We start from the raw sequence: 144139 nt of genomic DNA, 5'->3' as shown, positions 1-144139 counted from the left end.
CAGTGCATTTGCAACCCACTACAAATCTCTCTATGCCACAAGGATGCAATGGGAGACAAGTACCCCACTGCTCAGGGATATCCTGATTCCCACTGTAACCCTCACTGACCGGTAGACCCTTGACCAACCCATGATCAACGAGGAGCATGGTGATGCCTTCTGTGAGCTCTACCCAGAGAAGACTCAAGGCTCAATGGCTTCCCCACAGAATACTACTTCAAACTGATACATTTGCTCCTGCCTCTTGTCCTGATGTCAGGCGCTATAGATTCCTCAGGAGCAGTACACTCAAGATGCCCACCTTCCGGCAGCTCCAACTCCATATGATTTACTCAGCAGAGGTTCAGAGTGGCCAGATGAGGCAAAAGGGTTTTAGGGAGGGTACTGTGGGGCGGTAGATCTGGAGCAAGATGTTCCAGCCTGTTAGTATTGTTCTCGTGTTCACAAAGGTTCTAAATCATCTATCAGTTTACAATGCAACAATCAACAACAGTGATTTACTCATGACTACCTGAAATATAAGGCGGATTGTCCTCAATGGATATTGTACTTCTTAGCTGAGTTCCATGTTTTTTCTTTGTATTCAAGATCCGTATACTACGAAGTTTGGGAATTATCAGTGGCTTTTTAAATATCACACTCAAAATGCTCTATGATACCCCTGTGTTCAGCTCGATATCAGAATTATAAATCATTTTGATCACAAGAATTCCAAGCTATTGCCAGGAGCTCTCTGTTAGTGGCAAACCTGTTCCAGCAAATGAGTGCTGTTGGTGGCAAAAATGAGCTCTACATGCAGACAAGGCTGGTATCTGTCGAGAAACTCACTCAGGCGCTTTGTGCATTGCCAGGACATGAGTCGTCCTGCCTGATTGTAATCGAATGGAAGGCAGGCCTACTGTGGCCGGTAATATACCTCCTGCAGGCAAGATGGCAGCCAGAATTATGATCCCTCGCAAGAGGCCATTGTAACTACAACTAAAAAAGGACACCGTTAACAAACATAAAACAAAAGTAAAGTTTACACCTTACAGTACGCATTGAGCAGAGTAATTTTAAAGGTCAGTGTGTAACGCACACTTTTCGCCTTGATGCCAGACAACGGAGAAATCAAAGAGTCAATTTTACTTGGCATACAACTAAGGTATCAGGGATTAATTAGCAGTGTTACTGACAGGCAGTCTTTTAGGTAGCAATATGGCAATGGAGTTAACCTCACACGAGCTGAAAGCAGAATGCATACTGCAGCTGCCACATGCAAGTGTTATGCTAATGTTATAACCGCAGGGTTAACATCACTCAGGGTTATATAATCACTGGGTTAACATTACGCTAGGTTAACATCACATCAGTGGGAATCCGATTATAATTGGGCTCTACTACAGCACTAGAGGGTGGGTCATGACACCTGGGTATGCTCTAGTGTGGCGGATGACTAAGGTAATTTCCCACTGGAGATAGATCTGGCCTCATCTCAATCCTCAACATGTTTGAGGAAGCATCAGGCCTAAGGGTTAACTAGTCGAAGTCGCTCTTGGTCCCACCCAGAGTGGACGGGGTGATGAAATCTGGCACCCTGCCCTGCTGATCCGCTTGCCTCGGCTTTTGGTATCTGGAAATCCATATGACTTGGGAGCTGGACTTGGCCTGGAGTCTCAATCTTAGTCCCCTCACCCACACAATTCAGGCTGATCATGATAGGTGTGGTAAACTGCCCCTTTATTATCTGGGCAAGGTGGCCCCCTATCAAATGATGGTCCACCTGCAGCTCCTGTACATTCTCCAAAGTTTTCCCATCCCCCTCCCCAGCCAGTGGTTTGACACTATGGCTTCCCAGGTGCAAATTCCTCTGGGCTAATAAACCCCCATGGGTCTCTTATGTTTGATGCGTGCGATCCACCTACAACAATGGTTTAGCCATTGCCGAAATCCACCTGTACTACTGGGTGAGGCACATGATAGAAGTGAATGACTGGCTTAGTGGGGTGGTCAGACCCAGCGTTCAGAATAGAGCTATCACTGATTTTCCTTGATAACCTCCTGGGTATAGAAGAAGAAGAAGAACTTTATTCGGTATGAAATAAATCAACCCTTAAATTACATAGACAACAATAAATAACCGTAATATCAATAATACAGTAAAATCAGCATAATCGTAATTTAAAAAGGGATCAAACGCCATTTTTAAGAATAATAATGTAGAACGTCTCTTAAAAAAACTCTAGGCTATTACGCCAGGTAATGGCTCCCCTCAAAAACAATCCCAAACCCCTCCATACCAATGCATCTGAGACCATTTGCAGCCACATAAAAGCAGGGCGAAATTGCACAAATCCCTTTGGCCTCAGCAGAGGTAATAAAAAATGACTTCTAAAAGGTGCATAGAAAACACAGAATAATGTATTCTCCTAGGTATACTGTATGGCACCCCAATCCCACACTGACTCCGAGGCATTAATAGGGCCTTCCTCCTGGCCTGGCGGGTGGTGCTACAGTGGACTTGGTTGGACCAGTGTGTGATGCTGAAGTCTCCCCTGTGGGTAGGCAGCTGGCTGAGCTGAGTGGCAGATCTGGAGTGTTTTCAAGGATGGGATGGGATTGGCATCTCCAGGCTGGGTGACGTTTGGCAGGGGGACCACATGAAAAGTTTCCAGACCCTTCAAACAAAATTCTTCCTCCACAATTCACATTTTTTCTGGTACCTTCTGGGCCACCGGAAGGCACTAGCGATCCCCCCTCAGTTCAACTTTTGGAGGCTCGGACACTCATGGACTCACTGATCAAAGGTGGTATCTCTCAAAACTACAAAGCCCTGGTCAATCACTCACCATGCACACTGGCCGCTTTGAGGGAGAGATGAGTGGTGTGGGTAGGCCAGTTGAAAGAAATACAGAGGCAGGAGTCATGCTTGGCACCTCATACCCTGGCCATCTCAGCCCAATTGGTCCAACTGAATTTTCTATACTGTACTTATTTCACCCCCAAGCGCCTGTGGCAAGCTTGTAGTTGATCGGACCATATATGCACGAGATGCCTCGGGGAGATTGGGGATTTTTACCACATGGTCTGGAGGTGTCCCATTATGCAGGTTTACAAATCCATATTTATGACCTTATCTGCAGTGCTGGATGTGACTCAGGAGACTTCCCCAAACTTGTGCTGCTTGGCCTCATGAAAGAGCTTGGTGGGCCAAGGGGAGACAGTATTCTGATGGGCTGGAGTAAGTTATTAGCTAAGAGAGACATAGCCAAATATTGGAAGTCACTAGAGGCTCCACCACAGAGGAAATGGAGGTTAGGCATGGAATGTGCTGCAAAAATTGGAGGAACCTATTTACATTGCCTGTGGATGCCCTAAGAAACATCAGAATATATGGGGGAAATGCTGGGCGTACCACAGACTGTGCACTTCGACTGCACACATTTAGGAGGGTGGGATGGATTGGAACCACGGAAATACATTTGAAATTACTGGGGGCCCCTTCATGGGGGTGATACTGTTGGGTGTGGTTCTGTGCCTTATAAAACAAATAAAGTGTTGTTATAAAAAAAGAACTGCTCTGTATGTCATGCTGGTATCTATGCTGGTATCTGTTTTAACTGAGTACTACAGTTACTACTTGTTAAGCTATTTAGTCTGTATGTCCCGCTTGACTTGCTTTCTCGTTTGTTTTGGTGCTCTTGAGCTTACATAAACATTCAACTCTTATATTACTAATTGACATTGTGTTGTTTATTCCAGTCCCTGCTTTCTTTCTATCTATCTATCTATCTATCTATCTATCTATCTATCTATCTATCTATCTATCTATCTATCTATCTATCTATCTATCTATCTATCTATCTATCTATCTATCTGCCTATATATCTTTTCAACCATTTCTATTAGTAATAAAGATTTACAAAAGCATAACTAAAAGGCATTAGCAAAGGCAACAAGCTGGCAGCCAGTGCCAGAAAAATTGGCTTTTATTTAGGTCTGGTTTTAGCCAAGACTTTTTGATGTTATGTTTATTGTATAGTTCCTTATAGGAGTTTTTAGCCAAACTTCATTCATTAGTATGTGGTAGTATAATTTCACAGTTTTCTCCAACCCAGTCGAGCATGAATCATGGGGCAATTTGTCAGCCCACTTTAGCTACTGACTGTGTTCACTGTGAGTTATGGCATGCTGCCCTTTCACAAGAAGCACATCCACACACAAAGTACTTCCCTTCAGTGCCTGGGATAACTATTGTAATATGTGGTTTTCAAAACACAAAAACATTTTGGTGGTCATTACAACCCTGGCGGTCGGTGTTAAAGCGGCGGTAAAACCGCCAACAGGCCAGCGGTAAAAAATTGGAATTATGACTGTGGCGGAAACCGCCAACAAAGACAGCCACTTTAACACTCTGACCGCCACGGCGGTACAGACAAACAGCGCGGCAGTCACCGCCAACAGACAGGCGTAGGACATTGTACCGCCCACAGTATCACAACAGGCCAATCCACCACCTTTTCCGGGGCGGATTCACCGCAGATAAAAACACGGCAGAAACAGCCATTTCAAAGGGAAAACGCTCACCTCTACACACCCCACGAGGAACGACAACACTATGGAGCCGGAACTCCATATTCTCCCTGCTATAGTCTTACTGCTCCTATATGAGGATCAACAACGCCGGCGGCGAAGACCACGGTGAGTACTGCACCTACGACATAGGGGAGGGGGAGGGAAAAACACAGGGACACACACAACCAACATCACAACCCCCACCCCGACCCTCACCCACTACAACACACACACCAATGCATAACCAAACATTACAGTAACAACCCCCAACCCCCTCGGAAGAATGCAAAGACAAAAGGAAATTAGTTGAACCATTGTAATATATCAAAATACAGTAACCAAATATATATACATATATATATACACATTAAACAAAATATACACCACGATTAGTAGTGCAGGTAATGCACCATTCATTGTCCGTGGACCACTGGGCCCAAAATGCATGGGCGAGGCCCACACTAGATACCTGATCAAAACGGAGAGAACACTGCAGGTGCATCAGATAGAAATACAACAGGCACCTCAGGGGGAAGGGAAGGGGGGGCACCTCAGCCGGATGAGTGCACCACGCTAGATCCACGAGGGGGCTCCGTGCCCCATTGATGTATCCTGGGGAGTGCAAAGCCACAGTCTCTCAAGTCTCTACAGTGGGTGGTTTGCCCACTGTACCATCCTGGGGAGTGCAAAGCCACAGTCTCTTAAGTCTCTACAGTGGGTGGGTTGCCCACTGTACCATCCTGGGGAGTGCAAAGCCACAGTCTCTCAAGTCTCTACAGTGGGTGGTTTGCCCACTTTACCCTCCTGGGGAGTGCAAAGCCACAGTATCTCAAGTCTCTACAGTGGGTGGTTTGCCCACTGTACCATCCTGGGAGGGCAAAGCCACAGTCTCTCAAGTGGATAACAGTCTCCACTGGTTCTGGAGGGGACTGGTGCCCAGAGTGCTTCATCCTGTGCAGGACAGACGGAGTGGATGCATGTCTCCACTGCTTCTGGAGGGGGACTGGTGCCAGAGTGCTTCATCCTGTGCAGGACAGACGGAGTGGATGCATGTCTCCACTGGTTCTGGAGGGGGACTGGTGCCCAGAGTGCTTCATCCTGTGCCGGACAGACGGAGTAGATGCATGTCTCCACTGGTTCTGGAGGGGGACTAGTGCCCAGAGTGCAGCACTCACCCTGTGACGGTCCCAGTTGCGTCACTGCCCCTGCCGCTAATTGGCTAGCGGTGCTCGCCTTGGCGGTCTTTGCCCTGTTCGGCGGTGCTTGAGTTGGCAGTTTCTGACCTGTTCAGCAGTGCTTGCCCTGTTCAGCGGTGCCTTCCCTGGCGGTCTTTGCCCTGTTCAGCGGTGCTTGAGTTGCCAGTTTCTGACCTGTTCTGGGGAGTGCAAAGCCACAGTCTCTTAAGTCTCTACAGTGGGTGGGTTGCCCACTGTACCATCCTGGGGAGTGCAAAGCCACAGTCTCTCAAGTCTCTACAGTGGGTGGTTTGCCCACTTTACCATCCTGGGGAGTGCAAAGCCACAGTATCTCAAGTCTCTACAGTGGGTGGTTTGCCCACTGTACCATCCTGGGGAGGGCAAAGCCACAGTCTCTCAAGTGGATAACAGTCTCCACTGGTTCTGGAGGGGACTGGTGCCCAGAGTGCTTCATCCTGTGCAGGACAGACGGAGTGGATGCATGTCTCCACTGCTTCTGGAGGGGGACTGGTGCCCAGAGTGCTTCATCCTGTGCAGGACAGACAGAGTGGATGCATGTCTCCACTGGTTCTGGAGGGGGACTGGTGCCCAGAGTGCTTCATCCTGTGCAGGACAGACGGAGTAGATGCATGTCTCCACTGATTCTGGAGGGGGACTAGTGCCCAGAGTGCAGCACTCACCCTGTGACGGTCCCAGTTGCGTCACTGCCCCTGCCGCTAATTGGCTAGCGGTGCTCGCCTTGGCGGTCTTTGCCCTGTTCGGCGGTGCTTGAGTTGGCAGTTTCTGACCTGTTCAGCAGTGCTTGCCCTGTTCAGCGGTGCCTTCCCTGGTGGTCTTTGCCCTGTTCAGCGGTGCTTGAGTTGGCAGTTTCTGACCTGTTCAGCGGTGCTTGCCCTGTTCAACGGTGCATTCCATGGCGGTCTTTGCCCTGTTCAGCGGTGCTTGAGTTGCCAGATTCTGACCTGTTCAGCGGTCCTTGCCCTGTTCAGCGGTGCATTCCATGGCGGTCTTTGCCTTGTTCAGCGGTCCCTGGCCTGTTCAGCGGTGCCTTCCATGGCGGTCTTTGCCTTGTTCAGCGGTCCCTGACCTGTTCAGCGGTGCTTGCCATGGCGGCCTTTGCCTTGTTCAGCGGTCCCTGGCCCCTTCATCTGTGCTTGCCAAGGCGGTCCTTCATTGCCCAGCAGGCCTGTGGCTGGCGGTCCTTCATGGGTCAGCTGGGCTGTGGCTTGCGGGGCCCTCCTGGCCAGTGACAATTGGGCTGGCCTCCTGGGCAGTGACTCTGGCGGTGGCCTCCTGGGCAGTGACTCTGGCGGTGGCCTCCTGGACAGTGACGATTGGGTTGGCCTCCTGGGCAGTGACTCCGGCGGTGGCCTCCTGGCCAGTGACGATTGGGCTGGCGGAGGCCTCCTGGGCAGCGGGGATGATGGCGGTCTTCTCCACCGTGCTGCCCCTCCCAGACTTTGGAGATTTCTTCTGCCCCTTCCCCACCTTGGGAGGAGTCACAGCTGTGTCGACACTACCCCTGGGACCCTTGTGAGCGGCTTTGCTTGCTGGAGTCTTCCCCCTCTCCCGCCGGGCACTGTCCAACTTCTGGTGCTTCACAGGGGGGGGACTGGCTGTGCTGTGGCTCCGTGCCACACTGGCTGGCCTGGTGGCTGGTGCACTCCACATACCTGTAACAGGCACCACTGGTCCCGGCAATTTTTTGGCTGAGGTGCTAGTACGGAACCTATGAGTTGGAGGGGGGGGTGGGAAAGAGGTCAAGGTTGGCCAGGAAAAGTTTCTTAGGAACACTGGGACGGGTAGCTGGAGGGGGTTTGGGAGTGGAGGAAGAGGTAGTGGTTGTAGGAAGTGTACGTTTGGTGACTTTGGGTGAAGGTGCATGCGCTGGAGGCTGTCGTGAGGTGGATTGCTGTTGGGTGGGTGTGTGCCTGCGTTTGTGTATCTTCGGAGGGGGCGTCACACACACACTGGGAGACGACACAGGGGACGTTTAAATGGGAGTGGGGGTGGTGACTGCACATGAGCGGAGTGTGGTGGTGGGTGTGCTGGTGCGGGACGTAGTGGCTGTAGAGGTAGTGCATGCAGGTGAGAGTGTAGACGAGACTGGGAGGGAGGAGGGAGACGACGAGGAGGGGACACAGTGGAGGCAGTGGATGTTGGTGTGTCTGTATGTGTGTGATGCTTGCGTGAGTGCCTGTGGAATGTGTGGTGCTTATGTTTGCCTGAGCTTCCCTTGTGTGGTGAGGTGTGTGCAGGCTGGTCTGATGGTGTGCTTGGGATAGGCTGGGGTACAGGGGATTGGGTCTGGGTGGAGGAAGTTGGAGGGGGGAGGCTAGAGACAGGGACAATGGCTGCCATCAGTGCTGAGGCCAGAGTATCAGGGTTTGATGAAAGGCAGCCTGACCAGAATGAATGCCCTCCAGGAATGCATTTGTGTGTTGCAATTCCCTTTCTACACCCTGGATGGCATTCAAAATGGTAGACTGCCCAACAGTGAGGGACCTGAGGAGGTCAATGGCCTCCTCACTGAGGGCAGCAGAGGTGACAGGGGCAGGGACTGAGGTGCCTGGGGCGAAGGTGATGCCCACCCTCCTGGGTGAGCAGGCACGGGGCAAAGGCTGAGGGGCTGCTGGGAGGGCGGTGCTGGTAGGGGGATGAAGGCTGTACCTGTAGAAGTGGGGGGCACAGATTTTGCCGCCACCACATTGGAGCTCCCATCGGAGGACAAGTCCGTGTCGCTGGTTGCTGATCCTGTCCCCGCCGTGAAGCTCCCCTTGCCCTCCGTCCCACTGGTGTATTCCGAGTCCGTGGTGTGGCCCTCCATGGCCATGTGGGATGCAGCTCCCTCGTGCTCCAGTGCCACTGTACCTCCGCCTGATGATGCTGATGCACACAAGAACAGGGAGACCACAAAAAGGGGGGGGGACGACAGAAGAAAGACAGGTTGAGTGCATGGCAGACCGCTACCGTTGGCAGACAATACAGACACAGCAGCCCCCTGCACTACGTTGCGCTGTTGGGCTCTACAGATGCAATTCCTGGGATATGTCCTACATGGCTATGGTCGACATCTGCACACATAGATGACACAGGGGCATGTATACCTGTACTTGGCACTCTACAGAGGTGGGGTGGGGTGCCACATGGCCTGCATTACGGAGGGGCCTAGCCTACGGAACTCACCCTGGCCTAGGGAAACCCACAGCCCTCCTCCCCCACCCAGACACCTTCACTGCGCGCAAAGTCCGCTGAATGATGTTGTACTCACCCCCTTGTGTCTGCTGTGATGCCCTCAAGCGCCCATCCAACTCAGGGTAGGCCACCGCCAGGATCCGGAACATCAGGGGGGTCATGGTTCGACGGGCACCCCTCCCACGTTGGGAGGCTATCCCCAGCTGAGCCTCCACCGTCTTCTTGCTCCAGCGGCGAATGTCCTCCCATCTTTTCCGGCAGTGGGTGCTCCGTCTGTGGTGGACCCCCAGGGTCCAGACGTCCTTGGCGATGCAACGCCAAATATCCTTCTTCTGGTGGGCGCTGACCTACATGACATGTACAGGGGAAGAAGAGAAGTCATTACCAACTGCACCGTCGAAGTGAGTGGCCCACATCCCTGCCCTTGCCATGTGGCACATGCATTCACAGTCCTTCATGCATGCAGAACTGTGCCCCCTTCATTCTTACAACCAGCCCTCTCCACACAGGCCTAGCCCATACAACGTGCTCCCTGTGTACTTACCTGTTGGTCTGGAGGACCGTAGAGTAGCGTGTACTGGGGGAGGACCCCGTCCACGAGCTTCTCCAACTCTTCTTCAGTGAAGGCAGGGGCCCTTTCCCCAGACGCAAAAGCCATTGTCTCTTCCAGACCGAGGTCACAGCAGCACTTGCAGTGTAGGTCCTCTCCTGTCAAAGATCAGGTATCGAGTGATTGAACAGATAGAAAATGGTGGTCACGTCCGCGGCGGTCACGTCCGCGGTGGTGCGTACCATCACCGCCGGCATACATCGTCATTGGCTCCGGGGACCCATAGGGTCCAATGTTAACCAATGCAGCATTGCGCCGCGGTCTTCGACCGTCTACCGCGACGTGTACAACGCCAGCGCAGTTACCTCACATCCCATTGTCCCACTTTAGAGGTCAGGCAGCCGCCATTTCAGGGGCCCACATGGCCTCATTACCAACTGCGTCACACAGACCTAGGCCTTGTCGCGCAACACAAATACAGGCCAGATTTTGTGTATGAATGGTGTTCTGGGTAGACTGTGGGTACATACCTCTGAGTTGTTTGACTCTGTGGTCGCTGTTGTCATTCGTTGTCAGTCGCTGTTGTCATTCCTAGGCACCATCCGCTGGGACATGTGACATGTGAGGAGATGGCGGAATCCTCCGGTGTACCGACCGCTGGTGGACCTGTCGACAATGGAGGAAAGACATTTGATCATCACCTACAGGTTTGACCGTGCCACAATCCAGGAACTGTGTGCCCAGTTGGAGCCCAGACCTGATGTCAGCAATCTGCCATCCCACAGGGATCCCCCCTCAAGTGCAGGTGCTATCATTGCTTCATTTCCTTGCAAGTGGGTCATTTCAAACAACAGTGGCCATAGCATCAGGGATGTCCCAGCCTATGTTTTCCAACGTGTTGTCCAGAGTGTTGTCTGCCCTGCTGAAACACATGCGGAGCTACATCGTTTTCCCTCAGGTGGAGGATTTGCCTACAGTTAAAGGTGACTTCTATGCCCTTGGACATATCCAAAACATCATAGGTGCCATTGATGGGACCCATGTAGCATTGGTCCCCCCCACAGGAGTGAACAGGTGTACAGGAACCGGAAGAATTATCATTCGATGAATGTACAGATGGTATGTTTGGCAGACCAGTACATCTCCCAGGTAAATGCTATGTTCCCTGGCTCTGTGCATGACGCCTACATCCTGCGGAATAGCAGCATCCCTTATGTGATGGATCAACTCCAGAGGCACCGGGTGTGGCTATTACGGGACTCTGGTTACCCCAACCTGTCATGGCTACTGACCTCAGTGAGGAATCCCAGGACCAGGGCAGAAGAACGCTTCAATGAGGCCCATGGGCGGACTAGGAGGGTGATCGAACGCACCTTCGGCCTCCTGAAGGCCAGGTTCAGGTGCCTCCATATGACAGGTGGTTCCCTATTCTACTCACCAAGGAAGGTGTGCCAGATCATCGTGGCCTGCTGTATGCTTTACAACTTGGCTTTGCGACGACAGGTGCCTTTTCTGCAGGAGGATGGTCCAGATGATGGTGTTGTAGCAGCTGTGGAGCCTGTGGACAGTGATGAGGAGGAAGCAGAGGAAGAAGACATTGACAACAGGGACTCAGTTATCCAGCAATATTTCCAGTGACACACAGGTGAGAACAAATTCCTGCCTACTACAAGTACTTTCACACTTCCACCTAAATCCTGTCTGTCGATTTCACCCAGTATATGGTAACTGAGTTGTACATTTCCCTTATGGTTTCACAGGTGTGGTTTACAACGTGGGTCATCTGCTTAGATCCCTCATGGACTTGAGATGTGTGACATAGGTATGTTGACATTACATTTGAAAACACATTTTGTCACTGTCATTGCTAATACACATTTTCGAAATCACAGACTGACTCCAGATTGTTTTGTGGTTCAAGAGTGTTTATTGAAGTGCTCAATATTGGAGGGGGGTTGTAAAATGGTGAGGGGTGATGGTGGAGGAATATCAATGGCAGAGTCCAGTCAATTAGTCTCACAGGTGCATTGCCCATATGGGCATAGGAAGTGGAGCTGGGGCAGTTCCAAGATGGACAGGGTTACAAAGTGGGACAGTAGGATGACAATCAGTCTAATTTCTTGGCGGGGGTCTTGGCATCGTGCTCTGTCTTGTTCCTGGATCTCGGGGACCGTTTGCGGGGTGGTTCTCCATCTGCAGGGGGTGGGGTGCTGGTGTGGTGGTCCTGTGGCGAGGCGTCCTGTCCACTAGCGCCGGCGGAGGTGGTGGGCAGTTCATCGTCCATGCTAGTGTCAGGGGCCCCTTGCAGTGCCACAGTGTCCCTCCTGGTGTTAAGTATCTCCCCTACGATGGTGCCCAGGGCAGAGCTGATGGTTCTGAGTTTCTCCCTGAACCCCAAATACTGTTCTTCCTGCAGCTGCTGGGTCTCCTGAAACTTGGCCAGTACCGTTGTCATCGTCTCCTGGGAGGGGTGGTAGGCTCCCATGATGGAGGAGACGGCCTCGTGGAGAGTGGGTTCCCTAGGCCTGTCCGCCCCAATGTCGCACAGCAGCCCTGTGAGAAGGTAGCCTCTTTCTAGCCTTGTTACCCCCACTTTTGGCCTGTTTGTGAGTGTATGTCAGGGTGTTTGTCACTGTTTTCACTGTCTCACTGGGATCCTGATAGCCAGGCCTCAGTGCTCATAATGAAAACACCATGTTTTCAGTATGGTTGTTATGTGTCACTGGGATCCTGCTAGTCAGGACCCCAGTGCTCATAGGTTTGTGGCCTATATGTATGTGTCACTAGGACCCTGTCACACAGGGCCCCAGTGCTCATAGGTGTGCATGTATATGTTCCCTGTGTGGTGCCTAACTGTCTCACTGAGGCTCTGCTAACCAGAACCTCAGTGGTTATGCTCTCTCATTACTTTCAAATTGTCACTAACAGGCTAGTGACCAATTTTACCAATTTACATTGGCTTACTGGAACACCCTTATAATTCCCTAGTATATGGTACTGAGGTACCCAGGGTATTGGGGTTCCAGGAGATCCCTATGGGCTGCAGCATTTCTTTTGCCACCCATAGGGAGCTCTGACAATTCTTACACAGGCCTGCCACTGCAGCCTGAGTGAAATAACGTCCACGTTATTTCACAGCCATTTTACACTGCACTTAAGTAACTTATAAGTCACCTATATGTCTAACCTTTACCTGGTAAAGGTTAGGTGCAAAGTTACTTAGTGTGAGGGCACCCTGGCACTAGCCAAGGTGCCCCCACATTGTTCAGAGCCAATTCACTGAACTTTGTGAGTGCGGGGACACCATTACACGCGTGCACTACATATAGGTCACTACCTATATGTAGCTTCACCATGGTAACTCCGAATATGGCCATGTAACATGTCTATGATCATGGAATTGCCCCCTCTATGCCATCCTGGCATTGTTGGTACAATTCCATGATCCCAGTGGTCTGTAGCACAGACCCTGGTACTGCCAGACTGCCCTTCCGGGGGTTTCACTGCAGCTGCTGCTGCTGCCAACCCCTCAGACAGGCAGCTGCCCTCCTGGGGTCCAGCCAGGCCTGGCCCAGGATGGCAGAACAAAGAACTTCCTCTGAGAGAGGGTGTGACACCCTCTCCCTTTGGAAAATGGTGTGAAGGCAGGGGAGGAGTAGCCTCCCCCAGCCTCTGGAAATGCTTTGTTGGGCACAGATGTGCCCAATTCTGCATAAGCCAGTCTACACCGGTTCAGGGACCCCTTAGCCCCTGCTCTGGCGCGAAACTGGACAAAGGAAAGGGGAGTGACCACTCCCCTGACCTGCACCTCCCCTGGGAGGTGTCCAGAGCTCCTTCAGTGTGCTCCAGACCTCTGCCATCTTGGAAACAGAGGTGCTGCTGGCACACTGGACTGCTCTGAGTGGCCAGTGCCACCAGGTGACGTCAGAGACTCCTGCTGATAGGCTCCTTCAGGTGTTAGTAGCCTTTCCTCTCTCCTAGGTAGCCAAACCCTCTTTTCTGGCTATTTAGGGTCTCTGTCTCTGGGGAAACTTTAGATAACGAATGCATGAGCTCAGCCGAGTTCCTCTGCATCTCCCTCTTCACCTTCTGATAAGGAAACGACCGCTGACCGCGCTGGAAGCCTGCAAACCTGCAACATAGTAGCAAAGACGACTACTGCAACTCTGTAACGCTGATCCTGCCGCCTTCTCGACTGTTTTCCTGCTTGTGCATGCTGTGGGGGTAGTCTGCCTCCTCTCTGCACCAGAAGCTCCGAAGAAATCTCCCGTGGGTCGATGGAATCTTCCCCCTGCTACCGCAGGCACCAAAAAGCTGCATTACCGGTCCCTTGGGTCTCCTCTCAGCACGACGAGCGAGGTCCCTCGAATCCAGCGACACCGTCCAAGTGACCCCCACAGTCCAGTGACTCTTCAGCCCAAGTTTGGTGGAGGTAAGTCCTTGCCTCACCTCGCTGGGCTGCATTGCTGGGAACCGCAACTTTGCAAGCTACTCCGGCCCCTGTGCACTTCCGGCGGAAATCCTTCGTGCACAGCCAAGCCTGCGTCCACGGCACTCTAACCTGCATTGCACGACTTTCTAAGTTGGTCTCCGGCGACGTGGGACTCCTTTGTGCAACTTCGGCGAGCACCGTTTCACGCATCCTCGTAGTGCCTGTTTCTGGCACTTCTCCGGGTGCTACCTGCTTCAGTGAGGGCTCTTTGTCTTGCTCGACGTCCCCTCTCTCTGCAGGTCCAATTTGCGACCTCCTGGTCCCTCCTGGGCCCCAGCAGCGTCCAAAAACGCCAAACGCACGATTTGCGTGTAGCAAGGCTTGTTGGCGTCCATCCGGCGGGAAAACACTTCTGCACGACTCTCCAAGGCGTGGGGGATCCATCCGCCAAAGGGGAAGTCTCTAGCCCTTGTCGTTCTTGCAGTATTCACAGTTCTTCAGCCTAGTAAGAGCTTCTTTGCACCAACCGCTGGCATTTCTTGGGCATCTGCCCATCTCCGAGTTGCTTGTGACTTTTGGACTTGGTCCCCTTGTTCCACAGGTACCCTCAGTCAGGAATCCATCGTTGTTGCATTGCTGATTTGTGTTTTCCTTGCATTTTTCCTCTAACACGACTATTTTGTCCTTAGGGGAACTTTGGTGCACTTTGCACTCACTTTTCAGGGTCTTGGGGAGGGTTATTTTTCTAACTCTCACTATTTTCTAATAGTCCCAGCGACCCTCTACAAGGTCACATAGGTTTGGGGTCCATTCGTGGTTCACATTCCACTTTTGGAGTATATGGTTTGTGTTGCCCCTATCCCTATGTTTCCCCATTGCATCCTATTGTAACTATACATTGTTTGCACTGTTTTCTAAGACTATACTGCATATTTTTGCTATTGTGTATATATATCTTGTGTATATTTCCTATCCTCTCACTGAGGGTACACTCTAAGATACTTTGGCATATTGTCATAAAAATAAAGTACCTTTATTTTTAGTATAACTGTGTATTGTGTTTTCTTATGATATTGTGCATATGACACTAAGTGGTACTGTAGTAGCTTCACACGTCTCCTAGTTCAGCCTAAGCTGCTCTGCTAAGCTACCATTATCTATCAGCCTAAGCTGCTAGACACCCTATACACTAATAAGGGATAACTGGGCCTGGTGCAAGGTGCAAGTACCCCTTGGTACTCACTACAAGCCAGTCCAGCCTCCTACATTGGTTGTGCAGTGGTGGGATAAGTGCTTGAGACTACTTACCACTCTTGTCATTGTACTTTTCATAAGAGAAAAATATACAAAACAAGGTCAGTGTATATACACATAGCCAAAAAGTTTTGCATTTCCTCTTTTCACTCTTTTCTAAGTGCTGAAAAGTACTTCTAAAACTTTCAAAAAGTTCTTAAAAGTTTAAAAAGTTTTTTTCTGTCTTTCCAAAAAGTTCTGAAAACTTTTTTCTCTTTTTCTATCACTTTAACTCTCTCTAAAAAATGTCTGGCACAGGAAAAAATGTTGAACTGTCCAAACTTGCATATGATCACCTTAGCTGGAAAGGAGCAAGGAGTCTCTGCATAGAGAGAGGTTTGAGTGTAGGGAAGAATCCTTCCTTAGAACTGTTAATTAATATGCTTAGAGTACAGGATAAGGCCATAAGTGCCCAATCTGGTGAAAAAGTAGCTAATGGTTCTCAATCTGATCCAGGGACTCCCCCAGGAAAAGGTTCAGGAAAGAAACTTCTCAGCCTGCCCATTACTAGACAGTCTAGCATAGTTGGTACAGAGGTTGAATCACACCATACTGATGGTGTGCTCTCACATTATACTGGTAGCCAAGCTGTTAGGGTGCCCTCTGTAAGGGACAGGTCTCCTTCTGTTCATTCCCATCATACCTCTGTATCTAGAAATGTCCCTCCCACCCACCCTGATGACAGATTGTTAGAAAGGGAGCTCAATAGATTGAGAGTGGAACAAACCAGACTGAAGCTCAAGAAGCAACAGCTGGATTTGGATAGACAGTCTTTAGAATTAGAGAAGGAAAGACAGAAGTTGGGTTTAGATACCCATGGTGGCAGCAGCAGTATTCCCCATAGTCATCCTGCAAAAGAGCATGATTCCAGGAATCTGCACAAGATAGTTCCCCCTTATAAGGAGGGGGATGACATTAACAAGTGGTTTGCTGCACTTGAGAGGGCCTGTGCTGTACAGGATGTCCCTCAAAAGCAGTGGGCTGCTATCCTATGGCTATCATTTAGTGGAAAAGGTAGGGATAGGCTCCTTACTGTGAAAGAAAATGATGCCAATAATTTTACAGTTCTTAAGAATGCACTCCTGGATGGTTATGGCTTAACCACTGAACAGTACAGGATAAAGTTCAGAGAGACCAAAAAGGAGTCTTCACAAGACTGGGTTGATTTTATTGACCATTCAGTGAAGGCCTTGGAGGGGTGGTTACATGGCAGTAAAGTTACTGATTATGAAAGCCTGTATAACACAATCCTGAGAGAGCATATACTTAATAATTGTGTGTCTGATTTGTTGCACCAGTACCTGGTAGACTCTGATCTGACCTCTCCCCAAGAATTGGGAAAGAAGGCAGACAAATGGGTCAGAACAAGGGTGAACAGAAAAGTTCATACAGGGGGTGACAAAGATGGCAATAAGAAGAAAGATGGTGAAAAATCTCAAGATAAGCATGGGGATAAGGGTAAAACCAAAGATCCCACTTCAAATCTTAAACACTCTTCAGAGGGTGGGGATAAAACTAATTCTTCCTCTTCTTCTCAACCTGCACACATTAAAAAGCCTTGGTGCTTTGTGTGTAAAAACAGAGGCCATAGGCCAGGGGATAAGTCCTGTCCAGGTAAACCCCCTGAGCCTACCACCACTAATACATCAAGCTCTAGTGCCCCTAGCAGTAGTGGTACTAGTGGTGGGACTGCTGGCAACAGTCAAGCAAAGGGTGTAGTTGGGTTCACTTATGGGTCCATAGTGGAAACTGATGTCATCAGTCCCAAGACAGTTTCTGTCACACCTAGTGGCATTGGCCTTGCCACACTGGCTGCTTGTCCCCTTACAATGGATAAGTACAGGCAGACAGTTTCAATAAATGGTGTTGAGGCCTTGGCCTACAGGGACACAGGTGCCAGTTTCACTCTGGTGACTGAAAACCTAGTGCCTCCTGAACAACACATCATTGGACAACAGTATAAGATTATTGATGTCCATAACTCCACTAAGTTTCTTCCCTTAGCTATAATTCAGTTTAGTTGGGGTGGAGTTACTGGCCCTAAGCAGGTGGTGGTATCACCTAGCTTACCTGTAGACTGTCTCTTAGGTAATGACCTAGAGGCCTCAGGTTGGGCTGATGTAGAGTTTTATGCCCATGCAGCCATGCTGGGCATCCCTGAGGAATTGTTCCCTCTCATTTCAAGTGAAATGAAAAAGCAAAGGAGAGAAGGCCTGAAAACTCAGGATCCCTCTCCATCAACAGGTAAAAAGGGTATCACAGTATCCCCTAACCACCCTACCATTCAGGATGCTATTCCTGTGGTGGGAGAAACCTCTCCTGGGGTGGCACCTGTTCCAAGGGAATCATCAGCTGGCAAAGCTGGACTCCCTGAGGTGGAAGTACCTCTCTGTGGGATAACTAACATTGGTGAGAAAAACAGCACCATTTTAGTTAACATGGAGCATCCCTCCAACCCTCCCAGAGAAACTTTAGTGCAGAAACCCTGCACTACCTCACAACACTTAGGACAGCATCCCTGCCCTAGTGTGGAGCTCATAGGACAGCATCCCTGCCCTGCTCCAACTCAAGAGAAACAGCATCCCTGTTCTCTCTTCCAGCCAGATGGACAAAGTTTTTGCCCAGCTATGGCTTTTCTGAGACAGCATCCCTGTCTGGCATTTCCATCATTACAAATAGGTTCAGTGGATAATTCCCACTGCTCTAAACTAAAACTTACTGATAGAAACTCTGAAAATACATCTTCACATTGTTGCTTAGCTAAAAAACTTCAAACAGGGTGGTTTACATCCCCACAGGGAAGTAACCATATAGTGGATGATAAAGGGAGTAACCAGTCTATTGCAGAGCTACTCTCTACTTATCACCACTTAGACAATAAAGTCTCAACTGGCCAAGGTTAGCCTTATTGTCCTTCGTTTGGGGGGGGGGTTGTGTGAGAAGGTAGCCTCTTTCTAGCCTTGTTACCCCCACTTTTGGCCTGTTTGTGAGTGTATGTCAGAGTGTTTGTCACTGTTTTCACTGTCTCACTGGGATCCTGATAGCCAGGCCTCAGTGCTCATAATGAAAACACCATGTTTTCAGTATGGTTGTTATGTGTCACTGGGATCCTGCTAGTCAGGACCCCAGTGCTCATAGGTTTGTGGCCTATATGTATGTGTCACTAGGACCCTGTCACACAGGGCCCCAGTGCTCATAGGTGTGCATGTATATGTTCCCTGTGTGGTGCCTAACTGTCTCACTGAGGCTCTGCTAACCAGAACCTCAGTGGTTATGCTCTCTCATTACTTTCAAATTGTCACTAACAGGCTAGTGACCAATTTTACCAATTTACATTGGCTTACTGGAACACCCTTATAATTCCCTAGTATATGGTACTGAGGTACCCAGGGTATTGGGGTTCCAGGAGATCCCTATGGGCTGCAGCATTTCTTTTGCCACCCATAGGGAGCTCTGACAATTCTTACACAGGCCTGCCACTGCAGCCTGAGTGAAATAACGTCCACGTTATTTCACAGCCATTTTACACTGCACTTAAGTAACTTATAAGTCACCTATATGTCTAACCTTTACCTGGTAAAGGTTAGGTGCAAAGTTACTTAGTGTGAGGGCACCCTGGCACTAGCCAAGGTGCCCCCACATTGTTCAGAGCCAATTCACTGAACTTTGTGAGTGCGGGGACACCATTACATGCGTGCACTACATATAGGTCACTACCTATATGTAGCTTCACCATGGTAACTCCGAATATGGCCATGTAACATGTCTATGATCATGGAATTGCCCCCTCTATGCCATCCTGGCATTGTTGGTACAATTCCATGATCCCAGTGGTCTGTAGCACAGACCCTGGTACTGCCAGACTGCCCTTCCGGGGGTTTCACTGCAGCTGCTGCTGCTGCCAACCCCTCAGACAGGCAGCTGCCCTCCTGGGGTCCAGCCAGGCCTGGCCCAGGATGGCAGAACAAAGAACTTCCTCTGAGAGAGGGTGTGACACCCTCTCCCTTTGGAAAATGGTGTGAAGGCAGGGGAGGAGTAGCCTCCCCCAGCCTCTGGAAATGCTTTGTTGGGCACAGATGTGCCCAATTCTGCATAAGCCAGTCTACACCGGTTCAGGGACCCCTTAGCCCCTGCTCTGGCGCGAAACTGGACAAAGGAAAGGGGAGTGACCACTCCCCTGACCTGCACCTCCCCTGGGAGGTGTCCAGAGCTCCTTCAATGTGCTCCAGACCTCTGCCATCTTGGAAACAGAGGTGCTGCTGGCACACTGGACTGCTCTGAGTGGCCAGTGCCACCAGGTGACGTCAGAGACTCCTGCTGATAGGCTCCTTCAGGTGTTAGTAGCCTTTCCTCTCTCCTAGGTAGCCAAACCCTCTTTTCTGGCTATTTAGGGTCTCTGTCTCTGGGGAAACTTTAGATAACGAATGCATGAGCTCAGCCGAGTTCCTCTGCATCTCCCTCTTCACCTTCTGATAAGGAAACGACCGCTGACCGCGCTGGAAGCCTGCAAACCTGCAACATAGTAGCAAAGATGACTACTGCAACTCTGTAACGCTGATCCTGCCGCCTTCTCGACTGTTTTCCTGCTTGTGCATGCTGTGGGGGTAGTCTGCCTCCTCTCTGCACCAGAAGCTCCGAAGAAATCTCCCGTGGGTTGACGGAATCTTCCCCCTGCTACCGCAGGCACCAAAAAGCTGCATTACCGGTCCCTTGGGTCTCCTCTCAGCACGACGAGCGAGGTCCCTCGAATCCAGCGACACCGTCCAAGTGACCCCCACAGTCCAGTGACTCTTCAGCCCAAGTTTGGTGGAGGTAAGTCCTTGCCTCACCTCGCTGGGCTGCATTGCTGGGAACCGCAACTTTGCAAGCTACTCCGGCCCCTGTGCACTTCCGGCGGAAATCCTTCGTGCACAGCCAAGCCTGGGTCCACGGCACTCTAACTTGCATTGCACGACTTTCTAAGTTGGTCTCCGGCGACGTGGGACTCCTTTGTGCAACTTCGGCGAGCACCGTTTCACGCATCCTCGTAGTGCCTGTTTCTGGCACTTCTCCGGGTGCTACCTGCTTCAGTGAGGGCTCTTTGTCTTGCTCGACGTCCCCTCTCTCTGCAGGTCCAATTTGCGACCTCCTGGTCCCTCCTGGGCCCCAGCAGCGTCCAAAAACGCCAAACGCACGATTTGCGTGTAGCAAGGCTTGTTGGCGTCCATCCGGCGGGAAAACACTTCTGCACGACTCTCCAAGGCGTGGGGGATCCATCCTCCAAAGGGGAAGTCTCTAGCCCTTGTCGTTCTTGCAGTATTCACAGTTCTTCAGCCTAGTAAGAGCTTCTTTGCACCAACCGCTGGCATTTCTTGGGCATCTGCCCATCTCCGAGTTGCTTGTGACTTTTGGACTTGGTCCCCTTGTTCCACAGGTACCCTCAGTCAGGAATCCATCGTTGTTGCATTGCTGATTTGTGTTTTCCTTGCATTTTTCCTCTAACACGACTATTTTGTCCTTAGGGGAACTTTGGTGCACTTTGCACTCACTTTTCAGGGTCTTGGGGAGGGTTATTTTTCTAACTCTCACTATTTTCTAATAGTCCCAGCGACCCTCTACAAGGTCACATAGGTTTGGGGTCCATTCGTGGTTCACATTCCACTTTTGGAGTATATGGTTTGTGTTGCCCCTATCCCTATGTTTCCCCATTGCATCCTATTGTAACTATACATTGTTTGCACTGTTTTCTAAGACTATACTGCATATTTTTGCTATTGTGTATATATATCTTGTGTATATTTCCTATCCTCTCACTGAGGGTACACTCTAAGATACTTTGGCATATTGTCATAAAAATAAAGTACCTTTATTTTTAGTATAACTGTGTATTGTGTTTTCTTATGATATTGTGCATATGACACTAAGTGGTACTGTAGTAGCTTCACACGTCTCCTAGTTCAGCCTAAGCTGCTCTGCTAAGCTACCATTATCTATCAGCCTAAGCTGCTAGACACCCTATACACTAATAAGGGATAACTGGGCCTGGTGCAAGGTGCAAGTACCCCTTGGTACTCACTACAAGCCAGTCCAGCCTCCTACAAGCCCTCCCAGTTCCCCTGTGTTCCTGTGCCTCCGTCCCCTGGACCGTGTGCCCACGACCACTGCCCCCAGGTCCCTGTTGTTGTTGGGGTGGTGGGTTATCCTGGGTTCCCTGTAGTGGTGGACACACAGCTGATTGACGTGTCCTGGGGACGGAGGTATGGGCCCGCTGGGTGGGTGCTGTGCTGGTGTTACCAGAGGGCGAAAGGTCTGTGGTGGCCTGTGACTGGGTGTGGGGAACCGACTGTCCTGAGGCCCACGATGGTACGGGCTGGTCATCTGGATCCAGTTGGATAGAGCTGCTGTCATCACTGTGGGCCTCTTCTGTGGGTGGGGTGGAGATGTCTGGACCCTCCTGTCTGGTGACGTTGGGTAGTGGTCCTGCAGGGGTATAAAAGCATGATTATTGCATCTGTGTGTGTCATGGTGGGCAATGGGTGGGTGAGCGTGTACCCCAGTGCTAGCATTCCTGTGTGGGGGCTTGTGTGATAATGGTTGAGGGGGGTGTTATGGGTATGTGCAGTGGGCATTCTTTAGTGATGGGTGTCCATGTTTTGTTGTGTCATGCAGGGCTTGGTGTTGGGATGGGTGGTTTGTGTTATTAGTGCATTTATGAGGAGTTGGAGTAATAGGGGAGGGGGCGAGGGTGGGGGTCTGTGATAGCATGCAGGTACGGTGGGGGATATGATAGTTAAGATTTGACTTACCAGAGTCCATTCCTCCACCGACTCCTGCGAGACCCTCAGGATGCAGAATAGTCAAGACCTGCTCTTCCCATGTTGTTAGTTGTGGGAGAGGAGGTGGGGGTCCGCCACCAGTCCGCTGTACCGCGATGTTGTGTCTTGAGACCACGGAACGCACCTTCCCCCGTAGGTCGTTCCACCTCTTCCTGATGTCGTCACGATTTCTTGGGTGCTGTCCCACTGCGTTGACCCTGTCGACAATTCTTCGCCATAGCTCCATCTTCCTAGCTATGGAGGTGTGCTGCACCTGTGATCCAAATAGCTGTGGCTCTACCCATACGATTTCCTCCACCATGACCCTGAGCTCCTCCTCAGAGAACCTGGGGTGTCTTTGCCGTCCCATGGGGTGGTGTAGGTGATGTGTGGGGTGGTGTATGTGGTGATAAGTGTGGTGATATGTAGTGGTGTGTGGTGTTTTGTGCGTGGAAGTAGTGTGGGTGATGGTGTTGTGTGCCTGTGGCTGCTAGTTTGTGGATGGTGGTGTCTCTCTCTGGCCTTCTTTCTGAATTTTTTGTCGTTGGGGTTTGTGGGTGATGTGGGTGTGTGTTTTATATTGTATTGGGTGTGTGGGAGTGGTGTGTGTATGTGTATCAGCTGTGTGTATTTTGAATTGTCCAATGTGGCTGTGTTTTGTAAGAGTGTGTGTATTTTGTGCGCAGCGGTGTGTACCGCCAATGGAATACCGCGGTTGAAAGACTTGGATTCGTGGATTCGTGGGTCGTGATGGCATGGGCATATTTCTGTTGGCGTGACGATGGAGGTTTTGTTTTTGCCAGTTTCTCACTGACCTTTGGTGTGGCGGACTTGTGTGGGTGTCTGAATTTTGTCGGATTTCGGGATGTGGGTCGTGATAGCTGTGGCGGAATTCCGCAGCCGCAGTGGTGTGTTGGTGGTCTTCTGCACGGCGGTAAGCGGCTTTTACCACCAATGTTGTAATGACCCCCTTTGTCTTTAGCCCATGTTTTGTATAGATTGATGAGGGCCCTGCAGCTCGTCAACAATAAAGTGTTGCAAAAACCATGATGGAACAAATGACAAATTGCTGAAGGCAAAAAAGCTGGCAGACAACAGCAGACTTATTGACTTGCCAATGCGTGTAATTCTTTTTCTATTTTTCTTTCACCGACCACAGTGAAGATACATCTGTGACAATTGCTGGGCTGATGAGTTAAATATGTGCATTACAGACAGATATATATATTGAAGGCTCACATGATCTGTACGGACTGGCCATGTTTGCCAAGGTCATTGATGAGGATCATAATTACCTATGACTGATGGTAAGTATAAAAGACGTATTGGTGTCATTGAAAGTATTGACTTAAAGTCAGAAAAAATAATCATCTTAAATTGAAAGGGATTTTAGATTACTGCTACAAGTTAAAGGCTGATATCATCCTCTTGCAGGAAACAAAATTGTCTAATCTGATAGCAACTAAATTGAAAATCTGTTGGATTGATGGGATGGAATGCTCCAATTCATTGGGAAAGAGGAACTGGGTGATTATGTTAGTTGCTAAAAAAGCAAAACTAGAGTCTGATCCAGAAGGTCACTGTGAAACTACAAAAATGGTGGGGGAATCCCTTGAGTTGAATGTTAATAATATAAATACTCCCAACATGAACATACCAACTCTGTATCTGATATAGGTCACAAACGGAGTGATCATATTGGGGCTGATTTTAATATGCCATAATGCCATACAACTTTATCCTGGAGAGACACACAAGCTAAATACAGGGAATCAAAATGATATAAAATTATAAGAAATATCTGTGAGCAAATTACCCTTAAAGATAACTGAAGTTTATTACATCCTGATTGGATGTGGGTGGAATATTTCATTGGTGGAATTTGGTTACACCACATTTGTTAGACCTGGTATCCTTGGCATGGTTCCCCATAACTTTTTTGCCTTCTGACCTCCTGTTTTGCTGACCTTGTTTTTGCTGGCTGTAGGACTCTGGGGACTTTACCACTGCTAACCATGTTAAAGTGCATGTGCTGCCTGCTGAAAACATGGTACCATTGGGTTATCCACAATTGGAATATTTGTCAGGCCCAAACTTTCCTTTTTACATACAAACAAGTAATCACCAAGGTAGACCCTGTACAGCCTCAAGGGCAGGGTACAATGCATTAAAATTTAAAATTAGACATGTTCAGGTAGTGAAAAACTTTTAAATTTGTTTTCTGTACTGCAAGGTCTATCCTCTTCCATAAGGTAATCTTGAGATCGCCTTATTACATTTTATAAGTGTAAATTCCAGTTGGGAAGAGATGGGACCCCCACGCTTGGTGTATCTGGAATCACAATTTAAAATCACAACTCGTGGTGAAGTCGGATTTGAAATTGTAATTCTGAAGATGCCACTTTTAGAAAGTTAGCATTTTCTTACTTTCACCATCTACTGCCTTCTGATGGTCTTTGAATACACATGTGAGTGGATGCAGCTGGGCTGTTGTGCATTCCTTCCAGATAGCCACACACAAAGGGAGCTTAGGTGTGACTGATGGACTATAAACATCCTGATGGACTGGCAAATCACACTCAGAACCACTGCATCAGCTCCGGAACCACTGCTTTGAAACCAATGCATTGCAGCCACTGCTTGTAGAAGTTCATCCCATTTGAAACAGCTGCACTCGGAATCGGGGCACCATACTCATAGCTGATGCATTGCTGCAGCTGCATCAAGAAATCTGGCGCAACAACCTGTGAGAAAACTGGGCTGATTGCAGAGGACCCCTAACTTTTTGCCCCCATTTTCCATTTTTTGCTGGGGTTTTCCTGACTCTGATGGTGCCCAGGTATTGCTAACCAGTCCTAGGGCATGTGCTCTGTGTTAAATGAGTACGCAAATTAAGCTAATTAGAATTGGCTATGTCAGTCTACCTATAAGTATCTAGTATATGGTATGGCATGTAGATTTAGGGACCCAAGCACAGATAGTCCTCCCATAGGTGCACTGCTGAGGTGCCCAGGGTCATTTCAAAGGCAGGCCTGCCTTGCTGGCTGCTTTTAAAGTAAAGTTACATTCAAATTCGACTTTGGAATTAAAAGTACTTCCAAAGTCTTAAACTACCTTATTTTTACATATATGTCACCCCTAAGTGTACCCTAGGTGCCCCCAGGGTTGGGTGCAGTGAAACTATAAGCAGGGACCGTATAAAATATGTTTTATAAGCCCTGGTGAGTCAAAATAGCCAAATTTGTTTTCTCTCATTATAGTGAATAGTCTTGATAGGCTAAAATGGGGAGACTTTATTTTAATTAATAAAGTCTCCAAAGGAGCTAGATACGGCACGTTTGGTCTCAAACTGATTATTATAATAAATGCAACAACTTGCCATTATTGGTTTTAATATAACTAGTCCAGGGAAAGAGTTTTAGAACACTTCCTAAAAGTTACCAGTTTTAGCTCTGTAGTGCCCTTCTCTTATTGGCCAGCCTCTGGCAGCCCGTCCAGACTGCCTTGATGAGGTGTGAAGTGGCCTGGGCTGAACACAAAGGAAGTGTCCTGGGGAGAAGATTTGCCTCAGAAGATGGTGAAACACGATGGGGGGAGAACAGACAAATTGATCTTCAAAGGAGGAAAGGACATTTGGACCAGCTCCAGACCGCCCCCATTTTCTACACACCCAGACATACAGCTGCCCTCTTGATTAGATTAGGAGAGGGCAGGAGAGGGCTGTGTTAAGGATTTTTAGCCACACCAGTGGGTGGGCTCAGCCAGACCTAAACTTAAAAATTCAGTTTCTTCCATCTTGGATTTTTAAAGAATGTTGCTCGCTGGGATTGATTTTTGCCACACTTCCCAGGAAGTGGTCATCCAAGAGGGCGGTGGCCTGCCTCTGATTGGACAATTGCCTCCCCCCCCCCCGCTTTTCATCTCAGGCGCAAGGATAAATCTGGCAGAGTTACACCCACATCTCAGATCCCTGCTGGAAGAAGTTACTGGATAAGGACTGCCCTGCTGGACCCCTGGCCTGCACCTGGACACTGCCCTCACAAGGACTGCACCAGCTACACACTTTGGGCTTCAACAAGAAAAAAAGAAAAGGACTTTTCCTTGCTTCTGCAACTCCAGAAGTTGACTCCCTGTAACTCCCTGCAAGGAACTGCCCAGAGTCCCCTGCATCAAGTCCTGCAAGAAGAGCCCAGTGACCATTTGAGGATTCTGACCAGGTGCATTCTGGGAATTATAGTCACAACTTCCAAGGAGCAATGCAGAACTTCTGGAACCTTGGATCAAGTTGTGTATACTTCAAAGACCCAAAAAGGACTTCTGGAAGAAAATCCAGAGGTTTGGAGACATTTGAAGCAACTGTTGTAAACAGCTCCATAAGTTGAAGAGGTGCACTGTGGGAGTTGTAGTCCCAGACCCCAAGAGGTAAACCAGTACTTCTGACCGTTAGCTGGTGCTGTGGACTACTTTGCTGTATCAAGAAACACTTCTGAAAGTAAGTGTAACAGTGTTAAATTGTGGGTGGCCTGAACTCTGGACTATTTGTTTCTAAGCGCTAGAATTACTTTTAATCTTTAAAAATTAAAATTCATATCCTTAGTTCCTTACATTGGATTTTTGTCATTTTAGTGTCATTTTAAAGATAAAAATATACTTTATGTTTAGAAATCAGTGTTGGATTTTTATTGTGTTTTGTGTTTTACCTATTTACTGTCTTGTGATTTTTAAATGCTTTACACACTTGTCTCCTAAGTTAAGCTTTGTCGCTCGTTGCCAACCTACCAAGGGTTGAGCTGGGTTTAATTTATTGAGACCTAACTGGACCTAAATGGGGTTTAGAGGCCTATTGCTAAGTGTAGGTATTTACCTGCGCTTACCAATAATTCACTTTCCAACACACCCCAACAGTGTGGGGATCATTGACGCATCGTGTGCTGCAACAAGGATTAAGGTACTTTTGCTCAGTGAACCCTGCCTAGGTCTCCTAGCTGGCCTGTGTTCCATTGCGGGTGGCCTGGACTCTTGACTTTGTCGCAGTTCAGCACGGCCAGATAAACCAAGAGGCACTTACTAATTACTGCTTCTAAGTTCTACTTGCATATTTATTCTCAACTCATGCTTTGATTTCTCTTTATTGGATTTTTGTTTCTTGGTCTTTCTTTGTTCATTAAATGAAAATCTATTGTCCTAACTAGGTGTGGGATCTTTTTGACTGGCGTTTTCACTGTTTTGGTGTTTGAAGTGTTGTACAAATACTTTACACATTGCCTCTGGAGGTAAACCTGTCTGATCTGTGCCAAGCTACTAGGGGGTGAGCACAGGATTATATATTTTGTGTGTATCTGACTTACACTGACTAGGAATGTGGTCCCTGCTTGGACAGGGTGCATACCTCTGCCAACCATAAACCTAATTTCCAACAGTGCTACTCATGTAACACAGAGTTCTGGCCAAATTCCTCCAATTGCCACATGGCAGAATTTTTCCCTGCAAGATTTGGCATAATTTAGCACAATTATTCAATGCAGGTGATGAGAGGGCTGCTTATAGAGTATATTTACTACAGCTTAAGTAGATGGTGCTAAATTGTAGCGTAAAATGCATATTTCCACTCTGCAGAATCTCGCTGAGTTTATATATTACTCCTTGGAATTCTGTGGCGTGAAACCCCTCGAGTTCCGCCCTCCCCTCAACAGGATGAGAAAGCATTCACATGGGGACTGATCTACAAAGGCAAACTTAGGCCCTCATTACAACCCTGGTGGTCGGTGTTAAAGCGGCGGTAATACTGCCAACAGGCCGGCAGAAAGAAAAATGGAATCACGACCATGGCGGAAACAGCCAACATAGACAGCCACTTCAACACTCCGACCGCCATGGCGGTAGAAACAAACAGGGTGGCGGTCACCGCCAACAGACAGGTGGAGGACAAAGTACCGCCAACTGTATTCCAACACGCCTATCTGCCACCAACGGTATCAAAAACACGGCAGAAACAGTACACAGAAGGGAAACCACTCACCTCTCGACACCCAATGAGGAACCAAGACGCCATGGAGCCCGAGTTACACGTACTGCCCATGCTGGTCTTCCTCCTGCTGTATCAGGAGCAGGACAGACGCTGTCGACGACCACGGTGAGTACTGCACCTACAATACAGGGGGGGTGGGGGGAAGAGAGTGACACACTCACGCAACACGCCATACCCCCACCCTCACCCACAACACCATACACACAAATACATGCAGCAACATTACATATACACCCCCTCACCCCCTGGAAGAACGCAAGGACAAATTTAAATGATTGTAACAAGTGTAATCATGAAAAATCAGATAGTGAAAGTTCAAAAATCAGTATGTACAAATAGGTACACCAAATACACAAGTCCGGATAGTGTACCAATCATTGTCCGTGGACCGTTGGTCCCAAAATGCATGGGCGAAGCCCACACAAGATACCTGACACGAAACGGAGAGAACACTGCTGGGGCATCAGATCAAAATTAAACAGGTACCTCAGGGGGAAGGGGAGGGGGTGCACCTCAGCCGGATGAACGCACAATGCCACTGCTGCACGAGGGGGCTCCATGCCCATTGCTGTATCTTGGGGAGTGCAAAGCCACAGTCTCTCAAGTCTTTCCAGTGGGTGGTTTGCCCACTGCTGTATCCTGGGGAGTGCAAAGCCACAGTCTCTCAAGTATTTCCAGTGGCTGGTTTGCCCACTGCTGTATCCTGGGGAGTGCAAAGCCACAGTCTCTCAAGTGGATAACAGTCTCCACTGGTTCTGGATGGGGCTTGGTGCCCAGAGTGCTTCATCCTGCTAAGGACTGAGGTAGTGGATGTGATTCTCCCCTGGTTCTGGAGGGGGCTTTGTGCCCAGAGTGCTTCATCCTGCCAAGGACTGAGGCAGTGGATGTGATTCTCCAATGGTTCTGGAGGGGGCTTGGTGCCCAGAGTGCTTCATCCTGCCAAGTACTGAGGTGGTGGATGTGATTCTCCAATGCTTCTGGAGGGGGCTTGTTGCCCAGAGTGCTCCACATGCAGTGTGGCTGGTCCCATTACCTCACATGGGTGTGTGTGCCACGAGATTGCCTAGGAATAAGTAGCATGATACGCTATGGAGGCAGAGACATACCCCACCCTGCTGCGGCTTCGCCTGCCACCTGCAGGTGCAAACAGTGATGAGAGTCATGCCACATGGAAGCTGGGCAGGGTCCAGTAAGTCTCCTCCAGCCTTGGACGGCTGCCCACTGGGGATGGTAGCCATGTCAGTTGTGGTGCCACTGTCCGAGCACGTCGCGGGGCTGGAGGCGGTGCTAGCGGCGGTGTCTGTGGCGGAGGTTCTGGCGGTGGTGCATCTGTCAGCACCTGTTGAGGGACACAGCAGGACGTCTCCTGCAGCCTCAGGCAGCTGCCCATTGGGGAAGATGCTGGGGACTGTTGCTGAGACTGCAGACGTGCAGGTTTCGCTGCAGGTGGCTGAGCTGGTGGCAGTGTTGGTGGCGGTGCAGGTGGCAGTGTTTGCCGCCGTACAGGTTGGTGTAGTGGTTGACAGAAGGGGTGACTCAAGTCCCTCAGTCGGAGCCACGTGCCCTGTCCTGACTTGCTTTTCGGCTTGTGTCCCTTCCCCACGTTTGATGGTGCCGCAGGTGTCTTGCCACTGTCCCCTTTTGTTTTGGATGAGCCCTTGGTGGCTGGTAGGTGCGGCTTCTCCCTCCGGGATATGGGCACCTTCTTCACCTTGGCAGGTGGCGGAATGTCCTTGGCCTCGCTACGTGGCACACTGGCAGCCCTGATGGGTGGCGCACTTGATGACCCCGCAGTTGCTGGCACAACTGTGCCTGGGGATTTGGTGGCTGAGGTGCTGGGCTGGGACCTGGAAAGCCTGGCCCTAGGGGAAGGACGGGGGGTGTAGGGAAGAGGTCAATGTTAGCCAGGAAAAGCTACTTAGACACACTGGGACAGAAAGATGGAGGGGGTTTGGGAGTGGAGGAAGAGGTAGTGGTTGCAGGAGGTGTACGTTTGCTGAATGTGGGTGAAGGTGCATGGGCCGGAGGCTGTTGTGAGGTGGATGGCTGTTGGGTGTGTGTGTGCCTGAGTTTGTGTACTTTGGGAGGAGGGCTCACAGACACACTGGGAGAGGACACTGGGGATGTGTGAATGGCAGTGGGGGTGGTGATTGCACGTGAGTGGTGTGTGGTGATGGGCGTGCTGGTGATGGAGGTAGTGGCTGAGGATGTAGTGCATGCAGGTGTGAGTGGAGATGACACTGGGAGGAAGGAGGAGGACGTGGAGGATGGGGACACAGTGGAGGCAGTGGATGTTGCTGTGTCTGCATGGGGATGGTGCTTGTGTGAGTGCTTGTGGGATGTGTGGTGCTTATGTTTGCCATGTCCACTCTTGTGTGTTGATGAGTGTGCATGCTGGTCTGATAGTGTGCTTGGGATAGGCTGAGGTAGAGGGGATTGGGTCTGGGTAGAGGAAGTTGGAAAGGGAGGCTGGACACTGGGACAATGGCTGCCATCAGTGCTGAGGCCAGAGCCTGAAATGCTCTCTGTTGGGCCGCCAGCCCAGAATGAATGCCCTCCAGGTATGCATTTGTTTGTTGCAAATGCCTCTCAACACCCTGGATGGCATTCAAAATGGTAGATTGCCCAACAGTGAGGGATCTCAGGAGGTCAATTGCCTCCTCACTGAGGGCAGCAGGGCTGACTGGGGCAGGGGCTGAGGTGCCTGGGGCGAAGGAGATGTCCACCCTCCTGGGTGAGCGGGCACGGGACACACGCTGAGGGGCTGCTGGGAGGGCGGTGCTGGTAGAGGGGGTGGCGGCTGTACCTGTTGATGCGGTGGGCACAGAGGTGCCCCCCACCGCAAGGGAGCTCCCATCAGAGGAGGAGTCGCTGTCTCTGGTGTATGCTCCTGTCCCCGTTGTGGTGCTCCCCTCGCCCTCCGTCCCACTGGTGGCTTCAGACTCCGTTGCTTCACCCTCCAGGGCCATGTGGGTTGCAGCTCCCTCCAACTCCAAAGCCAATGCTTCTCCGCCAGATGATGCTAATGCACACAAGAACAGGGAGACAAAACAAAAAGGAGGGGGGAGACAGAAGAAACACTTGTTCAGTGCATGCAACACCACTACCGTTGGCGGACACAACACACAGGGAGCAGCCCTATGCACTAAGCCATGCACTAACAGTTCCTAGAAAATTCACATGGCCATGGGGGACGAGGCCTAGGCCCAATTGCTGCACACCTGGAAGTCACAGGAGCCTGACTAGGTGTAGATGGCTATTACCAGTAGTGGGGTTGGGGTGCCGCAGAGCCTGCCTAACAAGGGACCTAGCCTATCAGGTTCGCACTGGCCTAGGGGAACCCACAGCCCACTTCGACCACCCAGACACCTCGTAAAGCACGCAGAGTCAGCTTAAGGAGAGTGTACTCACCCCCTTGTGGCTGCTGTGATGCCCTCACGCATCCATCCAACTCTGGATAGGCCACCGCCAGGATCCGGTACATCAAGGGGGTCATGGTGCGACGGGCACCCTTTCCACGTTGGGAGGCCATCCCCAGCTGGGCCTCTGCCGTCTTCTTGCTCCAGCGGCGGAGGTCCTCCCATCTTTTACGGCAGTGGGTGCTCCGTCTATGGTAGACCCCCAGGGTCCGGACGTCCTTGATGATGGCACGGCAAATACCCTTCTTCTGGTGGGCACTGACCTAGAGGAAAAGTGAAGTAAAAATGGATCTTTCTATCCCGTACATTTCCTCTCACGCTTTGCCAAACACCTCCCACCCTGGCCCAGACAGTCATGTGCCATCCACCATGCTCACAGTGTACTCACCTGTTTGTCTGGAGGACCGTACAGTTGTGTGTACTGGGGGAGAACCCCATCTACCAGTTTCTGCAACTCCTCAGAAGTGAAGGCAGGGGCCCTTTCCCCAGACACTGTAGCTATTGTCGCTTCCAGACACAGGTCACAGCAGCACTTGCAGTGTAGGTCCTCTCCTGTTGAAGGTCAGGTATCAAGTGAGGGAACAGTAAGAAAATGGTGGACACGTCCGCGGCGGTGCCTAGCGTCACCGCCGGCGTACATCGTCATTGGCTCCTGGGACCCCTAGGGCCCAATGTTAACCAATGCTGCATAGCGCCGTGCTCTTCGACCGCCCGCCGCGACGGTGTACAACGCCAGCGCAGTTACATTTCCCCTTGTCCCACCTTACAGTTCAGGCAGCCGCTGTTTCAGGGGGACACATGTCATGGAAACAAACTGCGTCACACCTATTTAGGCCTGGAATACGGACAGATAAAGGCACATTGCGAATTTCCAGTGTTTTACCAAATAACACATTGTGATACCAAAGTGTTGGATGACCCTCTGCTCGCTGTTCTCCTCCATAGGGCACGTCTGCTGGGGCAGGTGATGAGATGGTGGCATCCTCCTGTGTACAGACCCCTGGTGGACCTGTTGACATTGGAAGATAGACACATCATTATCACCTACAGACTTGATCGTGCAACAATCCTGGAACTGTGTGCCCAGTTTGGAGCCAGACCTGATTTCAGCTATCCGCCATCCCACAGGAATCCCCCCTCTAGTACAGGTTCTGTCTGTACTCCATTTCCTGGCCTGTGGGTCTTTTCAAACAACAGTAGCCATGGCATCAGGGATGTCCCAGCCAATGTTCTCTAACGTGTTGTCCAGAGTGTTATCTGCCCTGCTGAAACACATGCGCAGCTACATCGTTTTCCCTCCGGTGGATGATTTGGCCACAGTGAAAGGTGACTTTTATGCCCTGGGACATATCCCCAACATCATTGGTGTCATTGATGGTACACATGTGGCATGTGTCCTCCCCTGCAGGAATGAACAGGTGCACAGAAACCAGAAAAGCTACCATTCACTGAATGTGCAGATAGTATGTTTGGCAGACCAGTACTTCTCCCATGTCAATGCCAAGTATCCTGGCTCTGTACATGACGCTTACATTTTGAGGAATAGCAGCATCCCTTATGTGATGGGGCAACTTCAGAGGCACCGGGTGTGGCTAATAGGTGAGCCCAAGGTCCAAATACAGTTGACATAGGTGTCTGGGTATGGGGTTGTCCCTAAGATTTAGTGTCTGTCTAACAGTTGTCCCTCAACATTTGCAGGTGACTCTGGTTACCCCAACCTGTCATGGCTACTGACCCCAGTGAGGAATCCCAGGACAAGGGCAGAGGAACGCTACAATGAGGCACATGGGCAAACTAGGAGGATTATAGAACGCACCTTCGGCCTCCTGAAGGCCAGATTCTGGTGCCTCCATCTTATAGGTGGCTCCCTATACTACTCACCGAAGAAGGTGTGCCAGATCATCGTGGCCTGCTGTATGTTGCACAACCTGGCTTTGCGACGCCAGGTGCCTTTGCTGCAGGAGGATGGGCCAGATGGTGGTCTTGTGGCAGCTGCGGAGCCTGTGGACAGTGAAGAAGAGGAGTCAGAAGAAGAAGATGTCGACAACCGAAACAACATCATCATGCAATACTTCCAGTGAGACACAGGAAAGAAGATGTAACTGCTTCCCACATCTCATACTATTGTTGGAGCTAGCATAAGTCTGTAATTTTCACTCAGTGTATGGACCCTGACTTGTTACTTTGCCTTTCCATTTTACAGATCTGGGTCCCACTTTGTGCCCTCTGCTCTGTTTACTGCTGGCCTACAGCTGTGTAACATTGGTATGTGAACAAGTACATTGACATTGCTATATTACAGATATTTTGCAATTACACATTTGTGAAAGCACAGACTGACTCCAGATTGTTTTGTGATTCAAGTGTGTTTATTTCTGTGCAAATAAGTGGAGGGGTGTGTGAAATGGGCTGGGGTGATGGTGGAGGAATGTCCATGTCAGAGTCCAGTCTATTTGTTTCACAGGTGCATTGTCCAATGGGGCATTGTAAGTGGAGCAATGGCAGTTTAAGGTGGACAGGATGTCAAAGTGGGACAGAAGGGTGACATTCAGGGGAGTCTTATTTCCTGGCAGGGGTCTTGGCAATGTTCTCTGTCTTGTTCCTGGATCTCAGGGACCGTTTGCGGGGTGGTTCCCCTTCTGCAGGGGGTGGGGTGCTGGTGGCCTGTTGTTTCTGTGGCGGTGCTTCCTGTCCACTAGCGCCGGCGGAGGTGGTGGGCTGTTCATCGTCCAGGCTAGTGTCAGAGGCCCGTTAGTGTGCCACTGTGTCCCTCCTGGTGTTGACAAGGTCTGCCAGCACCCCTGCAATGGTGACCAGGGTGGTTTTGATGGTCTTCAAGTCCACCCTGATCCCCAGGTAGTGTTCCTCCTGCAGCCGTTGGGTCTCCTGAAACTTGGCCAGTACCGTGCCCATGGTTTCCTTGGAATGGTGGTAAGCTCCCATGATGTTTGAGAGTGCCTCGTGGAGAGTGGGTTCCCTGGGCCTTTCCTCCCCCTGTTGCACAGCAGTCCTCCCAGCTTCCCTGTTATCCTGTGCATCTGTCCCATGAACCATGTGCCCATTGCCACTGCCCCCAGGTCCCTGATCGTCCTGTGTTAGTGGGTTTGCCTGGGTTCCCTGTAGTGGTGGACACACTGCTGATTGATGTGCCTGGGGACAGAGGGATGGGCCTTCTGGGTGGGTGCTGTGGCAGTGTTCCCTGAGGGGGGGGGTTCAATGGTGGTTTGTGACTGTGTCAGGGGAACCGACTGTCCTGAGGTGCCTGATGGGCCAGGCTGGTCATCTTAATCCAGACGTGCAGAGCTGCTGTCATCACTGTGGGCCTCTTCTGTGGGGGGACTAGATATGTCTGGCACCTCCTTTCCGGTGACGTTGGGTATGGGTCCTGTTGCGGTGTGAATGCATAATCTTAGTATCTGTGTGTGCCACCTTGTGCAAGAGGTGAGTTAACCTCTACTCCTGTGCTTGCATTATTGCTGTGGCCCTTGTGTGATTGGTGATTTTGGGGCATGAGTGAGTTTCTCTACTGGACATGCTTTGGTGATGGGTGTCCATGCATTGGTGTTACATGCAGGGCTTGATTTGGGATGTGTGGGTTGTGGTAGTGGGGTATCTGTGGGGTGCTGGGGTGATGGGTGTGAGGGTGGGAGTATATGATGGCATGCAGATAGGGTGGGGGGGGATATGGTAGTTAAGATTTGACTTACCAGAGTCCAGTCCTCCTGCGAGGCCCTCAGGATGCATGATCGCCAAGACTTGCTCCTCTCATGTTGTTAGTTGTGGGGGAAGAGGTGGGGGTCCACCGCCAGTCCTCTGTACAGCAATCTGGTGTCTGAATACCACGGAACGTACCTTCCCCCGTAGGTTGTTCCACCTCTTTCTGATGTCATCCCGTGTTCTTGGATGCTGTCCCACTGCTTTGACCCTGTTGACGATTCTCCGCAATAGCTCCATCTTCCTAGCAATGGATGTCTGCTGCAACTGTGATCCGAATATCTGTGGCTCTACCCGGATGATTTCCTCCACCATGACCCTGAACTCCTCCTCAGAAAAACGGGTGTGTGTTGTTTGAGGTGCGTGGATGTTGTAAAAGTGATGGTGTTGTGTGTCTGTGGATGCTGGTGTTTTGTTAGCTAATCTCTCTTTCTGGCCTTCTTTAAAATTTTTGGTTGTAAGGGTTTGTGAGTGATGTGGGTGTGTGCTTTATATTGGATTGGGGGTGTGGGTGTGGTGTGTGTATGTGTATCAGGTGTGTGTATTTGGAGTTGTCCAATGTGGTTGTGTTTTGCAAATGTGTGTGTATTTTGAGCGCGGCAGTGAGTGGTGAGTGGTGTCTTTTCGTCTGCACTCAGGGTGGAATCTCCCCACTCCAGAGAGAATCACCGCACTTGGGGGAGAGATCCACTTCGAGTGCGGAGATTCCACCCCGAGTGCAGACGTAAAGATACTACTCATAACTTACCTTTGTGAATACCGGAAAGTCGTAAACTTAGACTTTTGATCTATGTTTGGAACAGAATTGTGGACCATTATCAGAAGGTAGCGATTTGGGGAAGCTTCCTCTTTTAAATACTTGTAATAATTTAATAACACTTTCTGTTGTTACCACCCTTGCACAAGAAACCTCCACCCACTTGGAGTACAAATCCATCATCACCACCAAGTATAGTGTATTCTGTTCACCTTTCAATGATCCAACAATATAAATATTAATAGGAACCGCCAGGCACAGACTATCAGTTACCTTTCAGCAAACCGTAGACATTGAAGGCGGTATCAACACCTTATCATTGTTCTTACATTGTACACAATCTCCAACTACCTGTTCAACATTCAAATCCATGCCTTGTCACCAAAATTTGCTCTTAATCTTTTCTTTGTTTAGACAGTCCCCATAAGTCCTGATGAGTCTCGTCAATGAATTTACTTCTCAATGAGGCAGGGGACACTAATTGTGTCCCTCTCAATAGCACACCCCTGTCAGCTGCTAGCTCATTAAACATAACCATCCATGGCTTAGTCAAAGATGTCACATGAACTTGACTAGACTGTATCTTTTGTATGATTTCCATCAACTCATCACCCTTCCCTATTTAGTCTTTCTACTCCTCTTCTGCAAGACATCCTAGTGCAATTTCACACACACCTATACTCTCTTCTTGAACTTCATCAAATGAATCATTTTCGTTCTTGCTTGCCATTAATCTAGATAAACAATCTGCTGTCAGATTTGTAACCCCAGGTACACGCTCATCTCCTGATTCTTGAGGATATGAAATCATCAAGACCTTTCTCTTAAAAAAATCTCCATCAATGGTTTGTGATCTGTGCAAATTTTGAAACAAGTTCCCTAGATAAAATGTCAAAATCTGTTCTAGGCCTAATATGTTGCCGATGCCTCTCCACTGCTGAATAATTCAATTCATCCCCTCAAAAACTCCTAGATGCACAGGCAATCAGTTGCTCTTTACCATCTCTCATTTGTTTTAATAACACCCCTATACCTTTGGAACTTGCATCAGTAAGTATAATAGTTTCATCACCAGCTGTGAATGGCTGTAAATTGAGTGCATTTGTAATTCTCATTTTAATCATTCAAACTCATGCTGACACTCAGTGGTCCATTTAAATTCCTTATTTTTTCCACGTAATAGTATCAGATTGTTAGATTTATCTGCTAAATTCTGAATACATTTTCCATAATATTTCACTGTGCCAAGAAATTACACCGCCTCCTTTTTTGTACATGTTGGAGCTAATTTCAAAATGGTGTCTACTAACTCTTTCTTTGGTGACCCCCTTCCTAAAATGAAGTGTCCCAAATAGTTTACCTCTTGCATAACAAATTTGCACTTTTCCTTTTTTAGTGTCAATCCTGCATCCATCAATTTCTTTCAAACTACTTTCACTCCGTAATCATGCTCACAAGTATGCTGCCATATATCAGTAAAGCATCCTGAGAACATGTGACACCCTTCACACCTTTGAGTATTGAAGCCATAACTCTCTGAAACACAGATGCTGCAGATCCAAATCTAAACGGCAGTCTAGTGAACTTGAAACAACCCACTGAAGTTATAAATGCAGTGAGTGCTTGTGAACGTTCCACTAACTGAACCTGAAGATAAGCTTGTGTAAGATCTGGTGTTGTGAACAATTTCACTCCTGTTAATAACTACACATTTCCAGCAATATTGGGAAGAGGGCATTTATCCACAAACACTTCCCTGTTTAGTGCCCTGAGATCTACACATAGCCTAATATCACCATTTGTCTTTTTGGCCACAACAATTGATGCCAACCACTCAGTGGCATCTACAGGTGTTATAATGTTATGACATTAATTTCTATAGTTCCTGTTCCACTTTATCCTGTAGAGCAACCAGTACCCTTTTTCCATTGGTCACTGTAGGTTTTGCTCCTTTCTTTAGTCTATAGAGTGTTTATAACTTCTTAAACATCACAATTTCCATTTCAATAGAGATAGAAATCCAGATAAAAAATCACAAGAATTGGACTCTACTTCCTGTACTTGTGGATCTGCATTTGGATTTAAAGTAACTCCAAGTAACCATTGACGTGACCAACCAAACAGATCATCTCCTTTCTTTGACATCCATGTATTTTGTGCGCAGTTCGATGAATGCAGGTTTTACATCCATGAAATACAACTTATTTTTAGCCTGGAACCAACAAGCATGCATGTCCCTGGATATTATAGTTAGGTGCGCGCATGAGTCAAATTTAATTTTCAGTTCTACTCCGTCAGTTTTACTAGACAACTAGGATCTTCTTGCTGAGATCCTTCAGTTTGAAAGACCATTTCTTGAAAAATCCCTTTTGCCTCCTTGGTCTGTTCTTTTCTTTTTTATTCCTACAACATTTTAAAAAGTGACCTTTTTACCACAACTAAAGTATGTTACAGTTAAGGTAGAAGAAGATTTCCCATTCACTCTGTGACCACTCCTTCCACAGCGAAAGCATTCCCCAGTAAATTTACTGCGATCCTCTTTTGTTGACTCTTTTGTTACTTACTTTTTTTGCTCTTAATGACACAGTTTTTTCACTTTTATCAGTGTTAGAATGTAACTTATTTTTCCCTTCCTTCAACTCTGATACACATTTTAACATGTATTCCACTATTTTTGCTACCAAGATCACTTCTTCCAACAGTGGCTCCTTCTTAAGCCACAATTATTTTCTAATTTTGTCATCCCTGCATTTTAAAACCAATTGATCTCTAATCTGTTCATTGGTATATCCCCCACATTTGCATGTGGATGCTAGTTTTCGAAGACTTGTAATATAATCTTTAACTGATTTATCTATACATTTTTCTCAAAGCCAAAAATGATAGTGTTCCATGATAATACTTACCCCGGGTAGATAACGCCGCTCAAGTTTCACAATGCGTGTTTCAAATTCATTTGACCCTCTCTGCTCTTACACATTCAGTTCTGGTAAGTTTTCAAGAACATCTTGGCCCTCCCTGCCTGGACAGTGCATTAACAAGGAGTATTTTCGTTCTACACTTAAATTGGTTCCACAATCACAGCTTTTTTATACACAAGGCATTCTGGGACAAGCTTTGATTGTGAAAATGATGTGAGCACAGATTACATACCGCTTGAAAAAGACGTCAGTCGAAACGCGTTGTGGGGTCTGGTTTTATGCCTTGATAAATAAATGGAAATTATAAAGAGAATCCCCCGGGAGTGCAGAGGTTTTTGTTGAACTTGAATATATATATATATATATATATGTTGAAAATATAAATGAAAGTTTCTAAGTACAAGAGTACAGTACAGTAATTTATTTTTCAGCTAGTATTTAATAAGAAATATATATATATATAATTTATATATTTCTTATATCTGTGTGTGTGTATATATATATATATATATGTATATGTGTATATTTATATAAGTATATATATATATATATATATATCACTTTGTATGTACAATACTCTTGTACTCAGAAAGTATCATGTATATTTTCCACACTCCGTCTTACTTCAATACTGCTTCCTAGTAGTAATAACTTACGCTCCCAGGCCTTCTCTCTCTATATATAACAGCTATACCTCATGCACTGTCCATATGCTGTGATTATAATATTACTAAATTGCAAGCACGGTAGTCTCTAAGGTGTTTCCATCATCATAGTCCATACACAATATCACTACTGTACAGGCACAATATTCTTTAAGGCGTGCCATCATTGTAGTGCAAACACAATAAACCACAAGTAAATACCTAAGGCATGATTTAGAGTTTGGTCGACGTGCTACTATGTCACAAACGTGATGGATATCCTATCCTGTCTGTCATATTACAATCTCCATAGGCTACAATGGAATTGTATTATGGCATATGGTGTTCCCATCACGCTAATGTATACGGGGACTATTGAAAATGACTAATGCTTATGAATTCTCGTATTAAAGAATAGTTTTATACTAATTATTAATGATTATGTTATTAAAGTTATGCTAAATAAATCTTGTAGGCCTTAAGTTAGCGTGAGCCGAAGCTTAGCTGCCTGGCTCTCATATTAAATGTGTTTTTCTAAACGTGCAGTGTGCTGACTCGCAAAAGGACATGACCTCTTGTTTTTCTTCAACTAGAAGCTGAATGTAACTATAGTGGATCCGTTCTCATGAAATTCATATTGCTTGTAGAAATGTTTAGGTAAAACGCAACAGTGTAGATTAGTATAATGTACAAGGTCGTTCAAACCGGTACGGACAATGGAGCTACTGACCAAAGATGTGCAAAGAATTACAGAAGGATGAAATCATAACGGACGTGCTACCTCTGAAGATGTCAATCATATGGACCAATAAAATATCTGTGAAAGAAGGTGGGGTGACAAATTTGATGAGGTAATTCAGAGTTAATTGGGTAGAGATAGTGGGGTGCAACCCCTTAGCCAATTAGATTTTAGGGTAATGTACAATGAAAAGGGATAAAAACCCATGACATGGGGAGCCTTTGGAATTAGTTACGGAATGCTATTGATTTTATCGGGAAATTTTGTCACTCTGTTTGGTGACTTATTTGGTTTACTTAAAACCATCTTTAGATTGCCCATTCACACTTTGTCTCCTTATGAGGGAAGTGCCCTTTTTGCCCCAGAGCTGAGTTTTGACCGATGGCGAATCATCTGATGTCCTGAAGACGAAGACTGAACCTGAGTGCTGACCCAAACCTTAGAGGGTAACTATGACAATGAAATTGTGATTTGTCTGTTTGCTTTTCCTTTCTAGGTACCAACTGCTTACTTTTAACAGAGACCATAGCTAGATGTTTTTCAAATTGGTGTTCTAAATTGTTTTGCAAGAAACCCAATATGCCAATGCTAATCAGTGGTTAGGACAGGGGTTCAATAAACTGATGCAAATAGACTGAATCTATGCTTTGTTGAACTGACGCATTACTGACACTCTGCTAAAGTTGAACTATGTTGATGCTGTGTTATGTTTTATTAATTGCTTATCTTGCTTTGATAAAGTCTTATTCGAGTTGCCAAATTATGACAATGTTATTGAGTGTTTTGGTTTTGAGATTATCACATCTGTTTTTAGAATTTGAACTAATAGGGAATAAAATTAATAAAATTCTACTAAACCGGTGTGGTTATTCATGACTGCCAGGTCATGGTGGTGTCTTGAGTTGATTAATGTCTTTGACTAAAGTGAAATGTATTGTGGTAATAAATATTGATGACATTATTGATGTGTTGATTGACATATTGATTAGCTATCTCGTCCTAAGGTGTCTCTCAACTGGGTCAAAAGATTCATTGGCCTAAAATGAGTCCTAATGTGTAATAAATTATCATAAGGGGACGTGTTACCAGTTCTGGTAGCAGAGTGACGGTTTGGTCCTTTGGGACCCTAGGACGGAGACTTATTGTTTAGATTTTTCTGAGATAATGCAAATTGGATATATGATGCATTTCTAAATTCCCCATGACATTCCCGGGATCTCGGAGCCTGCCTGAGTGAGTTGGGAATGTTCTTGGCGTTTTAGCATGTGTGGTATAGAATTTGCGCTTGCTCAGTTTATGCATTTTGCAGGTGATTGAAATGTTTGTGTATGATTGAGTCAGGTAATGTTGTAGGAGTGGGCGTACTCCACAGTATGAGAGTAGGGAAGTCGGTGTACTTCATATGAGTGTGGCGCTTTGTGCTCAAAAATATTATCCACGTGGTTGTTCGTTAATGTACGGACCTGTCGCGGTCTAAGACTCCGGAGTATATTGACATGTGTAGAAGACACTTGGGTTTGTGTTGTAATTTGTGCGGTTTTATAGGTCAATCGGGCGTGGTTGACAAGTCGAGTTTGAGTCAAAATTGTATGTGTGAAACCTTCGATGGAGATTTGGCAAGTTCTATAGTGCACTAGGGACGAACCATTGACAAGTCGAGAGTAGGATTTGCGGGTCGAATTCTGCTTGCGTATGCGGGAACTGAGAAGGAGTTGTAGCGGCTGAGGCTCAAATGAAATCTCTGTAAAGTTCTGAAGCGATTGTGTACCCTTCCTGTAGTAAACCAGCAAATTTGAGTTGTTGTTAAAGGTGCTCGCAGTAATTTTGCATTAGTTTGGTGTGAATCCAGTGAGGGGCGGACAAGCCGCAAGACTTTGTCAGCTGCAGTGTGTGTGAGTGTGACGTCAGTGGTGCCGCGCTGGGATGGGTCAGTTGTCGAGAGGGGTCGCGCACGGATTGGCAGCCGTCCGTGAGAGGCAATAGGTTGAGAAAGGTGGGTGAAGAGAGTCCTGGGAATTAAAGTCACTTCCTGATTAAATACAAAACAAAAGAAAAGACTCAAAGATGAATTTTATCAAAGCTTTTAGGAGCGCTCTGAAAGGAGACACATACATTATGGCGAATGAGGGGGAGCCTACACCGCCTGAGGGCACTCCAGCTTACATAGTATTGGAAGAGAAGGGAGTAGCGCCTTGCCTATGGATGAAACAGTGGCGCAAATTGACAGAAAAGGAGGGATGTTTGGCGTTTCCGGAGCACGGAACGCTCAATATGAGGATTTTAGAGAATTTGAGGTGGATGTTAAGTGTACAAAAGCCACCTCCGAGGCCAGCTCAGTACGAGGCATTAGCAGTCTGGGATTTAATGGCTATTAAACAAAGACAGCAGAAATTCGAGGGGAGAATGAGAAGGGCAGAAAAGACCTTAGCTGAGGCTAGATGGGACAATGAGAGCAAAATGTGGAGAAGGGGAATAGTTGACGGACTCAAAATGTTCCCAGCAATAACACAGGGAGACGAAACGCAGGGAAAGAAAGCCACCTGCAAGACAGACAAGGACTCTAATAAGCATAAAGAGACTAAAAGGTCTTGGATAGAGGAAGATGATTCAGACGATGAAGAGTTTCTTAATCAGTTGTTACATGATTGTTGTTACATGACACCTTATGCAGTGGACGACAATGCCCCGAGCACTAGTGCGGGTCCTGGGAACCAGACGCAGGAGAAGGGAGTTACAGATACAGTACAGACTGGTGATACGGGTTTGATACAGAATGGTGTCAGTGTACCCACTGCACCAGACATGCAGATACAGATGCAACCTCCACCTCAGAGACAGAGAATCTATCCCTACATCCCAGGATTGGAGACTACTATGAATCTGATAGTACCACCTGATCCGATATATACAAAGTCGAGGTTAGTGAAGATTGAGCCAACTCCACAATTGCTGCCCCAGCCGCAGCAACAGCTGATTCCGGGGTATAGTCCAGCAGCAGGACCTCCGTTAGTACTTGCACCAGCCACAGTGAGTCAAGCCTTAGGAGTTACTGCTCCACTGGGTTTGGGACCAGGTCAGACACCAGCTGCCATATCATTACCGATTACTGTTGGTCCACCGGTGCCATTGTATACGCAGGGGAAGCCTGGTATGTGTGATCAGGGGTTAATGACCCAAGATGCAATAAGAGGAGGGTCCCGAGGAACCCCCCCAGTTAATGGCCCCAGAAGAGCAATCAGTTGAAGGACCCAGGTCTTCGTTAGACCTTAGTCCGGTTGAAGCACCTTTGGAAGCAATGAGACAGGCAGGGCTAGGCGTGTTAATCCCACAAACAATAAGTACAAACGCCTCACAGTCGCCAATGATGCATGCAGGGAATATTTCACTGCAAGGTTTTACGGTGCAACAGTTGAAAGAGTGGTTAGAAAAGACTCACGTTTCGCAAACTACTGCAGTGACCGCAGAAAAATCAGAGAGAGATGAGTACCTCAACTTTGTAAGACTGGGTGTGAAAGCTGCTGAATTAGTGGAAGGGACAATAGGGGTAAACAGATTAGAATCATACACAGAAGCAGAGTTGAGATACCGGTGCCCCAAAATCACGAAAGAAGTGGGCAAGGTGCATCAGAGGTTGGCGAACCTGGCAGACAAATATAATATTGATATTGGGAACACTAAACATTTGAAAAGAAGTTACAGACTAGACTTCGACTCTAAAGATTTTGACCACATGAGGTCGGCTGGAATAAAAGCGCATCTTAAAGACATACTGCAAAGTGCGCAGATCTGGGGTGCCTTAGAAAAGTGGGAAGGTAGATGGGCAATGAAAAGAGATAAGGAGAAAGGTGACATTCCGGGATCAAGCCAGACTAAACCCTCACCGGACACTGGGACAGTAAAAATATTACCAATGAGAGAAACAGGTGGAGGGGTTCTAGTCCATGTACCGTGGTCTAGGGGAGACATCCTATCATTCACAAATGATTACCCCAGGTTGAGGGAGAAACCGATAGAGTGGTACCAGCAGACGGACAGGTTTGTCAAGCTTGCGAAGTGTCTCTGGGAGGACTTGAATACCTTGTTTGAGATTATTGTTCCACCCGATTTATGGCTTCAGTGCAAGAGAGGTATGGATTAGCCAACGCAGGAACCGGCAAAGGATAAGGTGACTGGAGCACCATCTGAGGAGGTGACGAAGTACTATCATAAAGTGATTAAGTTTTTGAAGCAGAAAGTGACACCGAAAGTGACTGATTGGCAGAAAATCGATCGAACCTCACAGGAGGTTAAAGAGTCAATTCATGCTTACTATGAGAGGTTGTTGAAAGCATTTAAGCATTACAGTGGCACTGAGACTATTGAGCCGAAAGACATGAACCATCATGTGTTCAGATTAGTTAAAGGGCTGAGACCAGAGGTCAGCCAGATGATTAAGAATCATTTGATCTGTTGTCAAGCAAAGCCGATTGATGAGGTGTTGCAGTATGCGAAGTACTGTAGTGACGAGATTGAGCTGAAGCAGAGAAAGTTGAAGGAGAAAGTGACGGTGATGCAGATAAAGGCAGCGCAGGCAGGTATGCAAGGGAATGGAATCCAGCAGATGGTACAACAGCAACCTCAAGGGAATGGTGTGTTTCAGGCACAACCGAGAGGCCGAGGTCGAGGTTTTGTGAATCGCAATCCAGACTTGCATACTGTTGTGGTTCAAAATGATGAGCAAGGGATGAAAAAGATGTCACCATGTCACACGTGCAGGGGCATGGGGCATTGGAAGCGGGAATGCCCAAATGCGGTGCATGATGGTGTCGTTCAACAAAGCCCTGCTGTCGGTACATTTCAAAATGTAAGGGTTCCAAAATTGAGAGGTCAAAATCAAAACTTCCAGAATAACATGGTGCAGATGCAGGGGTTACAGCCCATGCAGCAGGTACAAATGCTACGTGTTCAACCAGCACAAATGCAGCAAGTACAACAGCAGGTTCCCATGGTACCTATACAGCAAATGCAATTACCATTAGCTCCAATGGGACAGCAACAGGTGATGCTTCCTCAGCAGGTCACAGGTCAAATGATGAGTCAAAATAACACAGTACATCAGGTATCATTCTTGGTTGACACGGAGCTACACGCTCTACAGTCAGAAGTGCAGAGGTTCCAAAATTAACACTTTCAGGGCGTACCATAAGAGTGGTAGGAGTAGCAAACCAGTACTTGACAAACCCGATCACAGACCTGGTTCAAGTTGAGATTGGAAACTTTCAGGGACTGCATACATTTGTAGTCTGTGATTCGAGTCCCGTATCCCTACTGGGAAGAGACTAACTGTGCAAGATGAAATGATTGATTACCTGTTCTAATGAAGGGATTGAGGTTCAAACAAACAGTGATGATGAGGGGGGTGATGGGCAATTTACAGAATCAGAAACAGAGACCGCAAATGAAGATTACCCTTTGATAACTTTATTCCAGATGCTTACAGTGACTGACTTGCCAGCTGAGTTGCAGGGAACAGTGACAGAGAAGGTGTGGGATCTGACAGGAAAAGAAGTGGGACTGATAAATGGAGTTGAACTGGTTAAAGTACAAGTTAAGCCAAATGCAGTGTTTCCCCAGGTGCCGCAGTATCACATGGCACAAGATGTCCTTATTCAGGTGTCGCAGATAATTGCGGATTTTGTAAAGCAAGGAGTTCTGAAAGAGGGATTGAGCAGCCCATGTAATTCACCAATATTGGGTCTGAAAAATCCTTGTGGGAAAGTTCGAATTGGGCAGGATTTGAGGAACATAAACAAGATTGTGATAAAATGTTGCCCCATAGTGCGGAATCCAGCAGTAATTATGTTCCAGGTTCCGTGTGATGCAGAGTGGTTCACAGTTGTGGATCTGTCACAAGCGTTCTGTTCGGTGCCTCTTCATGAGGACAGCCAATTTTTATTCCGTTTCAAATTCCTGGCCAAGGTGAACAGTTGGTGCAGAATTCCTCAAGGGTTTTCAGAGTCACCTTCTATCTTCAATCAGATATTGAAAAAGGACTTTGAGTCGTTAGAATTGCCTTTTAGTTTGACTCTGGTGCAGTACATTGATGACTTGCTGATTGCGTCCAGAACAAAAGATGACTGTAGGTATGACACAATTACGTTACTGAACCTTTTGGGAAAGAACGGACATAAAGTGTCCCCAAAGAAGCTGCAGTACTGTCAGAAAGAGGTGAAATACTTAGGGCACTTGATTGAGAAAGGGTCCAGGAGAATATCAAAGGAGAGCGTGACCGCCATACTACAGATGAACCCCCCAACAACAAAGAGAGATGTCAGAATGTTTTTGGGAATGGTGGGCTACTGTCGTCAGTGGATTCCCAACTTTTCGATTATCTCTAAGCCATTGATAAAGCTGACAGGCAAAGAGACTAAGGACGAACTGTATACCATAGTTTTGTCCGAGGAAGAGCTTGAGTCATTCATGGAATTGAGAGAGTGCATGTGTAGGGCACCAGCCTTAGGTATGCCTGATTACACGAAGCCTTTTCTACTGTTTTGTCATGAACGTGATGCTTGTTCTTTGTCTGTTTTAACACAGGTCCACTGAGGTGCAAACCGCCCAGTAGCATATTTTTCAGCTACTTTGAAACCAGTCGCAGCAGCCTTACCGGGTTGTTTGCGCACAGTTGCAGCAGTTGGTCAGAGCCTCACATAGTGTGAAGGCATAGTGATGGGACATCCCTTAACAGTAATGGGTCCGCATTCAGTTGAAATTCTGTTGACCTGAACTAAACCCCAGCACATGACAAATGCCCGACTTACCCGATATGAGACAAATATTCTGGGGTTGCCTTATGTCTCCTTGAAACAATGTACTGTATTGAACCCGGCAACTCTACTTCCTGTTGAAAACACTGAAATTAGTAATTCGGAGGAGGTGGAGCACGACTGTCTAGAGGTAACAGAATTGTGCACCAAACCTAGACCTGACATTAAAGATACACAACTAAAAGAAAATGACTGCAATATGTTTGTTGATGGATCATGTTTGAGAGACTCAGTCGGAATACTGAGAGACGGATATGCTGTGTGTACAATCACCGGTATTATAGAAGGCTCCTGGCTCGAAAGAGTGTATTCCGCACAAGTGGCTGAATTAATTGCCCTTACTAAGGCATGCCACGCAGCTGAAAATCTGAAAGTCACTATCTATACTGACAGCAGATACGGATTTGGAATTGTACAAGATTTTGGCCAATTGTGGTCACAGAGGGGTTTCATGACCTCTTCTGGTTCTCCAGTGAAAAATGGCAAACAGATTAAGGATTTGTTGCATGAGATTCAGTTACCTCTTGAAATTGCCGTGGTGAAAGACCGCGGCGGTAATTCTGACTTTCCCGCTGGGCTGGCGGGCGGTCGCCTTCAGACCGCCCGCCAGCCCAGCGGGAAAGAGGCTTCCACGATGAAGCCGGCTCGGAATCGAGTGGAAGCTGTGCGACGGGTGCAGCAGACAGTGAAATACATGTAGGGGCCCTCTTACAGGGGCCCCTGCAATGCCCATGCCAGTGGCATGGGCACTGCAGGGGCCCCCAGGGGCCCCGCGACCCCCCCCTACCGCCATCCGGATCCCAGCGGTCGGACCGCCGGGATCTGGATGGCGGTAGGGGGGGTCGGAATCCCCGCGGCGGTGCAGCAAGCTGCGCCGCCGTGGAGGATTCAATGGGGCGGCGGTACACTGGCGGGAGCCCGCCAGTGGTGCCGGTCCGACCGTGGCTTTACCGCCGCGGTCGGAATCCCCATTGGAGCACCGCCGGCCTGTCGGCGGTGCTCCCGCGGTCCTCCGCCCTGGCGGTCTTTGACCGCCAGGGTCAGAATGAGGGCCTTTGTGTCAATGGGAAATGGCTATGCAGATCAAGTCACAAGGTTTTGCACATTGACTGCATATTGTTCAAGGATCGGTGGGAATTGTTACCACAAACTGAAAATTAAACATGTTTGAACTTCGCATTAAGAGTAGTGGATACATTAGATGAGCTAAAATCACTGCAGGGTTGTGCACACAGGGAGGAAAAACGCTCCTGGCAGAGAATGCAATTTGTACAAAGAGCTGACGACTTGTGGGTCTCAGAGGAGGGGAAACTGGTTTTGCCAAACAGCCTCTTGTCACAATTTGCAAGGTTGTACCATGGACAGGCACATCTTGGGAGAGATGCAATGATCAGGTTATTCAAAATTGATTGGTTTAATCCGAAGTTCAGACAAGCCGCAGAGGTCGCCTGTCACAGGTGCATCATCTGTCAACAGATGAATGCAGGAAAAGGAACCGTGGTAACTTTGAGCCACATAGGGAGAGCTGGAGGTCTGTTTAGCAAGATGCAGATGGATTTCATGGAGATGCCTGTATGTGGAGGCTTGAGGTACGTGTTGGTGATTGTGTGTGTTTTTAGTCACTGTATTGAAGCTTATCCTACACGTAGAAATGACAGTCTCACAGTTGCAAAGCTGTTGCTTAGAGAGTTAATACCAAGGTTTGGATTTCTGGTCTCTTTAGAATCAGATAGGGGCAGACACTTCGACAATGAGGTGATAAAGCTCTTGTGTGGTGCATCAGACATTGAACAAAAGCTGCATTGTAGCTACCGCCCTGAAGCCTCAGGACTAGTGGAACAGATGAATGGTACCTTGAAATCGAGAATGGCAAAAGTGTGTGCAGCTACCAATATGAAGTGGCATTGCCTTTAGTGTGTAATGTCAATGAGAAACACACCTGATAAGAAGACAGGGCTATCACCCCGTGAGATAATCATGGGCAGAGCTATGAGGTTGCCCGCAGTACCTGCAAATGCTCTTGTAAATATCACACATGATATGGTGTTGGACTACTGCAAGGGTCTAGCTGATGTGGTCCGCTCTTTTTCTCACCAGATGGAGGCTAACACATTGCCACCGATCAGTGATCCAGGTCACACCCTGCAAGCCGGTGACTGGGTGGTTGTCAAGAAGCATGTAAGGAAGTCGTGTTTGGAGCCACGTTGGAAGGGGCCATATCAAGTAATACTGACAACAACCACAGCTGTGAAATGTGCAGGCGTTCAAACTGGATACATGCCAGTCACACAAAGAAGGTGACATGTCCAACTGATGAGGAACTTGAAGTGCCCGAAACAACAGCTCCAGAGGGGGAAGTCTCAGTGCCGGAGAATATTCAAAGGGAAACTGAGGCTGTAGGAGAGCCCACTGAGGACGGCCTAGCCCCTCAAACAGTAAACGAGTTTGAGAGAGGTGACGGTGATCCTATCTCAGTAGAGGCAGCAGGAGAACCGCAACAAGGAGAGGCTCTCCCAGAAGTAGACGGATACGGGTTAGAGCTTGAACCCGTTACAGACCCAGAAGACGAGGGGGAGAGAGCAGAAGGAGATCAAAACACACAGACACCCCCTGAGCCAATTGCAGGTCCGTCAAGAGAAAACACCATGGTACAAGAGGAGGGTGCTGTTCAGCGTCCTGAAAGGCCAAGCAGGAAGAAAACGCATAAAGGTGATAACTGGCCAAAGAAACAAGTTGGAAGGGAAAAGGTTGTTCCAGGTGAAACAATAGAGGAAGAAGTCGACGCAACCAAAAAAGAGGATCTGAGTGGAGGAGAACTACAGAATGAACACAGATTGAAAAGAAAGAGAGTCGCAAACAGAAGGTACGCAGGTCCTGAATGGGCGTATGCAATGACATCTGAGTGGCAACAAGAATTCTTAGCATTTTGTTTTGATCGAGAAGTACCAGGCCAATACTACGGTACCTGAATTCAAACAGAGAGAGAGAGAGACTGTGTTAAATATTGAAATTTAAATCGAAAGCTGAAAGCTGAGAAAAAAGACTGATAAATTACCGGATGTGACACTTGAAACCTGATTTGACTCTGGAAAACCGATTATGACAAGCTGCTAACCTGATTTGACAAAAGGGTCCTGTGGTGAGTGAAACGCTGTAAATATAGGCAGAGAGGAAGAGAGACTTTGCATTGAAAAAAGAAGAGCTTTTAAAAAACGTCCTCAAGTTGATTGTTTGTTTTGAGTTATTCTGCTATCTGATTCTTTACAGATCATGGCTTACACTAGAGGTAGTAGCAAAAAGAGTAAAGTGTGTGGTTGGTTAGGTGTTATATTGGGTATTGTGTGTGCAATAATAATTGTAGGTGTGATTGTGGGAATGCCATGGTTGGATAAGAAAGTGACTAACAATGCCTCAAAACCTGAGACTGCTACACTAACTCCGTGGGAAAAGTTTGAGCAGGATACAAAATATTTGCATGAGGGAACTAACTCAAAAAGGGAACTCTCTACTAATGTCTTCTATCGCTTACTGAATGAGTATGTTGATACTATGGATGCTAGAAACTGTTATGTGTGCACAAAGATTCCTTCATCCGTACAAGAGGGGGTCACCTACCATAGTCTTCCTTTCACCTACGGGATAAGCTGTAGTCTGCTACTAACAAGATTCTATGATCAGGAACATGTGCAATATTTTTATTCAAATCTGGATGTAGTGTTTTCCTTTGTGCCTGTGATTGAGTTTTTGAATAAGTTAGCTAAAGAGCATAGTATAAAATTAGTCAGAGGTTTCTTTGAGCCGACACTGACATTATGCACACCGCAACAATCTGACCTGCTTATTCACACCTGTAGAGAAAAGCTTTTTAGATCAAACTGATGATAGACGCAAGCACTGAAGGAAAGATTAGATAAGGGATTAGAAAAATGTACATATGCAAATGATTATGCTTACACCGCAATAAAGACGCAGGGCAAATTAGCTATAGATGCACTACATGTAGGAAGGCTTTGTATATATAGGCCAAAATCTGAGCATGACACTTTATTTGTGGGAACGAGTGAATGCAGGCATGTGTTTTTGTTTCAGAGTAAGTGGACATTCATGTCAAATGGACAGGATCCAGCGATCCCTGGTGTTGTAATTTAGTAGTGATTAGATTAAGCATTAGCAGAAGACATCTTGTATTTAGCAACTATTGTGAACATTTCACGGAATCCATTTTGTATTCATGGCAGCCATTTTCTCTGCCATGTGCTCGCCATGTGCTCTGTCCTACCTTTCTGTTAACTACTCTTGAAAATCTGTCTAGTGACAAGTTATATTTAGCATCTCCCACTTTCGCACATGCCCAGTAAGATCTGCAGCTGTTAGTAATCAGTAACAGACAGTAATGTGTCAACTAGTCCTTGAAAACTGTTAGCCCCTCCTACCTGTCGATTGTGAATTTCCATATGACCTTATATGTATGTAAGTCTTGCTTCTATAATTGTACCACCATCTTTTAGCCCCTGCGTGGGTATAAAAGGACCATACTCTCTTAGTTCAGTGTGCTACTTCAAACATTACCGAAGGGTGCTGTTTGAACTGTAGTACCACCTCATGAGGTTTAATAAACTTTGTCTTTTATTTCAGTTTCTGTGCCAACTTCTTCCTATATGGTCTGAGGACTTTGTGCAGAGAAGGGCGAACCCCTTGCACTAGTAGGCCTTGCTGATGCAGCCATGCAGCCATGCATTAGAGTAGTGACACCCGTCTTGGCCTGTGGTGAAGAAATCAGCGGCTGCCCAGGGATAAGAGCTCCAACGATTGTTTTTAATTAATTTCTGAAAGGGTCGATTATCACTGTTGCTAAAATGAATAACAAACTGATCATTAGTACTGTGGGGTTTGTTGTTGTTTTTGTGGTTATAGCAATAATCACCTAGTTTGTTGAAAAGAAGGCTCCTGCTCGTGAGTTTTTTGTTGCCACTACTCCAGTACCAGAGGATCACTATTACTTTACGTTTCCCTATCAGGAGCAGAAGCACCGCCAATCGTACTTCAATAATACTTTCATTCAGATGTTGCATCATACTCACAATGCTACAAATGCTACTAACTGTTGGGTATGTGGAATGATAGCTGCTCTTCAAAAGAAAGGAGGAACACCTTTCATTCCTCTTCCTTTTTCACACAATGGTTCTTGTCAAGCTTGGTATACGCTTTTGTTTGCATCTGGAAAACGTACAGAGGGCGGACTTCTTTTTCGCCTTAATAAAGTATGCTACCAAGACAAAGATGGGTATCCCCAAGCCAAAGGAACTAAATGGGAATGGGAAGAGTATCAACCGGACAATGTTTCAATAACATATGTCTTCACAAATATAAGAGACTCTGACAAGAAAGAACAATTTGTGATTTCTGTTACAAAAACTAAAGCAGATTTATGTATACGTAGCATTGGGCGAATTCCAGTGGGGATAAGCGATTGTACCTTGATTTTAACTATTGAGGGTGTAAATAATAGTAGTTTTACAGCTTCACATAATACATATTTTGTTTGTGGTAACTATGGATATTACCATCTACCTGTTGGGTGATCAGGTGTGTGTTATGTATCTTTTCTATTACCCCCTGTGTTTTTGGCACCTGCATCATATCACCGAGATTTTAAACTGTTCAATGACATCATTAAAAATAGATATTAAAGGACACTAAGTACAAATGAGGTAGACCAAACGGACACTAGCCTGCAACAATATGTTGATTTTAATTTAGGGTTGTTCTCCTTTGTGGGTGCTGCGTTAAACAGTAGGAAAGTAGGCGATTGACTAGGGTTGTGGAAGCTGTTACCAATAAGGCAGCTCTGGCACTTGGGAATATTACTGAGGAGCTCCAAATTGCATGGATTGTAGCGCTCCAGAATCGTATGGTACTAGATGTGATATTAGCTGATCGAGGTGGTGCATGTCGCATCATCGGTAGTAGTTGCTGCGTTTTCATTCCAGATCACTCACCTTCAGTATATGATGCAATATCTAAATTGCATAAAATTGCTGCAGAAATCCACACACAGACTGGTACTTGGACTTTTTCTGGATGGTTTTGGGCTATTGTTTCCGCTTAGGGCTGGAAACTACGGACTATCCTGTGTGTAATGATTACAATATTTTTCACACTCTGTATCTGTATTCAGTGTGGTCCAATGTTCTGCTCCATGTGTATTACTGCTTGTATGCCTACCAAAAGAAATATTACAGGAATGAAAGCACAACACATGTTAGATAAGGAAATAGCTAAAATGAGAAGCATAAATATACAAGATGAATATTTAGATTATCCCACAAAGACAAATGTTTTCAGCTAGTGCTGAAAGGGTCGTCTGTTGTAATTTAGTAGCGATTAGATTAAGCATTAGCAGAAGACATCTTGTATTTAGCAACTATTGTGAACAATTCACGGAATCCATTTTGTATTCACGGCAGCCATTTTCTCTGCCATGTGCTCGCCATGTGCTCTGTCCTACCTTTCTCTTAACTACTCTTGATAATCTGTCTAGTGACAAGTTATATTTAGCATGCCCAGTAAGATCTGCAGCTGTTAGTAATCAGTAACAGACAGTAATGTGTCAACTAGTCCTTGAAAACTGTTAGCCCCTCCTACCTGTCGACTGTGCATTTCCATATGACCGTATATGTATGTAAGTCTTGCTTCTATAATTGTACCACCTTCTTTTAGCCCCTGCGTGGGTATAAAAGGGCCATGCTCTCTTAGTTCAGTGTGCTACTTCAAACATTACCGAAGGGTGCTGTTTGAACTTTAGTACCACCTCATGAGGTTTAATAAACTTTGTCTTTTATTTCAGTTTCTGTGCCAACTTCTTCCTATATGGTCTGAGGACTTTGTGCAGAGAAGGGCGAACCCCTTGCACTAGTAGGCCTTGCTGAGGCTTACTTTGACATTGGGATCTATTATATCTGTGGGCTTAATGCTCATTACCGTCTCCCTAAGGGATGGTATGGGACATGTTATTTGGGGATAGTTTTCCCAAAGATATACCAGATTGGTGACTCAAAGCAAATACCTAAAATGTCTGAATTACAACATGCTAGACAAAAACGAGAGACAGCGGCTGCTGTCGTTGGTGACATATTTGAAGCCATAATTCCTTCAGTAGGGGTTATCTTAAACTTCATAAAGATTCGAAAGTTGTCTATTATTGTGGATAACATGCTGACAAACTTCACAGGGGCTATACTCCTGATGGATACTGAACTTGCTGCGGAAAGAGCTATGACTCTTCAAAATCGGCTTGCTTTAGATATTCTTTTAGCAAAGAGCGGCGGAGTCTGTAAGATGCTTAACAAGCGCCATTGTTGCTCATTTATTCCAGATAATAGCAAAAAGATTAGAGGTATGCTTACTAACCTAACTAGAGATAGTGCAGATTTAAAGGATTTGAAAGAACCTGGAGTTTGGGAAAAAGTTGGAAAGGGAATTGCCAGAGTAGGGAGCTGGTTTAGCAATATTTGGAACGGGGTTCTCGCAAAAATATCAGGGGGCCTATTAATTGTCTTAATTTGTTTATTGGGTTTGTGGGGAGCATGTAAAATTAATGAAAGAATTAGAAGAAATTGGACAAAACGGAACAGAAGAAACGAAGAAAATGAAAGGGAGAAAATGTTTAATGAAATTTGGGAGAGTTTACACAAAGGACAAGATGTTGAAATGCGCATTATGCGCAAGGTGAAAAATTGAAAGTGAAAGGTTGAAAGGTAAAGGTTTGTGTGATGACGAACGTCATCAGAGGAGGGACTGAGAGAGTGTAGTTTATATAATCTAAATTAACATGAAATGTTTATGAACTAATGTGTGATAATGGCGCATAGAAACTGTATTAATGTGTTTTGCTTAAACGTGCACTTGAAATGTGACCACAGGGAGTGGCCGCCAATGTATAGAGGGACTAATGAAAATGACTAATGATTATGAATTCTTGTATTAAAGAATAGTTTTATACTAATTATTAATGATTATGTTATTAAAGTTATGCTAAATAAATCTTGTAGGCCTTAAGTTAGCATGAGCCGAAGCATAGCTGCCTGGCTCTCATATTAAATGTGTTTTTCTAAACGTGCAGTGTGCTGACTCGCAAAAGGACATGACCTCTTCTTTTTCTTCAACTAGAGGCTGAATGTAACTATAGTGGATCCGTTCTCATGAAATTCATATTGCTTGTAGAAATGTTTAGTTAAAATGCAACAGTGTAGATTAGTATAATGTACAAGGTCGTTCAAACCGGTACCGACAATGGAGCTACTGACCAAAGATGTGCAAAGAATTACAGAAGTATGAAATCCTACCGGACGTGCTACCTCTGAAGACGTCAATCATATGGACCAATAAAATGTCTGTGAAATAAGGTGGGGTGACAAATTTGATGAGCTAATTCAAAGTTAATTGGGTAGAGATAGTGGGGTGCAACCCCTTAGCCAATTAGATTTTAGTGGAATGTACAATGAAAAGGGATAAAAACCCATGACACGGGGAGCCTTTGGAATTAGTTAAGGAATGCTATTGATTTTATCCAGAAACTTTGTCACTCTGTTTGGTGACTTATTTGGTTTACTTAAAACCCTCCTCTTCCTTAGATTGCCCATTCACACTTTGCCTCCTTATGAGGGAAGTGCCCTTTTTGCCCCAGAGCTGAGTTTTGACCAATGGCGAATCATCTGATGTCCTGAAGACGAAGACTGAACCTGAGTGCTGACCCAAACCTTGGAGGGTAACTATGACAATGAAAATGTGATTTGTCTGTTTGCTTTTCCTTTCTAGGTACCAACTGCTTACTTTTAACTGAGACCATAGCTAGATGTTTTTCAAATTGGTGTTCTAAATTGTTTTGCATGAAGCCCAACATGCCAATGCTAATCAGTGGTTAGGACAGGGGTTCACTAAACTGACGCAAATAGACAAACGACTGAATCTATACTTTGTTGAACTGACGCATTACTGACACTCTGCTAAAGTTGATCTATGTTGACGCTGTGTTATGTTTTATTAATTGCTTATCTTGCTTTGATAAAGTCTTATTCGAGTTGCCAAAGTATGACAATGTTATTGAGTGTTTTGGTTTTGAGATTATCACATCTGCTTATAGAATTTTAACTAATAGGGATTAAAATTCATAAAATTCTACTAAACTGGTGTGGTTATTCATGACTGCCAGGTCATGGTGGTGTCTTGAGTTGATTAATGTCTTTGACTAAAGTGAAATGTATTGTGGTAATAAATATTGATGACATTATTGATATATTGATTGACATATTGATTAGCTATCTCGTCCTAAGGTGTCTCTCAACTGGGTCAAAAGATTCATTGGCCTAAAACGAGTCCTAATGTGTAATAAATTATCATAAAGGGATGCGTTACCACACTCATTTAAACATTAGCAAAGAAACAGAGCTTTTCTAAACTTCATAACTAGCTGCCCTTGCGATATTTTTACATTTGTTGAAGTGCACATTTTACCAAGCAATACAGCTGGTCTCCATAAAAATCTATGCCAAATGCACGCAGCACTTGCCCAAACCTCCAAAATGCACGCATGTACATTGTTGTGCAATCCTTTCTACAGGAATTTTACCAGTTTAGATGCAGCACTTGTCCAATCCTCAAAAAAATGGCCGCACGCACCTTGATGTGCATGCCTTTCTACCGGAATGTGACCATTCCTATCATTCTGCCACAATACTCTCCATGCACAGTACCTGGCTGACGCACTCCGAAATATTAACATGCAGTGTATGTAACTCCACCAGATATCTCGAGGATGCTATCACTACTCCATGATGCTTTGCAGACCACATCAGCACCGTAGCAAAAGCTCCTGTTGTGGCAACAATTCTTAATGCACGACCGGCATTGTTAACTTCTTGACAATGCACTCCAACTGTAAGTCCACACTCCATTCTTCCCGATATTGAGGTGCTTGTCTCGTCACTCTGATGATCGTCGCCAATGGAACATACATAAACTGATATATACATGTTTTTGTGGGTAATCCAGAGATACTTTATTGTAGCATCTCATCCAACAAGGATTTACTAGCAACTGACCATCATTCAAACTACATTCTATTTTCTACATTCTGTATTCTATGTGATATCACATAGCTGACCAGCATACAGGCAGTAGTGCACAGACAGCATTGTGCAGAGATCACAAGGGTATTTATACATTTTTAGGCCAAACTTTAATTGTCAGTCTTAGCTACAATGTCTAATGCTTGTGAATCCTATCAGAATCACGTTGAATTACTGCCTTTGTCAGGTGAGGAGAAATCTAGATTGGACATTCCAATCACCAAAGGTGAGGTTTTTCAGGCATTTAAATAACCAAAGTGGGCTAAATATCTGGGCCTGATAGACACAGTGCTTCTTTTAATGAAATTCATAGATATTCGGAAAGAGGTTCTAGTGGAATTTTGTATACGCTTAGCATTGATGGACAAAGTTCAGGGGACAATGTCAGAACCAACTGTAGGGATGCTATCAAAGGAAGGGAAACAGTTTGTGAAATCAAGCGCTATAAGCCTATATCATTAATAAATATATAAATGAATATAGATTGTAAATTATACATAAAAATACTTCCCAATTGATTAGAAAATGTATTGCCTAAATTATTCCATGCAGCCCAGGAAAGCTTTAAAAAAATAGGTTTTCAAGCGAAAATGTTAGAATGCTGGCACATGTGCTAACAAAAGGCCAAACTGGTAGGTTTTCCAGTTGCCCTAGATGCAGAGAAGGTTGGCAGTGTTTATTAAATTTGGATTTGAAGGTTTCCTCATATGAATGGACATGATCATGACCAGTAATTAAGAGCAAATATTAGTGTGGATGGGTAATTATCTTTGGGATCCCACTTTAGGACCTCATATTTACCTTATAAACTGGGCACATACGTGGACAATGTTTTCATATTTACTGAAAGGTCATATGACATAACTACAGAGGAATCCTCTAGTGTAACAAGTTATTCTCTTAGCAAAGACAGGTTTTAAGTAATGGCGAGGGATCAATATATTGTAGAGGTCAAAGCATATCCCATCAATGCGGCTAATTTGACAGCCTGGAAATCTGAAATACCTTTGTTCATGGATCACCAATGACCTGGTGGCTTTGTTTGTTTACAACCAAGCTACAGTACTTGGAAAGGTATCTCATCTGATGGCCACATGGTCGAGTAGAAACTACTAAGTAATGGTTACATCAATAAATAATTATTTAATTTGCCTGGCTCCAAGCACCGTATCCCCTTTTTTCAAACAGATTAGATACTTGATAGCTATCTTCTTGGGGAATGGGAAGAAACCATGTATTACATTAAAGAAACCCATGCAAAAGAAAGAATTTTAGAATGAAATAGAGCAGAGTTTGTGATGTTCCAAAACCCATTCCTGATCGGACAACGGATCAGTCGGTTTAGGGAAAATTTAAATATCTCCCTGAGTGAGTGGAAGTTGAAAAATCATTAATACTCAATGCACCACTGTTAGAAACGGGATCTCCATTTGGCAGTCAGTTTTCACCTTGTCCAAGTAAGAACCTTTGCTCTAATCAGGGTAAGGGAGATACACAGTTCAGATAACCCCTGCTCACCACCTTTGTAGCTTGGCACAAGCAGTCAGGCTTATCTCAGAGACAATGTGTAAAGTATTTGAACAAACACACACATTTTAGAAAAATAGACAATATTTATCTAAATCAAACAAGACTTAAATGACAAAAATCCCATATACACAGTAAAAGATATCAATTTTTAAAGTAAAAAGAGTCTTAATCGATAAATATCAATGGATGTGTTGTTTTAGCACAAACTACATGGTATGCGTCAAAAATAGCGCTGCATAGCAAGTGTGCGTCTGAAAAGCAAGCAATGCATTGATTCCTTATTCACAAGTGAGGCTGTGCATCGATTCTCTCCACGCTGTGTAATCAACGTGTCAGTTTCCGGACAAGCAGCCTCAGGTCCGTGTGGTGATGTTGAAGATTTTGACCGCCAAGGATGACACATGGAAAATCTGGATGCACAGCAGTGATTAAGCCGCGCCGAGCTGGTGATGTGTCAATTTCACTGGTACTGCATTGATTTTTCAGTCACAGTGCAGGCATTGCATTGATTTTTCTGCCGCACAGCTATGGTGTGTGGATTTTCACTCTGGTTCTACCAGTTTCTCCTTCCAGGGGCACCAGGACTGGATGTGGCCCCACTTGGCAAGTCAGGGTGGTCTTAACAAGAGAGCCCTGGTGCTGGCAGATGAAGTCTTTAATGTCCCTGAGACTTCTCAACAGGAGGCAAGCTCAGTCCAAGCCCTTGGAGAATCTTCACAAGCAGGATACACAGCAAAGTCCAGTCTTTGTCCTCTCTAAGGCAGAAGCAGCAATTTCAGGCCAACCCAGCAAAGCACACACAGCAAAGTGGCAGTACTACTCCCCACAGCTCTTCAGCTCTTCTCATTGGCAGAGGTTCCTCTTGATCCAGAAGTGTTTTAAATACCTGGGGTTATGAGTCCCCTACTTATGCTCATTTCTGCCTTTGAAGAAGGCAAACTTTAAAGGAAAGTTTTTGTAGTGCACAAGACCCTTCCTCTTCCTTGCCCTGCCTCAGTCACACTCTAGGGAACTTGCGACTGTATTCTGCAGGGACAGACACAGTCCTTTCAAGTGCAGGTGACAGCTCCTCTCTCCCACTCTAGCCCAGGGAGACTCATCAGGATGTGCAGGACACAGCTCAACTCCTTTTATGTCACTGTCTGGAGTGAATTCACAAACAGCCCAACTGTCAGTCTGACCCAGACGTGGATTCACCAGCCAAGCAGAGGTACAGAATAGTTAAACAAGAAAATGCCTACTTTCTAAAAGTGTCATTTTCAAACAGACAATATAAAAAACAACTTTACTAAAATATGGATTTTTCAATTGTGAGTTCAGCGACCCCAAACTCCACATCTCTATCTGCTCCCAATAGCAATTTGTACTTAAAAGGTATTTCAAGGCAATCCCTGTGTTACCCTAAGGGAGAGATAGGCCTTAGAATAATGAAAAATGAATTTAGGAGTATTTCACTATCAAGACATATAAAACTCACATGTCCTACCTTTTAAAAACACGGCACCCTGCCCATGGGGCTGCTTTGGGCCTACCTTAGGGGTGGCATACATATAGAAAAAGGGAAGGTTCGGGCCTGGCAAATGGGTACACACAGACACTGCAATGGCAGGTCTGGGACAGGTTTACAGGGCTTCTCATATGGGTGTCACAATTAATGCTGCAGGCCCACTAATAGCATTTGATTTACAGGCCCTGTGCACCTCTGGTGTACTTAACTAGGGACTTACCAGTAAATGAAATATGGCAATCATGGATAAACCAATCACCAATACAAAATATACAGAATGCATATTAACTTTACTACTCGTTAGCAGTGGTAAAGTGCCTAGAGTCCTAAAGCCAAAAAAACAGGTCAGAAAAACTAGGAGGAAGGAGGCAAAAAGTTGGGGGATGACCCTGCTAAAAGGGCCAGGTCTAACAACCACTGGTGATAATATCACTGATTCTGCGAAGGATGTAAAACACTCTAGATGCATTTTGAAAGACACTTTAATTGTGTTTCTACACTTTGGTAGTAAACAACCTGAAAAAAAATGCCTGAAAAAATGATACATTTGTACCTAAAAGCTGTGTGAAATAATCTAAATAAACAGAGAATTCCCAAGTTAGGGAAGCTGGGCTTCAAAAGGGTTCTATGTTTTAAGTGATCTAGGTAAACATCAACTGCTGCTGTCCTTTGTCGATCGGCAACAGAATTATAAAAAAGAGAACCTGGAATTCTATAACTTTTCAAAATAGCAGTCTCAAAATTGTTGAAACTTGGGATCCTGGCCTGCTGAGTCTTCTTCTGCGAGTTATCCATACATACTTGCCATCCTTGCTAAGTTTTCACAAACATCTTAATAGCTGGCTCCTGGTCCAAGCATTTGAGGCTTAAGGGATAGGAATACTAAGTTTGAGCTGCTCTTCTGCTCTTTTTACCTACTCATGCACCTAGAGGCCTTTGGTGATACAGTGCATAATAAATTCTTATTCATATTACAGACAGGGACATGTAGTTTAAAAAGTATATTCAATTATACATCTGATTTATTATAGGGAAAATGAACAGCATGCATACTTCAGTAACAACATTTCTGGTGGATACTCTGTCTAAGCTCAGATTCCTCACCCTGTGAATATTCCCCAGGCATCAAACAGAATAAGGAAACTTTAAAAGCAGTGCTCCTCTGGAGAGGTAGGTGGAGCGTTCCTCTGTGACAGTGACAAGTGAAGCCGCATCTAAGTGCTACCCATGTGCACTGAAGTCAGATGCTTTCCAGGATAAACGTTCCCTTATACATAGAGCCTATCTGCAGATTGGAATGACCAGAGACAGATCTCAAAATTGGGACCTATTTTAGATATAAAGTTCAGTTCACAAAACAATGAGGTGCAAGGGCCATTGAGGAATCTGCAGTTAGAGTATCCATTAGAAAGACTGTTACTGTAGGTAAGTAACTTGTTCTTCTGATGGATACTTCAAACTGCAAATTCCTCACCTTGTGCATAGATGCCATAGCATTACCTCCCATGGTGGGTGGGGTCTATATACTGGCTCAGACCAAGAAGTAGTGCAGGAACAAGCGGGCAAACTGATACTCCCAACTGACCAGAAGGTCAAGATATTAGAGCTTTGTGAGCGCATGAATCAACACCCACATAGCTGCATGACAAATGTCCAAGACCTTTTTTGGAAGAAAGATAGTTTAGGTCCTCAACGCCAACGTATCTGCAAAGAAAATGGTATAAGGTGAGTTGACAGAAGCAACTGCTCATTCACACATCTAGCCAGTATGATGACGAAAAAGACTGTCTTCAGTATCAGAAGTCTCAATGGACAATTGTGCAGTGGCTCAAAAGGAGTCCATATTAGGAAAGTGAGGTCTAGTCTCAAGTCCCACTGAGGTATAACAAATGGTCTTTGGTGGAGGCAACTCTTGCAAACCTTTCAAAAATCTCATCCGAATAGGTGATTTAAATAATGAAGGCTGATCCAGAAATTGCTAAAAAAGGCAAAAGAATCAATAAGTAGCCCTTAACAGTGCTCAAAGCAAGTCCTTTCTAGGCTAGGGTGAGAACGAACAAAATAAAGTCAGGCAAATTTGCGTGTAATGAGTCCGTTTGTCAGATCTGCATCAATCTATAAATTTGTTCCAAAGGCTGGTATACACAGATTTTGTGGATGGATGCCTCACAGCCTCAAGAGGAAGGTCGAAGAAGGTCATCTGCCACCACTCAGTCTCCAGGCATGGAGATGTAGATTGTGCAGGCCTGAGTGCTGAACCCTGCCCTGTTTTGACACAAAAGGTCCTCCCAAATCGGTAACTTGGTCAGAGGACAGATGCTCATGACCCGGAGTTCCAAGTACCACACTCTCCTGGCCTAAACAGGTGCCACTAAAATGAACTAGACCCGGTAATTCCTGATCTTCCGCAGAACTCAGGGCTGAAAATACAGTGAAGACAAGTCATACATGAGCCCCAAACTCCACTTTAGACCAAAGGTGTTTGCGAGAGAGAGCAGCTTTTGAAACCGTGATGAACGAAAGTGTACATATTGCATGTTTTCAACTGTGGCAATAAGATCAAGCTAGTGTTCTCCCTAGAACTGGAAGACATCCTGTTACACCCATGAGTGCAGCTGCCATTCATGATCATGATTCATTGGAAGTCCAGCTTCTTCCAGTGGCACAAAGGTTCCTGGCACAGGGCCCAAGACCCCAATCCACCCTCCTTTTTGCAGTACCACATGTTGGTGTTGTTATCTGTGAGCACTGGTACCAGCATTTTGCTGATGGTTGCTGTTTTTGTTGGCTTTGAAAACTCTGTGCACTTTTACTCCTGTCAACCAATGGTAAAGTGGTTGGGCTCTCTCTTGAAAACATTGATATATACTTGATTGGTCTATTCAATGTACTTCTAATTCCAAAGTATATGGTACTACCTGTAACCAGGGCCGGTAATTTAAATGTTACTAGTGGGCTGTAGCACTCAATGTTCCACCCACTAAATTAGCTGTATAAAACATTTCTCAAGCATGCCACTGCCATACGTCCTGACAGTGAAAAACTCCTAAAGTCATTTTTCACTGTGGAAAGGTTACCTCTCCCATAGACTAACACTGGGTTACCTTGTTACACTGATTAAGTGATAACTTCAGTTTAGGAATAGATAGAGAAATGTGCCTTCTACTAATTTGAATTATAAATTATTATCCTCTTCAATAGAAAAGTTTGATTTTATGCTACTATTCAGAAAACGCCACTTTTACAAAGCTGGCATTTTCCTGCTTAAATCAAATGTGCTTTCCTGTCAGTATCCAGGGTTAAACGGCTGTGAATGGTTCTCCTGTGGTGTGTTGAGTATACAAACATGGGAACAAAAGAGGCCTGGGTGTAGAGGAAGTGGGTCTTCCTGACAAGATACTTGATAAGGAGCTGTGCCCTCCCCTGATTCAACTTCAAAGGACCCTGTCTGTTGCACACAAACAAACCTGACACCAGCACTGCCCTTGTCTTTGTTGCCCTAGAATGTTTGGAACCAAACCGAGGGAAAGGACAAGCACTTACCAGACCCAGTTTGGGACTAGGCCAAGGATTGCCCCCACATAAAGGCTGGCACTCAGTATAGATGTGGCATCTTCAGAACCTCTCATCAGAACACTCGTGGACCTGTTGGAGATTCAGATGAAGGACTGCCCTGCTCTCTGAGTAAGGAAGACTGAACCTGCCTACCTTGAACCCAGGGCTTCCAGATGTGATTCCAAGGGGCAGTTGGCTGAACCCCTGTTTAAGCTACAGTGATACAATAAGCTTCCAGAGGCTTCCCTACAACTGCCCAGCTGATAAGCATCACCAGGACCTGCCTGGACTCTGCTGTTGGCCTCTGCTAGAGTGAGTCCTGATCCCCAAGGAATGCCCCTGCCCCAGGTCCTGGACCCTTGGCTGGCATCAGGGTATAGTCCTCTTACCTCAAATCTACAAAAAGCTGCACTTCAGGTGAAACTCCAAATGTTTGTGGCTCCTTGTGACTGCAAGTTGGCTCCTCGTGGCAACAACGGCCACCACTTCTCCCTCCATTGCTACATTCCTATCTCAACATGCTCTTTACATCAAGCAGCAACTGCCTGCGTCATTCACCAACACAAAGCTCCAGTGACAACAACTCCTTACTCCAACGTCGACCTCTTCACAGCTTCCACCAACAAAAAGCTCCAGGTTAGGCTCCTAATATGTGCTTGGACTTTGAGAAAGTATACTCTTCACTGTGGCAAAGCTGGTCCCTGTGCCTGACCTGCACTCCATTGCAGTTTCTCTGAACTTGTGATTTTGATCTAGCCGAGCACAACCAGATAACTGTGAGTGGCGCTTTGTGCTTCTTGGTGCTATTTTTATTTGAACATTTGAAAATGATTAACTCCAGTTCTACTTATTGGATGTTTGTTGTTTTGGTGTGATTTTATTTATTAAAATGTACTCTATATTTCTAAATTGGATTAGGATATTTACTGTATTGTGTTTTCACTTTATCTCTGTTTGAGTGCTGCATTAATAGTATACACACTGGCTGTACCTTAAGCTTGACTGCTTTTGCCCCAAACTACCACAGGGTTAAGCACAGGTTTATTTAGAGACTTTTGTGGTTCACCCTGAGATTCACTGTGTTTAATTCTTGAGTGGAACTCTCACCCCTCTCAACTAGTAGGCCAATTTCTCATACTTAGAGTCATCCCCACTGATATGTAAGACAGACCCTGAAACATCAAGACCATAGCCTGTGTGTTGGAGACTCTTTGCTCTGGGGGAAAGCCACAAAACGGTACCATATGCAGAATAGCTCTAATGAATGGAAGCATTTGCGTAGAAGTCAGGTCTGACTTAAGCATGTTGATAGTGTACCCCAGGAGATCATCTGAAGGTGGTTGATGACTGCCTGGGGTGATCCCACCTTCAACACCCAGTTAACAAGGTAAGAGAAGACTGATACCCCCAACTTCAGAAGTTGTGCTGCGATCAACACCATCATTTCAACATTTCTTGTAGCAATACAGACAGGTCATCCTCCATCAGCAACCCTTAAGGTGGTAAGAGGTGCAGCAGGTTAGAGAGAAAAGGGACAGTGTATCCCTGATGGAGAATTTGGAGGTCCAAAGTAATAGTGTGCATCCCTTGGAGGAAACATCTGATCCAACCTCCTACAGGGTGGCTGTGTATTGGCAAAGGCATCTAGAGCTGCTTTGGATCATGTGGGAGCAGAAGGGCCAAGGAATGACTGTGGCTCTGCTCTCCTTAAACTGATCCAAGACCAAGGCCACTTTCACACCAAAAAGGTGAAAGGTGTCAAACAGCATGTGTATGTAGGATGCTGTACATCCCCGTAGAAGCCTGTAGACCTCATCCAGGCATGGCACCGAAGGGCAACACTAGTGCCCATTACTTGACCTAACCAGCCACCCATGGCCAATCCAGAATATATGATGAATGTTGCTGCTTCTCAACTATCCCGAATAGCCTGTGTAATGGGTGCTTGAAATTATGATGTGCCAAAGGGCATGAGAGTGGTCATCCAGAAAGAGATGACATTTACAGAACTCAGGTCTAACCTATCCTTTTTGATTGTGGACATCCGTATCATCAGGGTCTCCGGTCTTGAGTGTTAAGTAAGAAAGGCTGGGTCACCTTGTGCGGGATGATCCTGACGAGTGTCCTGCTTGTCAACAAGTGGACCTCAACAAGGTTTTGACCAAGTATCCAAACGTTTATCCATAAGGGCCTCGAAAAATAGTTACATGTGCTCTGAGGGAGCCTGCCCAGGTTGAGGTGCGTCAGTAAGTACATTAGCCTTCTTTTTCATGGTGGGAGCAGTTAATCTAGACCTCCTGCCACTCTTCACATGACAACAGAAAAAAGAAGCACTTTCCTCTGTGGCAGGACCAGGAGTTAAAGAAGATCAGTATCTGGAGAAGTATCCAGTCCACTGGCATACTGAGGTTTCTCATACCAAGGATTCCTTATCGTACTGCACAACACAACGGTACCACTCAGTAAGGACAAAGTTACAGAATTTGAAGGGTTGCTAGTGGCTGCATGCCGGTCAGAGCCAGGCGTGATCACGATTGAAGTTGTGGTTGATTCTGTTCAGAGCCTGATAACACAATGGGCTGTACATACTCCTCCTGTATCAATGATGTCGGCATTGGCATCAATGCGAAAGTAACCAATGCAGAGGATGGCTTCGGAACTGAAGCAAAAACCAGTGCAGAACCCGGTGTAGTTTGAGGAGCACATAGGGCGCACCCGCCAGTAGAAGTCTGACTAGAGGTCCCTGAGAATCTTTGGGGCCTGAAGGCGCATCAGAGGAAGCTGGTAAAGTGCTGAATAAGCCTCTCTGAAGGCCTCTACTTGCTTTGACATCTTAGATAAACCTGAAAATTCAGAGTGTGTCAGAACCAAACTCAGAATTGGTGTTGATGGAGATCAGGAGTGACAGCGGTAGGCACGATGATGACTTCATGCACTTTCTGGAGTCAACGAGTGATGTAAAAGGGCCGATTCCCAGTTCCCCTTCTTATGCTTCTTCTTGGGTTTACCTGAAGACTTTAACTACGACAATGATCTGCAGTGGGAATGGCTCCAGGAGTGGGAACAGGACCTTCCTTTTGACTTTGACTAGTTAAGGCATGGAGTTTTCTTGTGTTTGTAAATGTAAAGACTGACCTCATGGTCCAGTATGGTCTTTAGATTCATCTGGGCACAGTAGTCACAGGCTCTGGAGTCCTGCTCTGACCTCAGGCTCCATAAACAGACTTTGTGAGATCTGTTTGCTCAAGTCCCTGCATTGATTAAATTGTCATTGCCGTCCCCATGCATGCCTTTATTAGTCATACTTTTACAACGAAAAATTGTTGTAAAGGCATGTGTGGTAAAAGCATTTGTGGTAACAATGCAGTCGTTGTTCTGACCGCGTAGTTCAGGCATGCGTGGTTCGCACATTAGTTGTTCCATCATACAATCAACTCAGACCTGCCACTGCAGTGTCTGTGCGTGCAGTTTTAACTGCCAGTTTGACCTAACAAGTGCCCCCACTTGCCAGGCAGAAGCATTCCCTTTTACTACATGTAAGGCACCCCTTAGATAGGCCCACGGCAGTCCCATGGGCAGGAAGCATTGCATTTAAAAGGAAGGACGTGTACTGGGTTGTTTTACATTTCCTGATAGTGAAATACTGCTAAATTTGGTTTTCAGTATTGCAAGACCTATCTCTCCCATAGCTTAACATGGGGATTGCCTTGAAATATCTTTTAAGTGTAATTTCCCATTGGGAGCAGATTAAGATGAGGAGTTTGGGGTCTCTGAACCCACAATTTGAAAATACATCTTTTGGTGAAGTTGTTTTTTAAACTGTAAGTTTGAAAATGCCACTTTTAGAAAGTGGGCATTTTCTTGATTAACCATTCTGTGACTCTGCCTGGCTGTCGAATACATGTCTGGGTTAGGATGATAGTTGGGCTGTTTGTGAATTCACTCTAGATAGTCACACAAAGGGGGCTGAGGTGTGCCCTGCATATCCTGATAAGTCTTCCTAGGCTGGAGTGACAGGAAGGATCTGACACTTAAACCTGAATAGGGCTGTGTTTGTCTTGACACAAAGGAGTCTCCAACCCCCGGAGTGTTTCTGGTGCTAGAGCAGAAAGGTAGGGTCGTATACACTACAAAGACTTTCCTTTGAAGTTCACCTACTTCAAAGGCAGAAATGAGTATGAGTATAACTATTGGACCTCTAAGACAACAACTTTAGAACACTTCTGGGCTGAGCATATTCTGCCAGAAGAAAAGCTAGATACTGCAGGAGGGATTGCTGCTCTGACTGTTGCTTTGACTAAGCTTGCCTCCTGTTAGAAATCTCAGGTACATCAAAGACTTCATCTGCCAGCACCTGGGCTCTCTTGCTGAGAGTCCTGACTCGCCAAGTGGTACCAAATTTAGTTCCTGGGCCCTTGGGAGTCAGTTCTGGTATAATCAAGAATAAACTAAGTACATTGACTCCAGAGCGTCTTCAGAACTGGTGCCGTTGTTCTACTCTACACCGCTGCCTGCAACGGAGCTGTGGTCCCCGCTGAGGGCAACGACTGTGACCGATGCCACAGGCCCAATGCCACCGCAGCGCCTCTGAAGTCCAGCCACATCATGAGTCCTGAGTGCTCTGTCCACGATGCCCTGGACGCCTGATTCTGCCACAACACCTATGGCCCTGTGTTGTGATTGCAACACCACAATGTCAACTCCTCGAGTCTTGACCGGCTGGATTCATCAATCCACCGGATCACAAAGAAACAACGCCTCCCTGCTGACGCTGCATGTGTTGCTCTGCTTTCAACTAAGAGGAAACAATGCCAAAGAATGCAGTACTCAGTCTGAGTAATGAATTTATTAAGGCACTTCCCAGATATCAAATAAAAGCTTACGAATATATGAACATAAGCATTTAACTTGAATTCAGTGAAACACGTGCATATGCCAAAATACTCACAGCAGTTAAACAATGACAGGCAAGAAATGATCAATATATCAACAGTACATATATGCAGTGACTATATATATTGTCAAGCTAAATAGTTAAGAATTAAAATGCATCACCATAGAGGTTAAATCTATCATCCTTGCCAGCACCGAGCATAAGAACCCTGAATGGCTGAGGCAGGAGAACGTCCATGAATGGGATTTTCCTGATCATTATGTCCACTCTCAGACAAGCTCCTCTGTCTCAGTGCTAAGTTTTCCTCCTCCTTTATGTCTTAAACTAACTCAAGAGGAAGATTCTGGTAACACCCCTCCCTTCAAGCAAAAGAACTGTCCGGGCCCCAATGCACATTCCTCAGACAGAAGTATACTTTTCTCTGATGAAAACATTCTCATCCTTGTACACTCTTATCGTAGCCACATCTCCCATAACATGTTCTAGCATTGTATGACCCTGCTCTGGTGAGAAGAGCGGAACCACATTGCGTGTGGAAAACAAGCTCAGTATGAAAAAACCCTGCTCCGCCACTGTGACGACACCTGAAGCTAAGCACAAAATGGAGTCAATGGTTAAGATGGAGTCAGTGTTAAAATACATATAGCATTACACTCCACACTTTGACTAGTGACTCTCATAACATATTGGTCTCAAAGTAACCCTTTTCGGTCTAAACGTAGTAATTAGGTTAGGTACGCATTGTATACAGCAACATAGCATTATTATAATACAAATGACTACAAGTATTCCACCTAAAATAGAACAAAGTTGCCCAAAATCAGGAACCCAGCTAAATAACCAATCCCACCACCCTTTGTTCTCATCTTGTTTCACTCCCTTCACCAATTTGTGCAAGGGTTCAATGTGAGACTGGATACATTTAGAACAATCTGACAGATTAAAACAATACACTCTTTCAAATTCTGAGCAACCATGATCGTGTTTGCTTTTCTAGTGCCTCGTACATCTAGTAATAGCTCCGCTAAAGCAATAGATTTGCTCTTAATGTTTTTAACCATCAAACATGCTAGTTTGTTAATAACTCGGGTATTATAAACAGTTTATCCTGGAACTCCTACCATAGAAGGACCTAAGCTTACCTATTATGATCTAGATAACAGTTTAACTTCAGAGTCACAATCTTCGCTTAGTTGAACGGTTTCTCTTTTATTTTGAGTATGTGATACGGAGTGAAATGGAAACATCATGAGTTCTAACTGCATAAAGGCACACAGTCCTCCATTTATATTTACAGGAATGTAAGTTAATGTGATATTTCCACAAGAAAATAACCATCCAACCTGAAATTTGACATGCTTGATGTGACTAGCCGCAGACATGGGGTTCTTGCAAGACATGCTATTGTGTAAATTTTTACACATTTTATTGCTTCTTCGTTGATATAGTACTTGTTGTTTCCACAGGGCCTCTTCAGGAGACCCCATTGTTGCTTAAAGGTGCATTTGAGTACACTGTCCAATTTTGTGTGTGTCACAGGTTAAGTTGTAGCAGACATCACCAGCAGTAATATTGTTAGTGATCACTTGTGTCAGGTTGTCCCATTTTTCTTCAGTTGTTTCTTGGCAAAACCAACAGTATTCATAAGGTGTAAAGTGAGTCAATACATCACTTTCTTCCACCACTCCATCCTTGTGGGTGGCATTAAATATTTGGAGCAAAAAGCTGGCAGAAGTTGGTATCGCAACATACAAGTTGAAATGACGTCAACGGTGCTTTTCATATTGGTCATGCAGAAATCTTATCGGTTGAGCACAGTTTGTGCAAAGGGGATCCAAACGTTCTCAGGTTGATGCAGCAGAGGTGTTGATCAGCGCTGTTGGAAAGTCACTTCAGAGCTGGGGGCTTTCAGCCCCTCCCGACCCCACTCACACATGCCCAAATACTGACCACATGGTGCAGTCAGCACAAAGACACCTTGTAGTATGATCCTGTAAAAGAGACAAGTATGATAATTTTCGCAAATAACATTTATCAGCTGGTACGTGCTCCCACTTCTCAAGTCCTGGTTTCATGACTGGCAAAACATTGTCTTTGACTATGATTTCTGCTGGCTCAGGAGGATGATTTAGGGATTCTACCCACACCTTCGCACCAGGATTTTTAGTAAGTTGAGCCAAAACCTCCCTCCCCATGCACTGTAAGACGAGCTGGGGCAGTCCCCTTTCTAACTAATCACCCATACACTGGAATGATGACAATCTGAACAATTCTGTCTCCAGGTTGTATTATCAAATCAATGAACCCACTGTTCAAAAGAATAGTTTGAATCTCTCCTTGGGAGTCTGCATCAATCACTCAGCCCAAGACTTAAATACCTTTGAGTGCCAGCCCAGATTGAGGAGCAATCAATCCGAAATGCCCAGGGAGAATCTGTATCCCAACACCTGTTTCAATGAAAGCCATGTCTCTTGGTTTCAGTCTGTACATGTTCGGAGCATGCAAATCAAGACCTGCAGATTCTGGTGTTGCTCGGTATGGAGCTAAGGCTCCTGTTTTTGTCTCCAATACATGATAGTATTTGTTGCAACATGGGGTTTTATCTGTAAAGCTGGGGTTAACGTTCGCATTAATGGTGTTTCTGTATTTGTCAAGGGTCTATTATTAAGTATCAACAACTTCTCATTCAAATGATCTCTCCAATTTCTCAGGGCACTGTCAGCTAGTTTTCGTAATTGGGCTTTTAGTAAGCCGTTCATTCTCTCAATCAGTTCTGCAGCTTGTGGGTAGTATAGAATATGATATATCCACGTAATATTATATTGTGAACAATAGTCTTGCGCCAATTACCTTTAAAATGTGACCTGTTGTCACTCTGGACCTGAAGTGGGAGTGCGTAATACAACATCAACAAATCCAGTGTTTTTATGGTGTTAAACAGAGTAGCACGTATGCATGGAAAAACAATCCGATATCCATAATAAGTATCCACCACCATGCAGGCGTTTTAACACTTCAACTATTCTGTAGTGGCCCAATGTAATCAATTTGCCATATCTGCCCTGGCAACTTCCCTCTCCCTAACTGACCTCTAACAGTTTGCATGACAGATGTCTGCTGGGTATGTTGACAAATAGGACATGGTATGATCACTGTTTTTATAAAATCTAGGATAATGTGCATTCCTCTAATCTCTGCCCACCTGTTAGTGGCCTTCTCTCCTGGGTGTCCACAATTTTGGAATACCCATTTATCCATTCCCACCAATTCAGAATCCTGCATTGCCACTTCTGCCTCTTGAGATGTTGGCTTGATATACAGTGACAATACTTTGCTCTAACATTTCCCAAATTTCCTGCCATAAGTCTTTGCCCCACACCTCCTTGGAATGTATTTGCCAGTTGTGTGCATGCCACGTGGGAAGCCTGGTAGCTAGCCCATTGGCAGTAGACCAAGAATCAGTATAAATGTGACATTGTTCAGGTAGTTCTTGTTTTAAAGCTTGATATACTGCATACAATTCTCAGTATTGACTACTCTTCCCGTCGCCGGTAGTAGAAAGCAGCTTCTTGGTTACAGGATTATATGACACTGCCTTCCAATGTCTCTTGGCCCCTACATACTTGGCTGAACCATCAGTGAACCATACTTGCTTCCTGTCTACAGGGGACAAGGATTCAAATGTCCCATTCCACCTCTCAGGTGACTCTTTTATTTCTGGCACCTCTGCAACACCTTATCATCCTGCACAGGTGCCTGTGCCACCTGTTCATGCAGGGCCACTAATCCTGCTAGTCCGACTCGGGCCATGTCCTCTATGTACCATTTTCACTTAATGACACTTGCTTCCTGTGCATGTCCTATTCAGTGAGTTTTGGGTGAACTCATCACCTACTGCATTATCGGGATCTTGGGCCTGAGAATTACATTATGCCCTTGGGTCATTTGCTCAGTATCCGCTAAAGCCCAATAGCATGCCAGTATCTGCTTCTCAAAGGGAGTATATCACTCTCCAGCATCTGGTAACTTTTTGGTCCACAAAGCCAGGGAAACCCTCTTTCTTCCCTGTGCTGCCACATACTCCAGTTTGCATATTGCTCCTGAACAGTTATATGTAACTCAGTATCTCCTTCCTGTATTGGCCATAAGCCTAATACCTGTTGGATCATCTCCTTTGCCAATACAAACGCACACTGATGCTGCTCTCCCCATTCAAACCCATGTTTCTTTCGAGTCACTTTGTACAAAGGGACCAAAATCTGACTCAAGTGAGGGATATGCTGTCTCCAAAGCCAAACATTCCAATGAATCACTGAGTTTCCTGCTTATTATGGGGTGTGGCAAATTCTAGTATCTTTTTTCTTATCTGCAGCAACTTTTCCCTCTGTTCCTGATACTACTGAATTCCTAGAAGCTTCGCATTTTGAGAGGGTCCTTGAACCTTATCTTGATTGATCATCCACCCTTTGCTTTGCAAAAGTTCCACAACCCTGTCCAATTGAGTCTGTAACTGTTCCTGCTTTTCTCCCTGAATCATGACATCATATATATAATGAGATAACTGCACCCCTGGAATGACAGGTACTTCATCCAGGTGCTCTGCCACCAGCCAATGACAGATGGTGGGGTTGTACACATACCCCTTAGGCAAACATAACATATTACATTGTCTTCCACAGTGTGAAAAAGAAAATTGCCCCTGGCTCTCAAGGGCCAATGGTCTGGAGAAGAAAGCATTAGCAATATCAATGGTTTCATACCAGGTCTCTTTATGTTTTTGTATCTTTTCAATGAAAGTAATGGTGTTGGGGACTGCGGTAGTCAAAGAGGGTGTATATTTGTTAGATTCTCGATAATCGACTGTCATTTTATAGCACTCATCCGGTTTGTGTACGTGTCACAGAGGATTGTTCCACTCAGTGGTGACTGAGGCCACCACACCTGCCTCTATAAAATCCTGTATAGTCTTACTTATCCCCTCATGCCCTCCTGGGATTCAATACTGTTTCAAATGAACCACCTTGGAGGATGGGGGCACCTTCACTAGGGGTATCTTCAGATGACCCCGCTCACTGCTGCTGCGGAAATGTATCTCTTTGATACAAACTGATAACATCCATCCTCCAAATATAAAGTAATTCCCTTCAGAATGTAAATTCCAAGAATATACTATAACAGTGGCACAAGCAAAACAGTTTATTCTCTTTTTGGCATATGTTCATTTGAACAGTAGTCTGCACAGCAGGAGTTTGCTTTCCACGAACCCTGTGATGGTGTTGTGCTGCCCTGTGAACGTTTTCAGATTTCCATATATTAAAGAGGACTCTGCTCCGGTATCCACCAAGACCCGAACCTTTTGAGCATTTGTATGTGCCACGTGATTTTCTAAATCAACATGGGGTCTATTATCTTTGCGAGCCCATACCTATATTGGAGTTTGGCCTATTTCCTAATCTGATTTAAATCTGCTGACTTTTGTCAAGTCTGTATATATGCTCTCTTATCTGTGAGGCGATTCCTCTCCTTCTCTGTTTTCCTCAGTCAACCAGTCAGTACTCAAATCTTCCTCCTCCCTCCCTCTCGGAGAAGCATTCCCCCCCTCTTTTCCTTCCTCCTGCATCTTTGACATGCCCTGATTCACGCCTTTGTCATTCTGCTCCCCTCCTTTCTGCGATACATCTCTCACAGACTCTTGGTATCTATCCCATCCATCTGTTCTTTGTTGACAACATCCTTCAGCAATGCCATAAACATATATCTCCTAGATTCTCTGTTATTATCTGTGCGGCCTTCAGACCTCGAGGCTCTCTCAGGTTTCATCCAGTATCCCAGCTCTCCCAGCTCACGGACAGCCTCCGGTACATCCTTTAAAGGGTTAGCTGTCTGATTTGATCAATAGGGTCATTATCACATGTTTGTAGGCTGGAGGAGCGAAGTGAATTGTTTTGTTTTGCACTGATACAGAGAGCGATCCGTCCAACAGACGGTGAGCATCACCTAGAAAAATGGCAGTTTTCATTCTCTCTTCCTCAATTCTCTGCATTGCATCTCTTAATGTATATCAGGGTTTATCATTTTGTGACCAGTCTGACTCTGTAGGATGCTTATGATTACACCCCATGACTGCTAGCTGCAATAGAGTGAACTGTTGGTTACCCTGATATTCCTAAACTGCTCCTATACAGTGGATTCAGAGCTAAGTATGCAAAACTTTGGAGCATCTCCTACATCTAGCATCACTGCAGAAGCTCGTGTGTCAAATAATTGCACCATCTATGTAAGCAATGTTTCCCCAGATCTCTGCCGAAATCTGTTTGTAACATCATTAACTTACTGTTGAGTATAATCCTCTAGACAGTCCATGACTGCTCCCCCTGGAGGAATTGCGGTCCATGTTATGGCTTTCGTCTGTGTATGGGCTGCGCATGAATCATTTTCTGTTTATCTGCCTCTCCCTGACCACCACTGTTTTGACAAGTCTCTTCGGCAGAATCAGAAAAGTCAGTGGAATCCCAAATAGTAGCATCCCAAACATCCGAATTCCAGTCTAGCCCTGCTTTAGCAATGGCTAAATGAACTTGCTTTTATTAACTCTTCCCCTGCACTTTCTGTATTTATACTGAGCCACACACACTGCAGCCTTCTCTGTCACGGTCTGGTAAGTATCAAGTTTATCTTGCAGTAATTTATTCTGACATGACAACATTGTCGAGTTATTCCTGGCTTCAACTAGCTGCCTCTCTAATTGCTGACATTCCTGTTCTAACTGAACACATTTCTCATGCATTTTTCTATAAGCAGATAAAATGATCCAGCCCGTCTGCCTAAGATAGCTAATTCCTGTCCCTTCTCTATGGGCACTTTTTGCCAACAATTTAATACCTTTGTTGGTTCAACATCTATAAGACATGCATCCGAATTCTCACTCAACCCAGCACCACCCGCCCATTCATTTGCAAGTACGTCATAAGGTGCTTTCGCCCAACCTGGCATTTCATTTGGTACCTGGGAAACTGCCTTTGATTTTTTGCCAAACATGTTTCACTTATTCATCTTTTATTTCGAAATCCTGCAAAGTGACGTCAAGTTGTGTTGCTCTGCTTTGAACTAAGAGAAAATGATGGCAAAGAATGCAGCACTCTTTGTCTGAGTAGGGATTTTTTGAGGCACTTGTCAGATATCAAATAAAAGCATACGAATATATGAACATAAGCATTTAACTTGAATGCAGTGAAACACATGCATATGTCAAAATACTCAGAGTTAAACAATGACAGGCAAGACGTGCAATACATCAGCAGTAAATATATGCAGTGAATATACATATAATCAAGCCAAATAGTTAAGAATTAAAATTAATCACCATAGGGGTTGAATCCATCATCCTTGCCGGCACCAAGTCAAGGAACTCTGAACGGCAGAGGCAGGAGAACGTCCCTGAATTAGATTTTCCTGAGCAGTGTGTCCACTCTCAGGTGAGCTCCTCTGTCTCAGCTCTAAGTTTTCCACGCCCATTATACCTTAAACTACCTCAAGAGGAAGATTCTAGTAACCTCCATCCCTTCGGTTATGAAATTCACACGTTGGCAGTACTCGGTTTGTGTTGAAAACACATGAAATAACTGGCCAGGCTCGATACGCATTTCTGAGACAGAGCTTTACCTTTCCCTGATGAAAACATTCTCATCCTTGTACACTCTTATTGTAGCCGCATCCCCCATAGTATGTTCTAGCATGGTATAACCCTGCTCTTGTGAGAAGAGCTAAACCACATTCATTGTGGAAAACAAGCTTGGTTTATAAAAACCCTGCACCACCACTGTGGCAAAACTTGAAGCTAAACTCAAAATAGAGTCAATGGTCAAGATGGAGTCAGTGTTGAAATACATATAGCATTACACTCCACCCTTTGACTAGTGACTCTCATAACATACTGGTTTAAAAGTAACCCTTTTTGGTCTAAACATATTAAGTAGGTTAGGTATGCCTTGTATTGAGCAACATAGCATTATTATAATACAAATGACTACAAGTATTCCACCTAAAATAGTACAAAGTTGCCCAAAATCAGGAAGCCAGCAAAATAACCAATCCCACCACCCTTTGTCTTCATCTTGCTTCACTCCCCTCACCAATTTGTGCAAGGCTTCAATGTGAAACTGGATAGATTTAGAATTATCAGACATGTTAAAAGAAGACATTCCTTCAAATTCTGGCTAGGCTTCAATGCGTATTCCAGAGACAGAGCTGTACCTTTCCCTGATGAAAACATTCTCATCCTTGTGCACTCTTATCCTAGCCGCATCCCCCATAATATGTTCTAGCACGGTATGACCTGCCCTGGTGAGAAGAGCGTAAACACATTCAGGCCCTCATTACAACCCTGGCGGTTGGTGATAAAGCGGAGATAATACCGCCAACAGACTGGCGGTAAAAAAAATGGAATCACGACCATGGTGGAAACCGTCCACACAGACAGCCACTTTAACATTCTGACCGCCACAGCGGTAGCAGCAAACACCGGGGCAGTAACCACCAACAGACAGGCGGAAGACAATGTACCTCCCACACTATTACAAAGCACCAATCCGCCAGCTTTTCCGGGGCGGTACCAACGCCATCAAAAGCACGGCAGAAACAGTCTTTGGAAGGGAAACCACTCACCTCTCGACATCCAATGAGGAACCAGGACGCCATGGAGCCCGAGTTACCGGTGTTACCAATGTTGGTTGACCTCCTTATCTACCAGGAACATCAAAGACGTCGGCGACGACCACGGTGAGTACTGCACCTAGCACACAGGGGATGGGGGGAGGAAAAAGAGAGTGACACACACAAGCAATACGCAATACTCCCACCCCCACCCTCACCCACAACACCATACACACAAACAAATCCAATCACATCAGAGATACACCCCTTCACCCCCTGGAAGAACGCAAGGACAAAATGAAATGATTGTAACCAGTGTAATAATCGAAAATTCTGATAGACCAAGATAACTTTAAGTGATTAGTATGTACAAATATTTACAGCAAGTCCATATATTGTTCCATTAAATGTCTGTGGATCAGTGGTCCCAAAAAGCATGGGCGAGGCCCACACATGACACCTGCCTCAAAACGGAGAGAACACTGCAGGGGCATCAGGTTGAATAAAACTCAGGCACGTCATGGGGAAAGGGGAGGGGGGCACCTCAGCCGGATGACGGGACGACGCCACTGCTCCTCGAGGGGGCTCCATGCCCACTGCCTGGTCCTGGGGAGTGCAAAGCCACAGTCTCTCAAGTGGGTGCACTGCCCACTGCTTGGTCCTGGGGAGTTTAAAGCCACAGTCTCTCTAATGGGTGGTTTGCCCACTGTTTGGTCCTGGGGAGTGCAAAGCCACAGTTTCTCTAGTGGGTGGTTTGCCCACTGCGTGGTCCTGGGGAGTACAAAGCCAGAGTCCCTCAAGTGGGTGGTTTGCCCACGGCTTGCTCCTGGGGAGTGCAAGGCCACAGTCTCTCTAGCAGATGCTGTTCTCCACTGGTTCTGGAGGGGGCTTTGTGCCCAGAGTGCTTCATCCTGCCAAGGACTGGGATACTGGATGCTTCTCTCCACTGGTTCCGGAGGGGGGCATTGTGCCCAGAGTGCGTTATCCTGCCAAGGACTGGGGTAGTGGATGCTGTTCTCCACTGCTTGTGGGGGGGGGGGGGGGGGGCTTTGTGCCCAGAGTGCTTCATCCTGCCAAGGACAGGGTGAGTGGATGCTGTTCTCCACTGGTTCTGGAGGGCGCTTTTGTGACCAGAGTGCTTCATCCTGCCAAGGAATGGGGTAGTGGATGCTTTTCTCCACTGGTTCTGAAGGGGGCATTGTGCCCAGAGTGCTTCACTCTGCCAAGGACTGGGGTAGTGGATGCTATTCTCCACTGGTTCTGGAGGGGGCTTTGTGCCCAGAGTGCTTCATCCTGCCAAGGACTGGGTGAGTGGATGTTGTTCTCCACTGGTTCTGGAGGAGGCCTTGTGCCCAGAGTGCTTCCTCCTGCCAAGGACTGGGTGAGTGGATGCTGTTCTCCACTGGTTCTGGAGGGGGCCTTGTGTCTAGTGATGCTGCACCTGGGGTGTGGCAGTTCCCATTCCCTCACCTGGGTGTCTGAGCCACGAGATTTTCAGCGAACAGGTAGCATGATACTCCATGGAGGCAGAGCCACACTCCACCCTGCGGCGACTTAGCCTGCCAACTGCTGATAGTGCCAGTTCTGATATGGTGCCTCATGTAGTGTGTGCAGGGTCCAGGATATCTCCTGCAGCCTCGGATGGCTGCCCACTAGGGATGCTGCTGATGTCTGCTGTAGTGGCACTGGCTGGGCACGTCGCTGGGCAGGTAGCAGTGGCAGCGGCTGCGGCGGTGTCTGTGCGGAGATGCTGCCGGTGGTGCAGGTGTCTGCACTTGTGGAGGGAGACACCAGGCTGTCTCCTGCAGTCTCGGAAGGGTGCCCACTGGGGATGATGCTGGTGACTGTAGTAGAGGCAGCAGATGTGCAGGTGGTGGTGCAGGTGGTGATCATTGCAGCGGTGGCCACTGCTGTACAGGTTGCTGGTCTGTCTTGCAGAAGGGGTGACACCAGTCCTTCACCCGGAGGCTCTGTGCCCTGAGCTGACTTCCCTTTGCCTTGGTGTCCCTTGCCCACCTTGGAAGTCGCTACTGGGACCTTGGCACTGTCCTCTTTGGTTCTGGAAGAGGCATAGCTGGGTGGTTGGTGCGGCTTTTGTCTTCGGCATGTGGGCCCCTTCTTTACCTTGGCAGGTGGCGGAATAGGGTGGTCTTTGGTCTCACTAGGTGGCACACTGGCAGCCCTGATGGGTGCCGCCTTCGATGTTCCCGGACTTGCAGGGACCACACTGGACGAGGATTTTGTGGCTGAGGTGCTGGGCTGGGATCTGGACATCCTGGCCCTAGGGTAAGGACGGGGGGAGGTGTAGGGAAGAGGTCAATGAAAGCTAGGAAATGTTTTTTGACACACCGGGAAGATGGGGAGGGGGTTTGGGAGTGGAGGGAGAGGTAGTGGTTGTAGGAGGTGTACATCTGCTGAGTTTGGGTGAAGGTGAATGGGCTGGAGGCTGTTGTGAGGTGGATGGTTGTTGAGTGGGTGTGTGCCTGCGTGTGTGTACTTTGGAAGGAGGGCTCACAGCCACACTGGGAGAGGACACAGGGGACGTGTGCATGGTAGTGGGGTGGTGTTTCACGTGAGCGGTGTGTGGTGATGGGCGTGCTAGCAATGGAGGTAGTGGCTGAGAATGTAGTGCATGCAGGTGTGAGTGGAGGTGAGACTGGGAGGGAGGTGGACGATGTGGAGGAGGGGGACACAGTGGAGGCAGTGGATGTTGGTGTGTCTGCATGGGTATGGTGCTTGTGTGACTGCCTGTGGGATGTGTGGTGCTTATGTTTGCCTGAGCCACTTTTGTGTGCTGATGTGTGTGCATGCTGGTCTGATGGTGTGCTTGGGATAGGCTGAGGTAGAGGGGATTGGGTCGTGGTAGTGGAGGTTGGAGGGGGAGGCTGGACACAGGGACAATGGCTGCCATCAGTGCTGAGGCCAGAGCCTGAAATGCTCTCTGTTGGGCCACCACGCCATAATGAATGCCCTCCAGGTATGCATTTGTTTGTTGCAAATGGCTCTCGACACCCTCAATGGCATTCAAACTAGTTGACTGCCCAACAGTGAGGGATCTCTGGAGGTCAATAGCCTCCTCACTGAGGGCAGCAGGGCTGACTGGGGCAGGGGCTGAGGTGCCTGGGGCGAAGGAGATGCCCACCCTCCTGGGTGAGCGGGCACGGTAAATACGCTGAGGGGCTGCAGGGAGGGCGGTGCTGGGGGGGGTGGCGGCTGTACCTGTTGTTGCGGTGGGCACAGAGGTGCCTGCCACCGCAAAGGAGTTCCCATCAGAGGAGGAATCGCTGTCGCTGATGTCCCCTCCTGTCCCCGTCGTGGAGCTCCCCTCACCCTCCGTCCCACTGGTGCCTTTAGACTCCGTACATTCACCCTCCTGTGCCATGTGGGTTGCAGCTCCCTCCTGCTCCGGTGCTACTGCTCCTCCGCCAGATAATAATGCACACAAAGACAGGGTGACAAAACAAAAAGGGGGGGAAAGAAGACAGAGGAGACATATGGTCAATGCCAGAAACAACACCACCGTTGGCGGACACAATACACGGAGCAGCCCTATGCACTAGGCCATGCATTAACAGTTTTTAGGAAAATCACCTGCCTGTGGGGGACTATGCTTAAGCCCATTTGCTGCACACCTGGAACTCACAGGAGCCTGACTAGGTGTAGATAGCCACTACCACTATTGGGGTTGGAGTGCCACAGAGCCTGCCTACTGATCCGGTACATCAGGGGGCTCATGGTGCGACGGGCACCCCTTCAACGTTGGGAGGCCATCCCCAACTGGGCCTCCGCCGTCTTCTTGCTCCAGCGACGCAGGTCCTCCCATCTCTTGCGGCAGTGGGAACTCACAGGAGCCTGACTAGGTGTAGATGACCACTACCACTATTGGGGTTGGAGTGCCACAGAGCCTGCCTAAAAAGGGACCTACCCTACCAAGTTCGCCCTGGCCTAGGGGAACCCACAGCCCACTTCCCCCACCCAGACACCTCGTAAAGCGTGCAGAGTCAGCTGAATGACACTGTAATCACCCCCTTGTGGCTGCTGTGATGCCCTCAAGCGCACATCCAACTCCGGATATGCCACCGCCAGGATCCGGTACATCAGGGGGGTCATGGTATGACGGGCACCCCTTCAACGTTGGGAGGCTGTCCCCAGCTGGGCCTCCGCCGTCTTCTTGCTCCAGCGACGCAGGTCCTCCCATCTCTTGCGGCAGTGGGTGCTCCGTCTATGATAGACCCCCAGGGTCCGCACTTCCTTGGCGATGGCACGCCATATACCCTTCTTCTGGTGGGCGCTGACCTAGAGAAAAAGTAAAGTGAGAATGGATTTTACTCCCCTGTCCGGTTATTCTTACTCATTGGCCCCAACTTCCCAACCATGCCTTGAAACACATACACTGACCATTCTCACATGCAGGCCACAGCCCCCCAATGCATCTTCCATCCACGCCACTCCATACATTAATGTCCCATCCACCATGCACACAGTGTACTCATCTATTTGTCTGGAGGACCGTAGAGTAGTGTGTACTGGGAGAGGACCCCATCCACCAGGTTGTCCAACTCCTCCGCGGTGAAGGCAGGGGCCCTTTCCCCAGACACTGTAGCCATTGTCGCTTCCAGACTCAGGTCACAGCAGCACTTGCAGTGTAGGTCCTCTCCTGTTGAAGGTCAGGTATCAAGTGAGTGAAGAGATAGAAAATGGCGGTCACGTCCGCGGCGGTGCGTACCGTCACCGCCGGCGTACATCGTCATTGGCTCCTGGCACCCATGGGACCCAATGATAACCAATGCTGAATTGCGCAGCGGTCTTCATCCGCCAACCGCGATGCTGCACAATGCCAGCGCAGTTACCTAATTTCCTCTTGTCCTTCCTTACAGGTCAGGCAGCCGCCATTTCAGGGCAGGCACCTAACTGCGTCACAGCAGGAATACGGACAGACAGCACCACACACCGATTAAACCACAATAGTGCAAAACACCCTTGTGCAACCTATGTGGTATATGACCCTCTGCTCACCCTTCTCCTCCATAGGGCACATCCACTGGGGCAGATGATGAGATGGCGTCATCCTCCGGTGTACAGACCCCTGGTGGACCTGTCGACAATGGAAGACAGACACATCATTATCACCTACAGACTTGATCGTGCCACAATCCATGAACATTGTGCCCAGTTGGAGCCAGACCTGATGTCAGCTTTCCGCCATCCCACAGGAATACCCCCTCTAGTGCAGGTCCTATCAGTGCTCCATTTCCTGGCCAGTGGTTCTTTTCAAACAACAGTGGCCATGGCATCAGGGATGTCTCAGCCAATGTTCTCTAACGTGTTGTCCAGAGTGTTGTCTGCCCTGCTGAAACACATGCGCAGCTACATCGTTTTCCCCCAGGTGGAGGATTTGCCCACAGTGAAAGCTGACTTCTATGCCCTGGGACATATCTCTTCTGTTCTTCTGTTCTTGACTCTTCTCTCTTCTGTTCTTGACTCTTCTCTCTGTTCTTCCTTACTCCCCTCCACCTCTGTAACCCCCCTCCCCTATCTTTCTTCCTTACTCCCCTCCACCTTTAACCCTCCCTCCCCTATCTTTTCTCCCCTCCCCTCTACCTGACCCCCCCACCCTCCACTTTCTCGCCGCCACCTCCTGCTCGGCCCCGCCCCCCCTGCTCCCATTCGTCACCTCCCTCCTGCCCCCAGCTGACCCCTCCTCCCCCTCCTCCCTCTTATGGCGCCCGCTGCGCAGCAGAGTTAGCGACCCTTGACCCGAGGGTAGGTCGCTCCCCCTGCCGCTGCAGCTCCACCAGCCCAGGCTCCTGACACCTCCCAGCAAGACCTGCAAAAAACAGTAAGTACTCCCCCCGCCCAGCCCCTCGCCCAGCCCGCGCTACTCACCTCTCTTCTCCTGTACCTCTGTCTTCTGCCTTCCACTCTCTCCTCCAACCTCTCTCCGCACCGCTGCTGTCCTTCTTCCCTTCGCTCTCTGCTCCTCTTCTGCAGCCCTCTTGCTGCGTGTTCTCTCTTCTTCTTTGTCCTTCTTCTGTGTTCTTCATCTGTGTTCTTCATTTGTGTTCTTCTTTCTCCTCTGCACCCCGACCTGCGTGTTCTTTCTTCTTTCTTCATCTGTGTTCTTCTTTCTTCCCTGCACCCCGTCCTGCGTGTTCTCTCTTCTTCTTTGTCCTTCATCTGTGTTCTTCATCTGTGTTCCTCTTTGTCCTCTGCACCCCGACCTGCGTGTTCTTTCTTTCCCCTCTGCTTCTCAGGTCTCTCCTCTTCTGCCTGACTCCTCTTCCTTGACTCTTCTCTCCTCTTCCTCTTTACCCTTCTTCTTGGCTCTTCTCTCTTATGTTCTTCTGTTCTTGACTCTTCTCTCTTCTGTTCTTCTGTTCTTGACTCTTCTCTCTTCTGTTCTTGACTCTTCTCTCTGTTCTTCCTTACTCCCCTCCACCTCTGTAACCCCCCTCCCCTATCTTTCTTCCTTACTCCCCTTCACCTTTAACCCCCCCTCCCCTATCTTTTCTCCCCTCCCCTCTACCTGACCCACCCACCCTCCGCTTTCCCGCCGCCACCTCCTGCTCGGCCCCCCGCTCCCATTCGTCGCCCCCCTCTAACCCCCCCGCCCCCAGCTGACCCCTCCTCCCCCCCTCATCCCCCCCTCCTCCCTCTTATTGCGGCCGCTATGCGGCCGCGCCGCTGGCGCACCGAAGGCGCACCAAAGGCAAGCCCATCTGCGCCCGTCCGCGCCTGGACCGCGCCCAGCGCCTCGACCCCTGGCCCCCAGCACTCCAAACCCCTCAGCACCGCTACGACCCCAACACCCTCCACGCCCTCAACCCGGGGCGCTCCAGCACCTGCTTCCAAGCCAACCCGAAACGTACCCATGGACCCTTCGCATGCCTCACCTGCAAACTCACCTTCCACTGCGAAACCACCACGCCTGCCAGCCCACGCGCCAACAACCACCTCAAATGCATCCTGATCAACGCACGCTCCGTCCACAAGCACGCCGTGGAACTATGGGACCTCCTGGACTCCACCGCACCGACGGCTACAAGATCTCCAGGAGAGACAGCACCAACCAAGTAGGTGGAGGAATCGCCATCGTCTTCAAGTACTCCATCAACGTCATCACCTACACCGAAGACACCCCCCTCGCCGCCGAACACCTGCACTTCCAGATCCACACCGACCCCAGGACCACCCTCAGAGGAACTCTCATCTACAGACCCCCTGGACCACGCGCCCTCTTCAGCGACTCTATCACTGACTTCATCTCCCCGCACGCCCTTGCCTCGTCGGACTACATCCTCCTCAGTGACCTCAACTTCCACCTGGAACAGAACAACGACCCCAACACCATCGACCTGCTCGACAACCTCGCCAACCTCTGTCTCAAGCAACTGGTGAACACCCCCACTCACATCGCCGGACACACGCTCGACCCCATCTTCTCCGCCAGCAACCACGTATCCTTCAGCCACTCCTCCGTTAATACACTGGACCGACCACAGATGTGTCCACTTCACCTTCCGACACGAGACTCGCTACCTCCGCACACAATCCATCCCACGCCGACATTGGAACAAAATCACCGTGGAACAGCTTCTCTCCACTCTCAGTGACAACCAACCCACCTTCTCCACCGACCCCAACGACGCAGCCCTCAGCCTCACACATTGGATCACCAACTGCGCAGACAACCTCGCTCCCCTCAGACGCCTCCCAAGACAGACCAACACCAAAAAACCTCTCTGGTTCACAGACACCCTCAAGGAATCTAAAAAAAACTGCCGCACCCTCGAGAAAGCCTGGCGCAAGGACCACACTGCAGAAAACATGTCTGCCCTCAAAAACGCCACCCGCGAACACCACCAACTGATCCGCGCCACCAAAAGAAATTCCTTCACAGACAGACTGGACAAGAACTCTCACAACAGCAAAGAACTCTTCAACATTGTCAAAGAGCTCTCCAACCCTAACGCCAACGCCATCACGCCCTCACAAGACCTCTGCAACTCCCTCGCCACCTACTTCCATCGTAAGATCACCGACCTACACGACAGCTTCGGACACCAGACCCAGCCAACCACCACAGAACCTACAACCCCAGCCATCACCCTCAACGCCTGGACTCACATCAACACGGAAGAGACCAAAGCCACCATGAACTCCATCCACTCCGGTGCCCCCTCGGACCCTGCCCACACTTCATCTTCAACAAAGCCGAAAACATCATCGCCCGCATCTCAAGACCATCATCAACAGCTCCTTTGCTTCTGCCACCTTCCCCGAGAGCTGGAAACACGCGGAAGTCAAAGACCTACTGAAGAAACCTACGGCGGACCCCAGCGACCTTAAGAACTTCCGCCCCATCTCGCTCCTCCCCTTCCCTGCCAAAGTCATAGAGAAGACCGTCAACAAGCAACTTACCAATTTCCTTGAAGACAACAACCTACTCGACCCCTCTCAGTCCGGATTCCGAGCCAATCACAGCACAGAAACCGCCCTCATCTCAGTCACAGACGACATCAGAACTCTGATGGACAACGGAGAAACAGTCGCCCTCATCCTCCTCGACCTCTCGGCTGCCTTCGACACCGTCTGCCACCGAACCCTAATATCCCGCCTCCGCTCCACCAGTATCCAAGGACAGGCCCTGGACTGGATCACCTCCTTCCTCTCCAACCGCTCCCAAAGAGTCTACCTCCCACCTTTCCGCTCATACCCCACCGAGATCATCTGCGGCGTCCCACAAGGCTCCTCGCTCAGCCCGACTCTCTTCACTGTCTACATGAGCCCCCTCGCCGACATCGTATGCAAACACAACATCAACATCACCTCCTACGCCGACGACACTCAGCTGATACTTTCCCTCACCAAGGACCCCACCAGCGCCAAGACCAACCTGCAAGATGGAATGAAAGACATCGCAGAACGGATGAAACTCAGCTGTCTGAAACTGAACTCAGACAAAACGGAAGTCCTCATCCTCGGAAACACCCCGTCTGCCTGGGACGACTCCTGGTGGCCCACGGCCCTTGGCACCGCACCAACCCCCTCAGACCACGCACGCAACCTCGGATTCATCCTGGACCCACTTCTCACCATGACCAAACAAGTCAACGCTGTATCATCCTCCTGCTTCCTCACCCTCCGCATGCTCCGAAAGATCTTCCGTTGGATCCCCGCCGACACCAGAAAGACCGTGACCCACGCCCTCGTCACGAGCCGCCTGGACTACGGCAACACCCTATACGCAGGAACCACCGCTAAACTCCAGAAACGTCTGCAGCGAATTCAAAACGCCTCCGCCGCCTCGTCCACGACATACCCCGCAACAGCCACATCTCTGCCCACCTGAGACATCTGCACTGGCTACCCGTCAACAAAAGGATCACCTTCCGACTCCTCACCCACGAACACAAAGCCCTCCACAACAAGAGACCCGAATACCTCAACCGTCGCCTCAGTTTCTACACACCCACCCGTCAACTTCGCTCCGCCAACCTCGCTCTCGCGCCGTCCCTCGCATCCGCCGCACCACGGCAGGTGGGAAATCCTTCTCCTACCTGGCGGACAAGACATGGAATTCCCTCCCCACCAAACTCAGGACCACCCAGGACCACCTCGCATTCCGGAGGCAACTCAAGACCTGGCTCTTCGAGCAGCAGTAACCCCATCTCCCTAAGGCCTTGAGACCCTCACGGGTGAGTAGCGCGCTTTATAAATGTTTATGATTATGAACATCATTGGTGCCATTGATGGTACACATGTGGCATTTTTCCCACCCCGCAGGGATGAACAGGTGTACAGAAACCGCAAAAGCTACCATTCCATGAATGTGCGGATGGTGTGTTTGGCAGACCAGTACATCTCCCATGTGAATGCCAAGTATCCTGGCTCAGTGCATGACGCTTACATTTTTAGGATTAGCAGCATCCCTTATGTGATGGGCAAACTCCAGAGGCACCGTGTGTGGCTAATAGGTGAGCCCAAGGTCCCCACACAGTTTGAATAGGTGTCTGGGTGTGGGTGAGTCCATAAGGGTTGGTGTGTGTCTAACAGATACCCCTTGATATTTGCAGGTGACTCTGGTTACCCCAACCTGTCATGGCTACTGACCCCAGTGAGGAATCACAGGACAAGGGCAGAGGAATGCTACAATGAGGCACATGGGCGAACTAGGAGGATTATAGAGCGGACGTTCGGCCTCCTGAAGGCCAGGTTCCGGTGCCTCCATCGGACAGGTGGCTCCCTATACTACGCACCGAAGAAGGTGTGCCAGATCATCGTGGCATGCTGTATGTTGCACAACCTGGCTTTGCGACGCCAGGTGCCTTTTCTGCAGGAAGATGGGCCTGATGTTGATCTTGTGGCAGCTGTGGAGCCTGTGGACAGTGAAGAAGAGGAGGCAGAAGAAGAAGATATTGACAACCGAAACAACATCATCATGCAATACTTCCAGTGAGACACAGGTAAGAGACTGGCACTGCTTCTCTCACATCAGACTATTGTAGGACATTGCATGATTCTGCCTTTTTACCTCTGTGTATGGACCGTGACAGTTCACTTTGTCTTTCCTTTTCACAGATCTGAGTACCACATTCTGCCTTCTGCTATGTTTACTGGTGCCCAACAACTGTCATACTTTGGTATGTGAAAATGAACATTGACATTGATATTTGTCAGAGATATTGTAATAACACATTTGTGAAAGTACAGACTGACTCCAGATTGTTTTGTGATGCAAGGGTGTTTATTTAAGTGCTAATCAGTAGAGGGGTATGTGCAATGTGCTGGGGTGATGGTGGAGGAATGTCCATGGTAGAGTCCAGTCTCTTTGTATCATGGGTGCATTGTCCAAGGGGTCATAGGAAGTGGAGTAATGGCAGTTCAAGGTGGTCAGGGTGACATAGTGGGAAAGAAGGGTGACAATCAGGAGAGTCTTATTTCCTGGCGGGGGTGTTGGCAATGTTCTCTGTCTTGTGCCTGATTTGCATGGACCGTTTGTGGGCTGGTTCTCTTTCTGCAGGGGGTGGGGTGCTGGTGGCCTGTTGGTCCTGTGGCGGGACCTCCTGTCCACTATCTCCGGCAGACGTGGAGGGCTGTTCATCGTTCGGGCTAGTGTCAGGGGCCCGTTGGTGTGCCACTGTCTCCCTCATGGTGTTGGCCATGTCTGCCAGCAGCCCTGCAACAGTGACCAGGGTGGTGTTAATGGACTTCAAGTCCTCCCTGATTCCCAGGCACTGTTCCTCCTGCAGCCGCTAGGTCTCCTGAAACTTGGCCAGTACCTGGCCCAGGGTCTCCTGGGAATGGTGGTATGCTCCCATGATGTTGGAGAGTCCCTCGTGGAGAGTGGGTTCCCTCGACCTGTCCTCCCCCTGTCGCACAGCAGCCCTCCCAGTTTCCCTGTTGTCCTGTGCCTCTGTCCCCTGACCCATTTCCCACTGCCACTGACGCCAGGTCCCGGATTGTCTTGGGTTAGTGGGTTTACCTGGAGTCCCTGTAGTGGTGGACATACTTCTGATTGACGTGTCCTGGGGACAGTGGCATGGGCCCGCTGGGTGGGTGCTGTGGTGGTGTTTCCTGAGGGGGGAGGTTCAGTGGTGGTTTGTGACCCTGTCAGGGGAACCGACTGTCCAGAGGTCCCTGATGGGCCGGGCTGGTCATCTTGATCCAGGCGTGCAGAGCTGCTGTTGTCACTGTGGGCCTCTTCTGTGGGGGGACGGTGTATGGCTGGCACCTCCTGTCCGGTGATGTTGGTTAGGGGTCCTGTTGGGGTGTAAATGCATAGTTATTGAATCTGTGTGTGCCATCTTGTGCAATGGGTGAGTTTCCCTCTACTCCTGTGCTTGCATTATTGCCTTGGCCCTTGTGTGACCTGTGATTTTGTGTCCTGGGTGAGTCTCTCTACTGGACATGCTTTGGTGATGGGTGTCCATGCAGGTCTGTAATGGGTGTCCATGCATTGGTGTTACATGCAGGGCTTGGTATTGGGATGGGTGGGTTGTGATGGTTGGGTATCTGTGAGGTGTTGGGGTGATGGGTGTGAGGATAGGGGTAGGAGTTTGTTATGGCATGCAGGAAGGGTGGGGGGGATATAGTAGTAAAGATATGACTTACCAGAGTCCAGTCCTCCTGCTACTCCTGCGAGGCCCTCAGGATGCATGATCGCCAAGACGTGCTCCTCCCATGTTGTTAGTTGTGGGGGAGGAGGTGGTGGTCCACCGTCAGTCCTCTTTACGGCTACCTGGTGTCTGGATACCACAGAACGCACCTTCCCCGTAGGTCGTTCCACCTCTTCCTGATGTCATCCCGTTTTCTGGGGTGCTGTCCCACTGCGTTTACCCTGTCGACAATTCTCCACCATAGTTCCATCTTCCTAGCAATGGATGTCTACTGCACCTGTGATCCGAATAGCTGTGGCTCTACCCGGATGATTTCCTCCACCATGACCCTGAGCTCCTCCTCAAAAAACCTGGGGTGTCTTTGAGGTTCCATAATGTGGTGTGGGTGATGTGTGAGGTGATGTTTGTTGTGCTGTGTGATGTGTTGTGTTGGGGTGTGTTCTTTGAGGTGCGTGGATGTTGTATGAGTGATGGTGTTGTGTGCCTTTGGATGCTGGTGTTGTGTTTGCTATTCTCTCTCTCTCTGCTTCTTCAAAAATGTCATTGTAAGGGGTTGTGGGTAATGTGGGTGGGTGTTTTATAGTGGTGTGAGTGTGTGGGTGTGGTGTGTGTATGTGTATCAGGTGTGTGTATTTGGAATTGTCCAATGTGGTTGTGTTTTGTAAATGTGGGTGTATTTTGAGCGTGCCTGTGTGTACCGCCAATGGCTTCCCCCGGTCGAAAGACTGCTGCGTTGATTCGTGGGTCGTTATAGTGTGGGCGTATTCCTGTTGGTGTGACGGTGTAGGTTTTGCTATCGCCAGTTTATCACTGACCTTTGGTGTGGCGGACTTGTGTGGGTGTCTATATTGTGGAATATTACAAGATGTGGGTTGTAATACCTGTAGCGGCCTTCTGCCGCGGCCACTGTATCTTGGCGGTCGTCAGCACGGCAGTAAGCAGGATTTACCGCCAGGGTTGTAATGAGGGCCTCAGTGTCTAAAATAAGCTTGGTATGAGAAAACCCTGCGCCGCCACTGCGAAGGCACCTGAAGCTAAGTACAAAATGGAGTCAATGGTCAAGATGGAGTCAGTTTTAAAATACATATGGCATTATACTGCATCACCTCCCCTGCAACCATAAGGAACCGATGCCTAGTAATAAGGAACTGATGCCTCACCTCCTAGGTGGCAGTAAGAAACCGAGGCAGCACCGGTTCCAGCAACGTCCCTCTTCCCTGACTGCATGCAACATCTTTGTTTCCTCGTTTTCCAAAGTAATATGCCTGGGGTCCGTGCGACTCCGTGACTGTCCCACACTCCCTCACGAGTGGCATCTGACTGTTGGGAACAACCCTGTCAAGACGCACTGATAGCCACAGATTGGAGCTATTGTGTTTCTAAGTGCTTTACTGAGATATAGGCCCTCATTACAACATTGGCGGTATTCACCGCCTACCACCACAGTGATGGCCGCCAACATACCGCCGCCATGGCTACCAGCCGTTAACGCGTATTAAGACTGCCGACGGTATTCCGCCAGATTTCTGGTGGAACATTGCCAACTGTCATGGCGGCGGATGGCAGTAAGGCGGCGCTGTTGCCAGCAGCACCGCCATGCCAGCAAAACTCCGCCGACCGTATCATGACCAATGATACGGCCTGGAGGTGTTTTGCTTGTGGACGCTGCTGCTGACAGCAGCGCCGTGGACCGTCTCCAGCCGGAGGACCCCCAGCAAACAGGTAAGTTGGGTTCTCCGACTGGAGAGGGGGGTGGGGGGTGCTGTGTGTATGTGGGGGCGGGGGTGTGTGTATGTTTTGGGATGCGTGCATGCGGGTGTGAGTCGCGTTGGATGCATGCATGAATGAGTGATTGTGAGTGTTGTGTGTTGTGGATGCATGTGTGTGACAAGCTATGTCGGTGTGTGTAGTGGTGTGTGGGTATGCATGTGTGCATGCGTGGGTGGCGGTGGGTATGCATGTGTGTATATGGGTGCACGTGTGGGTGTGTATATGTGTGGGATGGGCAGGAGCTGGAGGGGGAGGGTGGGGGAGGACTCTGGGGAGGGGTTGGAGGATGGGGGAGACCCCTATCAGTGCCTGGGAAGGGATTCCCTGGCACTGAAAGTGCCCACTGCCATGGTTTTTGTGGCAGTACATTTGCCACTAAAACCATGGCGGTAGGCAAGGTCGTAATCCCGAGGGTGGGATTGTGATGGACGCCGGGCTGGAGACCGAAGTCTCCAGCCCAGCAGCCGTTACCACCCTGGCGGTTGGTGTGTTAAAGTGGCAGTGTTGGATGGCGGTAACTGCCAGGGACAAATCCCATTTTTTTTTTACCGCTGTGTCTCTTAAAAGCACTCTAAACTGTAGTTTTCAGTTTAGACACATAGAACCTATTTGGGCCAACAAGAAAAACAGACAGGGTAGGCTTTTACCTTAAAGGTTTATTTTAGGATTATAAGTCATACTGAAATCAATTAATATAGCCAAAATCAATTAATCAATATGTCAGAGTGCAAAGTTCGGTTAATGTAAAGAATCAATCAAAGAACTCAGTAAAGTTCAGGTCGGCAAAATACAGACTATAAATTGGGAGAGCAATCCAGCATAGATTCACCTCCTAATGTTTGCAGAAAAGAGCTCTCCTCACATCCAAAAATGCACACTTTTATGTTTTTCTGTGCAAAGGATTTCAAACATTCAGTATAGTTGTGCACAGTTGTGCACAATCCCCACAGACCAGCCAGAATTAAACAAAAGGAAACAGTTGCAAGCACATATATTTCTAAATTCTCTCATAATTCTACAACATGAAACTTCTCACAAACACTACATGTACTAGAACAAATAATGTAATTCATGTGAGATTCTGCTAAGACATCTAGGGGAGACTTTGGACATGAACAGTTCTACAGAAACTGCATTTTAATATTTTTGCGAAGGTTGATGTCCTGCCTGTGAAAACACATTCAAACATTGTTTTACTGAGGCATGAAATACAAGTTTATCCTCCTGATATGGAACATGGGCAGCAAAATTCAGAACAAAAGAAGAGTATGAGGCCTACTATTACTATTGTTAGCTAAAGTAGGACTTTCATTAGTGCAATACACTTAGGCCCTCATTTCAACATTGGCGGTATATACCGTCTACCGCCATAGCGATGGCCGCCAACATACCGCCGCTGTGGCTGCCAGCTGTCTACCGGTATCATGACCACCAACGGTATTCCACCAGAATGCTGGCCGAACACCGCCGACTGTCATGGCGGCGGACGGCGGTGAGGTGGCGTTGCTTACAGCAGCACCGCCACGCCAGGAAAACACCGCCGACCGTATCAGAAGCAAGGATATGGCCTGGCGGTGTTTTGCTGGCGGATGCTTTTGCTGACAGCAAGGCCGTGGACCGTCTCCAGCCGGAGAACCCCCTGCAAGCAGGTAAGTCGGGTTCTCCGACCGGAGAGGGGGGTGGGGGGTGTTGTGTGTATGTGGGGGGGTTTGTGTGTATGTAGTGGTATGTGTGCATGCGGGCGTGAGTCGCATAGGATGCATGCGTGAATGAGTCATTGTGAGTGTTGTGTGTTGTGAATGCATGTGTGTGACAAGGTATGTTGGTGTGTGTTGCGGTGTGTGGGTATGTATGTGTGCATGCATGGGTGGTGGTGGGTATGCGTGTGTGCATGTGTGTAAATGGGTGCGTGTGTGTGTGTATGTGTGGGGGGCAGGAGCTGGAGGGGGAGGGTGGGAGAGGGCTCTGGGGAGGGGAAGGGGCCGGGGAGACCTTTATCAGTGTCAGGGAGGGGATTCCCTGGCACTGATAGTGCCTACCGCCATGGTTTTTGTGGCGGTATGTTTGGCACGAAAATCATGGCGGTACACCGGGTCATAATCCCGAGGGTGGGATTGTGGTGGCCGCCGGGCTGGAGACCGAAGTCTCCAGCCCAGCGGCCATTACCACCCTGGTGGTCGGTATGTTAAAGTGACGGTTTTGGATGGTGGTAACCGCCATGGTCCAAATCCCATTTTTTTTACCGCTGGCCTGTTGGCGGTATTACTACCGCTTTAACACCGACCGCCAAGGTTGTAATGAGGGCTTTATTGTCTGAAAAACAAATCTAACAACCCCCCTTTGATGATTCACTAGAGCCATCACATTTTGCTGTTCTAAAATACATTTTACAAAACAGTAGTCATTTTGAGTCTGGATTCTTCATATTGCTTAATCTTGTTATAGATGTGACTTTGCAACTCCTCTAATTCAATGTAAATTATTAACCTTTTTCTCCCACTCATTGCTGACAGCTTCTTATTCCCAACAAATGTCCCACCCTTCGATTAAATATGTCCAAAGCCTTTAATAAAGAGAAGAGAGGACACATTATTACAATTAAGACTATTAATATGGGCATTAGTATTAGCTTGAGGATTCTTCTTCCTACATTTCCAAACCACTTACTTACCTTCCCATGATCCAGTCTCCTCCAACTCCTTACAACTCCAACTCCTCAGTATTACACTTCCTGTGTAATACTAGTTAATTTAATCACAACGTTATCAGTCTGGTTATCAATTTTAGGGATGAAAGTGTAACAGTGATTAAAAAAAGAATGCAAGAGCCAGCTTTCCTTTGTGAATAAGATATCTAACGCAAGGCAATTTTGCATTCATCAAATCTCTCATAGCCACAAATTTCTTCCTAATGACGGTTAGTGCACCTGCGGTGTTAGTAGCAAGCCTATCCACTAAGGTAGATCATTTTCTAATCTTCACATCTTTAAAAAGCTAGCTTAACATAATGCATTATAGCACCAAACATCTCTCCCAGGCACCTGTTCCAACTTCGTTTTCTTAAACTAGAGGTGTTCACTAGTATGGTATACCCTCAGAAAGGCCAAAGGTACAAAGCAGCTCTGCGCTCAATTACCTGGTAACTGGAGATCTACAGATTTACCAAAAACATTATATATTTCCCTAGTACTAACTTTCTGTCCTTTGAATGTTTGATCCCTCACCAAATACGTATGATCACAGTCACTCCATTCAACCATTTCTGCAGCTTAATTCCCTTCTCTCTCATGAATGTTACATAGTGTCCCTCTAGATACCAGATTCAGGTTTAAGTTTGGATGAATTTTTGTATCTTCAGCCTTTTCTTTCCCCTGACTTGAATTACCTTTTGTTCTTCCACCTGAACTTTCCTTCTCCTTTTTTATCCTTTCATTATGTTTGTTAATATACAACTCCTATAAGCATGGTTAATTTTAAAACGTAAGCGCACATGCACTTGTGTTAGTAGAATTATGTTTAAGGCTGGAAATACTTCACCATGTACTCCCATTTACTCACCCTTCCAAATGCTTTTGAGAACCGAGAAATAGGGTTATCATCCAGATGTACAGGTTTGAAGAGTTTGTGATAGGTACTTTCTTTAAAGGGGATTCATAATCATAATTATGGTTTCCTGGTGACAAAACAGGTGCAAAAACATGGGATAGGAGAACAAATAGGACAAAGGAAGGTGGAAAAAGCAGACCACCTCAACTGCAGATGCAGGCAAATAAAAGCAAACATAACATGTTTTACTTTCTATGTACTCCACTAGCATTTGATAATAAACATTGTAACTAAAGATACCTTCAGATTTAGCTTTGAGTTTTAATTTCCATTTTAATTTTTCTTTACTATTTACTTTTGTCTGATTCACCTTATCACTAGGCAAGGTTTATCCATCCAAGAAAAAGAGGTCTAGCAACAAGTCAACTACAGGAATTGCTAAGAGAACTGCCAAAACTATTGGAACAATTTTACAGTGTGCTTTAAATGCCATGACAATCTCTTTACAGCTAAGATGGGGGAAAACTTCAGTCTCATTGATGTTCAGTCCAGCTCTTTGTGTCATTAATTGAGTCCACACTCTACACTACAGTCTCTACCCTATCTCGATATCTAAAGGGACTTTTGTCTACTTCAGCTGAATATCTGTGACTCACTAGTCCTTTAAACATCAGTCTAAGGTACAACAGTAAAACGTCTCTTCCCCTTCATTGAGGTTTTGCACTTTCAGAAGTTGTTTGGTAATATTCTTTTTCCTTGATGACAGTCTCAGCATTTCATGGAAGTTCATCAGCATTAGTCTGATAGTCATTTAAGTAAGTGTCACCATTCACAAAATACATTTGTTCAGGGCTTGAGTATTTTTTCTCCAGTTCTCTGAATCTTCTTGGTCTCTTGTCACCTGGCTGCAAGCCTTACCTGTTTTGCATTCCCTTGCTCTTTTACCTCTTTTTCTTCTACAGGGAGTGCAGAATTATTAGGCAAGTTGTATTTTTGAGGATTAATTTTATTATTGAACAACAACCATGTTCTCAATGAACCCAAAAAACTCATTAATATCAAAGCTGAATATTTTTGGAAGTAGTTTGTAGTTTGTTTTTAGTTTTAGCTATGTTAGGGGGATATCTGTGTGTGCAGGTGACTATTACTGTGCATAATTATTAGGCAACTTAACAAAAAAAAAATATATACCCATTTCAATTATTTATTATTACCAGTGAAACCAATATAACATCTCAACATTCACAAATATACATTTCTGACATTCAAAAACAAAACAAAAACAAATCAGTGACCAATATAGCCACCTTTCTTTGCAAGGACACTCAAAAGCCTGCCATCCATGGATTCTGTCAGTGTTTTGATCTGTTCACCATCAACATTGCGTGCAGCAGCAACCACAGCCTCCCAGACACTGTTCAGAGAGGTGTACTGTTTTCCCTCCTTGTAAATCTCACATTTGATGATGGACCACAGGTTCTCAATGGGGTTCAGATCAGGTGAACAAGGAGGCCATGTCATTAGATTTCCTTCTTTTATACCCTTTCTTGCCAGCCACGCTGTGGAGTACTTGGACGCGTGTGATGGAGCATTGTCCTGCATGAAAATCATGTTTTTCTTGAAGGATGCAGACTTCTTCCTGTACCACTGCTTGAAGAAGGTGTCTTCCAGGAACTGGCAGTAGGACTGGGAGTTGAGCTTGACTCCATCCTCAACCCGAAAAGGCCCCACAAGCTCATCTTTGATGATACCAGCCCAAACCAGTACTCCACCTCCACCTTGCTGGCGTCTGAGTCGGACTGGAGCTCTCTGCCCTTTACCAATCCAGCCACGGGCCCATCCATCTGGCCCATCAAGACTCACTCTCATTTCATCAGTCCATAAAACCTTAGAAAAATCAGTCTTGAGATATTTCTTGGCCCAGTCTTGACGTTTCAGCTTGTGTGTCTTGTTCAGTGGTGGTCGTCTTTCAGCCTTTCTTACCTTGGCCATGTCTCTGAGTATTGCACACCTTGTGCTTTTGGGCACTCCAGTGATGTTGCAGCTCTGAAATATGGCCAAACTGGTGGCAAGTGGCATCGTGGCAGCTGCACGCTTGACTTTTCTCAGTTCATGGGCAGTTATTTTGCGCCTTGGTTTTTCCACACGCTTCTTGCGACCCTGTTGACTATTTTGAATGAAACGCTTGATTGTTCGATGATCACGCTTCAGAAGCTTTGCAATTTTAAGAGTGCTGCATCCCTCTGCAAGATATCTCACTATTTTTTACTTTTCTGAGCCTGTCAAGTCCTTCTTTTGACCCATTTTGCCAAAGGAAAGGAAGTTGCCTAATAATTATGCACACCTGGTATAGGGTGTTGATGTCATTAGACCACACCCCTTCTCATTACAGAGATGCACATCACCTAATATGCTTAATTGGTAGTAGGCTTTCGAGCCTATACAGCTTGGAGTAAGACAACATGCATAAAGAGGATGATGTGGTCAAAATACTCATTTGCCTAATAATTCTGCACTCCCTGTATAATAGTCTTTGGCCATCTTGATTTTATCACCACTCACCTTTTCTCGTTTTCATTCTTTGGCCAGTTGTCTTCACTATACACTCTCTTCTTTGAGGTACTTGTCCCTTCTGGTTGAAGGAGCACATCTTCTGGAGTCTGCATTCACCCCTACTATTTCTCCTGCATAATCTTCAACTGGCTGTGTACTGATTCCTGTTTGATTGTTCTCTGTTTCCCAGAGCTCACCAGGGACTCTGTAAGTGCTGAGTTTCAGTCCTGATTTATGTGTTTATCCTCGAACTGTAGACTCTGGTACTTCCCTTGGGCTTTCCTCTGACTGTAGTTCAGGCAAGTGTTACTGTGAACTCTCAGGTAGGACCTCTTTTCCTACTTCCTCTGATGCTCCAGAAACTTCCAATTGAGTCAGTCTTAAAGAATTACTGCTTGTAGTCCCCACTTATTCTTTAGCTTGTCTCACTCAGTTCATGTCCGAGGCATGTATCCAATTCGGCAGTCATGTGCATTTCACGACAGTGTTGGTGACAAGGATTACTTGATGAGGTCCTCTCCTGTGAACCTCCAAATAGGACCTGTGCACATGGTTCTTCACAACAACCCAAATACCTAGGTTCAAATCATGACAAGGTTCGGGTCTCACTGCTGTAGTCACCTGATGAGAGATAGAATGCACAATCAGTCCTTTGCAATAGTGGAGCGCTATGTCATCTGTGATTTTTACAACTGTAGTTATAAGAACGGAAGGAATTCTCATGGCCCCCCTTATCAGAATCTTGTCGGTGGAGAGTCCTGTACTTTTGCAGGGGCTACTCTGGATGCTTATACGTACCAGCAGGAGTCCTTCTGGCCATATGAGAGATGTGGAGGCTCATGCTTTGGCCAACTCAGTTTTAATCATCCTATCGACCTTCTCAACCACTCCTGAGGCTTCAGACCGATAACCGCAGTGAAACACCTTGTCAGTTTCTAAGGCTGTACACAACAGATGCATCACTGTATTTTAAAGTAACTGCCTTGATCTGATGCACAACAAAGAGACATGCCAAATCTTGAGATCAGCTCCTTCAAAAGTAGTTTGGCCAAGGTCAGAATATTGCATCTCCTAGTCGGGTATGCCTTCACCCAGTGTGAAAACAAATAAACAATTATTAGGATATATTGCAGCTGGTGACAGCGAGGCACCTCCAGGAAATCAATATGAAGGTGGTGGAATGGGCTGCTTCACTTCCTTATGTGACTCATGGTCACAGTGGTCTTTCTGCCTGCATTGACTTTCTGTCATACAAAGCATATTTGACATACATTTTCAGCCTTGACACAGAAGTGTGAATTGTAACAGTACAGTTTAAAAGTCTGCACCATTCCATTCTTGCCAACATGTGTCTGATCATGTAAATGTTGACGCATAGCTGGCAGCATGGAGTCGGGCAGAGCTAGTTTCCCATCATTAGACACCAGATCTTGCTAACATCCCTCATACAATCTGCCCTTTCCCATATTTCTTTCTCAAGCTCATGCTCCTAATTTTAAAGATTATTAAAGGTCTACACAGTGGTCAATAATATATTCAGATCCTTTTTATTTTCATCATTGCATGGTTCAGCCAACTGAAATGTGCAGGACTTGATCACCATGTGATGTAATCCACATAACGATTTCCATTGGTGTCAAAATCATCTCCATTCTTGTGGGCAGCACATTTCACAACTGCTATTTCACTGGGTAACTGGAGTGCATCCAACACATTCACAACATACATGCTGTTTCATATGGAAGAACCAGAGGAAGTTGAGAAACCACTGTGTGACCACAGCTGTTCCAAGTTGTGTACTCTGCCAATTCCATACTGCCTGTCTGTGTAAATGGTAACCCTCAGCCTATCACACATGCAGCATGTCATTCCTAATGCTACTAACAGGCCTAATGTATGGAGGTTACATGGCACAAGTAAGATGCTTCCACAACACTATTTGTGGTGCAAACAGCATATGCTGCTCTCAAGATAATGTGTCAGTCTCTCAAACAAGAGCCATCTACAAATAATGTGTGATCAGACACTTCAAGTAGTACATCCAAAATACCTGGATACATCAGCACAACTATGGTCAAACTCATCTTCTTCAGAATTGCTGTCAGGAATGGGAAAAAGGGTAGCAAGACAGTGCCTTTATGACATATTTTAAACTCACCTGTTCATATTTCCTAAGGTGAGTACTTGTCGTGTTAAATTTGGGCGTGGGTCAAGAGGATCTCAATTGAACATGAAACCGTCACAATGAGTGGATAACCCATTATAGTACCCTCACTTTGCTGTATGCTCAGACTAACAGCAGTGACTCGTTTTAAACAACAGGGAAGCAAAGCAGCCTCTCGATCAGGTGTTGAGTAAAAGTATGCCACTGGCCACTTCAACTCTTTGTGTTTCTGTGCCAATGCAGACACCGTACACTATCACATTCATGGAAGTGCAAGATAAATTCCTTATTGTAGTCTGGCATTCCTTGAGCGGGTAAGTACATTTTGAACTTCTAGAAAGGCTCCCATTCATTACTCATCAAATGGTACTGGGTCATTGATATTATTATGCGTGAGCCTCTATAGGGGCTTCACCTCTAGGAAAAAGTTTGGAATCTACTGGCAACAGTAGCATACCATTCCCAAAAACATTTTCAGCTACCTCTCTGTAGAAGGGCACCTTATTTTGAAGACTATGAAGCTATGCTCATGCAACACTCTCCTCACTTCTTTTTCAAAGTAATGCCCTAGATAACTGTCTTCTTTCTGACAGTACTGCAATTTGTCGGGCAACACCTTGTGCCTATTCTTAAAAAGGTGGTTGCGAAGGGCAATTGTGTCCTGTCTACATGCTTCCAGGGTCATAGATGTCTTGAGCAGATGATCGATGTACTGCATCAATGTGGTTGATTGAGTACATTTTTAGTACTTCTGCATATTTCATCCCGCCATTTTATAAATATATTGATCTGCAACTGTATACATCAAGTGTGTGTCCTTCATTAAGGCATCTTGTGTAATGTACTATATACTCCTTCTACTCTCTTGCCAAATATTTTTCTACTCATGCCAGATTTGTAATTTGGTATCGTGGTGCTGGATTAAAATGGATATCTTGTTTTTAATTCTTTTACTTAAGGTTTTTAATGTGTTGAAATTTTTCACATGACAGCGCTGATGAAGCTCTCACATTAGTGAAATGCATTGGCTATCTATGATGGTGCCATTTATAACAAAAGACTGAATAAAGGCTCTTTTAAATTACTTTGGCAGCAAGTATCTTGAAGCATTGATGTTTTGGACATAATGATATTTGAAACAGGACCCATAATTGGACATATTATTGTTACCTCTCTGTTCAAGTGTATAATTTCAAGTTCTGGGCTGCTGGCCAGCTAACCCATGGAGGTGGGCAATGAAGTTATGAGTTTTAAATAAGGGTAGTTACTGGTGGTGCAGTGCCTTTGGCCTTAGCTGTCCTCTTTCGGGGGTTTAAGACTTCAGTATTGGGACTTCTATTGGCATCACCCCAACCCTGAGGCAACACATTCTGTACTTGAGCATCAAATTGCACTCTATCAGAAATAAATCTGCCTTCTCTCTTCCAGTGCCCAACCTTTTTGCAGATATGACAAGGGGTAACCTTTTTCAAAGCACTAATGTTCATACAACCAATGTTTCATCTACCTCTCTCCTGCATACTGAATAGCAACTCCTTGTATGCTCACATTCACACCAAGTGCAAGATCATGACATAAATCAGTTATCACTTAACTTCTCTTACCACCTTTCCATGCCAACTTTGTTAGCACTATCATATACTTCTCCTTCAATTTCTTCTGCCTTGCGTTTTGAGTATTACTTCAGTATTTTGCATACTGAGGGTATCATTGAGAAACTTTGTTTCCCAAGAAATCACATTCTGCTGTATCTGGGAGCTAAGCTCCGGATGCAAACCAAGACCAAATGATGAGATAAAACTGCTTAAATTCTCTGCAGTCAGTCCTTAGATTCTACTATGCTCCCTGTAAACCTGCACCAATCTCTCAAAGAAAGAATGTACCAACTGTTCTGATTCCTGCGTTGTTCATAACATTTCTGGCCAATATACTACCTTCAGCTGCACCTTAGTTTTCACGTGTGCAATACTACCATCATATTTAGCCTTGACCAAGGACGATGGGGAATTTTATTCACAACTCTCTCGGCTCTTTGGTAAGCAATTCGACAGCTCTCTGACAACCCATCCACAGATCTCGGGGAACCACTATCTCAAAGAACATGTATTGACCCTGCCAAAAAATCTTAGAGATAGCTGCTATTCTAGTGACCTGGGTGTACCATTTATCTAGGGTTTTGAACTAGTGTGGTTATTGTCTAAGGTTCAAGATCTTGGATTATATTGATTATTGTTAATGCTTACATTCCTCATTGATGACATCCCCTCATTCCTATGTTGTGTCGATCCATTGACCTCTAGCGCAGAATCGAGTATTCAATTTAAGTAATAGCTAGGATTCCGTAGCGCTGCAGCAGTTTTTGGTAGCACATTACAGTTATGTCATTGTTTGAGGATGTCCTAAAGAGGATGATGTAAGATTTCTTTCCTTTTCCTGAAAATAAAATTTGGTGGTTTTCTTTTTCTGAAATGTTATGTGGATTTGACTAGATGAGTTGCTAATTGCCTTAAGTGACTTTCCCCAGTTCTTGGCGACCCTCTAGGTTGAAGGGCATGTTTCTAGCGATGTTTGGTTGAATTGAGGGTAGTGATTTGCACTTGCACAGCTTGAGCTAATTTGCAGATGATTGAGGCGTGTATGAGTTTAGAGGAGTGGAAATACTCAAGTAGAATTTAGAAGGGGTGGGCGTACTCCTATAGGTATGAGAGCAGGGAAGCAGCATTCTTCATTTGAGTGAGGTGCTTGATGCAGGAAACATTATCCACGTGGTTGTTGATGACAGACCTAAGGAGAGAAGTCTGGGACTCAGGAGTATATTGACAAGCATAGTGAGACATTTGGTATATGTCGTAATTTGTCCATTTAATAGACCGGTCCGGCGTGATTGGTAAGTTGGGGTTGTGAGATAATTGGTGTGATTGAAACTATACTGAGACTTGGTGAGTACTAAGTGCACTAGGACGACAGTCCAAGGATCAGTTGAGAAGTGAAATTTGCAGGTCGAATTTTACTCACGATTGAGGGGAACTGTGAAAAAGAGTAGGCAAAAGCTGAAGGTTACTTTGGAAGGTTCTGAAGTGATTGTATTACCCTACCTGTAGTTAATAGGCAAGGTTGTTTTCTTTTTTTGGTTTTGAGTTTTGCTTGCAAATTAATATTGCGTTGATTTTATGTGTGGATTGTGAAAGAAATCAGTACGATAGGCTTTGTCAGTGTCTCAGCGATCGTGCTGGGAAGGGGTGTATATGTTAGTGTGACGTAAGTGGTGAGGCACTAAGAATTGTTGATTAGCGAGAAGGGTCATGCATGGATTCGTTGATCAGTCCGACAATAGAGTAACGCGATTGGAAGGTGAGATGGTCAAAGAGAATTGTGGGATTGTAGTCACTTTTCCTGATTGGTTGTTTTCTTTTCCTTATATTCAATTTATTACTTGTTTCGTTTAGTCTAACTCAGTTTGTAAATAAATTTTATTGTGGACATCAGGTTTGAATAAAATTCAGTTGAAAATGAAGTTTTTCAAGGCTTTGAGAAGTGCAATGAGAGGTGATGAATATATTTTGGCACTCGAAGGAGAAATTTGTCCACCAGAAAATACTCTAGCATATATCGTGTTTGAGGAGAAAATCGCAGGAGTGTGTCTTTGGTTGAAACACTGGGTTAAGACTACAAGAAAAGAAGGTAATTTGGCTTTTCCGGAGAATGGAACACTTAATTTGAGAATTTTGGAGAATTTGAGGTTGAAGATGTACAGTTGAGGTCAGCACAATACGAAGCTTTAGCGATTTGGGAGCTACTAGCTAGACAGCAAAAGGCAATGAAATTTGAAAAGAAAATAAGGAGAGTAGAAAGTGTCATGAATAAGGCCATGCGCGGTCCAGGTCCCGCCCGAAACTGTCCTGCCCGAAACTCCGCTGCGCAGCACTGCGGCACTTTATGCGCACCACTTGTCATCCCCTCTTGTTCCAAAGGTGCCCATCAGCGTCATCTGCCCTGTGGCAAAGCTCATAGAGCTGCAGGTTCAGGACTTTGGTGGACAAGATGCACTTATCAGTGCTATTCCATGAAGGGACGACAATCCCCATGTTTTTAGAGGCAGCAGCCATCTTGGGGTGTGGCAGGCCTATAAAGCCCAGCCACACCCAAGCACGTTGCTCACTATTTTGAAGACTTCGACCTCGTGGGGGTTCCTCTGAAGAAGAGCAGATTTCCTGCATGGCAGATGGACGGCAAATCGGAGTACCCTTGTTTCCATGGTGAATTCAGATACCAGTAGGTCATACTCGTGGCGGTAAGGTCTTGATGAGTCAAGTCTTGAAGGGAGTTGTTACTTCCAAAAGGCAAAGCGCCCCTTAGCACAACGAGCAAAGCGTTTTCAGTTTTCAGAGAAAAGCTGCCTTGGCCCGACGATTAAAGCGCTTCAGAGCACAGAAGTAAAGCGCCCCATAGTACAACGAGCAAAGCACTTCAGGACACACATTTAAAGCGCGCTTGGCATGGTAATTAAAACGCTTCAGTCCACATAAGTAAAGCGTCCTTGGCACGGAAATTTAAGCGCTTCAGTCCACATGAGGAAAGTGGCCTTGGCACGGTAATTAAAGCACTTCAGTCCACATTAGGAAAGCGGCCTTGGTACGGTAATTAAAGCGCTTCAGTCCACATGAGTAAAGCGCCCTTGGCACAACAATCAAAGCGATTCAGTCCACATGAATTAAGCGCTGTTGGCACAACAATCAAAGCGCTTTAGTCCACATGAGTAAAGCGCCCTTGGCACAGCACTCTAAGCATTTCAGTCCATATGAGGAAAGCGCCCTTGGCACAGCAATCAAAGTGATTCAGGCCACATGAGTAATGCGCCCTTAGCATAACGAGCGTAGCGCTTCAGATGAAACAAATGAAAGCGCTATCTGGCATAAGGAACAGAGCGCTTCAAGTTCAATGAGTAAAAACTTTCCGGCCTTATAGTTGTGAATATGAAAGCATTTTTGGAGATAAGCAAATTATAGTTTTTATTGTTTTTTGGAAAGCATAATACGTGAAAAGCACATTTAATTCTTTGAGATTTTCTAGGCCATGATCAAAGATTTATGTTATGAATGTATAGATGATACAGGATTAATATTCAGAGTATGATAATAGTCCGAAGCTCTTGCCATCTCTTGGTTCTGAAGTTGTAGTTTGTTCTTGTTCCATGATTCAAAGAAGGGGCTTTGCCCTCACATAAAAAGTGGTCTCCATCTGATATCACGTAGATGCATTTAGTCAAGAGTCTATTGATGAGTTATACTGCTATAAATGAGTAAGTGCATATTTGTTCTAACCTTTTCTTTTCAGATCTCTCTCCCTGCTGTTCCCTACCCTAATTCCCTTCCCCCCCGACTGGCTTCATCATAACTGTGTGCTATAATAGCTTTCTGAGTTGGTGACGCTGGGAGGTGGGCCTTTTGTTCAGCGACGTGCAGATCCCGAGGAAAGGATGCTGTGACAAAAAGACATTAGCAGAGGCTAGATGGAATGAAGAGCAGAAAAGCTGAGGAGTAGAAACACTACAGGGAATTAGATTATTTCCTGCAAGAACAAAGGAGGATGAGAAGGAAACAAAATATGGAAGAAAAAGAAAAAGGGTTCAACAGAGACTAAAGAACAAAAATTGAAAGACTTGAAACGAGTCATGTTTATTGATGACAGTGAGATGGATGAAGATGAGATAGTTTATGAAATTTTAGAGACTTATCCTCCACCAAATATGAACCAGAGGAGTGATGTTGGATCAAACGGGAGTGGAATTAGTAGTACAATTCCTACTGCACCATCCACATCAGAAATATCAGAAGGTATCCTAAACAATGAAAGAGTTCAGATGCAGAGTAGTTTCAATGATTCATTGAACAACAGACAGCAATTGGAAATAAGCTTTCCTGAAATACAACCAGAGGCTCAGTTTATAAGGACAACTACTAATTTAGTGTTGTCGCCTGGTCAGCAAAGATTGAACATAGGAGAGCCTGTTCAAATACAGATTCCACAAATGCAGAGCATGGGTGCAGGACAGATGCAGAGAGTTAGATCTTTAGCTAATCCAGATGCAATTACTGTACCTATTACGATGGGTCCGCTAACTCCATTATATGTACGAGTAAACAACAATGGAGTTAAATCTCTGATTAAAGTTCAGAATAGGGTTTTGGAAAAATCAATTCCCAGACAAGGACAACCTTTGAACGAGACTAATTCTTCAATAGATTTGTCTCCTGTTGAGAATTCTGGGACTATATCTTACAATAGTCAGAATCAGAGATTAATGGTTCTGCAACAATGTGCAAGATCAGGACAAGAGCAGGATTTAGGTGCGCAATCTAATGGAGTTTCTTTGAATGGGTTGTCTGCACAAGAAATAACAAAATGGTTGGAAGATTTAAGTCATTCAAAAATTAGAGGAAAGACAAGAAAGAAGACACAATAAACAGAGTGAGATTGACAATGGAATGATATTAACATTTGGAAGGGACCATGGGGATAAACAGACTTGAATCCTATACTGAAGCCCAATTGAGATATTTGTGGAAAATAATTACCAGGGGAGCAGAGAATCTCCACCAGCAGTTACAAGAAATAGCAGATGAATATGATATTGATTTATCAAAAATGAAAAGCCTTTAAAGAAGTTACAGATTAAACATGTAGGAGGAAGATTTTACACACAGGGATAAAAACACATCTTAGAGAATTACTTGAGAGAGTACAGGTTTGGAGAGCATTAGATAAATGGGAAGGCAGATGGGTCAAGAAAAGGGAAAGACCAAAGAAAGATGATGTGACACAGGCAGGAGATTCAGTAAAAATGCTGACAATAAGGGAAACACCAGGAGGGAATTTTGTACATGTACCTTGGAATAGTAGTGATATTTTTAGGTTTTACAAATGATGACCCGAGGTTGAGAGAGTAACCAATGGAGTGGTATCAGCAGACAGATAGGTTTGTGAAACTTGCGAAATGTCTGTGGCAAGACCTGAATACAGTCTTTGATATTGTTGTTCCAGCAGATTAGTGGATTGAATGCAAAAGGAATGTTGATTGGCCAACGAGTGAACAGCAAAGAGATCAGAAAACAGGTGCACCATCTTCCAAAGTAATGAAATATTACTATGAGGTCATTGAGTTTTTGAAAACAAGAGTCTCGCCGAAAAATGTTGATTGGCAACAAATAGATAGGATACACAGGAAGGGAAGGAATCGATTGATGCGTATTATGAAAAGGTTGTTGTAAGCGTTTAAGCAATTCAGTGGTGTGGAGACAATTGAGAAAAAGAACATGAATCATTTGGTGTTCAGGTTTGTTGAAGGGTTGAAACCAGAAATAAATCAGATGATTAAGAATCATCTAATTTGCTGGCAAGCAAAGCCAATTGATGAGGTGTTGCAGTAAGCTAAATACTGTAGTGATGAAATTGAATTGAAGCTGAAAAAGTTGAAAGAAAAAGTGATGGTGATGCAGATTAAGGCTGCACAGACAGGACTACAGTGAACTTTGTAACAGCTGCCACAGGAGAATGGTTTGTTTTCGAGTCAAGGTGGAGGCAGAGGTCGAGGTGGAATGATGCTTCTGGTAGTCAATAGAAATGTGGATTTGAGTTCAGTGGTGATGCAGGATGGGCAGCAAAGGCGAAAAGTGTTACCTTGTCATAATTGTGGAGTAATTGGTCATTGGAAGAGACAGTGTCCGATGTTAAATCAAGCTGGAGTTGTGCAACAGACAAATGGTGTCAATCCATATCAGAGCATGGGAGGACCTAGGATGGGGGGGGCAAAATTTCCAGAACAATGTAAATAATATGCAAGGTTTACAGCCTTTACAGCCAATACAACAGGTACCAACAGGCACATAATGCACAACAACAGGTACATCAGATACAAATGCCACAAATGCAACAAATGCAGCCACAGGTGCAGATGGTGCCTGTACAGCACATGCCGAGACGGGTTCAAATGATACAGAGCCCTATGGATCAACAACAGGTAATGCTTTCGCAAGTGGTCACAAATCAGAAAAAGAACAAAAGTGTAAAAACAGCTGAACGGTTTCCTTTTATACGGTGAGAATGAAATAAAAGATGACTGGCCATTGGATACTTCAGATGAGGAAGAATATTTGATGGCCGCCTCATTATAGGTGGATCAGAGGGCTCCTTATGTGAAGGGTGAAGTGTATGGTCATGAGGTTAATTTTCTGGTCGATACAGGAGCAACACTCAGCATTGAGAACTGTAGAAGTTCCAGACATACTGATTTCAGAGAAGACAGTGCAGATAGTAGGAGTTGCAAATAAACATTTGATCAATGGTCTTACAGAACCAGTTCTTGTGAAGGTTGGAAATATTAGAGATTTTCACAGTTTTACTGTTTGTGATTCTAGTCAAGTGTCATTATTGGGAAGACTTGCTGTGCAAAATAAATTGTTCAATTTTGTGTTCACTGAAGGAGATTGAGATTGAGACAAACAGTGATGGAGAAGATTCGACAGTTGTTGTCGAAAAAGGGATGGTGTCTCGAGAATTTCCTTTGATTGATCTTGATGACAGGACAGATTAAATAAGCAGCCAAATGAGGATAACAATTTGGTAGATTTAATTAATTTCTTTCCAGTCTTTGAAATAAAAGATCTGCCAATCGATTTACAAGAAAGAGTTAAGTCAAAGGTTTGGGACTTATCAGGAAAAGACATTGGTTTGATTAAAGGAGTTGAAGGAGTCAGAGTGACAGTGAAAGAGAATGCAGTGTTTCCACAAACTGCACAATATCCAATGACAAAGGAGGCGATTGAAGGGATAAGACCTTTGATAGAACACTTTTTGGAACAGGGTTCAAAGTATCCGAGGCACTCGTGTGAATAAATACGTGAATGTCCGTGTCTATTATGATAGGTCCAGTCTTCTTCTTGTCATGGAAATGTCCCAAACACACAATAGCCAACAGCCAACAGCTTTAATCCAATATTTTTATTGTTTATTTGGAGATGTACGAAACAGCAAAAGCCAAGAGTCAACAGCCAACACGTGTTCGTCATGCAAAAAAAATAGTCGCAATGACTTCCTCAGGGCTGTGAATAATACAATTTTCCATATTTACAAGTTTAAAAGCAAATCAGATCCATCATTTAACAAGTTGATTTCAATTTTAATCAACCATCACCAACATTGAAAGATTGCTTGCCAAAGTGTCAAATGGGTGAACTCAAACCTTAACATTTTGAAATTCTCCCAGAAAAACATATATATCTTTTCATTGTGTTTATATGATACATGTGATGTGACTTCAATAATAATGAACTCTGACTGGAGAAAAGAGGCATCCCCTAGAGGGCATTCCGCCACCACGCACTCGTGAAATAAGTGAAGTAATTAGAAAGAAAGAAATTGGTAGGAAACCTAGACACAATAGACCCCAAGAATCACCAGAATAGACAGAGAAAATATGTCTCCGTTAGGCCCAAGTTCAGAGTTTCAAGATGCATACCTTTAAGAAAAACTCCATAAGTCATAGTGCTCCAGGCAAATTGTATGAACTAAGTCCAATCGCGGCATACAATCCAGTTATGATTATCTACAGAGGTTTAGAATACAGTACATCAGTTTAACCAACAAGTTTATAAGTGGGGCACGACCCATATAAGTCTAAAGTGACAAATCCTAAATAGCACCTTCCGTGAAGTAGAAGTGAACAGTAACAAAAATATCTATCAGTACCGGAGTTTCCCTTTCACTCCCCCAAAGCGTGTAAGCGAGGATTGATTAATCCGAACCAATGCGGAGACCTGCGTTAAGATACGAAACCCAAGAAAATGGAAAGAGGACTAGCGGTCCCTAGGTTGGAGCACCCTTGTTGAAAGTATTAATTTTGAACGTTACATTACACAATAGCAACGTACCAGTACATTAGTATCCAAACAATCATCATGAATATCTTGACTAAGTAAAAAAACATAGGTGGTCATTACAACCCTGGCGGTCGGTGTTAAAGCGGCGGTAAGACCGCCAACAGGCCGGCAGTAAAAAAATTGCAATTACGACCATGGTGAAAACCGCCAACAAAGACAGCCACCTTAACACTCTGACCGCCACGGCGGTACAAACAAACAGCGCGGCGGTCACCGCCCACACTATTATGACAAGCCAATCGCCACCTTTTCCGGGGCGGATTCACCGCGGATAAAAACACAGCGTAAACAGGAATACCGAAGGGAAAACGCTCACCTCTACACACCCCACAAGGAACGAGGACGCCATGGATCCGGAACTCCAAATTCTACCTGCAATAGTCTTCCTGCTCCTCTACCAGGAGCACGAACGCCGGCGGGGAAGACCACGGTGAGTACTGCACCTACGACACGAGGGAGTGGGGAGGGAAAAAACAGGGACATACACACGCAACACCCCCACCTCCATCCTCACCCACTACAACACACACACTAATGCATATCAATACATTACAGTTACACCCTCCAAGCCCCCCGGAAGAATGCAAAGACAATAGAAAATGAGTGTAACCATTGTAATATATTAAAAGCAAGTAGGCAGAAATATATACATACACCATGTACAAAATATACACCAAGCATAGTAGTCCAGGTAGTGCACTAAGAAAGTCCATGAAACACTGGGACCACATGGTATGGGCGAGGCCCACACAAGATCCCCGACCATGACGGAGAGAACACTGCAGGGGCATCAGAGAGCAACTAAACAGGCACCTCAGGGGGAGGGAAAGGGGGGGCTGGTTAATTTGGTTGAGATTATCAAAAAGCACTAAAATAGGAGGTGTTATCATAACTTACCAAGTACAAGATATCAAATATTACATAGATAACAGTTATTTATACCAAACAAACAAGATTATTCCCCCAAGAAATATTCCATTTCATGATCTGTGTTCAAACCCTCTTCCACTGCTCTTAATTTCAAAATCCACATTTATTCCCGCTTTCTAAGGGATAATTCTTTATTTCCACCACAACGACCAAGATAAACTTATTGCCTGAAGCAGTAAGAGGGTCAAGGGGGCCAACTATGTCAATCCCTACCCTTTCACCCCAACCACTGGAAGCGGGATTAGAGGGGCCTTTGGAGTGCCACCAGTCTTGCCACTGGCTTGGCAGGTCACACAAGACTTGCAAAAATCTTTAGTGTCCTCTGACATCCTAGGTCAGTGAAACAAGGGGACAAGTCTTTCCCATGTTTTGATCTGGCCCAAATGCCCAGCTAAAGGAATGTCATGTGCAAGAGTTAGGAGGAACTCTCTGTACTGCAGGGGAATGACCAATCTCCTGGCTGCTCCAGGTTTTGGGTCCCTTGCCTCTGTGTACAAGAGGTTGTCCTCCCAGTAAAATCTATGGCTGTCACTGACATTCCCATTTTGCTGTTTGACAGCTTGCTGTCTGAGACCCTCTAATGTGGGACAGGTTTGCTGTGCCACACTCAGCTCTTCCCTGGCAGGCCCCTCTCCACCCAAAAGCTCAGCAGTGTCTGCTGCCAGCTCATCTGGTGAAGGTTCTGCACAGGGAGGAAATTCTTCTTCCTCAGAAGGAGAATCATCTGTAGAGGGAGGGATAGTGGGTAGGGATTTACCCTTGCTACCCCTAGCTTTAGGGAGCACTTGGTCCATTGTTCCAGGATCCATGTTACCCTGTCCTTTTTGCTTTTTGGCCTGAGCCCTGGTTTAAAGCAAAAATATGCCCAGGAATGCCCAGCATTGCTGCATGAGCCTCCAACTCCACTTCTGCCCAAGCTGATGTCTCTAAATCATTCCCTAGTAGACAGTATACAGGTAAATCTGAGGCAACCACAACTTTCTTTGGACCAGTAACCCCCCAGTTGAGATTCACAACAGCCAAGGGGTGGCTAAGAGTGTTGTTATGAGCGTCTGTCACTTGGTACTGCTGACCAAGTAGGTGTTGTTCAGGGTGGACCAGTTTCTCTATGACCATAGTTACACTGGCTCCTGTGCCCCTGTAGGCCTGAACCTCAACACCATTTATTAGGGGAAGTTGCTTGTACTTATCCATATTAAGGGGACAAGCAACCAAGGTGGCCAAATCAATGGCACCTTCAGAGACTAAAACAGCCTCTGTGGTCTCCCTAACAAGACCCACCCCAACTACATTGCCAATAGTGAACCCAGCTACACCCTGGGGTTGGCTATTAGTAGGTTTCCCACCACCATTGCTATTACTAGGGGCACTAGAATTTGCAGCAGGGGTTGTGGTAGTGGGAGGTTTGGTGTTTTTATTGGACAACTGGAATCAGTTGCCCAATGGCCTTTGACTTTACACAAATAACACCAAGGCTTTTTAGGCTGATTATTGGAAGAGGATTTGGACCCACCACCCCCACCAGAGGATTTTTGTGGGCCTGATGAAGACTCAGTATGTTTACTTTTGTCCCCACCCTTGTCAGAAGACTTACCATCCTTTTTCTTGCCATCCTTGTCACCCCCTGTATGAATTTTTCTGTTCACCCTTGTTCTGACCCACTTGTCTGCCTTCTTTCCCAATTCTTGGGGAGAGGTCAGATCCAGGTCCGCTAGGTATTAGTGCAACAAGTCAGACACACAGTTATTCAGAATATACTCTCTCAGAATAAGATTATGCAGGCTTTCATAGTCAGATACCTTACTGCCATGTAACCACCCTCCCAAGGCCTTCACTGAACAGTCCACAAAATCTGTCCAGTCTTGAGGGGACTCTTTTCTGGTGTCTCTGAACTTAATCTTGTATTGTTCAGTGGTTAAGCCAAATCCATCCAAGAGTGCATCTTTCAATACTATGTCATTGTTAGCTTCACTTTCTCTAACAGTAAGGAGCCTATCCCTACCCTTTCCATTGAAAGATAGCCACAAAATAGCAGCCCACTGCCTTTGAGGGACCCCCTGTACCATACAGGCCCTTTCAAGTGCAGCAAACCACTTGATGATGTCATCCCCCTCCTTGTGAGGGGGGACTATCTTGTGCAGATTCCTGGAATCATGCTCTCTAACAGGATTACTATCAGGAATACTGCTGCTGCCACCATGGGGCCCTAACCCCAACCTCTGTCTTTCCTTCTCAATGTCTAGGGATGCCCTTTCTAAGGCCAGCTGTTGCTGTTTAAGCTTCAGTCTGGTCTCTTCAACCCTCAACTTTTTGAGGTCCCTTTCTAACAAGTTATCCTCAGCTTGGGTGGGTTGGGAATGCTTTGACACAGAAGACGAATTGGAAACTTCAGAGGGGGACCTGTCCCTAACTGTCTGGACCCTGGTAACCTGGCCTCTAGGAATAAAGGATGCCTTACTGTGATGGGAACCTTCATTGCTACTAGCATTACTAGGAGCCCTGCTAGGGGGCAGACCCTGTTCAGAAACCTCCCCACCCTTCTCAGGGAACTCTCCTGAATCAGACTGGGAAGTTTCTATATGTTCTAACCTCTCATTTGATGGACCAGCTTGGTTCTCATCATCTACAATAATCATGTTAAACAGAAACTCTTTTGTAGGGTTCTTTCCTATAACTAAACCTTTCTCTAAGCAGAGACTCCTTAAGCTCTTGCAATTCAAAATGTCATAAGTAGCATTGACAGTTTTGGGAGCAGAATCTACCACAGACATGATAGAAAAAGGTTTAGAGATAGTGAGAAGAGAGAAAAAGTTTCAGAACTTTTTAAAGCACGGAGAAACAAACTTTTTCTAACTTTTAGAAAACTTTTAGACGTTTTAAGAAACTTTTCAGAACTTTGTAAAAAGTTTTAGAGAAGAAAAGCAAACCTTTTTGGTTCAGTGTACATACACTGAACTGTTTGGTATATAATTCTCTTATGAAAAGTACACAATGTAAGTTACAAGTACTTATCCCACCGCTGCACAACCAATGTAGGAGGCTGGCCTGGCTTGTAGTGGGTACCAAAGGTACTTACACCTTGTGCCAGGTCCAGTTACCCCTTATTAGTGTAGAAGAGGTGTTTCTAGCAGGTTAGACTGCTAGAAGGTAGCTATGGCAAAGCAGCTTAGGCTGAACTAGGAGACATGCAAAGCTCCCACTATATCACTTATATCATATGCACAATATCATAAGAAAACACAATACACAGAGTTATTAAACATAAAGGTACTTTATTTTTATGACAATATGCCAAAAGTATCTCAGTGAGTACCTTCAGTAAGAAGGTAAGTAATATACACAAGTTATATGTACACAAACCAAAATTAGGTAATTTAGAGCAAGAAAAGTAATGCAAACAGTGTAGAATCACAATAGATTGCAATAGGAGCACATAGGTATAGGGGCAACACAAACCATATACTCCAAAAGTGGAATGCGAACCACGAATGGACCCCAGACCTATGTGAGCTTGTAGAGGGTCGCTGGGACTGTAAAAAAACAGTGAGGGTTAGAAAAATAACCCATCCCAAGACCTTGAAATGTAGGAGTAAACTGCACCTACTACACCCCCAGAGAGCACAATAGTCGTGATAGGGGGATTCTGCAGGAAGAAGAAACACCAGCAGTGCACTGACAGCGGATTGCTGGACCTGAGGACCTGCAAGGCAAGGGGACCAAGTCCAATAGTCATGACCGTGTCCAGGGGGGGCAGGAGCCCAGGAAACCCCGGATGAAGGTGCAAGGAAGCTGCCTCTGGATGGAAGAAGCTTGGAGTTCTGTAAGAAAGAAAAGGACTAGGGACTTCTCCTTTGGAACACGGATGTCTCACGTCCCAATGAGGCTTGCAGAGGTGTTCCCACACAGAAGGACCGAAACCAGCCTTGCTAACTGCAAGGGTTGCGGTAGAGGTTTTTGGGTGCTGCGGAGGCCGTGGAAGGACCAGGATGTCGCCTTTTGGAGGAGGAGACAGAGGGGGCGCTCAGCAACTCAGAGAGCCCTCACAGAAGCAGGCAGCACCTACAGAAGTACCCCAACTGGCACTTAGAAGGAGAGTGAACTGGGGTCCATGCGAAGTTACAAAAGGGGGATCTCACGACATCGGAGGACAACTCAGAAGGTTGTGCACTGCAGGACAGAGTGCTGGGGACCCAGGCTAGGCTGTGCATGAAGGAAATCCTGGAAGAGTGCACAGGAGCCGGAGCAGCTGCAAATCACGCGGTACACAGCTTTGCAGTCTAGCGTGGAAAGGCAAGGACTTACCTCCACCAAACTTGGACTGAAGAGTCACTGGACTGTGGGAGTCACTTGGACAGAGTTGCTGTGTTCTAGGGACCACGCTCGTCAGGATGAGAGGGAACCCAGAGGACCAGTGATGCAGTCTTTTGGTGCCTGCGTTAGCAGGGGGAAGATTCCGTCGACCCACAGGAGATTTCTTCGGAGCTTCTGGTGCAGGGTGAAGGCAGGCTACCCCCAGAGCATGCACCACCAGGAAACAGTCGAGAAAGCCGACAGGATTAGACGCTACAATGTTGCTGGTAGTCGTCTTGCTACTTTGTTGCAGTTTTGCAGGCGTCCTGGAGCAGTCAGCGGTCGATCCTTGGTAGAAGGTGAAGAGGGAGATGCAGAGGAACTCTGGTGAGCTCTTGCATTCGTTATCTGAAGAATTCCCCAAAGCAGAGACCCTAAATAGCCAGAAAAGGAGGTTTGGCTACTAAGGAAGGAGGACTGGCTACCAAGAGAGGTAAGAGCCTATCAGAAGGAGACTCTGACGTCACCTGCTGGCACTGGCCACTCAGATCAGTCCAGTGTGCCCCAAACACCTCTGTTTCCAAGATGGCAGAGGTCTGGGACACACTGGAGGAGCTCTGGGCACCTCCCCTGGGAGGTACTGGTCAGGGGAGTGGTCACTCCCTTTTCCTTTATCCAGTTTCGCACCACAGCAGGGCTGGGGGATCCATGAACCGGTGTAGACTGGCTTATGCAGAGATGGGCACCATCTGTGCCCATCAAAGCCTTTCCAGAGGCTGGGGGAGGCTACTCCTCCCAGCCCTTCACACCTATTTCCAAACGGAGAGGGTGTAACACCCTCTCTCAGAGGAAATCCTTTGTTCTGCCTTCCGGGGCCAGGGCTGCCTGGACCCCAGGAGGGCAGAAACCTATCTGAGGGGTTGGCAGCAGCAGCAGCTGCAGTGGAGACCCCGGAAAGGCAGTTTGGCAGTACCCAGGTTCTGTGCTAGAGACCCGGGGGATCATGGAATTGTCCCCCCAATACCAGAATGGTATTGGGGTGACAATTCCATGACCTTAGACATGTTACATGGCCATGTTCGGAGTTACCATTGTGACGCTATACATAGGTAGTGACCTATGTATAGTGCACGCGTGTAATAGTGTCCCGGCACTCACAAGGTCTGGGGAATTTGCCCTGAACGATGTGGGGGCACCTTGGCTAGTGCCAGGGTGCCCCCACACTAAGTAACTTTGCACCCAACCTTCACCAGGTGAAGGTTAGACATATAGGTGACTTATAAGTTACTTAAGTGCAGTGGTAAATGGCTGTGAAATAACGTGGACGTTATTTCATGCAGGCTGCAGTGGCAGGCCTGTGTAAGAATTGGCAGAGCTCCCTATGGGTGGGAAAAGAAATGGTGCAGCCCATAGGGATCTCCTGGAACCCCAATACCCTGGGTACCTGTGAGAAAACAGGGCTGATTGCAGAGGCCCCCTAACTTTTTGCCCCCATTTTCCACTTTTTGCTGGTGTTTTCCTGACTCTGATGGTGCCCTGGGTACTGCTAACCAGTCCCAGGGCCTGTGCTCTGTGTAAAATGGATATGCAAATTAGGCTAATTATAATTGGCTAAGTTAACCTACCTATAAGTCCCTAGTATATGGTAGGGCATATAGGTTTAGGGACCACAGCATAGGTAGTGCACCCATAGGTGCACTGCTGAGGTGCCCAGTGTCATTTTAAAGGCAGGCCTGCCTTGCTGGCTGCTTTTAAATTAAAGTTATATGCAAATTCGACTTTGGAATTAAAAGTAGTTCCAAAGTCTTAAACTACCTTATTTTTACATATAAGTCACCCCTAAGGTGTGCCCTATGTGCTCCTGGGGCTGGGTGCCATGTAACTATAAGCAGGGACTTCATAAAAATAGTTTTATAAGCCCTGGTGAGGTAAAAACAGCCAAATTCGTTTTTCCCTCATTGTAGTGAATGGCCTTCATAGGCTAGAATGGGGAGACTTTATTTTAATTTTTAAAGTCTCCTTAAATGATGCACACCAAGAGTTTGGTATCAAATTAATTGTTGTAATAAATCCCACAACTTCCAGTTGTGGGATTTAATATAACTTGTTCAGGTAAAGAGTTTTAAACTTTACCTGAAAAGTTGCCAATTTCAGCCCTGCATTGTTTTTGCTGCTGTGCTCTGATTGGCCAGCCTGAGCAGCTTGGCCAAGCTGCCTTGATGAGGTGTGAAGTGGCCTGGCTTCACACAAAGGAATGTGCCTGTGGGAAGGGATCTCCCCTCAGCAGATGGTGAGGCAGGAAGGGGGAGGGCTGCCAAACTGGTCTTCAAAGGCAGAGAAGGACATTTGGAGCAACCAGCAACACCCCCACACCCTGCAACCCCAGACAACTAGGTGCCCCCTTGATTAGATTAGGAGAGGGCAGGAGAGGGGTGTGTTTATGATTTTTAGCCACACCAGTGGGTGGGCTCAGCCAGATGTAACCTCCAAAAATCAGATTCAGCCATGATGGATTTTTAGAGAATATTGCCTCCTGGGATTGATTTTTGCCACACATCCCAGGAAGTGGTCATCACAGGGGGAAGGACCCTGCACCTGATTGGAGAACCAGGACCCCCTGCTTTTCACCCAGGAGCAAGGATAAAACTGGCAGACCTGCATCCACGCCTCAGTTCCCTACCACATCCAACAAGGAAGAACGACAGAAGAAGAAGGACTGCCCTGCTGGACCCCTGGCCTGCACCTGGAACCTGCACTCAGAAGGACTGCACCAGCTGCACACTTGGGCTTCACCACAAGAAGGATTTTGCCTGGCTTCAACTGGTTCAAGGAGGGACTCCCTGTTTGCTACAGGTGAAAAATTGCTAACCAGAGTCCCCTGCACCAACTCCTGAAGAAAGCGACCAGCTGACTACTGTCCAGTGGCCAAAAAGGAGTTTGCGCCAGGTGCATTCTGGGAGTTGTAGTCCGCACCCCCCCAAGGACCATTTCAGAACTTCTGGACCCTTGGGGTGAGTTTTGGACCCCAAAAGAACCTTAAAAGGACATCTGGGAGAAGCCCCAGAAGTTTGGAGAAGTTTGGAGAATTTTTGTAAAAAAGCTCCATAGAGGGACCGACCTGCCGCGGCAACTCTAGCCGGCTTGCCTCAACCGCGACCCGGCCTGATTTGCTGGTTCGTCCCGGTAAAGAAAAATCTCCGAAAAAGAGACTAAGTCCGAAGGTAAAAAGTTGACCGGGACCTCCCAGCCATCGTATCCGAGAAGGGCTCCATGGATGTCGGATCAAGATCCAGGTTTACCCCGGTCGAAGGATTTTCACCTCGAAAAAACGACTAAGTCCGAAGGTAAAAATCTCCACCGAGGATTCCAGCATCGCGTATCCGGAGAAGGGCTCCAGGAGGTCGGATTGGACTGGCAGGTTCATCCCGCTGAAGAAAATCTTTGAAAAAAAGACTAAGTGTGAAGGTAAACTTTTAACCGAGGCCTCCCGCAGCCTGTAGCCGAGCAGGGCTCCATCGCGGTCGGCCTTAAACTTTGACTTTGCCCCGGTCGAGGTGCAACCAGATTACCCGATTGGCGCTTTTTGTTTCTAGGCGCTAAAAAAATAATAATTCTTTAAAAATTCATATCTCCGGTTCCCCTTATCCGATTTTATTCGTTTTGGTGTCATTTTAAAGATAAAAATATAATCTATTTTTATAAATTGGTTTTGGATTTTTAAACTGTTTCCTGTGTTTTATTTAAATACTGTTTTGTGATATTTGAATGCTTTACACTCTGTCTCCTAAGTTAAGCCTTGACGCTTGTTGCCAAGCTACCAAGGGTTGAGCTGGGTTTAATTTACTGAGACCTAACTGGACCTAAGTGGAGGTTAGTGGCCTGTTGCTAAGTGTAGGTACTTACCTGCCCTTACCAATAACCCATTTTCCAACAGCAGTATTTAGTTTCTAACTGCCTACTCTTGTGTAATCTGTAATTGCATCTTTTAAGCGTGGAATATTCTCTCTATCTGCTTTTAAGTATAATATTGATTCTTCCGTGAACAATTTAATCTTGGTCATACCTTCCAGCGGGGAGGCTATTCAACTTTTTGTCTGAATTTTAACAGGCAATGGTTCAATGAAAAATGTAAACAAACTTTTAGACAGAGGGCATCCTTGCCTGGTACCTTTCTTTATCCTAACTCTAACTGCATCTTTGGCAGTCACAATTACCTTTGCCTCTGCATCGAGGTATAAATTATTCAACATTTCAGGGAACGGTGCCGTCAATCCAAACCTATCTAAAATAAAAAAAACAAGCCTGCCAGTTCACCAAATCAAAAGCTTTTTCAGCTTTTAACATTAAAAAGCCCGCTTTCTGCTTATTATTTGAGAAGTAGTTTATAGCTCTCACTAAAAACTGAGTATTGGCTGCTATTGTTCTTTGAGGCAAAAAAAACACACTGTTCTTGATGGATAACAGCTTGAGCGTCACTTGTTCAGCCCATATTTTCATTAACAATATATAATCTACATTTAACGGGCTAAGAGGGCAATATGAGTTAGCACCTGAAACTCTTATCTTTTTTCAGAAAGCTCACTATAACTGATTCTTTGAAAGAGTTAGGGTCCTCTAATCCTTCTTTAGTTTGGTTGAACAGCCTTGTCAAAAATGGGAGGAGCTCTGTAATAAATATTTGATACACTTCGGTCGGAGCTCAGTCAATTCCTGTGGCTTTTACATTCAGTATTTTTTTTTTTTACATGCATTGCCTGCTTGATTTTCTGGAGAAAACTTTTACAATTCAGGGGAAGCTGACGTAAATCAAGTGTTTCAAAATAAGACTGCAACTGACTGGCCCCAAATCTACTAGGTACTGGTGCAACCTGTCATGGACACAGTTACTCAAAAGGTGTTCTTTCATCTTCAAATTGTAAATTCTTCATAATCCTGTATCTTGTTGCCTTCTAACCAACCACCTAGCATTTTTACTGAGAAGTTCACAAATTCTACCCAGGACAGACTCTTGGAATTTTGAGTCCCCCTGATTTTATGCAGTATTCCTCAGTGGTAAATCCAAAGCCCTCAATCAGCGCACCTTTCATGAGGTCATAGGATTTAGCATCTGTTTCACTCAGTGTCAGGAGCATATCCCTGCACTTTTCTGAGAATAATTCTCATAACAGAGTGCCCAGTGCTTCTTTTGGATGTCCCTCCCAATGCAGACTCTTTCAAAGGCAATGAACCATTTCTGGATATCATCTCTTTCTTGGCGGGTGGGTGACGGGGGGAGGAGTGCATCATCATCTATCTTTTCTGTGGGGTTATCTTTTTCATACTGGGCCACTAAAAGCCTAAGCTTACCTGCACTGGGGCTTTTACCAGTGCAAATTTGGTACAGTCTGCTGAGCTTCCTTAGCTGGTCATAACTATATGCCTTGTCAGGAGCCAGGTCAAGGTCCTGGTTCTGGATCTCTGCATCTGTCATTTCTATTTTACTAAAGTTGGGACCTTTTTAAGAATTTGGAATCCACTTTTTGTATAAACCAACTCAACTCAAATAAAGACTTTTAAAACTTTTGCTAAAGTTGTAGGGACCTAATCAGGGCCCTAACAATTATTTAAAAAATTTGCAAAAACTGTTTAGCCAACTGAAAATCAAAAACACTTTAGCTAAAGGAAATTTGGAGAGTTATCCGTGTGCTCACAAAAATGGCCAAGTGGTATCAGCAAATGTACGAGGCTGGCCCTCTATGTAGTATGCAAAGCTAGGTACACTGTGCAGGGGGTTCAAGCAACTGCATGCTGGTTTATATGGGTTAAAACTAGATCATCTAATCCTCTAATTTTTAAGGTAGCTTGGTCAAGCAGTTAGGCCAATCTTGGAAAAGTGCAAATCATTTGTTGTACTCACAGCATCAATCTTGCAACTCACAGACTCAGAGGAATAACACAAGACCAATTTATAAACATACTTCATATTTTTATGTATTTTTAAAGACCAAGATCATCAGAATTGGTCAAATACTTTTCGAGATATGATTTTTTAAAAGTTTATTAAAATGTGTGTTTTAGTGCGTAATTACGCACCATAGGAATCAATAGAGGATCACCTTTAAAAATACATATAAAGTCATACAGTTGGTTTACCAAGTTCTTCTTTTGCAGGTTGGTCGTGGCCATTAGTGGGCACACTGTGCCAGCTGGAGAAGTTTGGACGACTCCCGGTTCCGGCTGGAGTAGTGAGGAAAGGTCTCTGAAGCTGGTGCTGGGCCACTGCGGGGGGCAACTTGGAAAATCACTGCACAGGTATGTTTAAAGATGAATCCTAGGGGTCCCCTTGTAGTGTCAATGTCGTAAGGGGCCCTTAGAACACAGCTGGATCCTCAGTGCAGGGCACAGAGCGGCCGGGTGCAGAGCAAGTTGATGAACTACGAGCTATGCGCAAGGGTGCACTCACAAGCAGGAGGTAAGTCGGTTCAATGGGGGCACTCTGGTGGGATATCAGAGTTGTTTTAGAAGTCCCTCGACCGGGGCTTCCTCCTAGTCTTTTTATAGTCCCAGGTGGGCTGTTTTTCTTGGTGCCCAAAATCAGGCGACCAATACCCAGAGTACTGGTACAGTTCAGCTGCTAGAGGACGCAGTGCCATCAACCCTGGCACACTGCCAGGGTTTGTCCTCGCAGTCTGGAGCTTGGTCTGGCTGCGGTGTCTGGTTCCGGAGTTAGTGACCGGTCAGTGAAGTGGACCTCATTGGCTTGTTGGTTCCTTATGGATTTAGAGTGGTACCTCCACTCTGGAGGGAGTTCTCTGGCAATTTACAAAGCCTAGTGGACTAAAATGCCCACTGTATTTAGTGGACATTTTAGGAGGAACCTGGTAGTGACCAATGGGTCATCTACCTTAGGGTGGCTACACCCACTAAGTGACAACTTCCTGTGGGCGGCGGTCACTTCCCTACACCTGATCATTTCATTTTCCTCCATCTTGAATGGAAGGAAAATAGCCAGAGAGTCCACTGTGCATACAACACCTTAGTAGTGGTACATGCTAGGTAGGACCACTCCTCCTGTCCTTTCTTTGAGTTTCCCGCTGTTGCTCCCACCAAAAGTGGGGGTTTAAAACAGGGGCAGCCATCTGCTGCTAGTAGCAGGCCTGGGGGGGGGGGGTCGGGTTTCAACGGCAGTAAGCCATTTGAAGCTCACCAGCAGGACAGTCCATATTCCGTGGGGAGGGGGTGTTAGCACCTCCACCCAGGAAGGGCTTTGTTCTGAATCCCACAGAGCAGGAGCTCTCACCCCGGGGGTTCAGACTTGTGTCTGGAGGTGGCAGGTTGGATGTGACTGACCAGCAACCATGCCCGGGTAGTTAGTTTTTGCAGGGGGCACCTCTAAGGGGACTCCTGCGTACATTTTATAATGAATCCAACACCGGTACCAGTTTGAATTTATCATTTTGAGTTGTTTGATTCCAAACAACCAAGTGTTCCGAGTGGCCATCATGCAGCTGTGAAACTCATACTGACCAGTGTACGGCACATGTATTTAAAATGGCTGCTCTGTTCACTCACTATGTCCCAGGTTGGGCAAGGTCACAGTGGGGGCATATTGCTCATGCAGCTATGCCCTCACATACAGTATGGTGCACCCTGCCTTAGGGCTGGAAGGCCTGCTAGAGGGGTGTCTTACCTATACTGCATGCTGTGTGTAGTAGACAGGGCACACAGGCAGTGTGCCATGTCGAGTTTGCATTTTAGGATTACATCAGGGCACTCATCCTGCCATGGCAGTGCTTGATGAATCTGGATGTATGGCCCTAGAGGGTGGCACAATCAGTGCTGCTGCCCTCTGGGGCCTACCCTTGGTACCCCATGCCCTTGGTACTGCAGCACCATTTATTAGGGACTTATAATGGCAGCTAAAGGTGTTGCCAATTACCTTTACAATTTTTAGGGAAAGGACACTGGTGCTGGGAACCTGGTTAACAGGATCCCAGTGCATTCCAGTCTAAGTTGCATCAATAAACCAGGCAAAACGTGTGTGTGGGGGGGGGGGAGGGAGATGCTGCAACAACGTGCCAGCTTCCAACACTGTTTTTGCCTAAATTAAATAAATCCCTTTTCAAGTCCTGTATAAAATTGAAATCACCTCCCAGCACTATCAAACCTTCCGCATCCAGAGCTAAATCATGAATTTGCATCAGTGATTGATTATCATCAGACACAGGTCCACAGTAGTTCACAAAATTTACTTTCACCCCCTGAATTATTACTTCCACCCAAATCCATCTCCCCTGCATGTCCCTACGAACCTCTTATTTTGCATGCTAGGGACTCGGCGAATAATTTTGCTACGCCCTTCACTGCAGCCCCTGCCAAAGAAAAATACATATGCTAATATCTCCCTAGGAAACGCCTTTTCAGGGTATTGCTTTCCAGATGGAGCTCCTGAAGATATATAGCATCTGGCTGATAAGACAGAAGCCATTGCAGCAAAGCATCCGTTTTTTTACTTATTCCCCAACCCACTCACATAACATGACAAAATCTTTGTATATTGCATTTCAACCTAATTAAAACAAATATAAACTACATGACCTACTATCCTACTCTTATTGCCTTGCTGGTTTTCTTGATTATCAAATTTCACATCATATGCTAGGACACCGTGCCACTGGTCACACTTGGTTCTAACCCTACCATTTTGAATTTCAAGAAACACCCCCAACTCCATCCCCAATCCCTCCCCTGCCCCTGATACTGGGGGTACCCCACTGTCCCCGCCCCCAAAGCTCCTACTCCTGAAAGGGTGCCCTAACATTGCACCCTGCCTTCGTGTTGAGATTCCCCTTACAATGAATTACACTAATTATACGAGGACAGTTGCTAAATCGAAAACACTCCTACAACCCATCATCGCCAAGGGCCTTCTGAGCTTTGCAACCTGCAAACAAATGTTTCACACAAATATTTCTACGATTTACTTGCCATCATCTTATTAAAACTGAGTCCTTTCAAGATTGTCATTTTTGTAAGGAAAGCTTGGGCTTCTTCTACTGCTTGAAACACATGGAATCGACCCTCAGCAAGTACTTTGAGTTTTGACTCCTGAAACAATGAAGCTTGTACCACTCATAGTTTGAATTCTTTAACCAGATCCACAAACGTCCTTCTGAGTCGAGCTGCGGATGCCGTATGGTCTGAAAATACTCTCATATGGGTACTGTCCATTAATGGAAATGATTTTTTATTCAATGCCACTTTCAGAATCTGCTCTTTGATCCGATAATCTGAAACATTCACTGAAATAGGCTGAGGAAACTTCATGTTCGTTGATTGAACTGCTGGGGCTCTACACACCCTCATAATTGTCAAATCCACATGTGCATCCAACAAAATATGTTCTCTAATAAGAGAGTCAATTAGCTGAGTTAAACTATGTCCCAAACCTTGTGACTCACTCCCTTCAGGAATTCCAGTGAACCGAAGGTTAGAACGCCTTGAGTGATTCTCCATTTCTTCAACTTTGTTCTCTAGATAGCACACCCTCTTATGCTCCCCCCGAACTTGCTGATTGAGAGAGCTCATTTTATCCTTTATGTCTGAAATTCTCTGCTCTGCTTCCTGAATCCTTTTTGTCAATTGCTCAAGTATCGTGAATTTCTGCTCAATTCTAGACAACCTTTGCTGTAATTTTTCAATTTCTTGTCTTGATGTTGACATAAGTCTCTAATTTCAGACAAGATCATCTCCACCAATACTTGTATTGATTCAGTTAACTCTGTTTATATTGACAAATGCAACTTTATGGTTTTGCAAACATTGCTGACGCTGTCCTGGACTTCTGGTTGCAGGTCTTCAGAAGGCAGCATATTACATCCTAAATCATTAGCGCCAACCATTGACTGCCACTGCTCTGTCCCCAAATCTGCTGAGCGTGGAGGTGAAGCGGAACCCGCAGTGAGAGACCCAGGTCTAGCATTCTTCTCTAGCCTATCACTGAAGGTCACATTCAGATCCGCCGTCTCAACACCACTCTGAACTTTGCAGTATTTACCCTTATCCCCCAAACCACTAGTTATCCTCTGAAATAAAGAGTACTCTTTAGTGCTTGTCGCAGGGCCTTGCTTGTTCAGCACTCCGTCCATCATCCTTTTGTGTTGCTGAAGTTGCCCCAAGTGGGAAGGGTATGCCCAGATGTGGGTCCCTTGCTCACTGTGCCACTGGATTTAAGCTAGCCTGGCTGATGAAGGGTGAAACCCTGAAACCGGTCCCAGGATGCTTGTTTCCAGTCCAGTGAGGACCTGGCTTGGCAGTTCGGGCTGGACTGTTCCCATGAGGGACGCGGTCAAGACTGATTTGCATATGGCTGGGTCCAAACTGGGGTTGCATGGTGAGCAAAAGAACAAAGGATTAAACCCAGATCTGTGACTGGGGGTGAGTGTTTGCATTATTCAGCACTCCGTCCATCATCCTTTTGTCTTGCATGAGGGGGAACCAGGACTTGGTCTACCATCATACTTCCACAGCTTAGCTGAGATTCATTATTATATAGTCCTGCTTGATCCACCCTTGGCTGGACTCCTTGTGAAGAGTGCCCCACGGCAACAGTTGAATGGGCCTGCAACAACTGGACCGCCTGCATGTTTGTCCCAGAGGTATGCGATGAAAAACCTGTCAGGATACTACAGTCTCTTAATGACACTTTCTCTGTGGCCTTGCGGGATACTGCTGAGCGTACTTTCCCCACCCATCTCTTTCCCTTCTGTGTCGATAGGTTCATGGGGGATTTCACAGTAAGTTTCCTCCTTGCTTCTGGCCTTCAGCAGAGCCTCTATACCCTCCAACTTCCCACGCGACGGCAACCAACCACAGCAACTCCTTGCGGTAATAGACGCTTACCTCGAGGGAAAGGAAGAGGCCCTTCAGCATAGGAGCCCGCAAGCCACCTGCTGTCCTACTGCCTGCTGTGCTCGCACTATCACCATGGTTGGCCACAACACCTCACACCTCTCTTGTACTGCAGGCCTTATCTTCTGCTGCCTTCCGCTGCTGACCTGGCCCAATTCGGCCTCAGTCAAAAGCAAGAACCGCATGAAAACCACTCTGCAGTACACAGGACGCGCTATCTCTTGCCGAACACCAGAGCTCCCCATCCACGTAATGGGAGGGGCCACCTCACACTAATGCTAGCAGGCCCACATGTGGGCCCCGCCTGCTGTTATCCACCCGCAATGGACTAATCAAATGATTCAGGCTGTTGCAACCCCTTTATAGACACCATTATAATTCAAAATAGTGTACTTACAGAAAATAATCTCTTTATTAGGATTAATTGCCTTGTTTCACTCATGATAAAATGTCACTGAAGGTGTCACACCTAAGACTTGAAATTCCACACATAAACACTCCACAAACTTGGAAATGTTACGCATATGCAAACTGGAAACTGGAAACTTGGCAGCTATGGTTTAGGAGGCTGGCCTGGTTTGTAGTGGGTACCACCTTAGGCACTTTCACCTTACACGAGGTCCAGTTATCCCTTATTAGTGAAATGAAGTAGTGTTCTAGCAGCTTAGGCTGAAAAAGGCAGCTTAGGCTGAACTAGGAGACATGCAAAGCTCCTGCAATACCACTTATAGTTACAAAGTACTTATACACAAGTAAAGACAATACTCAGTGTTACCAAAAATAAAGGTAGTTTATTTGGGTGACACAGTACCAAAAATATCTTAGAGGCAATACTCCTTCTGGAGGTAAGTATTATACACAATATATACACTAGACACCAAAATAAGGCAAGTAATTAGACATAGGATAGTGCAAACAATAGGAAATGCTATAGAATGCGATGAGAGAGAATAGGTCTAGGTGCAACACAAACCATATACTAAGAAAATGGAATGTGAATCACAAATTCCCCCCTAGACAAGTGTAGTATGTGCAGAATCGCTGGGAGAGTAAGAATACAGTGAAGGTAAGTAAATTACCAGAGCCCAGAAAAGCAGGAGTTAAGTACTGCAAGTTTCCTTAGGACACACTACACCTCATGATTAGAATTATTGCAAGAACCAACCAAGTCTGCAAACAACAAATGGTGGATTCCTGGACAAGAAGACCTACAAAGGAAGTAGACCAAGTCCAAAAGTCGAAAGAAGTTCCAGGAAGGACATGAGCCCCTGCCAACCTAGAAGAGGGTGCAAAAGAAGAGTCCCCAGTTGGACAGACTGCAGAAATGCACCCAAGGAAGTGGTCAGTGGGTTCCTGCATAATGCAAAGGATGTCCCGAGTCGTGAAGTTGGATGCAGGCGAATTTTGGTGCTGGATTCCTCCAACAAGCCTTGGTTCTGGCAAAGTCCGTTTTGCGTCAACTAGGTGCTATCTGGACCAAGGAGGGACCTGGGGGCCTCAACTCTGTGTGAGGAGGAATAGGGGGCTCTCAGCACTTCAGAGAGCCCTCAGAGCAACAGATAGCACCCACAGGAGTCCCAGGACACTGGGACAAAGGAGATGCAAAATGCAGTGAGTGAAGCACTAGAAAGGAAGGTCCACACCGCCGGAGAACAACTCAGCGAGTTGAGCATCGCAGGATAGGGTGCTGGGGACCTGGGCCAGGTGGTGCTTGGAGGAATTTTGCAAATAGTGCACAGAGGCCTCAGGATGTGAAGAAGACCCGGTGCTCAGGGGTACTGTCGTTCTGGGTGAAGGCAAGGTCTTACCTCCTCGAAATTGGGACAGCAGTACCTCAGGACAGTCTGTGTCGATGGGGCCCACCCTCTGTGTTCCAAGGAGCACACTCGTAGCCATGAGAGGAGTCCACGACAACCGGTCGTCGACTTAGAAGGTGCCTGCCTGAGCAGGAGAGTGACTCCGTCACCCCACAGGAGATTTCTTTGGTCCTTCTGGTGCAGGGTGAAGACAGGGAGTCCTCAGAGCGTGCACACCATAGAAATTGTTGCAGTTGCTGGCTGGAGCTGAAGTTGCAGAGGAAAAGCATCCCTTGTGCATACTTTGTTGCTGTTACAGCGGTTCATGGAGCAGGCTGCGGTTGATCCGAGGTCAGAGGATGAAGTAGGAGCTGCAGAGGATTCCTGCTGTAAACTTGCAATGAGAATCTGAAGAGAACCCACAGTAGAGACCCTAAATAGCCGTGAGAGGGGGACTGGCTACCTTATCAGGTAAGGACCTATCAGGAGGGGTCTCTGACGTCACCTGGTGGCACTGGCCACTCGGAGGCCTCCAGAGTGCCCCCACACCATGAAAAGCAAGAAAGATGGCTGAAGCCTGGGAGGAGCTCTGGGTACCACCCCTAGGGTGGGGATGGACAGGGGAGTGGTCACTCCCCTTTCCTTTGTCCAGTTTTGCGCCAGAGCAGGGGACAAGGGGTCCCTGAACCAGTGTAGACTGGCTTATGCAAGGAGGGCACCATCTGTGTCCTTCAAAGCATTTCCAGAGGCTGGGGGAGGCTACCCCTCCCCAGCCTGTAACACCTATTTCCAAAGGGAGAGGGTGTAACACCCTGCTCCCAAAGGAAATGCTTTGTTCTGCCTTCCTAGGACTGAGCTGCTCAGAACCCAGGAGGGCAGAACCCTGTCTGTGAGGTGGCAGCAGCTGTAGCTTCAGTGCAAGCCTCAGAGACCTGGTTTGGCTGTACTGGCGGTCCATAGTGGAGCCTCCAGGATGCATGGAATTGGCTCCCCAATACCAGATTTGGAATGGGGGACAATTCCGTGATCTTAGACACCTTACATGGCCATATTCGGAGTTACTATTGTGAAGCTACATATAGGTATTGACCTATATGTAGTGCATGCGTGTAATGGCATCCCCGCACTCACAATGTCCCGGGAAATGGCCCTGAACTATGTGGGGGAACCTTTGCTAATGCAAGGGTGCCCTCACACTTAATAAGTTTGCACCTAACCTTCAGCAAGTGAAGGTTAGACATATACGTGACTTATAAGTTACTTAAGTGTGGTAAAAATGGCTGTGAAATCGTGTGCACTATTTCACGCAGGCTGCAATGGCAGGCCTGTGGAAGGGTTTGTCTGAGCTCCTTATGGGTGGCAAAAGAAATGCTGCAGCCCATAGGGATCTCCTGGAACCCCAATGCCCTGGGTACCTAGGTACCATACACTAGGGACTTATAAGGGGGGGTCCAGTGTGCCAATTGAAATTGGTAAATGAAGTCACTAGCCTAAGGTGACAAATTTAAAAGCAGAGAGAGCACAAGCACTGAGGTTCTGATTAGCAGAGCCTCAGTGACACAGTCAAATACTATACACAACCCACACATTAGGTCGTAAACTATGAGCATTGGGGTCCTGACCAGCAGGATCCCAGTGTAACAGGCAAAAACATATTGACAGACAGGCAAAAATGGGGGTAACATGCCAAGAAAGATGGAACATTCCTAAACATGGTAAATATCATGCGATGATAAATATCATTTTGATTACACTTTAAAGAAGTTGGACTAAACCCATCAATTAAATCTCGAGTATCATTTCCAGGTCAGATATATCACCTGTATCGGCATTTATTTTGGCAACATACGGAGATTAATTCAAAGGCTTTTTCCCAGCATTTTTTCATAGCATTTTGTCAAAGAAACAATTGTTAAACAATGCCTGTTTTGCAATAAATACATTTCTGTCATAAATTCATTGCATATGGGTGCAAATTAACGCTGAGTTACCTATTTACACCACAGTCCTCCTCCAAAAAACTGTTCCTATACGCCTCTATAGCATTAAAATGCGTCTTTGAATTATCTCACCGCGAGTACGCAACGTCCCCATAAAGTAATTAAGTTTTCCAGACGTACCACGTAGAAACGGTCGTGTTTCCTGCTTCAGGTGCCCGGGCTTTCTCCTTCAAAGATCCCTCCGTGCTCGAGAGCAATTGGGGAGAAAAAAAAAAACGAAACTGAAACATCACTTCCTCATTCCACCTCGTAGGTTGGAACGAGGTGGGACTACGCCACCAGTTCCACGCCTCTTATACATTCCAACTCGTTTTGTCTGCTTCATGTGACTTTGCTTGAAGTCGCTCTGCGTTACTCATTTGTCAACACGCGCCTTCTAATTAATTCCGATGACCAATTTCTGCTGGACTGTGTATGTTATTAACCCCTTCGCTGCCAGGCCTTTTCCCCCTCCTGTGCCGAGCCTTTTTTTGGCTATTTGGAGCAGTTCGCGCTTAGGCCCTCATAACTTTTTGTTCACATAAGCTACCCACGCCAAATTTGCGTCCTTTTTTTCCAACATCCTAGGGATTCTAGAGGTACCCAGACTTTGTGGGTTCCCCAGAAGGAGGCCAAGAAATTAGCCAAAAAACAGTGAAAATTTCGTTTTTTTCAAAAAAATTGGAAAAATGGGCTGCAGAAGAAGGCTTGTGGTTTTTTCCCTGAAAAGGGCATCAACAAAGGGTTTGCAGTGATAAAATCACCAGCTTCCCAGCTTTCAGGAACAGGCAGACTTGAATCAGAAAACCCAATTTTTCAACACAATTTTGGCATTTTACTGGGACATACCCCATTTTTACAATTTTTTGTGCTTTCAGCCTCCTTCCAGTCAGTGACAGAAATGGGCATGAAACCAACGCTGGATCCCAGAAACCGCAACATTTTTGAAAAGTAGACAAAAATCTGAATTCAGCAAGGGGTCATTTGTGTAGATCCTACAAGGGTTTCCTACAGAAAATAACAACTGAAAAAGAAAAATATTGAAATTGAGGTGAAAAAAACATCAATTTTTCTCTACGTTTTACTCTGTAACTTTTCCCAGCAATGTCAGATTTTCGAAAGCAATATACCGTTACGTCTGCTGGACTCTTCTGGTTGCAGGGATATATAGGGCTTATAGGTTCATCAAGAACTCTAGGTACCCAGAGCCAATAAATGACCTGCACCCTGCAGTGGGTTTTCAATCTATGCCGGGTATACAGCAATTAATTTGCTGAAATATAAAGAGTAAAAAATAGCTATCAAGAAAACCTTTGTATTTCCAAAATCGGCACAAGATAAGGTGTTGAGAAGCAGTGGTTATTTGCACATCTCTGAATTCCGGGGTGCCCATACTAGCATGTGAATTACAGGGCATTTCTCAAATAGACGTCTTTTTTACACACTGTCTTACATTTGGAAGGAAAAAATTTAGAGAAAGACAAGGGGCAAAAACACTTGTTTTGCTATTCTATGTTCCCCCAAGTCTCCCGATAAAAATGATACCTCACTTGTGTGGGTAGGCCTAGCGCCCGCGACAGGATATGCCCCAAAACACAACGTGGACACATCACAGAAAACAGAGGTGTTTTTTGCAAAGTGCCTACCTGTAGATTTTGGCCTGTAGCTCAGCCGCCACCTAGGGAAACCTACCAAACCTGTGCATTTCTGAAAACTAGAGACCTAGGGGAATCCAAGATGGAGTGACTTGTGTGGCTCGGACCAGGTTCTGTTACCCAGAATCCTTTGCAAACCTCAAAATTTGGCTAAAAAAACACGTTCCTCACATTTCTGTGGCAGAAAGTTCTGGAATCTGAGAGGAGCCACGAATTTCCTTCCACCCAGCGTTCCCCCACGTCTCCCGATAAAAATGATACCTCACTTGTGTGGGTAGGCCTAGTGCCCGCGACAGGAAACGCCCCAAAGCGCAACGTGGACACAGCCAAATTGGTGAAGGAAAACAGAGGTGTTTTTTGCAAAGTGCCTACCTGTAGATTTTGGCCTGTAGCTCAGCCGCCACCTAGGGAAACCTACCAAACCTGTGCATTTCTGAAAACTAGAGACCTAGGGGAATCCAAGATGGGGTGACTTGTGTGGCTCGGACCAGGTTCTGTTACCCAGAATCCTTTGCAAACCTCAAAATTTGGCAAAAAAAACACATGTTCCTCGCATTTCTGTGGCAGAAAGTTCTGGAATCTGAGAGGAGCCACGAATTTCCATCCACCCAGCGTTCCCCCACGTCTCCCGATAAAAAAGATACCTCACTTGTGTGGGTAGGCCTAGCGCCCGCGACAGGAAACGCCCCAAAGCGCAACGTGGACACAGCCAAATTGGTGAAGGAAAACAGAGGTGTTTTTTGCAAAGTGCCTACCTGTAGATTTTGGCCTGTAGCTCAGCCGCCACCTAGGGAAACCTACCAAACCTGTGCATTTCTGAAAACTAGAGACCTAGGGGAATCCAAGATGGGGTGACTTGTGTGGCTCGGACCAGGTTCTGTTACCCAGAATCCTTTGCAAACCTCAAAATTTGTCTAAAAATACACATGTTCCTCACATTTCTGTGGCAGAAAGTTCTAGAATCTGAGAGGAGCCACGAATTTCCTTCCACCCAGCGTTCCCCCACGCCTCCCGATAAAAATGATACCTCACTTGTGTGGGTAGGCCTAGCGCCCGCGACAGGAAACGCCCCAAAGCGCAACGTGGACACAGCCAAATTGGTGAAGGAAAACAGAGGTGTTTTTTGCAAAGTGCCTACCTGTAGATTTTGGCCTGTAGCTCAGCCGCCACCTAGGGAAACCTACCAAACCTGTGCATTTCTGAAAACTAGAGACCTAGGGGAATCCAAGATGGGGTGACTTGTGTGGCTCGGACCAGGTTCTGTTACCCAGAATCCTTTGCAAACCTCAAAATTTGGCAAAAAAAACACATGTTCCTCACATTTCTGTGGCAGAAAGTTCTGGAATCTGAGAGGAGCCACGAATTTCCTTCCACCCAGCGTTCCCCCACGTCTCCCGATAAAAAAGATACCTCACTTGTGTGGGTAGGCCTAGCGCCCGCGACAGGAAACGCCCCAAAGCGCAACGTGGACACAGCCAAATTGGTGAAGGAAAACAGAGGTGTTTTTTGCAAAGTGCCTACCTGTAGATTTTGGCCTGTAGCTCAGCCGCCACCTAGGGAAACCTACCAAACCTGTGCATTTCTGAAAACTAGAGACCTAGGGGAATCCAAGATGGGGTGACTTGTGTGGCTCGGACCAGGTTCTGTTACCCAGAATCCTTTGCAAACCTCAAAATTTGTCTAAAAATACACATGTTCCTCACATTTCTGTGGCAGAAAGTTCTAGAATCTGAGAGGAGCCACGAATTTCCTTCCACCCAGCGTTCCCCCACGTCTCCCGATAAAAATGATACCTCACTTGTGTGGGTAGGCCTAGCGCCCGCGACAGGAAACGCCCCAAAGCGCAACGTGGACACAGCCAAATTGGTGAAGGAAAACAGAGGTGTTTTTTGCAAAGTGCCTACCTGTAGATTTTGGCCTGTAGCTCAGCCGCCACCTAGGGAAACCTACCAAACCTGTGCATTTCTGAAAACTAGAGACCTAGGGGAATATAAGATGGGGTGACTTGTGTGGCTCGGACCAGGTTCTGTTACCCAGAATCCTTTGCAAACCTCAAAATTTGGCTAAAAAAACACATGTTCCTCACATTTCTGTGGCAGAAAGTTCTGGAATCTGAGAGGAGCCACGAATTTCCTTCCACCCAGCGTTCCCCCACGTCTCCCGATAAAAATGATACCTCACTTGTGTGGGTAGGCCTAGCGCCCGCGACAGGAAACGCCCCAAAGCGCAACGTGGACACAGCCAAATTGGTGAAGGAAAACAGAGGTGTTTTTTGCAAAGTGCCTACCTGTAGATTTTGGCTTGTAGCTCAGCCGCCACCTAGGGAAACCTACCAAACCTGTGCATTTCTGAAAACTAGAGACCTAGGGGAATCCAAGATGGGGTGACTTGTGTGGCTCGGACCAGGTTCTGTTACCCAGAATCCTTTGCAAACCTCAAAATTTGGCTAAAAAAACACATGTTCCTCACATTTCTGTGGCAGAAAGTTCTGGAATCTGAGAGGAGCCACGAATTTCCTTCCACCCAGCGTTCCCCCACGTCTCCCGATAAAAATGATACCTCACTTGTGTGGGTAGGCCTAGCGCCCGCGACAGGAAACGCCCCAAAGCGCAACGTGGACACAGCCAAATTGGTGAAGGAAAACAGAGGTGTTTTTTGCAAAGTGCCTACCTGTAGATTTTGGCTTGTAGCTCAGCCGCCACCTAGGGAAACCTACCAAACCTGTGCATTTCTGAAAACTAGAGACCTAGGGGAATCCAAGATGGGGTGACTTGTGTGGCTCGGACCAGGTTCTGTTACCCAGAATCCTTTGCAAACCTCAAAATTTGGCTAAAAAAACACATGTTCCTCACATTTCTGTGGCAGAAAGTTCTGGAATCTGAGAGGAGCCACGAATTTCCTTCCACCCAGCGTTCCCCCACGTCTCCCAATAAAAATGATACCTCACTTGTGTGGGTAGGCCTAGCGCCCGCGACAGGAAACGCCCCAAAGCGCAACGTGGACACAGCCGAATTGGTGAAGGAAAACAGAGGTGTTTTTTGCAAAGTGCCTACCTGTAGATTTTGGCCTGTAGCTCAGCCGCCACCTAGGGAAACCTACCAAACCTGTGCATTTCTGAAAACTAGAGACCTAGGGGAATCCAAGATGGGGTGACTTGTGTGGCTCGGACCAGGGTCTGTTACCCAGAATCCTTTGCAAACCTCAAAATTTGGCTAAAAAAACACATGTTCCTCACATTTCTGTGGCAGAAAGTTCTGGAATCTGAGAGGAGCCACAAATTTCCTTCCACCCAGCATTCCCCCACGTCTCCCGATAAAAATGATACCTCACTTGTGTGGGTAGGCCTAGCGCCCGCGACAGGAAACGCCCCAAAGCACAACGTGGACACATCACATTTTTTCATTGAAAACAGTGCCTACCTGTAGATTTTGGCCTCTAGCTCAGCCGGCACCTAGGGAAACCTACCAAACCTGTGCATTTCTGAAAACTAGAGACCTAGGGGAATCCAAGATGGGGTGACTTGTGTGGCTCGGACCAGGTTATGTTACCCAGAATCCTTTGCAAACCTCAAATTCTGTCTAAAAAAACACATTCTCCACACATTTCGGTGACAGAAAGTTCTGGAATCTGAGTGGAGCCACAAATTTCATTCCACCCAGCGTTCCCCCAAGTCTCCCGATAAAAATGATACCTCACTTGTGTGGGTGGGCCAGGTGCCTGCAACAGAATAAGGCCCAAAACTTGTAGAGATAGAGGGGATAGCACAGCAAGTTTATAAGGACATATTCTTTTATACATCTTTAGACTGACTCTGCTTTGGGGACCCACATAAGTGAGGTGTCATTTTACTTGGGAGGCTGAGGGGAACACTGGGGAGTAGGAATTTTGTGCTGGAGTGGTGATCCTACGAAGAAAAGTCAGGAAAATATGCTTTTTTTAAGCACATTGAGGTTTACAGAGGAGTCTGGGTAAGAAAATGTTGGGGGATCCACGCAAGCCACACCTCCCTGGACTCCTTGGGGTGTCTAGTTTTATAAAATGTCTGGGTTTGGTAGGTTTCCCTAGATGAAGGCCGCACACAGGACCAAAAACATAGGTGCCCTCTCCCCCCCAAACACAGGTAGTTTTGTAATATATCGTTTTGATGTGCCCACATACGTCCGTGATGTGCCAAACACTAACATTTTGAAAAGAAACACAGTTAGGTTATGTGAAAAAGACCCCTTACCCACCAACCAAGTTGGTGGCATGCTTCATCATCGGGGTCCCACCTGAGGCACCTAGCGTGTCACAGGTGTGCTGCGACGCCTGATTACAGCGGAGCAGGTTTTGTCATTTTTACCACACATACTGGTTGGATTTGGCACGAGGGTGAGTGATGGTTCAGTGGATCAAATTTTACTAACAAGAGCTTTCACAAAAATGAAATGCACTGTTAGTAACTGAAAGGCAAAAAACTGAACCAATGACTCACAGCTCGTGAGCTGTAAAGCCGCGACAAGGCACCAACCGCTTTACAGTCCATTCACACAACTTTCATACATGACACACACAATGCCATTCACACCGCCAGCCACGGGCCCAGCACATTACAACACTCACATCGACAGACAGCGCCACTCAAGGGCCCATCACTTACATACGCCCACGTGCCTGATACAACAATCACACCAGCTGATGGGAGTGTGTGGACTGGTGTTTGGCTGGCAGTGTGTTGCAGTAGCCAACAGCAAGTCAATATGTACACTCTCAGCCAAGCCCCACTCCACCCACAATGGCATCATTTTTTTTTTTTTTTTTTTAACAGAGGAACCCCTAACTAAGTAGAAAGAATTACAAAACTGCAAACACAAAAGCTCTAACTAAGAACATGACAGAAATGCTAACCATGAAACTAAACACATGAAAATACAAAACAGACATGAGTTTACACTCATGGTTGTTCCCAGAAATTCTTCTGGGTGTGGTAATTCTTAAAACAAGCACCGACACACAGCCCAGGCTTTGAAGGACAATCCGGGCAGTACATTCGAGACTCCCTCCGGATACCTCTTCGAAAACACACTCTACATTTCTTAGCTGGAAAGTCTTTTTTGGGTGTGGGAGGAATGTGCTCAGCAAAGTGGCGATCTTTCAATCTAGCCACATCCTCCACCACTGCTTCTCTAGGAACTCTGGCCTGTTCCACCACAATAAGGCTCTCTATCACTGACTCCTGAAATTTCACAAATGTCATCTTTGACTCTGGAGACCTATCCCTAAACACAATAAAAGCATTAAAGGTTGCTAAGTGGAAGAGGTGAAGTGCTAACTTCTTATACCAAACGTAAGACTTACGAATAGCAGTATAAGGTTCCAACCTCTGGTCAACTCTATCTACACCTCCCATGTGCTTATTATAATCTAAAATGCACACAGGTTTGCGCACTTCAGCAACCTGGCCCCAAACAGTCACAGGGGAAGTACTCTCATCATGGATGGTACTTAGCATGTAGACATCCCTCTTATCTGAAAATTTCAAAGCTAGCAGCTCCTCGTTCCGCAAGGCACAGCACTGTCCTCTCTCAAGTTTTTTACAGACAAGCTCCCTTGGATAGCCTTTCCAGTTAGAACGGATTGTGCCACAAGCAACTGTGTCCACTCTAAACAATTCCTTGAACAATTGCACACCAGTGTAGAAGTTATCTACATACAAATGGTGACCTTTGTTGAACAGTCGTCTACCAAGATCCCACACAATTTTCTCAGTAACTCCAAAAGTGGGAGGACAACCAGGGGGGTCAATATTGGAATCCCTACCAGTGTACACACGGAAACTATACACATATCCTGTCCTACTTTCAGACAGCATATACAATTTAATTCCATATCGTGCCCTTTTGCTAGGAATGTACTGCCTAAAAACCAAACGACCCTTGAAGAGGACCAAAGACTCGTCCACACTTAACTCTTTGCCTGGAACATAGACCTCCGAAAACCGATCTACAAAATGATCAAGGACAGGCCTAATCTTAAAAAGACGGTCAGAATCTGGGTGATCTCGTGGCAAGGCTAATGCATTGTCAACAAAATGCAGCATCCTAAGAAGAAGCAAATACCGATTACAACTCATGGTCGCTGGAAATATAGCTGTTGCCATCAAGGGACTAGTAGACCAATAAGAAGCCAGTGACGGCTTCCTTATCAACCCCATCAAAAAAGTCAAACCTAAAAACTTTTTTAACTCCTCCAAATTTGTGGGAATCCACTGGGCAGCTCTAGAGTGTGGCCTAAGTCTAGCAGCGTTGTCCCTCCGCATACAAATTAGTCTGCTCAACAATCTCTTCCAAAAACACATCATCCATGAATAACTCAAAGAAATTGATAGGCATAAAGTTCTCTGTATTGGCGTTACACCCCGGGAGACCAGTAAAGGCAGGCAACTCTGGCTGCTCCATGTTTGGGGCAACCCAGACATCAGGTCTTATAACGGGAAACCTTTCAGCCCCAGGTTGCTGCACTATTGGCACATCAATGTCCGCCTCTAAAACAGGCCCTTCATCTGCACTGAGTGTGGCTTCATCATCAGAAGATTCCCCTCCAAGAGAAACATCACTGCCAGAATCTCTGACTTCCTCCTCTGCCTCAGATGCAGAGTCTGTCTCATAGTCATGATCAGACTGTGACTCAAAAAGCATACCAACCACCTGCTGAGCGGTCATCCTGCGGCTAGCCATGATATCTCCTGCTAAAATTAACTGGACAAATTCACCACCAACAACCAGCACTGTGTAAGACAAGTGACAAAGTGTAGCTTTGTTAGTAAGAGTTATAAACTCAAAAACTATACCGCTCACTTGCCTGAAAAAGCTTGATTCACCAGCAACTACACAGCAATCACCAATGATATCCCACTAAAAATAAAGAAAGAAAGGCAAATTAGAAATAAGACAAAACAAATATCATTGTGCACAAACCTAAGGACAATTTCACGCACAATCCTGCATTTAGTACACCCCCTACAAACATGTCATTCATGCATGGCAACAATACTCCTTTGGAGTAAATTGTTTTTACTTACCTAAAACATGCAACTGTGCAAACTGCAGGTCAACCACCGCCAAAACCGCAAGGAGCCACAGCAAATAAAGCAAAAGCTTTGAACTAGAACAAAAAGGAGGAAAACATTTTTTATCACAAATGCAAAGACTTCTTCAGTTGACAAACACCCCACCATCAAACATTTAGAAATTGGTGCCTAAGTGGATTCTGCCATAGGGGCAGATGGGCCTACTAATAAAATAGACCTGTCTACCCCAAGGAAGCCAGAAAATACCTTTAGTAGTGTGTCCCCATGGAGAGCGACCCTTGCCAAAGGGGACAGCCCTAAAAAAAAAAGAAAAAAACACACACAACACTATCCCTGGTGCCTAAGTGGCTTCTGCCCCCCTTGGGGGCAGGTGGGCCTAAGAAAATAGGCCCATCTGCCCCCAGGGGGTGTAGAAATGGGCAACAGGTCAATGCCCCCCTTGGGGGGGCACCCCGTGACCAAGGGGACGCCCCCCCACAAAAATAAACAAATAAAAAAAAATCCCTGGCGTTCTAGTAGTTTCTGCCCCCCTTGGGGGCAGACCAGCCTAAAAATAATAGGCTGATCTGTCTCCAAGGGGTGCAGAAATGGCCTGGGTACATGTGCCCCCAAAGTGGGGGGCGACCCTTGCCCAAGGCCCCACCCATCCACTAACACACACACACACACACACACACTATCCCTGGTGTCTAAGTGGCTTCTGCCCCCCTTGGGGGCAGGTGGGCCTAAGAAAATAGGCCCATCTGCCCCCAGGGGGTGTAGAAATGGGCAACAGGTCAATGCCCCCCTTGGGGGGGCGCCCCGTGACCAAGGGGACGCCCCCCCACAAAAATAAACAAATTTAAAAAAATCCCTGGCGTTCTAGTAGTTTCTGCCCCCCTTGGGGGCAGACCAGCCTAAAAATAATAGGCTGATCTGTCTCCAAGGGGTGCAGAAATGGCCTGGGTACATGTGCCCCCAAAGTGGGGGGCGACCCTTGCCAACGGCCCCACCCATCCACTAACACACACACACACACACACACACACTATCCGTGGTGTCTAAGTGGCTTCTGCCCCCCTTGGGGGCGGGTGGGCCAAAGAAAATAGGCCCATCTGCCCCCAGGGGGTGTAGAAATGGGCAACAGGTCAATGCCCCCCTTGGGGGGGCGCCCCGTGACCAAGGGGACGCCCCCCCACAAAAATAAACAAATAAAAAAAAATACCTGCCGTTCTAGTAGTTTCTGCCCCCCTTGGGGGCAGACCAGCCTAAAAATAATAGGCTGATCTGCCCTCAAGGGGGGCAGAAATGGCCCTAAAAGACATGCCCCCCAAAGGGGAGCGACCCTTGCCCAAGGGGGCGCCCCCCCATCCACTACACACACAATCCCTGGTGCCTAAGTGGCTTCTGCCCCCCTTGGGGGCAGATGGACCTAAAAAAAATAGGCCGATTTGCCCCCAAGGGGGGCAGGAAAGGCCAACAGTTCTCTGCCCCCTTGGGGGGGCGCCCCTTGCCCAAGGGGGCACCCCCCCACACATAAATACACACAAAAATAAAAAACCCTGGTGATCTAGTGTTTTCTGCCCCCCTTGGGGGCAGATCTGGCTAAAAAGTAGCCAATCTGCCCTCAAGGGGGGCAGAAATGGCCCGAAAAGACATGCCCCCCAAAGGGGAGCAACCCTTGCCCAAGGGGGTGCCCCCCCATCCACTACACACACAATCCCTGGTGCCTAAGTGGCTTCTGCCCCCCTTGGGGGCAGATGGACCTAAAAAAAAAAGGCCGATCTGCCCCCAAGGGGGGCAGAAAAGGCCTACAGTTCTCTGCCCCCTTGGGGGGGACGCCCCTTGCCCAAGGGGGCACCCCCCCACACATAAATGCACATAACTATATACATCCCTGGTGATCTAGTGTTTTCTGCCCCCCTTGGGGGCAGATCTGGCTAAAAAGTAGCCAGATCTGCCCCCAAGGGGGGCAGAAATGGCCGTAACTAATTGCCCCCCAAAGGGGAGCGACCCTTGCCCAAGGGGCCGCTCCCCGCGTGCCAGAAACAGGTAAGTAAACAACAAAAAAAAAAATCCCTGGTGTCTAGTGGGCATTCCTGCTGCCCGATCGCAATGCGATCGGGCAGCAGGAATGCTCAAAGAGACACCGGGGAAAAGGAAAAGCCTTTCCTTTTCCCCAGTGCCTCTTTAGCCCCAACCCCCCACCCACCGGGAAGAGATTCTTACCTCTTCTCTCGTCGCTGCACAGGAAGCAAATGGCTTCCTGTGCGGCGAGGATCCCATAATGAAGTCAGCGCGCGATCGCACGCTGACGTCATTATGGGGGGGTGGGGGGGTCGGGGGTGGAAGGGGAAGGGCTTCCCCTTCCATCCCCGACTTTGGGGGGTGGGAAGGAAGCACACAGAGGGAGCGAGAGCGCTCCCTCTGGGCTGTGTGCCGAGGACGTAGTGGTTACGTTCTCGGCACAGCAGCACTGTGCCGCGGGACGTAACCACTACGTCCGCGGCACAGAAGGGGTTAAAGTGAGCCAAGTAGTCGTGACGTTATCCTGTGGACAAGTGTGTTCCTCTTACAAATAAAGTGGAACCGCAACCATCTATGGATATTATTGTGAAAAAAATATCAGCACGGCAATACCTGGCACAGTCAGTGTACAAAGACGATTACAGATATCATGCAGTTTAGCTGTCAGGTGTAAGGAGAGGAGTATGGTGTAAGCAGTTGTTAGAGAGTCATGGAGGCTTCGATCCCGTCCGACATTTCTGGGAATCAAAATTTGACAGAGATTTTAAAATAGAGGAAATTCGCACAGAAACTTCGAATTCAAAGTCATTTTTTTCCTCCAACTAAGATACCAACACAACAAATCCATTTTATAACTAGTGCACAAAAACAAACAATGTGAAATGGGTCAAAAAATCAACATTACAAGCTATTTTTCGAGGACAACCATAAAAATGTATATGAGTTTAGGGCTTCAAAGCAACAGCTCAGCGATAAGAACTTCCCCTTTTCTTTTGTAAGCAGATTGAAAATTTAGGATAGCTTTCAAAGGTATAGCTGTGAGTTTTACAGATCATGCCTACATCGCAGAGTCAGCCATGGACACATGACTCGTCTGACAATACCATTGAAAACTTATCGACAGGAAACAATTAAAGAAATATAATTTGTCAGACTGCCTAAAAGTTTAGTCTCCTAAGACCTATCTGGTAATAAACTGCAGTTTAGTTATATCATAGTAGCAGTGTTCTGAGTACATCAAATTTACTTATATTTATATATAGAAAGCTTGTTTGCAGGATCTGATCAATAGTATAGAGAATATTCAAGTTACATTAAAGATAGGAGCGATCCAGTTGGATGTGGCTTGCCTGTGCCTACATCTTCGCAACGCACTAAGGGTTTCCAAAGCGGAGGGGCACATTTTGGAACTGGCAGACCCTGTCCGTGAGCTCAAAACAAAAGTGGTCCATTTATCCAAGGTGTCTGTGGCCCTCACTTCAAGAGCAGAGGACACTGAAAATATAAGTAGCAAGAGTAACCTCTGCTTCATTGGATTCTCCAAGGGGACTGAAGGGACTGCCCCAGAGGCCTTCCTAGAACAATGGCACACATCCTGGATCAATGCTGGCTATCTCTCAGAAAGCTTAAAAGTCGAATGAGCCCATAGGTCTCTCACACAGAGGACTTCCCTGGGGCACCCGCAACCCATGATCACCAAGATTTGAATTCTATCAATAGAGACACAATCCTTTGAGAAGCAAGGGTTAAGGGTCAACTCACATACCTATCCAGCTGAATAGTGGTGTTCACAGACTACACCTAACAGGTGCACACTTCTTACAAGCAAGTTAAGCACAAGCTCCAGTCAATTGCCTTATGAAACACCCTCTTCTTTTCTGCATGCCTGCAGGCTCTATTCGAGGGCAAATTCCAGGCGTTCGTTGCCGTGGCCGGCCCGGCTCACTCATGAGGTCCCATTGAAGGTGGAAGCGTGATGAGAGGGGGCGCTGCGCAGAAAGCGTTCCTGCAAAAGCCATTGGGACTGCCAACATACCTCAGCCACTTCATACATGGACAGGGAAAGAGCCTCCACCCCACCTCTGACGGAAAACATTCGACCTGGACTGCCCCTACTCCCCTGGGGGACTCCAATGACTGACTCTAATAATAGGCATACATGGCCCTCATCAGTCCCTATTCTGCATAGGCACGCCAGCATCACTATATTAGTTTCACGTCCTTGACGCTGGGAGCCTTGTGGGTGGGGGTTTGTTTCTCCAGTTGCCACTGTTACCTGAAATTTCTGGCCAACAGGTGCTTCTGTTGGGGGATAGTTTAGGGAGGTGGAGAGTTGGGGGTTCAGGTTTTGTTTTTCTTGTTATGTAGTTTTCTTTACTGTTCCTTCCACAGGCACCACACTTTGCAACTGTGCTCCTGTCACAGGATGTCCCAGAGACCTGCTGAGGTCTGTGTCCTGCTGGAGGGTGGAATTTGGAGTTCACCAACTACCAGGCACAGTCTATTTACACCCCACCTGCAGCAAACACTGACTCCTTCTGACCCGCCACGACAGGGTTCACAGTTTTGACATTAACAGGCTGTTAGATGGCATCAAGACCCACCTCCTATGAACCAACTGCTCTTTCCTGGCCAAATATGGGTATGCCAGGATCTACCACTCAGGATTTCATGGGGTGGCAATTCTTCTCCACAATTCTTGTCACTGGCTGTGTCTCCGGTGACCCGCTACATCTCAGGCAGATTCATGGTGGTGAAGGGCTCACTAGAAGGCTTTCTATATCACTTACTGAGTGTGTTTGTTCTCCCGCAGCATTCTATTTCCAAGCTGCCATCGATTAGAGACCTGATCCTTTCCCTCCTGACTGGCAGGCTCATCCTAGAGGGGTGACTTCAAAGACATCATCGGTCCCCCTAGACTCCCTTAGGTCCCCTGGGGTTGAGCCCAGGACAGTAAGTGGCCTGGCTGGCTGGGCTTTGGGTCTCAGACTCTGTGACAACTGGCGGGTCTGGAATCCTACTACCCGTGAATACACACATGGTGCACATCTCTCTTTTTCCTGAATCAACCTCCTTTTGCTACTTGCCCCAGACCTCCTTCATACATGAGTGTCTCGCATCCTGGTTTGAGGCCTCTCAGACCATGAAATGGTTGCCTTTGTATGGAGGACCATGTGGGCGAGAGGGAGGGACAGGCCTGGTGCCTCAGTGCTTGGTTTCTCACCAAAAAGCAAACCGTCGAGGCCCTGGGGACAGATCAGGAGGCCTTCCTTGACACTAACCAGGGTGGAGAGAGTTGACTCTCCAGGGGTGCTATGGGAGTCTACATTTGGGATCTGACTCTGGGAGTCAAACAGGCATTTCACAACTGGAGACTTCAATTGTCCAACTGAAAACTAGGAAGGGGGACAATTTGACAGACCATCTGAATCGCCATCTGGCGTTGGAGAGAGTGGATCTCCAACAGTTATGTTTGGGTGAGGTCCACAGGTACTGGGAAGCCACTGCCCATGGAATATACGAATCAGGGACACTTAAGGCATGCTCCTCCACTATCAAACCATGAGGGAGCTCACATCAAGGGTAGTGCCCACATTTATTGACCCAGACAGCAAGCGGGCCAAGACCAAACCTTCCATGGTCAGTGCATTTGCAACCCACTACAAATCTCTCTATGCCACAAGGATGCAATGGGAGACAAGTTCCCCACTGCTCAGGGATATCCTGATTCCCACTGTAACCCTCACTGACCGGTAGACCCTTGACCAACCCATGATCAACGAGGAGCATGGTGATGCCTTCTGAGAGCTCTACCCAGAGAAGACTCAAGGCTCAATGGCTTCCCCACAGAATACTACTTCAAATTGATACATTTGCTCCTGCCTCTTGTCCTGATGTCAGGCGCTATAGATTCCTCAGGAGCAGTACACTCAAGATGCCCACCTTCCGGCAGCTCCAACTCCATATGATTTACTCAGCAGAGGTTCAGAGTGGCCAGATGAGGCAAAAGGGTTTTAGGGAGGGTACTGTGGGGCGGTAGATCTGGAGCAAGATGTTCCAGCCTGTTAGTATTGTTCTCGTGTTCACAAAGGTTCTAAATCATCTATCAGTTTACAATGCAACAATCAACA

General features: G+C 46.6%; 1 long non-coding RNA gene across 2 annotated transcripts; it reads right to left on the bottom strand.

Moving 5' to 3' along the window:
* Positions 1–68587: 68587 nt before the first annotated feature.
* On the bottom strand, positions 68588–129597 carry LOC138297647 (uncharacterized). Of its 2 annotated transcripts, XR_011204202.1 has the most exons (4): positions 129420–129597; positions 97304–97915; positions 94754–94868; positions 68588–70646 (listed from the first exon to the last, which is right to left on the bottom strand). It is a non-coding gene; the product is annotated as an uncharacterized lncRNA (long non-coding RNA). The 2 variants fall into 2 exon arrangements; XR_011204196.1 differs by lacking the exons at positions 94754–94868; positions 97304–97915.
* Between the last annotated feature and the right edge of the window lie 14542 nt (positions 129598–144139).

The sequence above is a fragment of the Pleurodeles waltl genome, chromosome 1_2 (genome assembly GCF_031143425.1).
Source record: "Pleurodeles waltl isolate 20211129_DDA chromosome 1_2, aPleWal1.hap1.20221129, whole genome shotgun sequence".
In the NCBI taxonomy this organism is placed as follows: domain Eukaryota; kingdom Metazoa; phylum Chordata; class Amphibia; order Caudata; family Salamandridae; genus Pleurodeles; species Pleurodeles waltl.
Note: the sequence above shows the minus strand (reverse complement) of the source record. Positions and strands in the feature narration are given on the sequence as shown.